The 144179-nt window shown below is 36.4% G+C and overlaps 3 protein-coding genes and 1 long non-coding RNA gene across 19 annotated transcripts in view; 1 reads left to right on the plus strand and 3 right to left on the minus strand.

Annotated features, from left to right (window-relative positions):
- Positions 1 to 6497: 6497 nt before the first annotated feature.
- Positions 6498 to 61743, minus strand: KYAT3 (kynurenine aminotransferase 3). Of its 10 annotated transcripts, XM_051999342.1 has the most exons (16): positions 61141 to 61724; positions 60354 to 60499; positions 54891 to 54967; positions 51068 to 51168; positions 44435 to 44493; positions 43255 to 43399; positions 37090 to 37239; positions 35074 to 35160; positions 34321 to 34446; positions 34110 to 34230; positions 29520 to 29596; positions 20801 to 20890; positions 15080 to 15266; positions 12764 to 12837; positions 7187 to 7270; positions 6498 to 6659 (listed from the first exon to the last, which is right to left on the minus strand). In XM_051999342.1, exons 4-16 carry the CDS (start codon positions 51164 to 51166, stop codon positions 6600 to 6602), a joined length of 1359 nt encoding a protein of 452 aa, XP_051855302.1. In that variant the 5' UTR covers positions 51167 to 51168; positions 54891 to 54967; positions 60354 to 60499; positions 61141 to 61724; the 3' UTR covers positions 6498 to 6599. The 10 variants fall into 10 exon arrangements, 9 of the variants coding, with proteins under 9 accessions (XP_051855302.1, XP_051855301.1, XP_051855303.1 ...); XM_051999341.1 differs by lacking the exon at positions 54891 to 54967 and having other exon boundaries at positions 61141 to 61723; XR_007953890.1 differs by lacking the exons at positions 6498 to 6659; positions 54891 to 54967 and adding an exon at positions 7783 to 7862 and having other exon boundaries at positions 61141 to 61732.
- Positions 61744 to 87457: 25714 nt separating this feature from the next.
- On the minus strand, positions 87458 to 128396 carry LOC127563099 (guanylate-binding protein 1-like). Of its 5 annotated transcripts, none has more exons than XM_051999336.1 (13): positions 128259 to 128396; positions 120942 to 121199; positions 114758 to 114940; positions 96931 to 97142; positions 94970 to 95097; positions 94655 to 94764; positions 94115 to 94311; positions 93379 to 93621; positions 92406 to 92686; positions 91614 to 91826; positions 91307 to 91409; positions 90869 to 91062; positions 87458 to 88203 (listed from the first exon to the last, which is right to left on the minus strand). In XM_051999336.1, exons 4-13 carry the CDS (start codon positions 97118 to 97120, stop codon positions 88084 to 88086), a joined length of 1779 nt encoding a protein of 592 aa, XP_051855296.1. In that variant the 5' UTR covers positions 97121 to 97142; positions 114758 to 114940; positions 120942 to 121199; positions 128259 to 128396; the 3' UTR covers positions 87458 to 88083. The 5 variants fall into 5 exon arrangements, with proteins under 5 accessions (XP_051855296.1, XP_051855297.1, XP_051855300.1 ...); XM_051999337.1 differs by having other exon boundaries at positions 128255 to 128396; XM_051999340.1 differs by lacking the exon at positions 128259 to 128396 and adding an exon at positions 125974 to 126857.
- On the plus strand, positions 93492 to 99434 carry LOC127563106 (uncharacterized). 2 transcript variants are annotated; one of them, XR_007953892.1, is made up of 3 exons: positions 93492 to 93588; positions 97505 to 98540; positions 99171 to 99434. It is a non-coding gene; the product is annotated as an uncharacterized LOC127563106 (long non-coding RNA). The 2 variants fall into 2 exon arrangements; XR_007953891.1 differs by lacking the exon at positions 99171 to 99434 and having other exon boundaries at positions 97505 to 97639; positions 98213 to 99162.
- A 15362-nt stretch (positions 128397 to 143758) lies between the features above and the next one.
- Positions 143759 to 144179, minus strand: part of LOC127563097 (guanylate-binding protein 4-like) — a 24502-nt gene continuing 24081 nt past the window's right edge. For both annotated transcript variants that reach the window (XM_051999333.1, XM_051999334.1), the window contains one exon: positions 143759 to 144179. This exon is cut by the window's right edge and continues 2206 nt beyond it. The gene's annotated coding sequence lies outside the window, so the exon portion shown is untranslated.

Genomic DNA, 144179 nt, shown 5'->3' on the forward strand with positions numbered 1-144179 from the left:
CACTGGTGTATCAGTTTTCTATTGGATAGGAACAGGTGAAAGTGTTGGTAGGCCTTCAACAGCAGCCCTGCTTAAAAAAACCGAAATACTCATTCTTAACCCTAATTGTTGTAAAACATCTCTTCCCCACAGATTGATGGGGATTTTTTCAACTATAAAAGGAGTAAAAACTCCTGTTTTGCCTTCAAAAGTCCATTTCATAGGGGCAGCACTAACTTCAGCTGCTATTGATCCTCCTACTCCAGACATATAGATGTCTGCTTTAATCTTTGGCCAGTGACTGGGCCAATTGGCACCTCTAATAACTGTACAATCTGTACCTGTGTCTACCAATCCTTCCAATGGTAGGCCATTTATATAGATAGTGAGCATAGGTCGGTCAGCCGTTACTGCTGCTGTCCAGTATATCCTGGATTTTGTGGTCTGGAGCCAGAATCTGGGTGACTATCACCAGGTTGCTTATTAGGATTCTGTATGAGTAAACCTGATGCTACTATTTCTCCTGGGTTATAAGTCACACATTGTCTACCTGTATTAGTGACTGGGATATTATCTACACATTCCCCAGTTTCCCACATCAGTGTGTGGATGGACACTGTTTTGTATGTACAAAAAGGAGGTGAAATGGTCAAGCCTACTGTGCCTGGAGCTAAGGGATCCATAGGCTGGAGAGGAACAGATTTTACCTCTCCAGGGGGTATCTCAGTTGTCCCAGCTGCATACAGCTCTATTCTCCCCAATTGTAATTCCTTTCTGCCATCTGGTTGCTTCCTGGCTGGTTGACTGTGTAATCCCCTTCTCCCATCATATGGCTTTCTGGCTAATTGGTCATGTCTGGGTACTGGACTTCTAGGCACTCTCTGGGTACATCATTGGCTGCCATCATGCCCCAAGTGTTTTTTGCCTTGGGCCCTGGGGCTGGGCCCCTCATCCCGTTTCCCTGAATCTGTCTACATTCTGAGGCCCAATGGAAGCCTCTGTTGCATTTTGGACATGGGGTATTGGGTCTTGTTCTCCCACCCTGTTTTCCCATTCTATCTCTATACCAACATTGAGCTTTCAGATGCTCTACTTTTCCACACTGAAAGCATCTACGAATCTCTCTGGAAGTCCCTTGCCAGGAGGGACTGTGTCTTCCCATGTTTGGATTTTGGGAAGTCTGCATCATAGCCTAGCTATAAAAGGCATTTGTGCCCACTGTGGCGCAGCGTCTTATGAGCTCCTCTAAAGGAGCATCCTTGTGCAGTCCTAGTATTAATTCTTCTGCAAACCTCATTAGCATTTTCCTTAGCAAGTTGCCTTATCAAAATGTGTGTTATTGCATTTTCTCCATTCGTTCTTGTGATAGCTGTCTGCAAACGTCCCACAAAGTCAGCAAAGGGTTCATTTGGCCCTTGTGTTATTTTTGTGAAGGCTTCATCCTTGTCATCTTTATTGTGGAGAGAAGCCCACGCTTTGATAGCATTAGCAGCAATTTGCTGATATGCTGCTACAGAATAATTAATTTGTATGCGACATCTGCATAAGGACCGACACCTGTTAGTAGGTCACAGGTGATTGCAGCATGAACTCCACTTTGACTATTTTGTTGGGCTTGTATCCTACATAGCTCACTATATTCAGAAAGCCACAAGTAGTTTTGTCCAGCTTCTAGACATATCCTTGCTATAGATTTCCAGTCATTAAGGGTCAAGATTTCAAAAGCCAAATTCTGTAATAACATCTTAACATAAGCTGATGTAGCCCCATAAAGAGTGCAAGCTTTTTTCAGGTCTTTGAGGATTTCTATATCAAAAGGAAAGTATCTTCTACTTTCTTGACCTGAAGAATTAAACTGTTGAATAAGGGGAAAAATGTGGTGTTGAAATTCCAATACATTTCTCCCTTCCTCTTTGGCCTTAATTAGTCCCTTTTGCAATCTATTCATAGGAGCAGCTGGATGCTGGGGGGGAGGTGCTGGATGGTGCTGTCACTCCCCCCTTCCCCCCCACCACACACACACACTACTCCTCCTCCCTCTATCCCAGAAGGTGGAGTTGATGGAGGAGAGTCAATTACCTGCTCCTTAGGTGGGGCTGAAGCTGCCTCAGATTCACCCCACCCTTGATCCTCACTTAAGTCTCCATGCCCTGTGGGGATATGGCCATTAATCTGTTCTTTGTCTTCCTCCTTTATCTCAGGCTTCCCCCATTTGGCTATTCCTAGAATTTTTACCTTTTTTCCTAGAACTTATACGGTATCTTAAGCCAGCTATATCATATTGTATAAATAGAATGCCTTGATGGAAACTGAATGAGGACTGTTTTCATTGTTATATGCGGAGAGCTGTTGACCAACCAATGCCCAGTTATCTAGAGAGATTTGCTCTTCCTCTAAGAACCAAGAGGAGGTGCATTTTAATGTACCCAGAAGTCTAGCTGCCTGTTCCCAAGTTACAAGTAGCCCTTGATCTTCTATCAGCTTAAGCAGGCTTTCTGTAGCACCACTCCTGGGTGGGGCTGGGGGATGGAGAATCTTTAGCTAGGATCTGTCCCATTTCAGCCAAAAAAAAAAAAAGGTTACTAATTTAGTCTTTAAGAAAATAAGTCCCCTGTTTGTCTTATACTCACCTAAGTTCCTGGTCACTGGAGACTTCTTCAGTCAAAGTAGGGTCCTTGGTTCCCACGCTTGGGTGCCAAATGTAATGATCATGTATTTAAAATCAGCCGGAGTCAGGAACTCAGGTTAAAGGAAAAATCTTCAATCTTTAATGAAGTGAAGAGGTGAATAAGGATTGCGATAGCAATATGGGCAAGAATGATTGCAATAGCAATATGGGCAGCTGCGACAGGAAGCCAGCTAACAGAGGGAGATCTGAGCTGAGAGGGCCCTTGCAATGGCAAAAGCAAACAGTCTCTCCTCCCCTTCCTTTTCCACTCCCCTGCCTCCACCCAGCAGAATCGTCATTTCCTATACAACATCAGGACTTGCACAAAGAGTGGGTGGGGGCCATTCTTTCTCCAAGCTTATATATTAATAGAGTATGGTCCAATTACTATTTAGCCTCATGTGCTTGGGACCTCAGTGCATCAACTCAAGCCTCAGCCCATTACGGCAGCTAGGTCAAGGTGAGAAACTTTTCTCTGCCAAGAGCCATTTGTGGCCTATGCAAAATGATTAACTTATAGTACGGACTCAAGCAGTGAGAGCTGGCTGTACCTAGCTTTCAGGTCATTCTCGCCTGCAGTTGCCTTGGTAAATGATTTTTCAGGCCTTATATGGGCCATGGACTGACCATTCTCCATCTCTGAGGCTGTTGATGTTATAAGGCACATGATGCAGTCTGGAGTCAGGAAGATCTGAGTTCAAATTCCAACACAGCTGCTTACTAGCTCCATGATTGTAGACAGATCATGTAAACTCTGTGCCTCAGTTTCCTCATTTGTAAAATGAGAATAATAGCATCTATGTCTCAGGGTTGTTGTGAGGCTTAAATAAGATTTGTGCAGTGCTTAGCATAATGCCTGGCATACAGTAGGTGATATATAAATGTTAATGAGATGATGATGTCAGGCACTATGGTGAGTCCTGAGCATACAAAGACAAAAATAAAAGTATTTTTCTTCAAGAAATTTGTATATTATCAGAGACCAGACCAAAAGGGTGAGACTGAAGGAAACAAAAAGGACTGACACCCTGGGGTTCTCCCTGGAGAGGGAGAAGGGCTTGGGAACTGAGCTGTGGTCCCAGCAGGAGGACGGCTGGAGGCGGGGAATCTTCAAAGTTGATTTCCAAGGAAGGCAGCATGATATAAGACTGGACGTCAGGATTTGGAGTCAAAGATCTGATTTCGAATCTCAGGGCTGCCACTTGCTGTGATCTTGATAAGCTGCTAACCTCTTTAGCTCAGGTCCACTTTTCTGATCTCTACAATGAGGTTGGCAAAGTCCTTTCCAGTTCAAAATACATCATCTGTCATTGTTGAGAGGTCCCTCAGTGAGAACTGGTAATTCCCAAGATGGTGATTTTGAGGCTTTGAGGATTTATCTGTATTTGGGGTACACAAATTTCCCTCTTTTTGCCTTTTGTAATGGCATGAACAATACATTTACAAAAATACTGGGGGTCCACAAAGGCTTTATTTTTTCCCTCAGGATTCTGGGTTGGGACTCTGAGCTCTTGAGTGGAGAAACAGCTCCCCAAGGTGGCAGAATTGTTTGTGCCAAATGACTCCCCATTTCAAAGGTTGCATCAGGTTTTAGGCTGGTGGGGTAATATTGTGGTATCCCATTTACAATCTCTTAAGACCCAGGTAAATTAACTTTTTCATTTACTTCTAGTAATTGTACTCTTATAGAATTCTTGAAAAAGATTTATTTCTTTTCAATCAATGAAAATGTGCCTTTTCTACCTTCTTCCCCATTTTTCCAACCACACCCAAAGGAAGAAAAAAATCCCAGTCACAGACACATATAGCTAAGCAAAGCAAAATTCCCCAATGGCCTTGTCCAAAAAGTGTTTTAATCTGTACCCTGAATCTATTCTCTCTCAGGAAGTGGGTAGCCTGTTTCATTACGAATCCTCAGGAACTGATTATAGTCGAGCCTTTCTTAACAGGAATGATGCAATGGAGAAATGTAGATAGCAGGAAGACAAATAACTCCTTTTAGTTATGTCCCCCCTTTTCTTCTAGATCGCTACTAGGTAGAGCCCAGTATTTTTAAAGGAATTAGTGGATGGCTTGAGTTTCAATAACTATGATTCAATCAACTTTTAAATCCCTCCTATGCTATGTGCTAGAGTTTAGCTAACATAGTCTCTGGAGAAAAAGCAAAGATTTGGATCACAAATTTAAAATCTCTTTGTGTGACAGGATCTATTATGTAGTCTCTATTGTTTGGTGTCATAACCTTCAAAGTTCCAACAAAGGTTTTAAAGTTTGCTCTTAAAAATGCTAATCTGAACAATATTGGTAGTTGAAATAAAATTTAGGAAAATATTTAGAGGTCTGAATTTCAAGCTAACTTTTGTTATTGAAAGTCATTGTCTATACCCACAGACTAAAAAGTTCAAGTGATCAAGTCTTCAAGCATGAAGATTGGGAAGATAAACATATGTAATGATACATCTGCCAACAGACATTTCTAATTTCCTTCTACTTGCCCTTCCCCATCAGGCTTCTGATTAAAATTAGCTACTTCCAAAATTACCACAATACATAAAATCAGAAATTATTACCCAGATCAAGTGAAGGCTTCCTTTAGCCTTGGATAATTCAATAGGGAGACAACCCACTAAACTAAGAGATTGGGCTTCATTTCATTGCTGCTGAGAGAGGATACATCTAATTAGCCAATCATCCCAATTATACAGGAAGTTCACCTGCTGACAAACAGCAATCTTGGGATCGCTTAGAATAAATTGTAGAAATAATTGGCTCTCCAATCAATATTAATCTCATCATGCTATACAGCTGCTGCTGTTTCTTCCAGATCAGATATGGTGCTATTTTCTACGATACCTAAACTGTTTGATGGCAAAATTTTTGTAGCTAAGTAGTATAATATTTTTCTATTATGGTCAATTAAGTAGAAATAAGTTGTCATCCTTTATGAATTATAAAACTCTTTGTTTTTTATCTTTTAGGGAATATACATGAATTGTTATAGAATTTCCTTTAAAATTGATTTTAGCTTTTCTTTCCTATTTTCCCAAAACTTCTATCTTTCAAAGCTCATTTCAAGGATGAAAGACCAGAACTCTTTGAGCTTTTCTTCTCAAAAATTTACAAAAGGAATCTTGAAATTTTGTTTAAATGAATTTAAGAATACACATTGTATTTTTTGATTTATGCATCTTGTAAAATTCTGGAAATTCATTTGCTCTGAAAACTGTAAAAGATAGCTTCATATAATTTTTAGAAAATAAGTTTAAAAGACTAAAATTGTACTTGAAGTTTCTCTGATTTACCAAGAATTGCATCCCCACTATGTACAGAGTCCTGTTCCAGGTTCCTGGTTCTAAACATGGGAATGAGCGCTGTTAAATAACCACATTTGTAAAATGACTCTGAAAGGAAAATAACGGTTTTGTTTGCATGTGGTAAATATTCCTAGGAAATCCTTAATTTTCCTCTTCCATATTGGAAAATTTCACACTAAAGTGGCAAGGGAGAATAACTTTATATGAAGTATCCTCATGTGTAAAATAACATATATAACATTCTATAAATAATAATAAAATTATATAAAATATCTAATATTTTAGATCTGACACTTTGGGAAAGAAAAATGTAGTTAATACATAGTATGAAGACTATATAGAGTATGAAGAAGTTTAGGAATAATTTTAGCTCCAACTGTTGGTTCTGTTTCAAGATTTGCCTGGAATTCTGAAATGCAGCTATTTGTAGTTCTTTCCATTTTTTCTTGCACCCAACAGTCAACATTTTAAACTATTTCTACTAATTTTCCTTTAAAGTCCCCACAATAAATGAGTGTCCTATAACATTCAAAAAGTTGTTATTTGTACTAAAAGATTTATTTTTCAGTATCCAGCAGGTGGCAGCAACTTCATTTTGTCAAATTACAAAAGCCACACAAGTGGTAGGTTGGCAAAAATTAGGATTTCTTTGTCCAGTTGTTGATGATCTTCTCGAAAGCATCCAGGGTACTGTCTTGCTGCAAATTAATAATATAATTGTTACAAAAATTTCTAACACTTATAATTTAACAAGTATTTATTATCCCACAGGAATAGGGGGACTGATAGGTTAAAAAAAAATGCTCCAGACATCGTTCCGTGTTATTTCAGGAACTTATTGCCTACTTCAATAACTAACAATGCACTAAGTGCTAGGCAAGAAATGGATTGATCATTCAAAGTACTTCAGTCTTCATGGAGGAGAAAGGGTTTGAGATAACTGTGAAGGAAGACAAAGTGCTCTAGGCTTTGTAGGATCAGCAGAAACTTAAAGCTGGTGATGTGTGTGATGTGTTTGAGCTACAAGCACCTCCAGAACAGAACAGCCCTCAAGGCCTGGAGCCAGCGCCAGCAGCCATCATCTTTCTGGGAAATAGCCAGCTCTGTCTTTTTGCTTGTTTGTGTATTCTCAGCATTTGGTTTTGCTTGTCTGTCTGTCTGTGTCTGTGTCTCTGTCCCCGCCTCTCTGACACCAAAGTAAATTCTGTGACTAATATAAACTTACTTTAATGAAGCAAAAACGTACATATTTCTCAAACTCTTTTTTGTACTTGCTACAGAATGCTGTAACAGGAATGGCTGATAATTTCTGAAGAAAATAAAACATAAAAATGTATAATAAACTATACAATGTTAACATTGGCTTAAGTTTAATACTCTTATTTTAGTAACTATTTACATTAGAAACAAATTGATTTTAGATAGTTAAAATAGTTTTTGTCTTATTTTTTCCAATTACATGTAAAAACATTTTTAAATTCGTTTTTATAATTTTTAATTTTCAAATTCTTTTCATCTCCTCCCCCCCTCACTGAGAAACAATTATATATATATGCTATACATATGCAATCATGCACAACATATTTCCATATTAATTACACTGTGAAAGAAAACAAATCTCTCCCTCCCCCTCAAAAAACAATACTTCAATCTACAGACTTTATCAGTTTTTCTCTGGATATGGATAGCATTTTTTTTTTCTCATAAGTCTTTTGGAATTGTTTTGGATCATTGTATTGCTGAGGATAACTAGGTCATTCACAGTCAATCATTGTACAATATTGCTGTTACTGTGTAAAATGTTCTCCTGGTTCTACTCACTTCACTTTGCATCAGTTCATGTAAGTCTTTCCAGATTTTTTTGAGTATCCTGCTCATTATTTCTTATTTTTTAAACTTTTCTGTTTATTTAAAAAAAAGCAGAATAGAAAAAAGAAAGATAGAAAAGGAAAACAAAACAAAACAAAACAGAACATTGTCATGTGCCCAGCAGAACATCAGAGAGGATTCAAAATATATAATAATAAATTTCCAGTTCAAGAAAGGATATATAATAGTAGAAGAAAATTATATTCATGAGTGTCCATCTTTTCTTTGCTTCCTTGTAGGTTATTATTTTGTTCCCCGCTGTATACTTTTTTACTTTATTCTTTTTTCCTTCTTTCATCCCTCCCACCTTTTCTCCAAGCAGGTTTTAGTTAAGCAGATATATATATTATATAAATAAATTTATATGTATACATATACATATATATACATTCATACCATCCATATACTCACACATACATGTTTATACACACACATACAAAGCTATATGCAGACATATCTATATATACTTACAAACATACACATATATAAACACGTATTTACCCATATGTAAATGTGCATCTAAAACAATATTTGTATGGCTGACATATAATGTAGATTTATTTCTTGATTGAATCTTTAAGTTTGATTTTTGTCTAATGATTACTAGCCATATTTTTCTTCTAATAAATTTTATTCCTGATCCTTGTTGTAGTGTTTGTATATATCTCTTCTTTCCTACAGCTATTAACTCTCCTACTTTAATTTAATTTAAATAATTTAATCCCACCACCTATGGACCCCCTCCCTTGCTGATATTAATATTAAACATATAATATACATTTCCATGTAAAAAACAATTTATCCAAGTTAAGTTCCTTGAAATTAATCTCTGATATTGTTTCTTATGTGTTAAATTTTCTATTGAGTATGGGTTTGGTTGAAAAAAAGTCCTGAAAATTTGCAAGCTTGTTGCATTATCCATTTTTTCCCCCAATTAATATTATGGATAATTTTGCTGGATATGATATTTCTGGCCTCAGACCTAGTTCTTTTGATTTCTGGTATATATGATTCCAGAACCTGTGGTCTTTTATAGTTACTCCTGGTAAGTCCTGTACAATTCTAAATGTAGCTCCAGCATATTTTTGTATTGTTTTTTTCTTGTTTCTTGTACATTTTCTCTTTCATCTGGGGGTTTTGAAATTTGGGTCTAATATTGCTCTAATATTGCTAGTGTTTTCTACAAAGTATCTCTCTGAGGGGGTAATTGGTGGATTTTCATGTTCTATCACTCCTGAACAATTTTCTTGGATTATTTCTTGCATTATGGTGTCAAAGTTACTTATTTTGGTTGTGACCTTCAATTAGCCCAATTATTCTTTTATATTTTCTCTTCTTGATCTGTTTTTCAAATCTGTTTTTTTTCCCCAAGTGTCACATTCTGTTCTATTTTTCATTCTTTATATTCTATTATTTCTTGGTCTCTTCCCATTGCCCAATTTTAATTTTCAAAGAGTTTTCTTTTTTAAGATTTGATATTTCCATTTTTAGTTGGTTAACTTTTTCATAATCTTGTTTTTCTTGGATGGTTTTTATTTTTAATTTTCTTAATTTTTCCTCGATGCCTCTCTCATTTGATTTTTAAATTCTTTTTTGAGCTCTATAAATTCTCTCTGGGCAAGGAGCAATTTAACATTACTCTTTTGGACAGAAGAAGCTTTTTTTTAAACTTCAATGTTCTCTTAAAATGGAAGTTTCTAGGTTACTTTCTTTGCCAGTTCATCATTATTATTATTAATGAGGACTGTTAATGTAAGCACCTCTAATTCTGAGGGGATATCTCTTGCTTCACTTCAACTCTCTCCTCTGACCGGGAACCCCAAACCAAGGGCTCCCCTCCTGCTCCACTGCCCTTGTACTCCTGGTGTGCTGATTCCTTCTTATCCAGGGCCTTCTCTCTGCAGCACAGCTGGGCCCTGTGTTCTCAGTCAGCACAGGGTCCCTCAGTCTGCCCCAACTCAGACAACAGCAGCCTTTCCTGGAGGTGAAAGTTTCTGTGGTTTCTGCTGAGGATCCAGCCACACTCAACTTGCCCAAGGATCCTGCTTAGTGTTTCTGTGGAGCTAGCCTGAAGGAGTTTGTGCTTCACACTGGCTAATTTCCAGCCATCAGTCTGTCTTCTGATCTTCTAGAGTTGAACAGAAAGGAGTCCTGTTCTTCCCCAAGTTGTTCTTGATTTTTCACCAGACTGGGTTCACCCTGAGGAACAAATTTGTTCTGTTTGTGGGAGAAATCTGGAGAGCTTGAAATTTACTGACCTATGCCACCATCTTCCTAGAATCCTCCCCTCATTATTTCTTATAACAAAAGTAATCCATCATAGTCACAGATCACAATTTGCTTAGTCATTCCTCAGTTGATGGACATCCCTTCAATATCCAGGTCTATGTCACTACACAAAGAGTTGCTACAAATATCATTGCAGAAATAGGTCCTTTTCCTACCCCAACCTCCTTAAAAAAATCTCTTTGGAATTTATATCTCGGAGTAACAATATCTAGTATTGTTTTAGGTCAAAGTCTATGTATGCGCTGTTTTATAGCCTTTTAGATATAACTCCAACTTGCTTTGCAGAATGGTTGAATCATTTCACAACTCTACCAACCAAGCAATAGTTGTAATTTTCCTACATTTCCTCACAATATTTTTCCTTTCCTTTTATTCAATATAGGTGTTTTGATTGGCATGTCTTTACTCAATAGTGATTGAAAATTTGTATATGACTATAGATAACTGATTTTCTTCTGAAAACTGCATGCTCATAACTTTTGATTTTATCAAATGGGAAATGACTTGTAGTCTTATAAATCTGATTCAGTTCTCTATATATTTGAGCAATGAGTCTTCTATCAGAGAAATTTACTGTAAAACTTTTTCTGACAGTTATTACTGTGTATTTCCCCCCATCCTATTTCTTCTCATTTGTTCTCTTTTTCCTCAATTTACCTTCAAAAGAGTTTAATTCTGGTGATCATCTCCTCCAATCCATCCTCCCTTTTATTTTCCTCTTACTTTGTCTTATCTCTTTCCCCTACTATTTCCCTAAAGGATAAGATAGATATACCCAAATGGGTCGTGTAGGTTATTCCCTCTTTGAGCCAATTCAGGAGAAATAAGGTTTAAGGATTGGCTACTATCTCTTCTCCCTCAACGTTCCCCTTCCCTGTAAAAGCTCTTTTAACATCTTTTTTATAAGATAATTTATCTCATTCCACTTTTCTCTTCCTCTTTCTCTCAATGGGATCCTCCTTCTCACTCCTTAATTTGATTTTTTTAGATAACACCCCTATCATAGTCAACTCAAACCTGTGTCTTCTATCAATGTCTACCCTCCTCCTTTCACTCTAATAATGATAAAATTCTTAGGAGAGTTACAAGTATTATCTCATGTAATTGAATTCCTTATGATTTATCTTTCCTGTTTACCTTTTTATGCTTCTCCTGAGTCATATTGGAAAGTCAGATTTTCTATTTAGCTTGGTCTTTTCATCAGCAATGTTTGAAAGTCCTCTATTTCATTAAATTTCATTAAATATATATTTGTCCACCAGATGGATTATTTGGAATCTTCAATTCAATCAATTTTCCAGTTCAGTTAATTTTTCAATAAGCTATTTCAGATTTTCTTCTATTTTTCATTCTTTTGGTTTTGTTTCTTGATATTTGATGGAGCTATTAGCTTTTACTTGCCCTATTCTAATTTTTAAGGGATTACTTTTTCAGTGAGTTTTTTGGTACCTTTTCCATTTGGCCAATTGTATTTTTCTTCAGTGGATTTTTAGGCATCATTTAGTATTTGAACTATTCTGTTTTATTAAGTATTTTTTTTGGTGTGTGTCTGTGCCTCTTTTGCCAAGTTGTTGACTCTTTTCATTATTTTCTTGCATCATTTTCATTTCTCTTCTCCATTTTCTTCTGTATTATTTGATTTAAAAAAATCTTTTTTGAACTCTTCAAGGAATTTTTTTGGGGGGCTTGAGACTAATTTATATTTTCTTTGAGGCTCTGGATATAGCAATTTTGACATTGTTATCTTCTAAGTTTGTTTCGATCTCCCTTGTTAAATAGTCATTTTCTATGGCCAGGTTCTCTTTGTTGTTTGCTCATTTTTTAAAGCCTGTTTCTTGATGTTTAACTTTATGTTAAAGTTGGGCTCTGCTCCCTGGGTCAAAGGAGCACTGTCCCAAGTTTCAGATTTTTTTGTGCTGCTGTTTTCAGGGCTAGTTTTGGGAGTGTATAAGTTTTCAGTTCTTCCCAAGGTAGAATGATCTAAGGATAGGTGTACTTACTTGCCTGGCCTGTGCTCTGGTCTTTCAGCAACCACAAGCACTCTTTTCTATCCTGTAACTATAATCAGGTCCTGTTCCACTTTGGCCACATACTCTACTGTGCTATGCTCTTCCTTGCCCTAGGGTTCTGACAGAGTTCTGCCCCCAGTGCCAACAAAGGGTCCCCTAGCACCCTTTCATTTCAAGGAAAACTTCTTCTGACCAGTTGTCTGACCCCCCCCCCTTAGCATCTGTGGGCTGGCAGCTTCATAATTCTGCTTCCCTCAAGACCTGCTACTAACTTGCTGGATGTGGCCTGTACTGGACTGTGCTCCATTTTCACCTCAGTGAGACAGACATTTCCTTTTATCTTTCTAAGCTGTCTTGAGATGGAAAATTGTTTTACTTCCATTCTACTACTCCAGAATTCATTTTGAGTCATTATTTAAGTTGTTTGAAGATGAATTTTAGAGTCCCTGCTTTTATTCCACCTAGTCATTAATTTTCAAGAGGTAGATTAAAAAAAACAACATCTTAAGCAATCAGCTGTGATGACATGATAATGAAACTTCAGTCATTATTTCCATAATGTTTTAGTAGCAACATAAACATTTCTTCCTTTACTTTTCTAAAATAATAGATTAAAGTTAATAACAAATTATTACCTTATTTTTAATCATCCATTTCACAAATCTATAGTCATAACATCCATCGTCCTTCATTTCAGAGAGGTCTATATCTAAAATGAAGGGGGGAAAGTTGATTAATAAATCTAATAGAAGTCATTCCTAAGCATGTGATTATTTTTAATAGCCACTGTATTCTTTTTTCCATGTAACCGAATATAGTTTGAAATTCTCTTAGTAGAGACCAAGAACTGCAGGGTAAAAGCCATTACACCATGGGAATTACTAGGAAACTTAGGAAGAGAATCAGAATTTAGAGATACATTTTTTAAAGTGCTCTAATATAAATATTTTTACTAATCAGGGAGTTCTATCAACTAGTCAAACTGATTCTGTGTCTAGACCAGTTGGAGCTTCTGGATGAGAATCTTTAACATTCAAGAAATTCCTTTTCATACATAATAGAAGTTTCATCTTATAAGTTTGTTCATTTGGAATAATTATATCACCAAATGTTCTATTCATGAATAGTCTTTGTTTTCTTAGAATGTTTAATCAGCTTTTTTTCACCTCTACAATCTCATGTGGTCTTGACTCCCTCGTTCCTAATATTCCCAGACATCTCAGTTCTTCAAGGTCTTTTTCAAGGCTCAAAGCTTGACCCAGATGTTTTCATGGGGTTCAATTTGAGTAGTACTCTTGGTTGCTTATTCTTGTCATCTACAATTTCTGTATTTCTTATACTCAGATGTTTTTGAATGACATTCATTAGTTTACTTTCATCAATAACATACAATTATTTATAAATTTATATTTATATTTATAATATACATTATAAAATAACATGAAAATATTCTCCACATTCATTAAACACTTTTTAAGTAGAGAAGAGTTAACTTTTAATTTATACTTGTTCCAGTGTTTCATTAAGGATTTATTTACATGTATTTCATTATGATCCTAGAAAAAAAAATTAAACATCTAACTTGTTTATATAAACATTTGTAAGTCATACAAACAATTTAGAGATGATATATAAAATTGCACAGACCAAAATTGTTAGGTATCTGTTATTAGGGTACTTCAGTCAACCAGTAGATAACTAAACATTGATTAACTACTGTGCCAGCATCTGTTCTAAGTCCTATGGATACAAAGAAAGGTAAAAAACAAAACAAACCAACAAAAACAAGCTCTTATAGAAGCTCACAGACTAATAATCAATAAATGATATAAGATAAATAGGAGATAAAGAGAAATTTTAAGAGGGGCTGGGAAGGGACTACTATAGAGGGAGAGACATTGAGTAGAGAGGGAGATAGAGAAGAAAAGAGAACCTAGCAGCCAGAGAATGATCTTGCACTTTAGGAAGATCTCTGGGATGGTGGAGCTGAGGAAGTTTTCCTGAGTTGAGAAAAGCTTATGTCAGATCAATTGGCAGTGAAGGGGTCTCAGGGAGAATCTTGTGAGGCACTGATGAAGACCCAACCAAAGAAACTGAAGGGTGGTCAGAGAGACAGGAGAATCAGGAGAGAGAGTGGAGAAACCTGGTGAGAAAAGGCAGTTAAGACAAGAGAGTTGAGAAAAGGCTATTGGATTTGGCAATTAAGAGATTATTGGTAACTTTAGCACTAGCAGTTTTGATTGAAGGAGGAGGGAGAGGAAAGGAATCGGAAGTGCCCATTACAGATGGCCTTCCATTTGGCAGATTTCTCTGTTCTCTGCCTGAAATTTCTTCTCTTTTAAAGCTCTTAGCATGTTCTGAATATTAGCACATTTACTTCACGTAAGCTTTGTACTTTTGCTTCTCCCAGTTTTCATAAAAGTAGGGTGGGCTATGTCAAGAGAACATTGAATTCATTGAGAAAATCCAGCCCAGCTACTGCAGCTCATCTTCACCATGATTGCTGTTTCCTTGGTGTTAAGACCAACATTATTTAGCTACAGTTACAATCCAGTTTTATGATCAGTTAACTCTTCTTATGGACTCCTAGACACAGTTTACTTTTTAGAACATCTGTTCAAGACTTAAATTCAGGACTATTCTGTTTTTTCCTCTTTTCTATAAAGAGACTTTTTATAACATATCTGCTAGCTTGATAAACATTACAGAATCACATGTGTTAACTAGAACTACTTATAATAAAGATTATTTTAAGATGGAATTGATATATGCACATTTTCTGAGAAAAACAAATCTTTACCAATCCCATAGGAAGATTGTTCTTTTCCATAGTTAGAATGTAGATAGAACTACACAAAAAAACAAAACAAAGCAAAACAAAGCAAAACAAAAAAACATCATTCCACACCTATATTTACATATGCCAAAAATTTTACAAAACTTTTACTTACTTAGCACTGAAACATCAGCTATGACAAAGTATCCCCCTTCAGGGATTATGGGATTCAGTCCAATTTTTTGGAGTAACTGGATTATCCGATCCCTTTTCCCTTCCAGCTCCCGGGGCAGAGAATAAAAGTAGCATTCTGGATCATTCAGTTGTTTTATTTCATACCAAAAAGCTCGAGCCAAAGCTTCCTGTTATTTTAAAGATTCAAAAACATGGAAAAATAGATGGTTTTTCCCCATTAATTATTGTAATGCAAATTTAATAAAAAGAGTCAGCATCATTCTTGATTAATAAGCCAATGATTACTTAACTAAGCAAATAAGAGAATTTTCTTTCTAGTGTTAGCTGAAGTTAATATTTTTTTCTCTTTTTTCAAGTTTATTAAAACTTTTTGTTTTCAAAACATACAAATAGAAACAGTTTGTTTTCAGCATTCACCCTTGCAAAATGTTGTGGTCCATTTTTTTTCTCCCTTCCTTCTTTCTCCCTCCCCTAGACAGCAAGTTGTCTAATATATGCTAAACACATCCAATTCCTTTATACTATTTCCACAATTATTATGCTGCAAAAGAAAATTCAGATCAAAAAGGAAAAAAATGAGAATGAAAACAAAATGCAAGCAAACAACAACAACAACAAAAATGAAACTACTATGTTGTAATTCACATTTGGTTCTCATAGTCCTCTTTCTGGATGCAGATGGCTCTCTTCATCCCATTGGACCTAGAACTGGCCTCAATAACTTTGTTGTTGAAAGAGTCATGTCAATTAGAGTTGATCATTGCATGATCTTGTTTCTGTGTACAATGTTGTCTTGGTTCTCACTACACTCAGCATCAGTTCATTTAAGTCTCTTCAAGCCTCTCTGAAAATCATCCTGCTGATCATTTTTTATAGAACAATAATATTCCATAATATTCATATACCATAACTTGTTCAGCCATTCCCTAACTAATGGACATCCATTCAGTTTCTAGTTCCTTGCCACTACAAAAAGAGCTGCCACAAACGTTTTTGCACATGTGGGTATTTTCCCTCTTTTTATGATCTTTTTAGGATACAGGCCCAGTAGAGACATGGCTGGATCAAAGAGTATGCTGATTTTGATAGCTTTTTAGACATAGTTCCACATTGCTTTTCAGAACAGTTGGATCAATTCACACCTCTACCAACAATGTATTAATGTCCCACTTTTCCCACATCCCTTCCAACATTTATTTTTTCCTGTCATCTTAGCCAATCTGAGGGATATATAATGGTTAAAGTTAATGTTTCTTTTTTATTGACATGTCTGTGGCTATTTATTATAGTTTATATATATGTATGTGTGTATATACATATATTATACATTATACACACACACACACATATATATATACATATATATAAATACACTTATTTATATACTTAACCTTGTAATTTTCTACCACACTCTTTTCCCTTTCCTTTTGAAACTACAAGAAGGGAAATAGAATGTTATCAAGGCTGTTCCTGGCTGAGGTTGACTTAATCTAATTGAGAATGACAAACTCTTCTTGTTCTTCTTTCCTTCTACCAGTGTTTCATGACCTGTCCTACACAGGGCAGGTAGAGTGGATGAATTTGGCTTGGATAAGTGAAAAGGATATAACCAAGGTGCTGGAGGCAAGTGTGGGAAAAAGGTGAAGATTCATTGCAGTTGGGCTATGGCAAAACTCCCGGTTGAGGTTAATATTTTCATAGATTTGGTCTTCTACAAATTGCTTTGCCTTGTTAATGGACTTAATAGGTTCATAATGTCCGCAAGTGTCTAACTCTGCTTATTACAGAGGTTATGGATGTGAAGTTATATTCCCAATCTTGATGCTGTTATAATAAGTAATATGAATACATTTCAAAATGTCATTGAATTCATAGGATCTTTGGTTATTTCATGTTTTATCAGTACAAATACTATTGGGATGGGGGTGGGGTGGGTTGAACAGGAAAGCAGCAATTGGTACTAATAAACCTGACCCAGATATTAGCCTCTTTCTTCCTCTGAAGCTACCTATAGGCATCCTAGAAAAATCGAAACCAGTCCAGATTCCTAGGCTGGTTTTTTTGTTTGTTTGTTTGTTTGTTTGTTTGTTTTGGCTGTTGTTTTTTAAAAATGGTTCTCATTCTATGGAAATAATTATGTGGCAAGGACAGAGTTCTCAGAAATTAGATCAGGACTTTGGAAAAACAGTATTATCTCTGAGAAGTATTTCACAGGATCCTAAGTAAGCACTTAAAAAGATCTTTGAGCAGGGCATCCTACCATCTAGAGATTTGACTGCTTGGCTAGTATGAACATTCAAAAAGATGGAGAGCAAGGAAGAATATATTGGGCCACTGGAGAAGCAGACAGATTTCATGTCCATGCAATAAGTAGGAAGAGGTAATCAATCAGAGTATGATCCCTCTAAGGGGAAAGCAGTACCAATTGCCAAATTTTACCCTTATGATGTGAATTCCTTTATCACTCCTTCAGTGAATCTGTAATAAGGACTATAAGAAGGGGCCCTAAGACCAGACAAGTAGAGACCAACTAGAGACCTCAGTTTCCCAAGATGCAACTATAAAGGGGTCACTAGGTCTGGAGTTTCCAATGGAGGTAACCTTAGTCTCCTAGTGTTAAGAGAAAACAAGTAACTTATGGGAGAAAAGGCCCCCTAGTGGTGGCCCAATGCTGAGAACGGGTGTCTTCTGCAGAATCTCCGACTCCCTTCCAGGCCCAGCTCATGTGTTTCCTCCTATAGGGAGCCTTCCTGACCCCATTAGTCATTGCTTCCTCTCTTACCTTTCTTAAATTATGATAACTTTGCTTATCTGTACACATAGTGTATCTCTCAGGAGAGTAAGTTCCTTGAGAGCAAGGATTATTTTTTTTTTTTATTTTGTTTTTATATCTCTGGCCCCTAGTAGAATACATAGTATACTAAGGGTACTTAATACTTGTTAAATTAGATAAGATCATTAACACAATTCTTGTGAGATCTATAGGCTATGTGGAGAGAAGTGGGTCAGACAATAATAAAATATGTAGATCTGGACATGGCTCAGCAGAGAGCATTTGTCTCGTCCTTGCTTGGAGAAGGGTATACTCGACTCGGGGAACCAACATGCACATGGATAAGTCACACATATAAAGATGGATACAACATAACCATACATTTCATTGTTAACAATAGTTTTTTTTCTTTTTGAAATTGCCCTATGATTTTACTGGCAGAGGGAACTTCTGATGAGGGAGCGCTCTCCCATTCTGACTAGAATTTGCCTTCCAACTTACAGAAAATTGCTCTGAGTTCCATGGCCAGTTGTAGCCCAATCAGATTCAAACCCAGGTTTTCCTGGTTCCAAAGACGGCTCTTTGTCCACTAAGAAAGAATAGCTTTAGTACAGAATGTCACAAAACATGTAGAAAGTAAGTAGAAAAATATTTTAAGGGAATGCTAACAACTGGAAGTGGGGAGAGCAGTAATCAGTAAATCAATAAGATCTATTCAGTGCTCATCATATGTCAGGTGCTAAGCTAAATGCTGGTGATACAAATAAGAAAGAGACAATTCTTGCCTTCCAAGAGCTTACATTCTAACAGGGGAAGGCAATGCACAAAAGGAAACCGAAAAGAAGGGTACTTAGTGTGGGAGGAGCATGATAACACTGGAGTAGAATCCAAGTGAATAGCTAGTGGCGAGTGAAGAGATGGGAATCACGGGTGGAGCTCTTTGCTCTGCTCTACAATGCACCAGAAAGGCTGGAGAAATGGAGGGGACTAACAAAGGTGACAGCACCAAAGCTGAAGCAATCTCCATGATGCTGAGTTTCCTGTTAATTTCCTGGAGAGGCTGATGAAGATGATGTTGGACACAAAGACAAAAGTGACTTGCCTCTGACATATCCTCGTAGAAGACACAAATGGACCTCATGTAAAAAGTGGCAGCTGACTCAAGGAATTTTACAAGATTGGCAAGGAAGACACATTGTGTTAAGCACAGAGGTGGGAGATGGGCACTGTACATGAGGAATGGCAAAAAGGATAGGTTTACTAGCAATGTAGAAAGCATTTGGGACAGCGATATGAATTCTGGAGAGACAGGCTGGGGTCAGACTATGAAACACTTGAAATACCAAAGAAAAGAGTTTGCATTTTATCCTGAAGTGATTGGGAGACACTGGAGATTCTCGAGCAAAGGTAGTGATAGTATGCATCGTGAGCATTTCAGAATTTCCGACTGGAATCTAGGATAAGAGTCTGGGAGAGCTAGCTAAGTGGAAAGAAGGGGAAAGATGTCAGAAAGGTAGACCTGGCAACTGATCAGAGAGAAAAAGTGAAAGAGAGGAAGGAGTGAAGGATGACTTAAAATTGCAGATCTGAGGGACTGGAAAAATGGTGGAACCTTCCACCTGCTCTAAGAGTCAGAGTTTTAAGACACTTGGCCAGGGCAACTTGCCCAGGCAGCCCAGGCAACCCAGTCAATGTTGTGTCAGAAGTGGGGATTTGAACTCAAGTTTTCCTGACTCTGAGGCTAGTTCTTTATTTCCATGCCAAGCTATCTCTAGGGTGGAATCTGTAATGAGAAAAATTTGGATGTGATATCTAGAAAAACAATAATCAGAGCTTTCTTAAAGTGGAATGAGCTAATAAGGGAAGTATCAACTCTCTTGTAGCACACTTTCAAACAAAGAAGTAATAGCTATTTGTTAGGAAGTTATAATACCAGAGAGGAATTTTTTATTGTTGTTGTTTATCTTATGGGTTGGACTACATGGGCTTTTGGGTTCTTTCTAATTCTGAAATTTTGAGATTTGAGGTTTTACTCAATATGCCTTGGTTGTATATATTGAATATTACTGGTTTTGAAATAAAAATCATTGTCTTTTAAAAAAATATTAGATTATGTACTTAATATCATCTAAATATGCCTAAGTATAAGTAGTCTAATTTTTTAAAGTTCAACTCACAATATGGTTTCTTTATATTCATTCTGGGGGAACTAATTGGAGGGGACATTTTTCCTAGAAGCAGCTTTTGAATTCTAAACATAGAACTTTTACTTCTAATTTTCCTTTTGTTAGTTTCTATCTGGATTGCTGCAATGATTTGGGATATTGATTCTCTTTTACCTAGTTTCTATGTTCTTTGAATTTGAAAAGGATGCCATCTATTATATAAAATTATTGGTAAATCTTAAAAGTACTGCATAAAGGGCAACTATTATTATTTTTGTTCTTATTGTTTTCATTGAGGTTATCAATAAAAAAGGTTGTTTAAAAAGAATCCAGTGTTATTGTAATTAATAGACCTTAGGAAAATATTTTAAATCCTTATTGAAAAATCTGTATTTAAAAATAGATTGTTCTATTCAAGAGTTTTTAATGGTGGGTTTTTGCTTCTTAGAAAGAAATACTTTTTTTTTTCAATAAAAATATAATTCACAAAATATCTAACAGCCAAAAGCTAATACTTTATCTATAGAAACATTTGCTTAGAAAAGTCACTTTTTTATATATAAAACATCTAGGATTGATAATGAAAACACTCACTGAAATTAGTAATTTTCTCTAAATTGTCCAAAATGTTAGGAGTTGGACTTAAGGTGGGGTGAAGCTTATTTCTAGGCATGGAGGCAAAAACTTAACTATTTAAAATATACATCAAGTGCTAACTTCAAACAAAAAAACTCATAAATTTCCAGGTACCACTTGCACTTACCTGTAAAGGAGTTGCACAAGTATAAATGACATTTTGTTGGACAATCTGCATTTGTCTTATGAGATTCTTAGGACCAATAGACCAACCAAGCTAAGACAGGAAACAGCAAGAGCAAATATAAACAATCTAATTATAATACCAAATTTAAGAGAGTAGAAAATTTTAAAGTTGTATGTAGTTTACAAATTTACAAACATATTGTGAAGGCATAAATATGGGAATTGGGACTCATTTTTATCACTTTCTTTCAAAATAAAAATCTATCATTAATTTCATTGACCTTAATATAAACTTTGGGCCAAGAAGACTGTCTGAACAGGAGGATGAAGTCCCAATTCCCATATATCTGCTCTTGCAAAATCCTTAAGTTCTATTAGTGCAATAGAAATTACAATTAAGTGACCTTTTAAATCCCTGATCTTCTATCACAGACAACAGAAAGAAGGACCCAACAGCAAAGCTAGTATCAGAGTATGGTAGCCTTGAAGGGCAACTAAAGATGGTTCAGGGACATGTGGATGGAAAAGGGCATTCACTACGGTCAGATACAAGAGGTACTAGATTAATAAACACTGAAACAGAGATGAGACTATCTGTTGTTCAAAGACAGCCTAGCTCAGCCCCAGGGCAATTAAGTCATGAATTCTTTGAAATAAAATAACCCTCAGCTTTGTTGTAAGTCCCCTTCTATTTCCACTACGATAGTGATTGAGTAGTGGAAAAAGGACTAAGGATATCATTAATATCAGTTTTTTAGCCATATATAAACATTAATTTGATAGCTGATGACCGAAAAGTAAGGTCCTTGGCCAACATCAGTGAGATAGAAATGAACCATACTGATATTGATGTTATTGCTATAAATGGAAGTTGCAGCTAAAAGGAAGGCTGGCACTTGTTTATTCTTGAAGAGGTAAATAAAGAAGTTAGCAGAATAAGCTTTAATCTGTGCCTAAATTCAATAAGAAATGAGACAAGCCACTTAGTCATCTCTCCTTAAAGCTCATAGAAAACATAAAAGAAAAGAGATGGGAAGATAATTGCAGATTAGGAGTTAAAATCTGTTGGAAAAAATAAGTAGAGAAATTCTATGAAGAATTAAATAATCGAGATTTAGTGACACCAAAGCAAAGGTGGCCATAAGAAAAAGATGAAAAATCAGATATACAAATACAAGCTCCAATATGACTTGTTAAAATAAATTAATAATGCCAAAAATGGAATGAGATAAAGGAAAAAACACCATTATGTTTTATTATAGTTTTCTATAGAACTATAATGGGGGATAGCGAGGTGACACAGGAGATAAGAGTGCTTGGCCTAAATACAGGAAGACACTCACCTTCCTGAGTTCAAATCTGGCCTCAGACACTTATTAGCTGTGTGATCCTGGACAAATCACTTAATCCTGTCTGCCTCAGTTTCCTCATCTGTAAAATGCACTAGAGAAGAAAATGACAAACTACTCCAGTGTCTTTGCTAAGAAAACCCCAAATGAAGTTACAAAGAATCAGACATGATTGAAAATGACTGAAAAAAAAGATAGAAGTTTAATTTGTATAAAGTTGTCATTACAATTTAGAGACCCCAAAAGAGCTCAGATTATTTCAAATATTTGAATTACTATTTCAAACTGCTAGCAAGTATTTAACCTTTTTCCAAGCATGCAAATGTGGTAGCCAAGGTCAGCAATCATTCAATTATAAACACCTTTGCAAAATTTTTTTATGGAGGATCATCATGTAAATGATAGGTATTGCTGTTTCATAAAATAGCAAAGAGCTTTATTGCATTTATGCAGTCCTGGGTTGCACTTCCAGGGTAGAGAGGAGAGCTTGGATCAGTCACAAGGGAGCAGAGACTTGGGCCCTTATGTCAAGGCAAAGAGAACTAGTGGAACTAGGGGGATAGCTTGCAGTTTCATGGTAGCAGGGACCTTTACCAGGAGAGCAATGAATATATCTCTCCCCAAATCACACCACCAAAATTTTGCAGAACCCCAGCCTTCCAACCACCTTGCCAAAAAAGCTCTGAAAACAGCAGTGTAAAATTTTTATGAAGCTTGGAGCAGTGCCTCTCTATCCCCTAGGTGAGCAGAATCCAACTTTAACAAAATTAAAAGTAAAAAAAAAATTATTAGGTGTAAAAATTAGCAAACAACAAAAAAGTCTATGGTGGCAAAGAAGGCAAAACATAAACTCAGAAGAAGACAATGTAAAAAAAAAAAAAAAAAAAACTACAACCCTCCCCCCTCCTCCAAACAAGAATTCCTGGAAAAGTTAAAGAAAGATAAGAGTTAGGAAAGAATTAAGAAACAAAAATGATGCAAAAAAATATGAAAAGATAATTAACAACTTAGTTTTTTTTTAAATCTCGCAAAAAAAAAAAAACCCTAAAGATAATAACACCTTCAAAAATAGAATTGTCTTAATGGTAAACAAAGCACAAAAATACACTGAAGAATCCCTTAAAAACATAATTGGACAAATGGGAAAAGAGGTACAAAAGCTCAATAAAGAAAATAATTCCTTTTAAAAAATTCCAACAATAGTTTTTTTCAAAATACATGCAGAGAGAGTTTTTAACATTCATCCTTGCAAAACCTCATATTCCAATTTTTTCCCTCCCTTCCTACCTTTCTCCCTTCCCCTAGACAGAAAGCAATCCAATATAAGTTTAAAATGTGCAATTCCTCTAAATATATTTCCATGTCTCTCCTGCAGTATAAGAAAAATCAGACCAAAAGGGGAAAAAGTAGCATGAGAAAGAAAAACAATAACAACAAAAAAAAGGTGAAAATAGGTAAAAATATTATGCTTTTATTTACATTGTTTCCATAGTTCTCTCTGGATTTGGTTGGCTCTTTTCATCACAAATCTATTGGAATTGCCTTCAATCACCTGATTGTTGAAAAGAGTCAGGTCCATCACAGTTGATCATCACATAATCTTATTGTTGCTGTGTACAATGTTCTCTTGGTTCTACTCACTTCACTTAGCATTGATTCATGTTAAGTTTTTCCAGTTTTGTTTTGTTTTGTTTTGTTTTTTGAAATCAGCCTGCTCATCATTTTTCACAGAATAATAATAATACATTACATTCATATGACATTTTATCCACTCAATTATCAGGTCCTTGCCTCTACAAAAAAAGACTATTATGTACATTTTTGCTCAAGTGAATTGTTTTCCCTTTTTAATAATCTCTTTGGGCTACAGACTCAGTAGGGACACTGCCAGATCAAAGGGTATGCAGAGTTTAATAACTCTTTGGGCATAGTTCCAAATTGCTCCCCAGAATGGTTAGATCAGTTCACAACTCTACCAACATGTTAGTGTCCTAGTTTTCTCACATCCCCTCCAACATTTATTATCTTTTCCTGTCATCTTAGGCAATCTGAGAGGTGTGAAGTGGTACCTCAGAGTTGTCTATCTTATTATTCTAATCAATAATGATTTAAATAATTTTAATATGACTAGAAATTATTTTAATTTGTCTGAAAATTCTTCATATTCTTTGATCATTTATCAACTGGGGAATTGGTTGTATTCTTATAAATTTTGATCAATTGTCTTTATATTTTGTAACTGTCTATCAGAAACGCTGGATGTAAAATTTCCCCCAAGTTTTCTGTTTCTAATGTTGGCTGCATTGGTTTTGTTTGTACAAAATCTTTTAAAATTTAATATAATCAAAATGATCCATTTTCATTTCATAATGTTCTTTAGTTCTTCTTTGGCCATAACTTCTTCCCTTCTCCTCAGATCTGAGAGGTAGACTATCCCTCATTCTCCTAACTTGCTTGCAATATCACTATGTCTTAATCATGAATTCATTTTGATCTTCTTTTGGTATAGAGTGTAAGATGTTGGTCAATGGCTAGTTTCTGCCACACTATTTTCCAATTTTCCCAGTAATTTTTGTCAAATGGTGAGTTCTGATCCCAGAATCTGGAGTCTTTGAGTTTAACAAACACTTGATTACTTTAGGCATTGACTACTGTGTCTTGTGAACCTAACTTATTCCACTGGTTCACTATTCTATTTCTTAGCCATTATTAAATGGTTTTGATTACCAATGCTTTATAATATAGTTTTAGGTCTTGTACAGCTAGGTCATCCTCCTTTGCATTTTCCCCTCATTAATTTCCTTGAAATTCTTGAACTTTTGTTCTTCCAGATGAATTTTGTTACTATTTTTCTAGCTCCATAAAGTAATTTCTTGGCAGTTTGATTGTTATGTCACTGCATAAGTAAATTAGTTTAAGTAGAATTGTTGTTTTTATTATATTAGCTTGGCTTGTTCAAGAGTACTTGATATTCTTCCAATTGTTTAGATATAGCTTTATTTGTGTGAAAAAGTGTTTTGTAATTATGTTCATATAGATCCTGGCTTTGTCTTGGTAGGAAAACATTTGAATATTTTAAATTATCTACAGTTATTTTAAATTGGATTTTTCTTTCTACCTCTTGCTATTGGACTTTGTTGGTAACATGTAAAAATGCTGATGTGGTTTATGTGAGTTTATTTTAAATCCTGCAACTTTACTGAAGTCTTCAATTGTTTCTAGTAGTTTTCAGTTGATTCTCTAGGATTCCTTGAGTATATTATATCATCTGCAAAGAGGGCTAGTTTTGTTTCCTCATTACCCTCTCTAATTCCTCCCATTTTTTTCTTTTTTTATTGCTAAAGCTAACATTTCTAGTATACTATTGAATAGTAGTGGTGATAGTTGGCAACCTTGGTTTACCCTTTATTTTATGGGGAACTCTTTTATTTTATCTGCATCACATATAATTCTTGCTAATAGTTTTAGATAGATGCTACTTATCATTTTAAGGAAAACTCCATTTATTCCTATACTCTCAAATATTTTTAATAGGAATGAGTATTGTATTAAATGTTTTTTTCTGCATCTATTGATATAATCATATGATTTCTATTAGTTTGGTTATTTATATAATCAATTATGCTAATATAAGTCCTATTTGGTCATGGTGCATTATCCTGCTAATAAGTTGTTGTGATCTCTTTGCTAATATTTTATTTAAGATTTTTGCATCAATATTCATTAGGAAAATTGGTCTATATTTCTTTCTCTGTTTTGTTCTCTCCTGGTTTAAGTTATCAGCACCATATTTGTGTCATAAAATTAATTTGGTAGGACTCCTCCTTTCCCTATTTTTCTAAGTAGTTTACATAGTATTGAAATTAATTCTTCTTTAAATGTATGGTAGAATTCACTTATAAATCCATCTGTCCCTGCAGATTTTTTTCTTAGGGGGTTCATTAAGAGATTGTTCATTTTTTTTTTCCTAAAATGGGCCTATTTAAGTAATTTATTTGTTCATCTCTTAAGCTGGGGAATTCATCAATTTCACTTAGATTATTACATTTATTGGCATATAATCAAGCAAAATAGCTCTTATTTATTGCTTTAATTTCTTTTTCATTGGTAATAAGTTCACCTTTTTCATTTTTTTATATTGGTAACTTTTTCCTTTTTTTAAATCAAATTAAACAAAGGTTTATCTATTTTATTGCTTTTTTTTCATAAAAGCAACTAAAGTTTTCTTTATTAGTTCAATAGTTTTCTTTCAATTTTATTAACCTCTCCTTTGATTTTCAGAATTGCTAATTTGGCATTAAATTGGAAGTTTTTGTTTTTTTTCCTAGTTTTTTAAGTTGCATGCCTAATTTATTGACCTTTTCTTTTTTTATTCATAGAAGCATCTAGAGATATAAAATTTCCCTAAGAATACTTTGATTGCGTCCCTTAAGTTTTGGCATATTGTCTCATTCTTGTTATTTTCTTAGATATAATTATTGGTTCTATGATTTTAGGATTAGATTTATTTAGTTTCCAATTAATTTTTGGTCGATTTTTCATGGTCCTTTATTACATGTAATTTTTATTAAAGTATACATGTACTATTTCTGCCTTTTTGGATTTGATTTTTAAGGTTTTATGCTTTAATACATAGTCAATTTTTATGTAGAGGCCTTATGCTGCTGAGAAGAGGGATATTCTTTTCTATCCTCATTCAATTATCTCCCAAGATCTATCAATGCCTGATGACTCTTCTGAAATTCTGTTCACCTTCTTAACTTCTGTCTTATTTATTTTCTGGTTATATTTATCTAGTTCTGGTAGATGAAGGTTGAGATTCGCCCAGTGGTATAGTTTTGTTGTCTATTTTTTTAACTAACTTTTTCTCTAGGAATTTGGATGCTATATCACTTGATGCATATGTGTTTAGTATTGATATTATTTCACTATCTATGGTACCCTTTAATAAGATGTAATTTCCTTCCCCATCTCTTTTAATTACATCTATTTTTGCTTTTGCTTGATCTGAGATCATGATTGCTATCCCTGCCTTTTTTTACTTCAGCTGAAGCTTAACAGGTTCTGCTTCAGCCTTTTATTTTTACTCTGTATGTATCTCTCTTCTTCAAATCTCATTTTTGTAAATAACATATTGTAGGATTCTGGCTTTTAATCTACTCTGGCATTCATTCTTGATTAGAGAAATTCAAATTAGAGCAACTCTAGGGTGCCACCTCACACCTATCAGATAGACTAATGAACTGCTTACTGATAGGAGTACAGAACTTGTTGAACTATTCTGGAGAAAAATTTGGAGCTATGCTCAACATGCTGAAGAACCATGTATGGACTTTGATCTAATAATATAATTACTGGGTCTGTATCCTAAAGAGATCAGAAAAAGGGAAATAGGTGTATATGTACAAAAGTTTTTATAGCAGCTCTTTTTGTGATGGCAAAGAATTGGGATAAAAGGATGCTCATTAATTGGTGAATGCCTGAAACAGTTATGGAATATAATAGTGAAAGAGTACTATAGTTCTATGACAAATGATGAGGGGAGTAGTTTCAGAAATCATGGCAAGACCTATATAAACTCATGTAAAATGAAGTGAGAACTGGGAGATCATTCTAAGTAGTAATAGCAAGGTTGTAATGGTCAACTATGAAAGACTGGGCTACTCTGGTCAATTCAAATGTTCTATGACAGTTCTGAAAGACTCATAATGAAAAAATGCTATCCACTTCTAGAGAGAAAACTGGTTAATTCTGAGTGCAAATTGAAATATAATTTTATTTTCTTTATTTTTCTTGCTTTAAAAATATGGCTAATATGGGAATATGTACTGCCTTTATTTACATGTATAAATATGAGATATTTCTTGCTTTCTCTGTGAGTAGAAGTATGGGGAGGGTGGATGGGAAGAAATTTGGAGCTCAAAATTTAAAAAGAAAAGAATGTCAAATACATAAATAATGAAATTTTAAAAATCTGGATTTGATGCAACACAATTTTAAAGGAATTCAGGGAATTGTTTTCAAGATATTGGAAGAAAAAAATGATACAAATAATCAGGAAAAATCATGGACTGTTGTTATTTTCTCCCCCCAAAGAAATCAATATCTACTAACCCATATATTTACTTTCTCTTTTCTGTTAAATCTTTATGATAACAATTGACATATGTCACAGGTCTTCTTCTTATTATTATTATTTTGCAGAGGCAATTAGGTTTAAGTGACTTGCCCAGGGTTACACAGCTAGGAATTATTAAATGTCTCAGACCAGATTTGAACTCAGGTCCTCCTGACTTCAGGGCTGGTGTTCTATCTACTGTGCCACCTAACTGCCCTCAAAGAATTATTTTTGATGAAAGGTGAAGAGAACAAAAGTACATCTTGACAATTATACAACTGACTGAAATAAGATCCTGCTGTGTTTACTGTTTGTGGATTATGGAAATTGACTTGGTAAAAAGTAAAGTGTCACTGTCCTATAGGATATTTTTGGCAGAATCACAGTGGGAAGAGATTCTCTATGGTAAGATGGTACAGTCCTCCACATGTCCTTATTTATAGATGACACTGTGTTATTGATGGCAACAGTCCCAAAATGTTACTGAGTGTGGATGTCATTTCTACTTATTTCCTCTAATCAGAGGCAGGCAAATCTGCCTGGTAAGCTAGGTTCTGATAAGATTGTTGTTCATCTCTGAAAATTTTTGAAGAGGGCCAATGACATCATAGGATAACGTGTTGGGTGTCATTGGATTTAGGTGAAGTAGTCATCATCCTTTGAGATAAGAATTACTATAATAAAATTAGCCTTTTTTTCTTTTCACAATTATGAAATCTTCAGAATATATATACTCTGTCCATTTTATTTTAAATCACCCAATTCTTTTCATTATCTAAAAACATAGTGAAAATTGATAATAGGTCACAACAAGTATTGCATTTTAGAGCTGGAAAGGGAATTAAGACTTTTTTTTTCTTTCCTGAGGCAATTGGGGTTATATGACTTACCCAGGGTCACACAGCTAGGAAGTATTAAGTGTCTAAAATTGGATTTGAACTCAGGTCCTCCTGATTTCAGGGCCAGTGGTCTATCCAGTGCGCCACCTAGCTCCCCCTAAAAACGCCTAATTTTTTGAGATGAAAAAACTGAAGCATAGAAAGATTGTCACCTAACTAGCATTATCAATAGCAGATACAGGACTATGGCATGCTTTCTCTAGAACAAAAATCAACTTGTCCAAGTTTAGGAGAGTTAAAAAAAATTGTGTATATATTCTAGTAAAGTCTTCAAATTAAACACAGAAATTTAAACACACAGAAAGTGAAAATTCATGTCTGTTTTCATCTACAAAATTCTATAATACATTTTACCTTCCAGCCAGTTACACTGAATGTCTTTCCAGCACTTCCTATTGTTATTGTTCTTTCCCACATACCTGGCAAAGTAGCTGTATGGGAAAAAAAATTAAGTTGTTTATCTCTAATGAATTTACCTTCTCTATATTCTGACACTAAATCATAGCATTTTAACTAAAAGTTATTTTGGATTACACAACTAAAGCAAAATATTGACTAAAATATTATACTGTTTAAGATACCAAAACTCTATACTAGCATAGTATAGTTTTGTCTTTGATATAATTTTTTCTCAAGTGATAATATACAGGATATTTTGAAAGACCATCATGTTGAAGTAGCATTGGACTTTTTGGAAGCGACCTCAGACACTATCAGATTCTATCAATATCTGAAAAAGTAGTCTCCATTCCAGTTGGTATCTGGCCTTTGACTGAAGACTCCTGGAAACTAACTGAAGATTCCTGGAAATTTTCTGCCGAGTACTCTTATTTTACTTCTGAATTTCTCTCATTGCTGAAGAGTTCTTTCATCAACCCCCAATTTTATTTTTTACAATCATCGCCTTGCTTTCAGATCTGTCCTCTGGAACCAAGAAGAACAAATTTAAACTCTCTTCCTTAATATCAGCTATTAAGATAGTTATTGATTTGAATTGAAGACAGTTATTGATTTCTCAACTTCTCCCCTCACCCCCATTGTCTCTTTGCTAGGTTAAATATCTTCAGTTCCTTCACATGATTTTTATATGGTATGATCCTTCTCAATATACTCAAACTTAATTTCCTTCTCATTGTGTAGTACTCACGGTCTGATTAGGAAAGAGGAAAAAGTAGTAATTGAGCATAGTATTAGCAGATGGGGAAATAACAGTGTAGGAGGTTCCAAAAATATTTATGGGAAATAGTATATTCCTGGGCTTATTCTTTTTCTTATAAAAGTGAAGACCACAACACAAAGCTTGAAACATTTTATTTAGGTATACTTTCCCCAAAATACTCAAAACTCCCTATAAAGTATTATTGATTGTTTACATGTCACTTTACATGGTTGTGATTGATCAATGCCTCTAAAGGCTATGTCCTATAACTGTTAAAGGATGATTCTAGCCCTGACCATGCAGTTTCATTGGATCTGAGGATTAGGGAAAAGTTTAAAGGAGGTTACAGATTATTAGCATTGCTACAAGAATCCTCAGTTGCTATCTGGTATTCGTTTCTTTTAAATCAGCCAAGGCATCTCTGTTACTCATAGGTAGTTTATACTTTTACAAGTCCGATGAGAGTTAGAGACATGATAGATAGACCAACTCTAGAAAAAACTGCCTATGTGACAACATAAAAATGATACTGATTTCCTGAAGTATGGTTAGAAACCTTTATTATATTTAAGAACCACCTCTCTACTCTGCAAATTGATGTAATAGCCATTGTGCATCTTTCTTGAAACAAATGTCACTGCATTTCATGGAATAGGTAAAGTTTAATGTGAGAGAATGGCTCTGTCTAAATTGTGAAATAGTGGGCTCATTTTTTCCCCTTGTTTTCTTTTTATGGTCTGTGATAAAAACTAAAAAGCTGAGTTTAAAAAGATATCTTGCTTCTCTTTGGTAAAGCTATTCTATAAATTACATTTTTACTTTGAAGGGTTTATAGTTTGTAGGTTTAAACAATAAATTTCATGGTCATTTAAAATGACTTGTTAGAAGAACAACTCTAAATGAAGTTAACTCAAACTCTGGAGTTTTGAGCAGAGCCATTATATATATATATATATATATATATATATATATATATATATATATATATATATATACACACATATATACATGTATATATATATATATATATATGTATATGTATGTATTATGTTGGGCATAAAATACTTTTGGTTCATTAGCTACTCTTCTTCCCCCTTTAAATGAAAATCTTAAAATAAAAGTGATTTCAAATGATTACATTTCTCTAACTTCCTACTGGGGAAAGATTCAAGCCTACAATATACCTCAAGCAGTTATTTATGATAAAATTCTCGTGTCAGGTCACAAACTACTCATTCAGGAAAGTATTACATTAAGTAAACAAAAGTCAAAAATCCATTCAACTTGCTATTTTTCTGTACAAAGAGTCAGGGCTATAGGGCTTATCCAGCCTGGTAGGTCAACTTGTAGTCTCAGGTCTTCCAAAGTCAGAAGACTTCAAGGAAGTCAAAAGAATTTTGCATCTCAGCCCATATGGTTTAGATTACAAATATTTTATCTATAGCCCCAAATTAAAGTTTTCATAAATCCCACTATCCACAAAAATGTTATTTGGCCCATTAGTTTGAAGAAGAGGTCCTGAGTAACATCTTTGATGAGTCAGCCAGCACTCCTCAGCTTTTTTCCTTATAATCATCTCCCTTTATGGCTATGGCAAGTTTATCTACCTTCAAACTGATAGAAAAGGTGTTCCCTAATTTGTGACAAGAGCCTTTGCCATTTAACAGCAATGGCATACTCCTTTGTCCTCAGAAATTTTGAGAAGCCTCCTTCAAAGGCAAGGTCTTAGAAATATAGGAACCAAATGTATGCAAATAGCAGTGTGGTTTGATGATCAAAACACAAGGAGAAGACCACCTAGATTGGCAGCCATGGTTTGTAACCTTGGCCAAGTTGGTGCGTTAATCACCTGCTTTACAGAGTGGCAGCTAAGATAAGATTAAGTAAGCAATCTTATTTTATATTACACTATAAATCAACTTAATTTTCTTTCTTTTATTCAATGATCCTTGTTTTTGTTTTTGTTTTTACCTCCAGGTCATTGCTCATCTAGATCCCTTAATCTAGAGAAGGGTCTCTTCTGGCAGCTATCAAAATCTCATCCATCCTTTAAAACTCAGCTCAAATATCCCATTATTAATGAAGTCTCTGTTGACTCCCCCAACTAATGATATCTGCTCCTTTTCCTTTGGATCACTAGTTCACTGACATCTTTGAGAACAAATTTAATCTATCCTATGCTATAGGCATGTGTATGCTTGCCATCTCTTGACAGTGAGGCTGTCAACTGTGGAAAAGACTCCAAGGAGGATTCTGTTGCAATAGAAAGCCTGGCATTACGGGCATTGGTTCAACTTGTTCAGAAAAGATGGTCCAGCCCTAAGCAGCAGATTCTACACTGAGGAATTAAGGAACAGCTTATATTTTGGTGATAAATCAGTTAGTGATTACTAACTAGATTTTTGTAGTCTAAGGGCTGTCTCCATCTTATCAGGAAGCCAGGTAGCCTGGCAAAACAGGTTTGGGGGTTTGGTCTTGGTTTGTGCTTTTTTTCATTTCAAGGGGCAGGGAAGAGAGTTCCCCAAGGCAGAAGCTTAAGCCATAGGGACTTTGAGTTTTAAGATTCCAGGGCAGTTATTGCAATCTGCACTCTTGAGAGCCTGGAATTCTAGAAAGATGGTCCAGAGGGCTTTGGACTTAAAATGTGGCAAGAATTGAGCTGAACTGTGAGCCTAATTCCCCTATCTTGCCCAGAAACTGGCACTGCAGTGTGGTGGGTAAAGGAGCTATCTTTGTTCGGGCTAAGCTGTGAAGTAACTGGCTGTCCTTCCCACCCCTTATCTGGAATTCTCTTCCTCCTCATCTCTTCTTCCTGGCTTTCTTCTATAAGAAACCTTTCCCCATTTCCCTTAATGGTAGTAATGCCTTCTTTCTGTTAATCTTCTCCAAATTATTCTATAACTATCCTGTCTGTACATGGTTGTTTGTATTCTGTTTCTACACTACGAGTTCCTTAAAAACAGAAGACTCTTATCTTCCTTTATATCCCCAGTGCTTAGTACAGTACCTAGCACACATTGTCGGCTTAATATTTATTAGCTGACTGTAATTCAACATAACAATCTCAAATCTCCCCTAGGTTATGACTATTCATGCATAAATCCTTATAACTAGTGGCTATTCTTGGAGATAAAAGGATTATATTACAGGTTATTTAGGCAAACTCCAAAGCTCTACCTGAATCCAATGGAAAAAATATGTGTATATGCATATATATATATAAACATATATATATTTATCTATCTAAGTACTCATGTAGATAGTATGAAGTTGAATTAATAATGAAGGTGAATTTAAACATATTTTCAAAATGCTTTATTTCAGAAACATGTACAAAAAGACTGAGTACATTCTTGTGATAAAGATATGATATAATGTAAATCTTTTTTTTTTATTATTTATGATTTTGTAAGTCCCTCTACCAGGAACATTCTGCAATTGCTAATAAAATGTACCTTGGATATTGCAAGTCTAAGTGACTTTCTCAGGATCCTGTGTGTCAGTAATGTGTCAGAAGTGGGACTTGCAGCCAAGCCTTCCAGACTATCAAGATCAGCTTTCTATATGCCATCATGCTGGTCCTCTACTGTATATACTAAAGTAAATCATTGTTGTGATTCCTGAATTGATAAAAAGGAGCATTTACCTTACCTACTGCTATTCTCTTGTATTTTTAGGTATCCAAGGTAAACAACCAATATCTGGATTTAAGAAATAGGTTAGCTGGTTGTTCCACACAGATCCAGACTTACTTTAAGATAATGGATCTACAAAATAATTAGTACCTATTTTAGTGTGTTTACGTCCAGTGTACACCAGCCATTCATAAACTTCATCACTGATGCAAATGATATCATATTTAATACATAGATCAGCAATTCCTTGAAGCTCTTCTTTGGAAAATATCTAAAATACAAAAATATGTAAAGGAATGTGTTACTCAATACACAAAAAATCTATAAATTTTAGTAACTAGGTCAAAGGAAAAAGACTTACCTTACCAGTGGGATTGTGTGGAGTATTTATTATAAGAGCTTTGGTTTTTGAACTAAATTTACTTTCCAGTTCTTCAAGATCTAATATCCATGAGGCACTGGTCCAATCTTTTCCCTTAGTAGGTTTCTAGGATGTAAAGATGAAAAATGAAAGTATGATTTAATTTTAAATACATAATTATTGTCACTGAGCAAATAAAAATTTAAAAAACAAGTGAAGAAAGCATACAGAAAGTTAAGGCAAAGAAAGTCTTATTAAGACAAACAAGGAAAATAAATATAAAATATTGGGTTATTGTCTTGCTTTAGTGTCCTAGGAAACTTGATGTATACATTTACATTTGGTTAGAGGGGAAAACAATTTGATTTCATCCCACATGTCTGCATTAGAACCCACCTTAGCTTGGCTGATTGGCATCTTTTAGCTACAATTTTAGACAGTTAATATTATACTTTGCCTTAATGTATTAGTTAAGTGGGTAGAAATTTTAAGAAATCATACCATTCTTAAAGGGTCACAAGTTTTTTGAGAGAAAAGAGCTCTATAAAACTACAAAGTATTTGTTAAAATTGAGCTGCTATTTTTGGTACCAGTCATTGATAATCAAGGCCAAAGATCCAATAATTACTTAGAATGAGATGCCGTTCCACACTATCATTATCCAGAATAACTACACAATCCTTTGGAAGGATGTTTTGGATCTCTCCCTGATGATCCCCTGGCCTTTCATAGTTACCTGGTCAGCATACTCACAAGGCGTAAGGGGATAGAAACAGGAATTGCTCCAGCCATCTTTATCATGGGCTCGTAGCAGTCAAAGAAAGGCTCAACAATGATCACCTGCAAAAGAGCCACACAGTAAGCATCATTTCAGCACTCTGTGACAGTTTCTGAAGCCATTGTTGATCTCTATCTGCCTGCCTTCTCCCAAATCTATGTCCATCTCCCTCCAGATCTCATTCTCTTCATATACTTTTCTTTCCAGGCCCAGGCCAGGTGCTGGCTTCTTTATGAAGTTGCATTCTTTCTTCCTTCACAAATTTTTTGCATGTTAGCACATAAGTTAATGACTACTGATGCAAAGTAATCTCTTTGAAGGCAGTGATTGTTTCACTTATATATCTTTGTAGCAGTCCAATTGAGCAAGAATTTATTAATCATTAAATATCAATTATGCACAGCTACTGAGTTAGAGAACAAAAAAGAAACATTCCCTGCACTTTCAGAGTTTAAATTCAGTGTAGGGGATGGGGGTGGACAGTTCAGACTCCTAAAGTTCTTTTAAAAAATTAATATTTTTCCAATTACATACAAAAACAATTTTTAATATTTGTTTCTTAAAATTTTGAGTTCCAAATTCTCCTCCCTCCCTTTCTTCTCCCTATCTTCCCTGCTGCAGATTGTAAGCAATTTGATATAGATTATACATGAGTAGTCATGCAAAACATATTTCCATATTAATTATATCATGTAGTCTTGAAGAAAGCTAGGGATCAAGAAGGTAATAGTGAGGAAGGAGACCAATTCAGGCTTCCAAGGCCCAAAGGCCAGGGATGAAATGAAATTTTTTGGGAAGAACAATCAAATCAGTTTGACTGCAATCTAGCTGAGGTGTCCAATTCACAGGAGGCCAAAAATACAATATGGATAGTTTTAATTTGTGGTTGTCTAAATCAACATGTAGGCCTGTCCATATCTATTTGAGTTTGATACCCTGATGTAGAGTGCATGGAGAAAAAGACATAGGAAGATGAATGAATATCATAGCAAGGATTATTAAAGGATTATTAAGTCAAGGAGAAAAATTCAGATGTCTGTATATAATAAATGTATAAAATATGAAAATTATAGACCCTAATAGAAATGATAACATAAGAATCATAGACTTGATAGAATGGCATCATGACTGGAATATGAACATGAAAGAGTGAACACGATTCCTAAAGAGAAAATGAGATGATTGGAGAAGTGGAGAAGCATTGCCGATGTAATCTGTCGACCAGGACCCTTCTGCTTCTCTGCACCCCCTATTCCTTCTCTGGGACTCTGGGATTACAAAGTCAAATCTAATCTTGGAGCCTTGCACATGACAGTCACTTAAAAGTGTACTTAAAAAAAGATACTAGGTCAATGGGTATCTGTTTCATCATCACCTAATTATTTATACTTGTGCTTTTACTGCTTTGACTAAATTTCTGATTTTACTCGAATGTCCATAATGGGTGGCAGGTCAATGTAACCACTGATTAGAGTTCTCAAATCTTTCAAAGTAGTTTTTCTTTACAATGTTGTTGTTATCATAACCACCCCCCCCCCAAAAAAAAAAACCTGTTCCTTTGATTTTGCTCACTTTATTCTTTATCTGTTTATACAAGTCTTCCCAGGTTTTTTTTTTTTTTTTTGGTCATTTTAGTGTTATATTAAAATTTCACTACATTCATAGGCCATAATTCCCCAACTGATGGATATCCTTTAGTTTTCAGTTGGCAATAAAAAAGGAGTTTTTATAATCCCAACTTGATTGTAAATTTCTGAAGGCAATGACTTAAGTGAGTTACCAATCTTTCATTCAATTAGTCAATCAATAAAAACCTAGTTATGTACCTATCTTCTATAATTTCCAGGATTTAATGTAGTAAAATATGAGAAGGGGAATTTTTATGAAATTTTTTCTCTATATAAATAAACTTTAAAATATGCCAAAGCAGGAAAGAAGGCTGGTATTAATTTGATAATTAAGCTACATTTAATATAACAGAAACAACTTACTTCTTCTTCTTCATTAACTAATCCTTGTATAGCATTAAAAAGAGATCCATATCCTCCCACTGTCACTATTGTTTCATGATTTGGATCAATTGATCTGCCATAAAAATTTTCATATAGAGAAGATAAAGCTTGCACAAGTGATGGATGACCCTGTCCAGATCAAAGAAAAGAAATCTTAAATTGTGTTCCTTTCAATTTAAATGTTTAAACTTCTGCCAAGATAACTCATATTTTAAAAATATTATAAAACAATTAAGAATATACATTATTAAAATTACCATATCTCTGTGTACTTATGTCCAGTTTCTAAAGCAGTAGCTATTTTATCATCAGGGGTAGATATTTTATCATTAAAAGGTAGCTGTCTTTTATCATTAAAACTGTGTAAATCTGGAAAAATATGCTACAATATTTCTTAGAATTTTCTAAAAATTCTCATGTGTATGAGTAGTATTTTATTATTGATAAAAATAGTGTTGAATGTGAATATAATTTGTATATATCAAGATTCACAGTGCTCTAAAAATAGCATTAGTTTATGGCATAGAAAGTCAATTCTAAGAGTCCTACACCAAACTCCTTTTATGAAACAAATAATGTGCTGATATCTAAACCAGAAAGAGCAAAAACAGAGAAGGTTAATTATAGACCAATTTCATTAATGAACATGGATACAAAAATCTTAAAAGAAAATGCTAGGTAGGAGACTATAATAAAATATTACAAAAAGTATACATCAGTATAGGATGGTTTAACATAAAGAAAACTATTAATATTAATTGTATCAATGATAAAAAATCATTATCTTAGATGCAGAAAAATCTTTGACAAAATAGAATATTCATTCTTATTAAAAATATTTGAGAAGATGGTAAAGAAAAGGCAAAGACTCACCTGAGTTATCCCCTGACTCACCTGAGTTATCCCCCAAACCCTTCCAAATACCTTTAAATAAAGACTCTAATCAAATTTTAAAGCAGAAAAACCCACAAAAAGATGGAGTGAAATGATTTTCCAGCCCAAGACATTTTAGAAGGTAGATAGGAACAATCTGATGTAATAGAGGAGAGAGCATAGTCCAGTTCAGTGCAGGCTCCAGCAAACTAGGAATAGGTCTGGGAGCCAATGAATCAGCAGCAGCAAAAGCTGCTTTTCTAGCTCTCAGGCCATAAATAGCAAAGGAGTTGAACAACTGATCAGAAGGAGATTATGGAAGTATCTTTGTTAGAACTGAAGTAGGACTACTGCTTTGTTCATAGTTGAGTCTCAGTTGTGGTTCTGGGTGAGTGTGGTTCCAAGGTGAGGAGCAGCATATTACCACACTGGAGCTTGCAGCCATAAAGGATCAGGAACTCTTCACAATTCCAAGGCAGAAAATAATACATGTGGTCACTCAAAGATCAGAACACAGGCCAGGAGAGTAGTAAACACAGCTCTTATTAGGAAAGAACTGAAAACTCTGAAAACAGCTGTACGAAGTTCTGAATCTTGGAACAGTACCCCCTCTACCTTGGAAAGAAGGCCCTACTTAATAAAAAGTTAAAAGTCAAGTATTAGGCTGGAAAAATGAGCAAGTAACAGAAGATCAATTCACATACTCAGAAGATAACAAAGTCAAAGCTAAGCCTCTAATAAAAATATAAATTAGTTTCAGGCCATGGAAGAATTCAAAAAAGGATTCTGAAAATCAAGAGAGATAGAGAAAGAATTGAGAAGAGAAATAAGAATAATGCAAGAAAATCATGAAAAACAAAAAAAAATTTTTTTGATAAAGGAGACAAAAACATACTGAATAAAATAATACTTAAAAAAAACAAACTAGACCAAATGGTCAAGGAAGTACAAAAAGTCATTGAGGAAAAGAATGCCTTATAAAGAAAAATTGGCCAAATGGAAAGAGAGGCACAAAAATTCACTCAAGAAAATGATTCTTTAAAAAGTAAAATTGCACAAATGGCAAAGGATGGAAAAAATTCTCACCAAAGAAAATGATTTCTTGAAAATTAAAATTGAACAAATGGAAGCTAATGACTTACTGAGAAAACAAATATAATAATAAATAATAAAATAAATAATAAATAATAAAATAAAACCAAATGAATGAAAAATATGTGAGATATTTCATTGGAAAAACAACTGAGCTGGAACATAGATTAAGAAGAGATAACTTAAGAATTGTTCTACTCACTAGAAGCTACATCATCTTTCAAACAATTGTCAAGGAAAACTGCCATGACATTCTAGAATCAGAGGGTAAATTAGAAACTGATTTCCTCCTGAAAGAGATCCCCAAATGGAAACTCCCAGGAATATTATAGCCAAATTCAAGAGCAGGTCAAAGAGAAAATATTGCAAGCAGCCAGAAAGAAACAGTTTAATACTGTAACTGTGCAATGAACACAAGATTTAGCAGCTTCTATATGAAAAGATCGGAGATTTTGGAATATGATATTATGTAGGGCAAAGGAGTTAGGATTATAATTAAGGATTCATCTATCCAGAAAAACTGAGTATCATTCTTCAGGGGAAAAAGAAGACATTCAATGAAATGAAGATTTTTGAAGTTTTCTTAATGAAAAGACCAAAACTGAATAGAAAATTTTATTTTCAAATATAAAATTCAAGAGAAGCATAAAAAGGTAAACAGTAGAGGGAAATCATAAGGGACTTAATAAGGTTAAATTGTTTGCATTCCTATATGGGAAAACAATATACTTGTAACTTTCTCATTATTATGGCAGTTAAATGGAGTAAATGTAGACAGAGGGCAGTGTTAGTTGAATTTAAAAGGATGATATCTTTAAAAAATTAAGGCATGAGAGAAAAATGTACCAGGAGAAAGGGAGAGATAAAATGGAGTAATTTATTTCATATAAAAGAGACAAGAAAAAGTTTTTACAGTGAAGAGAAGAACAGGGAGGTAAAGGAGAGTGAGGGAATCTTGTTATCAAAATTGGCTCAAAGAAGGAATAACATGCACGCTCATTTGGTGTAGAAATATATCTTACTCTACAGGAAAGTGGAAGGGGAAAGGGATGGAGGGGTGGGTAATAGAAGGGAGGATAGATCAGTAGAGAGGATAGTCAGGAGCAAAAAACACTTTTTAGGAGGGACAGACTGAAAGGATAGAACAGAATAAATAGAGGAGATAGTTAATAAAAGTGTGAAAAAAAATTGAAACAAGTTTCTCCGACAAAGGCCTCATTCTTCAAACATAGAAAAGTAAATGTAATTATTTAAAAAAAGAACCATTTCCCAAATAATAAAATGATCAAAAGATAGGAACTGTTTTCAGATGAACTAATCAAAGCTATCTATAACCATATGAAAAAAAAAGTTCTAATTCATTATTGATTGGAGAAATGCAAATTAAAACAATTCTGAAATATCTATCATATATCTATTAGATTGACTAATGGGAAAGAAAAGGAAAATGACAAATATTGGAGGCAATGTAGGAAAAATGAGGTATTAATGCATTGTTGGCAGATTTGTGAATGGATCCAACCATCCTCTAGAGCAATTTGGGACTATACCCAAAGGGTTATAACACCAGGCATACGCCTGACCTAACAATACCTCTATTAGGTCTGTGTCACAAAAGAAATGAAAAACAAAAAGGAAAAGGACTTATATGTAATAAAATATATATATAACAGTTCTTTTCTGAGGACAAAGAATTGGAAATTGAGGAGATGCCCATCATTTGGGGAGTAGTTGAACAAATATGTGATTATGATGGAATGCTGTAAGAAACGATGGGTGGGATGCTCTTAGAAAAACCTGGAAAGAGTTCCTTGAGCTGATGCAAAGTGAAATGTACCATGTTCAAAGTTACAGAAATATTCTAAGCTGATTGTCTGTGAATTACTTATTCTCAGTAAAACAATTATTCAAGACAACTCTGAAAGATTTAAGATGGAAAAAGCTATCCATATCCAAAGAAAGAACTTATGGTGTCTAAATAAGAGATACTTTTAAACTTTCTTTTTCCTGTTTTTTTTTTTTTTTGGGAAGTCTTTGTTTTCTTTCACAACATGATTTTATGGAAATGTTTTGCATCACTGCACATATACAATCTGTATTGAATTGTTTATATTCTCAATGAAGGGGGTAGGAAAAAGAGAAAGAGAGAGAATCTGGAATTCAGAGTTTTAAAAATTAATGTTAAAGTTGTTTACACATATACTTGGGGGAAAATAAAATACTAATGAATAAAGAAAAAAACAAACATGGAAAGACTTACATGAACTGATGCTTAGTGAAGTGGGAAGAACCAAGAAAGCATTGTACACAGTAACAACAGCACTGTGCAATTAGCAACTGTGATAGACTTAGCTCTTCTCAGCAATACAGTGATCAAAAATAATTCAAGAGAATTGTAACAAAAAATGCCATCCACATCCAGAGAAAGAATTATGGAGTCTAAATGCAGATTATAGCATATAGTTTTCATTTTAAAAAAAATTTTAAAAAATCTCATGGTTTTTGTTCTGATTCTTCTTAACATGACTAATATGGAAATATATTTTAACATGATCGTACATTTATAACCTATATCAGATTGTTTGCTGCTTGGGAAAGAGGGAAGGAAGAGAGAGATAAAAATTTGGAACTCTAAATCTTACAAAAATGAAAATTGAAAACTACATGCAATTAGAAAAAATTAAATAGATTAAATGCAAAAAAATCTAATTGAAAGCAGAGATACAAATGGATTTGTTTTCCTAAAAATGCTAACTATTAAAAACTATCACAGCCATCATTTGTAAAGGGGTAAATGAGCTGGAAGCCTTACCAAGTGAGAGCTGAAATGAACCCAAGATGCCTATTATACCAATATTATTCAATATTGCATTAAAAATGCTAAAAATTGCAATAAGAGAAGGAAAAAAAAGTGGAAAGAATCAGAGATCACACAATTATTATTAAACACTTTGTATAACTTTGTATACAAATAAAGTCAGATGGGTGGCTATGAAAATATGATATAAAATAAAATATAATAAAAATGATAATTGTACCTAAATTAATTTACTCATTCAATGCCATTCCAATTAAATTACTAAAATTTGTTTTATTAAGCTAAGAAAATAAAAATAACAAAATTCATTTGGAAGTACAAAAGATCAAGAATTTCACAGGAATTAATGAAAAATATAAAGGAAGGAGTATTAGCAGTATTAGATTTTAAACTGTATTATTAGGCAGTAATTATCAGAACTATCTTATATTGGCTAAGAATAGAAAGGTAGATGAGTGAAACAAGAGTAGACATATAATACACAATAATAATCATAGCAACCTTGTGTTCGATAAATGTAAAAATTTAAGCTTTTGGCATAAGAATTCACTATTCAGGTGGCTTATTGGACAGAACTCTGGGCCTGCAGTCAGGAAAACCTGAGTAGAAAACTGGCATCTGACAATCCTAGCTGTGTGACTGTGGGGAGAAATCACTAATCTCTGCTGCCTTAATCATCTGAAGGAGGAAATTGCAAAGCACTCCGAGTACTCCTGCCTGTAGATAATTTTGGTGGGATATGATCCATGGGCTCACGAAGAGTCAGGCAAAACTAAACAACTAAACAATAGCGTGTGCTTGAGATGGAATTTGAATTAGTCCCTGAACAATGGCACTGAAGCAGACAGAAGGTTTAGAAGACACTCAATCTAAGGATTATTATTTGTGACTCAAGAGACAAGAAAACCTAAGTTCATAAGGACAGTTAAGTGCAGAGCCTGAGCCTAAGTCCAGGTGATTTTACTCCAACGCCAAGTATTCTTTCATTATATCATTTCCACACCTGAGATGTCTGTCACTACAAAAATATGAACACCAGTAGCTAACACCTGCAATCCTTACAGTTAGCATTATGTTAAAAGAGAAAAAATAATAAGCAATTTAAAAACCATGAAAACTCCAGTTTTTGACAATAAAACTATTAGAACTAAAAAGTATCTGGAAATATGATGAATTTATAAATTCAGTGTCCCATATATTTAGCAGAATATTTTACTCTAATATGGACATTTTATAAAGGGGATGTCTGTGTTCTTTGTTTATAGGCTCCTACATTACAATGGAGTTATTTTGTTTACATAGAATTCTCCTTTATGATCATACAATATGTGAGCTTGCTTAAAATGTTCTTAGATACTTACAAAGCCTCGTGTGTACTGATTCATTGAATCAATTGCTGAAACCTTGGCTAGCTCTTCTTTAATATGTGCAGGAGGGGATATATCTGGTTGGCCTTGGCCAAGATTCACAATAGAGGGATGTGCAGATAGATTAAAAAATTCAACCCTAAGATGGAAAATAGAGGGTTGGTGTTAAGTCAAAATTATTAAAAATAGTCAATGTTTCATGTTTTGGGTATTAAACTGGCAAATTTTAATTGACTGTCATAATTAAAAAGAACAGGAGAAGAGAAAGAAAAAGGAGGAGCCGGTAGAGAAGGAGGTGACAAAGAGTGAGACAAAAGAAAGAGAAGAGAGCATGCATTTATTTGCTCACAAAGTATCCAGCTATATTGAACTTTATTAATGCTGGTTTTTTTCTGACCAATTCTTCTTATAGCTATCCATAATTAGTTTAAAATTTATAGCATATACTCCATAAATATAAATATAAAACAGGGTTATAGGCAAGATATCCCCAGAGGTGGACTGTATCACAAGAGTTTTACAAAACTAACTAGTAAGTGTGGCTAGATATATACAAATGTATTACAACAGGGGAAAAAAGCCCACTCAAAGTATATGCTGATGATGGAGATATCAGTGGCATTTTTGCATAGGAAGATTAGCATCAAGCTAAGAGAGTACAAATTTATGCCTGAAGTAAAAACATTTTAAGAGTTCATTTGCAGATAAAAATTTCCTGAACAATTTTAAAAAGACAACAAAATGAAGGGGTGGTCTTGAGTTCTCTTGGAGTCCACTTTATGTCCTTTGATTCATGAGGCAGATAGATATGACCTCCTAACTATAACATCTATATATGTGTGTATTTACACACAACATACACACACACACATAAGCATTTAAAATTACGTTTTTGTTTTTTTTTTTGTTTGTTTGTTTGTTTGTTTGTTTTTTTTTGTATTGACTCATCAATGCTGTGGAAATTGACCCAAGGTGAAGTCAAGACTTCTTATGCAGTATATTTTTAGTTTCTTCTAAGTGTTTCTACTTATATTTCCTAAGTTAGAAGATGATTCTGATTTTATTCACAGGTAATATACCCCCCCCAAACATGCCCTTCATAAACTCCAAATAAGATAAAAGCCTGAAAACAATGGCAAGCAAATGGTAACATTTTATAGATTGTTATACTTACCACACATTACTACCAAGTCCTTCAATTCGTCTTGCATTTTTGAACTTCTTAGACATTTTCTAAAAGATGCAAGCATACAAAGGAACTGTTTTATAATAAAAGAAATCAAAACAGGTCCTCTTTTTGATAGGTAACTATTAGATGGCCCTTAGATTATTCCTAGGTACAAATTCTTTTTAAAACCATTTTTTAAAAAGGACCTAAGTTCTTATACACACAGCAATCTGCAATGCCCTTAAAATCTACTCCAGAGCTCTCTAAAGGTCTTTGGAGGAATTTCTTTAGCCCTTAATCCTTAAAGGGTCTGTTTGCTTGGTCCCTGGAATCCTACTCAAATATTGTATCATTTTAACAAAAATATATGCCCATGGTTATTTTAAAAATATGAAAACTTACAATGGACACTTTGTATACCATTTATACATGCAAAGTGAAGCAAAAAATGGCTACATTTTTTTCCTATTTTATTTATTTTAATACTTATAACTTTTTATTGACAGAACCCATGCCCAGGTAATTTTTTTACATTATTCCTTGCACTCACTTCTGTTTCGACTTTTCTTCTCCCTCCCTCCACCCCCCTCCCCCAGATGGCAAGCAGTACTATACATGTTAAATATGTCACAGTATATCCTAAATATATGTATGCAGAACCGAACAGTTCTCTTGTTGTACAGGAAGAGTTGGGATTCAGAAGGTAAAAATAACCCGGGAAGAAAAACAAAAATGCAAACAGTTTACGTTCATTTCCCAGTGTTCTTTCTTTGGGTGTAGCTGCTTCTGTCCAAAATGGATACAATTTTAAAAATTATTTATCTGAAACATCTGGATAGCGAATTAAAACACTGTGTTTGCTTCTATTATTTCAACAGTTGCCTCAAGAATTGTCTTTCTTTTTAACATACTAATACAATTTCTAAACAATGTATCATTCCAATGGGGAAGCATGGCTTTACACAGTCAAGGCTGCTGGGTAGAGAGGAGGGTAGAGCTTTGAGTTTGTAGTGCCGTGTGGCCTTAAGCAAGGCACATTCTTTCTTCGGCTCAATTTCCTCATGTGTAATATGGGAATAATACCACTTATTTCACAGGGTTTTGTGAGGATCAACTGAGATAATAATACAAACATAAATTGCTATTGTAACCCTTAAAAGCATTATATAAGTTACATAAGTGAATTTTCTAGATAACCTTTTAAATATTGAACCTTTTGGTTATTTTAGATGACATTCTCTACCATATGACAGATTTCCCACTCTAAGTAAATATAGTATGCCAAATATAAATTAACCCTTTCTTCATGACTCAGTGTCATTGTTATAAATATCAAGTGCAGAATCGTGCTGTTAACATGTTCTTTATGAATGATGGAGCACTGTGTAAGTAGAATTGTATTGAAGACAGAGACAACTGATATTCAGAGAAACTGGCTGTCAGAGCTCAATTATTGATTGTCCAAACTTTAGAAAAAAAAGTGTTAATGCAGAATAAATTTTAAAAGGTGAATGTACATTTTTTCCTTCAGAGGCAGTCACTGTTAAATATTTAATCAGCACATTATTATGTGTAAGGCCTTTCTTTGGATTCTCGGCTCTTAGCACAATCCATGGTACATAGAAAGTATTTGATAAGTGCTTCTTGATTGTTTTATTTGGATTGTGACCTCTTCCACAATTCTGTTGACCTCCAATGATAACAGTAATTAAACATCTTGAAATCTGGTTGCACTGAATTCTGTAATGTTGGTAAGCTACCAGTTTCCTCATCTATAACATGAGGACTTTGACTAGGTTATCTCTAAATTTTCTTCTAGCTCTAAATATCTGATTCTATCATAGGTAGAGATTCAATTTCAGAATACTTTGCATATTATGCCTGGGGACTACACTACAACTTGCTTGTTTGATTTGGAATCAGAGAGCCTACCTTCAAATTCTGGAACTATGAATGACCATATGTGTGAGTAGTTCTAGCCTATAATCACAGACTTTCAAGAGAGGAGGAAGGTGGAAACTAGTTATCTAAAAAAACTCCATTCAGTAACAATGCTAAATAAATTAGACATTACCATAGTGTTGTTATTTCAACTATTTGTTCCATATAAAAAATTAAGTCCTTTATTATAGTCTTTGAAGAACATAAGACAAAGGAAAATCCAAGTAGTTAAAATATTAAAAAAATAAAAAAGCAACAGTTAAATGTTAAAATAAAATAAATAAGTTTAAAGGTGTATATTAAACTAATCTTGAATTTAATAATATTGGGTGAATTCCGAAAGTGAAGGTCTTTGATGGAAAATAACCTTTCTCCATTTCAATGACTGTTTGACCAAGGATTCAAAATGGTTATTAAAACGAGATGAGAAATATAGCTTGGGAGAACAGTATTTCTTTTTGTTTTATTTTATTATATTTTTATTTATTTTGTTAAATAATTCCTAATAATTTTAATATTTTTCCCTGAATTATATGTAAAAACAATTTTTAACATGTTTTAAAATTTTGTCAAATTTTTTCCACTTCCTTCCTCCCTTTCCTTCCCCATTCATTGAGAGGGCAAGAAATTTGATTTAGATTATACATGTGCAGTCATGCAAAATATATTTCCATGTTAGTCATGTAAAAGAAAACAGACATTTCCCTTTCCTCCAAAAATAACATCCAAAAAGAATCAAGAAAAAGTATGCTTTTCATCTTTCATTTTCATTCTTTCTCTGAAAAAGGAAATCATTTTTCACCATGAGTCCTTCAGAATTGTCTTGGATCATTGTACTGCTGAGTCATTGCTAGATTGTTCATATTTGATCAGCATACAATATTGCTGTTACTGTATGTGGTATTCTCTTGGTTCTCCTCACCTCACTTTGTATCAATTCATCTAAGTCAAGTACCAGTATTGTGATGCAACTAATTCAATGTGCTGACTATGTGTGAAATCTTGTCATTAGAAAACTCTCTTCTAAAGACTGATTCCTTCAGATTGCATTTGTGTTTTAAGTACAGTTCTAGCTAATGCTCATTATTTAAACTAAAAAACCACAGCATGAAAAATAGTTGAAAACATTTTTATAAATACCTTTTGTAATCCCAATGTAAAAACTGAAAATTCCAAAGACTTTATGGCACATAAATTTAGTAATAATAATGTTGACCTTAGAGGAAGAGATTTGACTATATACCAGGGATGCTTAATTTAAGCTTTTAAAAAGTTATTTAAATATATACACATTTTGGTAGATGTATCTCAATTAAACTGGTTTTTCTTGGTAGTACTGTGTTCTTTATTTTATATATTTTTAAGCATGTTCTTCTGAGAAATAGTTCAAAAGCTTCCCCAGACTACTGCCAATGAGAAGGCACTAGGGCACAAACAAGGATAGATCAGATAGTCTTTAAAGGTTCCTTTCTACCTCTTAAAGTCAGTAAAGCAAGTGATTTAAGTAAAAATCTTATTTGACTTCAAATTCTTGTGTTTGGATTCAATTATTTTTATCATGCGAATGTGTGCATTAGTTTTCCTTTTATGATTTTTTAAAAAACTGGACTTGTTACTTTGTTGGGGAAGGAACTTCCTAAGAAGAAACTCTTCTCCATATAAATCAATACTTTTCCAGTAGCTTCAGTAGTCTTTGGGATTTGTTCAGAGTACAGAAAAAGTCATCAATTTGCCTCACAGGCACAGATTTTGACTCTACACAAATGTTCAAATCCAAGTCTTTCTGACTCCAAAGATGACTTTTCTATCTACTATACCACAGCATCCATTAATTTTATTTAATAGCAACAAAAACCATCTCTTCATTTGAATTATCATCAATATACTATATGGAAAACAAGCTAACTGAAGTGACCGTAGTGAATTTTTCTTATTATGTCTATTCATAATACACATATTGCATATACATAAATGTGTGTACATGTACATAGATATACAAACATATACCTATTTACTCTTACATATAAGCACACACATGTAAAACATATAAGTATATAATATACCCACATATCCCAAGGTATATCCTCTCCAAACAGAGCATATGCCATCAATAAAAAATTGCCAGTGATTGCCTTAATATGATTTTTTAAAATGTAAAGGCTAATGATAGGGTCCTGAAATGGTCCATTTTTGGTCAGTGCCTTTGAGTGGCATCTGCTGGCCAGACATGTGAGATCTTCATGGATGGACTGTGTGTTTGTGTTTTATCTCCAGGAGATGGGGCATGTATAGATGTGTCTTCTGTTGAAGCGTGAGAACTGTACAAAGAGCACAAACACAGTTTGACTTTACATATGTAACTATGTAGTTAACTTTGCTGCTATAATGTGTTTTAGGATTTGAATCATTACAAATTTAGGTTTGGGGATAGTATATGTGAAGCGAAGGCAGGAAAGTCATTGGTGTTCTGATCTCTGAACTGTGTGTGGTCCCTGGAGTACCTAAGGGTCTTTTTTCACCCCTCTTCTCTCATCACCCTTTCCCTTAGCCATTTCCTCTATGTCTAAAACTTGGACTATTATTTATGAAACTAATTCTCAAGTCTGTAATTAAATTAAGTTCTAACTGATCACTTGTTGGTAAGACATTTCCATTTTGGAGTCTCAAAATGAGAGCTGCAGGAGCAAATTTTATGCCTAGGGCAAGAAGTTTGGTTACTAGGACACAATATGGATAAAGCTCCTGAGATTTTTAGACTGTTTAATCAGGGGAAAGTGCTCCTACTGCTGGAATTCAGGTTGGCAGGGGAGGAAAAGCTTCTGGGACATTACTGCCCAGTTCTCTAAATTATCTACCTTGGAATAAAGCTCCAGTGGATCAGCCCAAGTTATAGTTTTGTTCCCTAATACAAAGCCCAGAGTTTAACCATCTGCCTTTCTGCTGTTAACTTTTTTTTTTTTTTTTTTTTTTTTTTTACTATTTTCCCCATTAATCCTGCCTCTCCCCATCAGCCACCAGATACTTTTCTGTTCAGAATGTCTCTCAAAGTCATCCCTTCTTCTCCAGTCTCAATGCTATCAGCCTGGTCAGGCCCTGTCTGCCTCTTGTATACATCCTATTACAGGAGTTTCTTAACAAGTATTTCTGCCTCTGAACTATCCAAAATATCATTGTCAGATTAATCTTCCTCAAACATATGTTCAATCAGGCCACACTTTTGTTTAAAAAACAAACAACAAACTAAATACCCCTACCCAGTTGAGTAGAAAGTGAACAGTTTGGTACCTGAGGCACTAAGATTTGCCTCTGATCTATGCTGTGTGTGTTTGTGATTTGGGCTTTAACCTCTTGGTTCTCTGGGTTATAGATGGAAGAACAATTGCTGATCTGCTTTAGTGCAGTGAGCCTTGGATATCAAAGAAATCATAAGTGCAGTCCAAAAGAAGTCATCACTACTTGATGGCTTCCAGACTGGAGATTCAAGTAGTGATGAACTTTCTTTTTTTTTTTTTTGGGGGGGGGACTGGTTTGGATGTTACAACCTGGCTTTTCAGCCTTGTCTTAGCTCTAAAGATATGAGCTTTCTACCATTGCTCTGGTTCTACTACCTGACATTATCTGTGCTTGTCTGATTTCTCCTACTTGATTCTAAGTTGCTTGGCGGTAGGGACCATGTCTTATCACAGAATCCTAGGTCCAGAGCAGAGGGATCAAACACATGGCCCGTGCATCTTGCAACAATCCAGAGTTTAGCCTGAACCAGATTAAAATGTAATTGAGAAACACTCAACAGAATAAATATAAATGCAATAGATGATAATGTTCCTATGTGGTTTTCTTTCTTTTTTTTTTTTCTATATGGTTTTCAAAATCAACATGTAGCCTGCAAGATCCTTATGAACCATTTGATGGCCCTCTCCCATTTCTATTTGAGCTTTACACCATATTGTTAGATCTATAGTTAGGAAGGAATTCAAGAGACCATCTATTCAAGCTTCTCTTTTTATAAAGAAATTGAAGCTTAAGGGAGTCAAGTGACAGGATTGGTGAACATCAGAATCAGATTTGAACTCATGTCTTGAGCCACTGCCTCCCTGAGGAATTTGTTTTCATATCAAAGTTTCCACAGCAGTGCCTCATGATAGATAAGCTGTTAGTATAACATTAGTCATCAAAAATTCAATTCATGTGACCAAGAAAAGTGGATTGGAATTGATTCTTTAATACAGTGGCTATTCCTCCACTCCCAGAACAAAATTATTTCCTGTGCATTTTCTTACAATGAGGTCCTACACTGACCTGCTATCTTACTGGTTTTATATGTTTAAGTTATTTTTTAAAATAATTTTTAATTAATTTAAATTCTTAAAATTTAATTTAGTAAATGTATTATATAATAAATTATTTATCATAAACAATAAGTGTTTATATGTTTATACATTATATCATATAATACATATTTTTATAATTATTTATATAATATATTTATATAAAATATTTATAATGATAAACAAAAATAAAACAATGAATTAATATAAATTAATAAATTATGATGACAATTAATTAATTAAAAAAGAAAAATATTTTAAATATCCTAATGGAATATCCACATGCATCATCTGCAGATGCCTGCATCTTTTCTTGCCAAGATGAACCATGGATAAACTATGTAATTTATAAGTTATCAGCAATACATACAGCAGTAGTAGAAAAACGAGGGCATCCTGAAGCACAAATGATCTTCAGTAGTTCTGCTTTATTGCTGAGAGAGCAGAAACACCTCTGAATTAAAAACATGTCTGCATGATAATTCATAAAGGGAAAGAGAAAAAATAGTGTCACAAGTTTAAGAAAGAACTACCTTAGCAATGTATAACTATTAATGTATTTTATATAATAGGTTTAATATTTCGGGAATTGAGTCTCATGTCCCCCATGATATAATCTCTTTATACTGGAATTATCCTGGTAACTTTCTGTCATCTTAAAGACACAAGTCTATATGTGAATATTTTTAATCCACAGGTCAGGAAGGCAAAACTAAACATTTGACAACATTATTACAAATAAAAGTCTTTTCTTTCAATGTGGGTAAAATCCAGGCTATTATATTCTAGGGATTGTTCAAAGCATAGAGGCATAAGGCATCAGTCTTTGATTTAAATGCAATCCACATCAGTGGTAAATAACGATATTACAAACCAATGGCTATTCAAAACTTATATGGAGAGAGTTGATCTCCTCTAAACAAAAACACAGAGAGCAGATTATCTCAAATGAAAGCCTAGTTACAAATTATGGATGCTTGCTATGTGTTCACAAAAAAGGCTTATCATCAAGTGTAATCCTAACATTAAACTCTCAATCAAATGGGCTAAGGCCCCTGAGAATTATATTCCCTGAATTTCCAGAACTGAAACAGCAGGCGCAAAACAAATTGGGTGTGCCAAAATAAACCCTAATGCTGTTCCTTGTTGTTCAGTCATTTCAGTTGTGTCCAACTCTCATAACCTCAACTGGGGTTCTCTTGGCATAAAGTGGCTTGCCATTTTTGAGGCCAGACCTGAACTCACAAAGGATGAGTCTTCCTGACTCAGGCCCAGAGCTCTGTGCTACTGTTAACAAGATGGCAAAACCAAAAGTTTTTGTGAAGATTCCCATTTATATGTGAGTTGGATTTACTGACCCAGAACTCACAAGATCCTGTGAAAAATGATTTTCAGTCAATTTCACCTTAGTTCAGAGCTCCTCATCACCCCAAACTCCAATAGTAACATTCTGGCTGGTTTTCTTGCCTTGTCTCCCACTCTCTTCCATCCCACCTCAAAGCTGCTAAAGTGATTTTCTTAAGTGCAAATCTGATTTTGTCATTCCTTTCTTCAACAAGCCCCAAAGGCTCTCTATTGTATCCAGGATAAAATATAAATTTGTGTGTCTTTTTTTTTTTTTTTTTTTTTTTGCTGAGGCAATTGGGGTTAAGTGACTTGCCCAGAGTCACACAGGTAGGAATTATTGTGTCTGAGGCCAGATTTGAACTCAGGTCCTCCTGACTTCAGGGCTGGTGCTCTAATCATTGTGCCACCTAGCTGTCCTGTGTGTCTTTAAAGGCCTTTTACAACCTTACTCCAACTGATCTTCTCAGTTTTATTATATACCCCCGCTGTTTCCTGAACTGTCTGGATCTGTTATTAAGCCTTCTCTGTGTCCTGTAACTCTTCACTACATTTACCATCTTCATGTCTTTGCACTAATGGTCTTCCAAGGCTAGCATGTATTCAGTCATCTTTAGCTCTTGGAATTCCTTAGGCACCATTTTCAGTTAAGAGGCCTTTCCTGATGTTTCCTTATTAGGATCTCTTTTGTATATTCTGTATTTTGCTGTGAATATGCTGAATTCCAAATAGGAAAAGCTCTTTGAGGGTCAGGATTTATTCTTTTCCTTTTTTTGCATTTGTTATCCCTACTGCCTAAACTATATTCATGAAGCTAGTGTTTGTACAGTTTTGTCTAAAAAGCCTTCTTTTACAATTATGAGAATATTTTAATATTTCCCCTTATCTTTTGCCTTGACTAGGGAATATCTTCTCATCTATTTCTCCATCTCCCTTGAAAGGTATTGCAGGATGTTGCTGATTGGTAAATCTGTGCTCCAGTCAGCTGCTTTCTTAGCATGCTAGTGAATCTCTTTTAATCTGGCTTTCCTCTATTTGAACTTCAGTCACCAGGCCTCCACTGAAGGTCTGATTCTTCTAAATGTTTATATTTCTTTTGGTTGACAAAATTTCCTGACGATTTGGTGTCAGAAATAGGATAACTGAGATACAGAGCTTGTGAAATGATCAGATACCCAGCTAGAGCATATATAAAGTAAATTTTTGCCTATGTTAATCTCCCCAGATGAACTGTATTCTCCTCCTACTCATTGGACACGAGTCATTTTCTTCAAATTTCAATTGTCTGAAGGAGAGAAGAGTGAAATACATAAGAAAAGATATGGAGGCTTCCAAGCTCTCAGCTCACAGATGGTAAGAGGGTGAAACAACTGATCAGAAAGGAATTACAGGGGTTACTTTGTTAAAACTGGGTACAACTCTCTGTTGCATTGCACATATTCAGATCTGGTTGCAGTGTTAGGAAGAAGAGAAATACTAGCATACTAGAGCTTGTAGCCAGAATTACAGTTCCAGGGCAGAAATGAGTAATTGTGCCCAGTGAGTAACAACCCAGAGCACTGTTTATGAGAATAGTAAATATATCTCTCCTTAGATCATCACTCTGGAAGAACTGAAAGCTTACAGAGCCCCTAAAACTAGCTCTGAAAATAGTTACACAAAAACCCTAAAGCTTGGACAAAGTTCCTTTCACCCCAGGGAGCAGAGATTAACTTTAATACAAAGTTGAAAAGTCAAGAAATAAGCTTGAGAAAATGTGCAAAAAACAAACAAACAAAAAAGATCTTAACTTTACTATTGTGACAGGGAAAATCAAAACACAAATTTAGAAGACAATAAAATCAAAACTTCTACATCCAAAGCCTCCAAGAAAAATGTAAATTGGTCTGAGGACCTGGAAGAGCTCAAAAGAGATTTTTTAAAGAGAAGTAGAAGAGAAACTAGGAAAATAAATGAGAATGATGAAAGGAAATAATGAAAAAAAGTCAATAGTTGATAAAGGAGACACACACACACACACACACAAAAAAAAAAAAACCAGAAAAAAATAACATCTTAAAAACAGAATTGACAAAATGTTAAAAGAGGCACAAGAATTCACTGAAGAAAACTCCTTAAAAAGCAGAATTGGACAAATGGTCAAATAGGTCTCTTAAGGAGACCTAAAAGCTCACTTAAAGAAAAAAAATTCTGTATTTTTTTTTTTTTTGCAAAGCAATTGGAGATAAGTGACTTGCCCAGGGTCACAGAGAAAGTATTAAGTGTCTGAGGCTGGATTTGAACTCAGGTCCTCTTCACTCCAGGGCTAGTGCTCTGTCCACTGCACCAGCTAGCTGCCCCCTGAAAAAAATTATTTAAAAATTACAGTTGGGCAAATGGAAGCTAATGACCCCATGAAACATCAAAAAACAATAAAATCAAAAGGATGAAAAACAATTTTAAAATGTGAAATTTCTCATTGGAAAAACAACTGATCTAGAAAATAAAGAGATAATTTTAAAATTATTAGACTACCTGAAGTCATAATTTTAAAAAGAGGCTAGATTATCATCTTTCAAGAAATTATTCTTAAAAAAAACCTGCCCTGAAATTCTACAATCAGAAGTTAAAATAGAAATTGAAAAAATCTACTGAAAGCGATGCCTAAATCAAAATTCCCAGGATTATTATAGGCAAATTGCAGAGCTCTCAGGTCAAGGAGATAATATTGCAAATGGCCAGAAAGAAACAATTCAAATATTGTGAAAAAAACACAGCTTTTAGCAGCCTCTACATTACAGGAACAGAGAGCTTGGAGTATGATATTCCAGAAGGCAAAGGAACCAGAATTACAACCAAGAATTACCTACCCAGAAAAACTGAGTATAATCCATCAGGGATAAAAATGGATATTCAACAAAATAGAAGACTGAAGAGAAGACCAGAGCTGAAAAACAAAACAAAGCAGTATCTTCATTTTCAGATATAAGACTCAAGAAAATCATGAAAAAGTAAACAGAAAAAAGAAATCATAAGGGATTTAATATGGCTAAACAATTTGCATTCCTTCATGGAAAGATGATATTTATGACTTTTAAGAATTTTCTCTAATTATATAATTAGAAGATGTGTACATAGAGGGCACAGAATATAATTTTTTTTAATGTAAGGAATGAGAAAGAGGAATGGGCTAGGAGGAAGGGACAGGTAAAATGTGGTAAATTTCTCACATAAAAGAAGCAAGAGACACTTCTTTACTTTTATTGAAACTAGCTCAAAGAGGGAATTACATATATACATACACATCTACATATGTATGTATGTGTTCAGTTAGGTAGAGAAATCTATCTAATCCTACATGAAAGTAGTAGAGAAAGGAGTAAAAGATGGGGATGGTGGTAGGAGAAGAGAGAGCAGATTGGGGGAGATAGTGACCAGAAGCAAACTGTTCAAGGATAGACAAGGTGAAAAAAGAGAATAATAATAAATGAATAAAATAAGATGGTGGTAAATACATTTAGTGATTAGAACTATGAAAAAAATTTTGCAGCAAGTTTCTCTGACAAAAGCCTAATTTCTCAAATATTAACTAAGTTAACTAAGTAAAATTAATAAAAATAAGCCATTCCCCGATTGAGAAATGGTAAAAAGATATAAAGTTTTCAGACGATATCATCAAAGCTAGTTATAGCCATATGAAAAAAATGCTCTAAAGTACTATTGACTAGAGAAATGCTGATTAAAACTCTGAGGTATCACTTCATATCTATCAGATTGGCTAATATTAAAGAAAAGAAAAAATGACTATTGGAGAAGATATGGAAAATTGAGACACTAATGCATTGTTGGTGAAGCAACTATTCTGCAGAGCACTTTGGAACTTTTAAAAAGACTATAAAATCATGCATATTCTTTGAGCCAGCAGTACTACTACTAAGTTTACATCCCAGAGAGATAAATAAATTAAAAAGGATACACACATTTGTAGCAGTTCTTTTCTGGTGGCAAAAAATTGGAAATTGAGGAAATGCTTATCAATTGGGGAATGTATGAATAAGTTGTGGTATATGACGGTGATGAATTACGATTATAGCACAAGAAATGACTAGCAGGATGTTCTCAGGAAAAAAAAAAAACTGAAAAGACTTACAAGAACTGATGCAAAATGAAGTGAGCAGAACCAGAAGAACATCATACACAATAACAGCATTTTGTGATGACTGTGAATGACTTGGCTATTTTCAGCAATACATTCATCTAAGACAATTCCAAAAGACTAATGATGAAAATGTCATCCATCTCCAGAGAAAGAAATGATGGGAATTTGAATGAAAATCAAAGCATACCTTCGTAACCTTTTTTTTTTTTTTTTTTGCTCTTTCACAACATGACTAATATGGAAATGTTTCACATGACTGCACATGAGCAACCTATACCAAATTTCTTGCCTTCTCAATAAAGGAGAAAGGGAGAGAATTCGGAAGTCATGTTAAATGTTAAAAACTGTTTTTATGTGTAATTGGGAAAAAATGAAATACTGAATTTTTTTCAAGTGACAGAAAGAGTGATGATTCAGTTTTTTGTTGGCTACTGCTTTGTAAGAAAGTTTCTTCTGTGGTGTGCACTGTTTTAGTAATAAATCATTGACCAAGGATTGAACTATTCATCTCAAAAGCCAAATTTCATTCCCAAGAATTTTCTTCTTACAGAATTTTTTTTAGTTATGTTTTACTCTTCATGACCTTCTAGATCATCCTATTTATGGTATTTTCTTGGCAAAAATTCTGGAATGATTTATCATTTCTTTCTTTACTGGATTAAGACAAAGAGGTTAAATGACTTGATCAGGGTCATAGATCTAATAAATATCTGAGGTCATATTTGAACTCAAGTCTTTCTGATTCCAAGTTTAGTACTCTATCTATTGAACCATCTAACTGCCTCTTTTCTTTTTTTTGCTGAGGCAGTTAGGGCTAAGTGACTTGCCTGGGTCACACAGGTAGGAAGTGTTATGTGTCTGAGATCACATTTGAACTCAGATATTCCTGCTCTATCCACTGCACCACCTAACTGCCCCGCTGCCTCTTTTCTTAAGTAAACTACAATGGCTGGATGCAGGAACCTCATTCCTCAATGGGGACACTTTTATCTGAGCAACAACAGGGGTAGGACTAAGACTTAATTCTGAATTCTATATTCCTTGAATCCTAGAAAAATCCTTCTCCACTCAAATTAGCAGAAACAGCCATCTGCTGGGACTGCAAGAATATATGAATGATAGTCAGTGATTGCATGACTGAGTGTTGAAGTCTGATCCTGTCTTGAGGTGAGATTCCTATAAGCCTAAAAACAGATTTGAGATTAGCTCTTCTCACCAAAAAAAAAAAAAAAAAAAAAAAAGTTCAGGGTAGTCAATGGTTCCCTTTTAAGCCAGAGAAGTGCCTCATTATATTAGGGCATATGGATTACATACAGTCCTCCTGTGTTGGATATCAATGTAAACTCCTTCCATGTTTTATTTATCTATGTAAACTCTCCTTCTGTGTTTTGTTTGTTCTATGTAATATAAAGTATATGCAGTCAGCACTATCTGTATTCTGTATCCTATTAAGTCTAGCTGAATTTTTCCTATGTTCTGATGAGTCAGGGGGAAGCAAAAAAGGTGATAAGCATGAGAACTTTCCTGCCAAAAGTTTTGAAGCTTTCCAAGGAGAGTCTCATTTCTGTGCTCTCAAAACTGAAATGCTTTACTTGAGGAAATGAGAAAATATCTACATAGTTTAAAGTTTCCATTCTAATTGGAGAAAATTAAAGTCTTGCAATGGATTTGCAATACTTAAGTGGGCTAATTTGTGAAGGGGAGATTTAATGGGGTTATGAGATTAGTTCTGAAGATGGTACAAAACATTTGGAAGCAGAGATGGAGGCTTGAGAAAGGAACACTACTGGGGGGAAAAATGGAACATGGAATCAATATGTAAAGAGAAGCACAATTTCATGATTTTCAAGGTTCAGTCTGGAGTTAATTGGTCTGTTAAAAAGAGATGAAAGAAAGTAAGTTTATTCTGACACACTGTAGACTTGAAACTCAAAGGGCATTAAGTATGAAGGTACTCTTAAAGGGTTATAAAAATGCAACTTAATTTTGATTCCCAACAGCAGAAATAAAGAATCACTCCCCCTGCTTTTAACCACAACTAGGACATAATATAAAGTCCTCATTTTTTTGTCAGCCAGGGCTTCCTATTAATTCTTGGACAATTTCCTGGCTAATTGGAAAATTAACAATAAGAAAGAGAATATACTATGTGCCAGGCAATGTCAAGCACTTTACAAACATCTGATCCTCAAAACAACTCTGGAAGATGATATTATTATCCCCATTTTACAGTTGGGAAGATTAAGATTGAGAAAGGTTAAAAGATTGGCTGAGGGTCATTCAGCTAGGAAGTATCAGAAGCTAGGCTGGAGCTATAGTCTTTCTGATTCTAGGCCTAGTGCTCTGTCTGCTGTAGAATCCCAATGGAGAGACCAACTGGAGCCAGATTGTGAATGCCTTTAAAAATTAAGCAGAGGAGTCTTTTATCCAATAAGAAACAGAATGTGTTTTGTTGAGCAAAGGAGTAAGGCTAGAAATTTGGGTAATGGATGATAGTGAATATGAATCAGAGTAAGTGGAAGGATGGTGGCGCTCTCAAAATAAATTGGGAAGAGTGGGTATGTCTTAGGAGAATGATAATGGGCTATTTTGAACTTGTTAAATTTATCTATGGGACATCTAGTAGGAAGCAATCAAAAGGGAATTAGTTGGTCAAAAAGGAACTAGAATTTGGGAAAGAAATTAGGAATATATAGCACTAGGAGTCATCTGCATAGAAAAGATAATTCTACCCAAGGAAACTGATGAGGCCAATGTATGAGAGGCTTTATAGAGAGAAGATTGGGATACACCCACAGTTAAGAGGATGGAGCACTTATGGACCTGCAAGGGAAAATCAGGGGGAAGCACAGATTATGTATAATGTGTGACAGTAGGCAGTGGGGATTACACAAAATGAATGGATATAATAAAATAATTAGAAAAACCAAAGCCAGATAGTAAAAACCAATTAAAAATGAGCAGAATGGGTTCCAGAGAGGTTGAGTATTCCATTTCTCTGGTTGATCAGTGTCAAGAGTGGGGCTGTGGCTTGCCTTCATATTGGCCAGTTTGCCTGCAGTTCATCAGAGCAAGACAAGCAAGATTGCCATTCATTTGGCTAAGTTCTATTGTTGTTATGTCTGATACTTTGTGACTTATTTTGATGTTTTCCTGTTGGTCTTTTTCTTTCCCAGATCATTTTACAGATGAAGAAACTGAAGCAGAGGTTAAATGATCTGCCCAGGGTCACACAGCTAGGAAGTATATGAGACTGGATTCAAATTCAGGAAGAGGAGTCTCCCTGATTCCCAAGTCTGGAGCTCTATTCACTGTACCACCTAAGCTGGCCTAGATTTGGTTAATACTATGACCCAAAGAGTTAATATTTTATATCTAAATCACTTGTATTTCTCTCACTCTCCAAATTTACCTTCATATATATATACATATATGTACATATGTATATATATATATATATAAATGTGTATACTCACATACACACATACATACTGTGTATTGGCTTTATTTTATTATTATACCCTTTATTTCTCTTAGGAGAATCTACATTTGACTTCCTCCTGGCAGACCATTCTTCCCTTTCCTACACTAGCAAAATAGCTGTCACTTGGTAAGTGAAATAAAACATTTATTAAGATTGGCCTATAGTCCCCTCTGTATAGGGCTGAGAGTTGAATTTCATTGGTAGAGGGATTTCCCGCAGGAGGAAATTCCCTCTAACGATGCAGGTTGGTATCTGTTATTTATACCTCTATTTTTTCACTGAGAAATCGATCCTGCAAGAGGCACATTGACTTAAAAAGCCACAAATTTACTTTTTAATCTAGTTCAGGGCAAGTTTCACCACTGAAGCACAGAACACGAAGAGCTTAAATGGCTCGTCCAGGCAAAGTCAAAGTCAGAGCTCTCCTAATCTTCCCTCCCCGTTTTCACCCAGCCTGTAAGTCACTGAATGGGCGTTGCCTTAAACTGGGACCTGGGAAAGACCTTAAGTTAGGAAGGCCAAGGTCGGCTCCGCCAAGCATCTTGACTTGACAATGGACTTCGGTGACCGGAGCAGGGAGGCGTTGGCGCAGCTCTGCATCCCTTACATCTAGTTCACGTGCACCAAGCCCTCTCCCCGAACTCTCCAACACAGAAGAGCACACACCAGCTGGACAACACGCCTACTTACTGTGGAGCGTGTTTAGAGGCAGACAGGTGCTCTGAAAGAGTCAATAAGCAGGTAACAAGGCTAAGTGTTCGAGCTGGCAGGGAGCTGTCTCATCCCAGACGGCTCCGGCTCCGAGTCCGTTTAGCCTTGCATTACTCCGAACTCCGCTGCAGAAACACGGACCATGACTGTTATTGCTACCGAACCAGCCCAGACTTCCCTCCCAGAGGTCATGCTCCTTTATGATTCTCCGTGACCTTGGGCAAAAGCAGCAGAGCCTGGGCTGGCACTTGCTGGCACTCGGGCAGAACGGGCAGCTCCAGGGTCGCCCAGAGGGAAGCACAGACTTCTCGAGGTTATGTCTAAAGATGTCAGTGCGATACCGCCCCTTGCCGCCCCCCAGCTCCAGAGCCCTCTCCACAGGCTCGAAAGCCATTCCATTCGATGGGTCTTGGACAGCCTCGGGGTAGGGGCGCTGGGATCGGCTCCGAGAGCCTTCTGAGGCCAGTGTCACATCTGTGCCCCTTCCCTTTCTCATTTTACAGACGAGTAAACTGAGGCGCAGGGAGGTCACGTCCCAGGACTCCGCTAGGTCTCACTTTCCTCCTCTGAAAGAGGAGAAGGGCTCCTTTTCTGGGGGTCGCAGCTAGACCCGGGGCAGCACCGCAGGGGGCCAGAACAGGGAGCGCCAAGAGGCCGGGAGAGGGCGGGTGCTCTTCTCCCCACCCCAGGCCCCAGGCCTTTTTTGACCCCTCCCAAGGGTCGTTCTTCATTCCCCTAGGCAGGGGTCGTAGGGGTGAAGACTCACAGCTGCGGCCACCAACGACTCCAACGCTTCCCGAGCAGCCCCGCCGCGAATGCCTGAGAAGGCGGGGCCTCGTGTAAGAAGGCTAAGGAGAGGCGGTCCTAGAGGGCGGGACCTCATTGGAGAAAAATAAAAGGGCGATCCTAGGGGGCGGGACCTCACGTAGATAGGTAAAGGGGCGTCTGTGGGGGAGGCTTCGTGTGAGGAAGGTTAAAGGTGAGTGATGGTTTTAGGGGACAGCATACACGTAGGGTAGATAAAGGGCTGTCTGCGGGGCGGGGCCCGTGTGGGGAAGGGGCGAGGTCCAAGGGGGGCGTGACCTCTTGTGGGGAGAATAAAGGAGATGGGGGGCGGAGCCTTGTGTGAGAGGAGTCTCCAGGGGTGTGGCCTCGAGTAGGGAAGGGGCTCGGATCCGAGAGAGTGTGACCTCATGTAGGGAGAATAAAGGGGCGGAGGGAATGAGGCATCTTTAAGAGAATAAAGGGCGCGGTCCAAGAGAGCGTAACCTCTTGTGGGGAGAATAAAGGAAGTGGAAAGGGCGGAGCCTTGTGTGAGGAGGATAACGGGAACTGTCTTAGGGGGTGGGGTCTTACGTAGGTACTTAAAGAGAAGGGTCTGCGGGGTGGGGTCTCATGTGGGATCGGGGCCGGTTTGGGGAGGGGGTGGGGCTCGACGGAGTGGAGCTGATCTGTAGAAGGGCGAGACCTAGTGGCTAGGACTGGGAATAGTGGAACTAAGAGGCATTTATCTGGGGGGAGGGGAGGGGGGGAAGACACTGAGAAGCGCTGTCTGTAGAAGGAGCGGGACCTAGGGGAAGACAAAATCTAAATGGAAGGGGAAGGGGTGGGGGTTAAGAGAAGAGGACCAATGAGGGGGAAGGCGCTCGGAAAGCTCCAGGCTCCAATTTAAGCGAGGCGGGCCTTGGCTAGAGGACAACAGGCCCGAACTACTTAAGAGTCATTGAGGCTGCTTAGGTTCCCCGACCCCTCTGCCCTGCCGTTCTCACTGTCCGTTCAGACTCCCAACATTGGCGGGTTATTATAATTTCCCTCTCTCCACGTTCAAGCTATGGCCCAGGCGAGTCGCTTTCTCCTCAGCCACGTCCCTTTAATGCGAGCCCTTCTCTCCTTATTTTCCCTCGAGGGGCTGCGTGGACAACAGATGGAGCGCAGGATCCAGTGGTTCAGTCTGTGCCCGGACCCATCTGAGCCGTGTGACACGAATCTTTGACTCCCCTTCCGAATCTGCTGAATGAGAGGTTGGTAAAGGTCTTTGCGGACCTGAGACCTCTGTGGAACGCTGCCAGTATAGGAAAGGAGCAGGGAACAAATGAAACATGTACTGAGTCAGGCCAAGCGTGCCTGATGGGTCATCCTCCTGCCTTCACGCAGCCACCCAAGGACCTCTGGGGAAGGTGTGACCACGTCAGCCTGTCCCTTCCACCACCATCCACCCCTCAGCAAACTCCCCTCTAGGATCTAATAGAAATTCCTCTAGTTGGTGCTCAAAGTTCTCATGATCCCTGCCCCTAACCTTTCCCCGTTACAGTCCACCAGTGACTCTGGCTTCCTGGCTGTTCACTGTGGAAGATCCTCCACCTACTGACTCTGAGTTCCTCCTCAAGTCCCGGGGAGTTCCTCTCCCCATCTCTGCCTCCTGGCTTCCCTGTCTTCCCAGTTAGTGTTAATGCTCCCTGGGTTGGACGTTCTCAATTGATGCTCTCTCTAGCTTCATTGAATAGTTACTTGCCTGAGCTACTTGAGAAAGTCCTCATGCGTAAAGCCAACACTCCCTGCATAAAATTAGAGCCTCATTAACAGAACATATGATGATGTAGCAAGGGGAGGGAGGACATAGAAACATATCAAGGAGTGTATGTAATGAGAGTGTCATGAAATATTCAATTTTGGTAATTCTGAGGAGGGGATGGAGAGGCAGGGCGAGATTGTGGAATATAACTGTTGGTTTTAGCTTCTGTAAATTTCATTTATGACCTTTTGAGAAAAAGGGGCATTGGCACCTGCTTTTTTTTTAAGATGGTTATAGAGAGGTTTTTTTTTTTTAATTTTATTTTATTTAATAATAACTTTATATTGACAGAATCCATGCCAGGGTAATTTTTTACAACATTATCCCTTGCACTCGCTTCTGTTTCGATTTTTCCCCTCCCTCCCTCCACTCCTCCTCTAGATGGCAAGCAGTCCTATATATGTTAGATATGTTGCAGTATATCCTAGATACAATATATGTTTGCAGAACCGAACAGTTCTCTTGTTGCACAGGGAGAATTGGATTCAGAAGGTAAAAATAACTGGGGAAGAAAATCAAAAATGCAAATAGTTCATATTCGTTTCCTAGTGTTCTTTCTTTGGGTGTAGCTGCTTCTGTCCATCATTTATCTATTGAAACTCAATTAGGTCTCTTTGTCAAAGAAACCCACTTCCATCAGAATACATCCTCATACAGTATCGTTGTCGAAGTGTATAATGATCTCCAGGTTCTGCTCATTTCACTTAGCATCAGTTCATGTAGGTCTCTCCAAGCCTCTCTGTATTCATCCTGCTGGTCATTTCTTACAGAACAATAATATTCCATAACATTCATATACCACAATTTACCCAGCCATTCTCCAATTGATGGGCATCCATTCAATTTCCAGTTTCTAGCCACTACAAACAGGGCTGCTACAAACATTTTGGCACATACAAGTCCCTTTCCCTTCTTTAGTATCTCTTTGGGGTATAAGCTCAGTAGTAGCACTGCTGGATCAAAGGGTATGCACATTTTGATAACTTTTTGGGCATAATTCCAGATTGCTCTCCAGAATGGTTGGATTTGTTCACAACTCCACCAACAATGTATCAATGTCCCAGTTTTCCCGCATCCCCTCCAACATTCATCATTATTTTTTCCTGTCATCTTAGCCAATCTGACAGGTGTGTAGTGGTATCTCAGAGTTGTCTTAATTTGCATTTCTCTGATCAATAGTGATTTGGAACACTCTTTCATATGAGTGGAAATAATTTCATCATCTGAAAATTGTCTGTTCATATCCTTTGACCATTTATCAATTGGAGAATGGTTTGATTTCTTATAAATTAGGGTCAGTTTTCTATATATTTTGGAAATGAGGCCTTTATCAGAACCTTTAATTGTAAAGATGTTTTCCCAGTTTGTTGCTTCCCTTTCATTAGTTCTTGTTTGCATTAGTTCTGTTTGTACAAAGGCTTTTTAATTTGATATAATCAAAATTTTCTATTTTGTGATCAGTAATGGGCTCTAGTTCATCTTTGGTCACAAATTTCTTTCTCCTCCACAAATCTGAGAGATAAACTATCCTATGTTCCTCTAATTTATTTATAATCTCGTTCTTTATGCCTAGGTCATGGACCCATTTTGATCTTATCTTGGTATATGGTGTTAAGTGTGGGTCCTTGCCTAATTTCTGGCACCTGCTTCTTGCAAATAACATAATAAAGCCTTTCTCCACTCCAAGAATTTGGGTCTGAAGTTTTCATTTCTAACAGTTGGTGCGTTGGCCTGGAAATTTCCATCACAGACCGGCTCCTTTTTAAGCAGCCCTGGTGATCAGACTCAGGGAGTTTTCTCTCAGGGAATCTGAGAGCCTAAAAAAGGAGTGAGTTGATGAACCAGAAGGAAGATTAGAATGGAACTCGGAACCACTCAAGATAGAGTGCCACTTTGCAAGGTACAAAAAAGGTCAAAATTTGTGCTGGGGCCCAAAGTAGTATTTTATTGGTTGGGATCCTAAACTAGAAAAGGATATTTAGTTAGGATGGATCAAGAAATAGTAAGAAACAGGTATCTTGGGGGGGAGGGAAGGAGGGGAGGTTAAGGGAAACTCTCCTGATATTCTTCCATTAATTCTGACATGGAAGATGATAGAAAATTGGGGAGACAGTGAGCCAATCTGGGGAAAAGAGGAAAAATGATAGGAGTATTTTTATTATGAATGGCCAGAAAACCCTACGATAAGGGATTTAACGTATGCATGCTGGAAAAGATTTCAAATTATAATACCATCTTGTAATTGGACTTGCTTTGTAAGTATTTTAATTGTACTTGTCTTGCCATTTTGTGTGTCCTTACCTCTGTGTCAGAATGTCTGTCATATTTGTGCTGTAAGCAAGATTCTGTTATATTGAAAGATTTTAAATGTAGCCAGAAAGAAAAACTTCTAAGAAGTGCAGTTAAGAAAAGCATTGGAAAAGATTTATTAACATTCCTGACTCCCATCTTAAAAGAAAAACAAAACAAAACAAAACCTGAACTTTTAAGGTTAGTTAATTAAAGTTGTAGAACTGCTAAAAAACATTTTTTTTTGCACTTGGTTGAGATTAGTGGTTAAGATTTATCATTAAGTTGGGTGGCAATTAGTCTAAGGTATCACTCTGTAGAATTTATTTTAAAGAAAAAAAAAGGTTTTATTTTTAAAGATTTTAAGGCTACATTTTATTTTGCTTCCCTCATTTTTTTTTTTTTACTGGTTTGATTTTCTTGTGCAGCACAATAATTGTATAAATATGTATGCATATATTGGATTTAACATTTCTACCATGCTTACCATGTATTGGACTACTTGCTATTTAGGGGGGGTGCAGAGTGGGGGGAAATTTGAACACAAAGTTTTGCAAGAACTAATATTGAAGAATTATCCATGCATGTGTTTTGGAAAAATAAAAAGTTGAAATTAAAAAAATAAGATTTTAAGGATTATTAATTCTAAGGAAAAATGAATGTATCTTATGGAAAGATTGTTGAAAAGAATTTTAAAATCAATTGTTAAAATTGATGATTTCAAAGGAAATAGTTTCTTTTGAGACTAGCTCAAGGGCCTCACTGAGGAGAAAGTATGCTGCTGGACAAATGGATACTTACCTGAGAGCCAGGGTTTATAAAGTTTTTAAATTTGTGCAGTAATAACATCAGTTACTTAGTGTATTTTCCATTAATACATTCTAACTAGTCATTAACATTAAAAAGTAACTAGCACTAATAATCTGTTTACCACAACATAATCATAAATTGTCTACTTTGTGAAGTCTTATTTCTGTTACATTAATTCATCACCAAGGTTATCTTAAATTTATATCAAACATGTTTTCCTGATGCCTATGTGTTCACATAGGGACTTCCTTGTGCTAGCAGCACTGCTTTGATCCCACTAAAGTCAGTAATAAGTCAACATATTCTATTCTCAACCTTGGTTATGGAGGGAATGCTGAAGCTGAATCTTTGAACAAGCCCAAGCTCACAGAGTAATTAACTTTTGTGAAGCTCTAGGCTATTATTTACTGCTGGTGTTCTCCATCTCTTCCTTCTTTTTTAATTCAATGTATCAAAGGTCTGTGATTACTGATGATTTTCCATGAAACACTAACCTAAGTAAAGCACCTCCACAGGCACACATAAGCATCAGGAAAATACAAAAAGTCCAAATTGTAACAACACAATTTCTAGGTTATTAAATGGATTAATCTCATTCAAGATACACAATATATCTTAGCCCATATCCCATTCTAATGTATGAACCCAAGGAGAGTTAGGAACAAATGTCCACAATTCTACATCTGTAGAGTCCTTTTGAGCAGCATCACCCACAGCAAGTGTGGATAACAGAATGGACAGCCCCAACAGCTTATTAGAAAGTAACTTTCATGGGTATTTCTTCCTGATTCTTTTCTTCTGGGTTAGATGTATGTTGTATGTCATTACACTGTTCTAGGTACCACATAGATATTCCATTCCAAGATCCAATTGGCATCCCCTCCTTTTCTCCATCTGCATCTGGAAGTACACAACCATAATCTCGATTATATGTTAATAATTTATGTGGCCCATATCATTGGCCTGTTTCTGGATCTTTCCAGAGAATGGGTCATAATGGATCCTTATACAAGCAGGAAGTGACACTTCCTAAAAAAAAAAAAAAAGGTTAAACAAATTAAGGGTATATAAACATAAGCTAATCTCATTCAGGGCTTATTTCCCATATCCTCCTTTGTGTTTGTAGATGTGTCTTAATATCATGATATTTGCCTTCAACAATTCCCAAATACCAAACATATGAATAATATTGTAAACAAAACTGTTTGAACTTGTTACATGGGTAAGAAGGTGTAATGGGCTGAGGCTTGAGTTGATGCACTGAGGTCCCAAGCACGTGAGGCTAAATAGTAATTGGACCATACTCTATTAATATCTATGCTTGGAGAAAGAATGGCCCACTCTTTGTGCAAGTCCTGATGTGTTGTATAGGAAATGACATTTTTGGTGGGTAGAGGCAGGGGAATGGAAAGGGAAGTGTGTTGGAATCTTTACAAACTGCTAACTCATTAGAGTTGATAGATTATTGATCTGATCTTACAAGATGATGTTTTGGGCCAGAACCTGAAACAAGATACTAAGTAGAACTAATTGATACAATGCTTGCGTTTGTATCTTTACTCATTGGAGTTCACACATTTGGGAAATTTCAGGGTTTAGTATGAGATATCTGAATTCACACCTCCCTTGAAGCTCTTAGGGCCAGAGAACACTATGGGAGAAAACCCATAATCCCATTCTCTCAGAAGAGTCATATATAAGCCAGTGAAGAGTGATTCATTCCAGAATATTTTCCACTTGGCTGGCTAGTGGTGGAAGAGGAAGAAGCTACGAGTTGAGAGTTCAGTGAAGATTGAGAAGGCTCTCTCAGAGGCAAGACAGATTCAACTTGGTGCTGGCTGAAGAAAGCAGAGGCAGAGGCTGAAGGACAAAACCTTTGGATTTGGAGACATTCGGAGGGAGCTCTTGGAACCAAGCAGAGAGAGAGGCCTCAACAAACCAGGCTACTTTGGAAGGAGAAAATAAACATTTGTATTTTTACCAGCTGGCTGCATTTGGGGTAATTATTGATCTGAACTGATACTAAAAGCTGCCTCCAAGAAAACCTCCCCTGAGAAACCTGCTTTCTCCTCCAGAGAGAACTATTCTACTTATTTTAAAAGAAGAAGATCACCACAGAAGCGGGAAGAGAGACTGCTGGCTGGTGTCTTGTCACAGCTGCTCGCATTGCTATCAGGACTGCCCTTGACCTCCGATTCCCCTCTGCTAGCTGGCTTCCTGTCGCAGCTGCCCATATTGCTATCGCGATCCTTCTTCACCTCTACTGAGAATAAAGATTGAAGATTTTTCCCTTAACCTGAATTCCTGACTCTGGATGATTTTAAATACACGGTCATCACAAGAAGGTCCATTGTCTGTTTTCAACATCTGGGAAACATCTATGGTAGCAAATATAGAAAGCATATCTTCTATGACATGAGTTATAGAGTCACCTCTCTGAAACATAGCTACAGTGAAGGAGAAAAAGGTGTCTACAAGGATATTTATGAAAGATAACTGCCCAAAAGGAGAATAATGAGTTGTATCCATTTGACAATTTTCTAAAGATTTTGATCCTTTAGGATTCAGGGGCATGCTGTGAGGTGGTGGGCAGTATGGAAGACATGATGTGCAAGATTTGATTATTATATGCCTGGCCTGTTCCCTTAGGATAAAAAAGTATTCATGTAAAGATTCTGCTGATTGATGGTTTATCTGATGTGATTGTTGTGCTTATTGTACTGCTAAGATGTATGAACTAACTAGTCAATCTGTATTGTCATTAGTTTCACCTTTAAGTCTGAATAATTTTGTGTGAGAATTGATATGCATACAATATAGGGGATGATTTCTATGATGTATGATCTTTTAAATAAATGAAAAATGTCCTTAGTGTTACGAATGATAGAAATTTCTACGACCTTCAGAGACAGACATCTCTGTCTTCGTCTCAATATTTGACAGAGTTCTGACACCCTTTATGTAGTTAAAGAAGCTTTATTGCTTGGTTACATCATCTTATCTCTCCTCCTCCTGCCTCTCTCTCCTCCTGCTTCCTTGTCCTTATACCCCTCTCATCTCCCTTGCCAATGTGCCCCAACAACAAGTATGTGTTTAGCTTGTGTATCCAGGAGCCCAAATCCTGAGACAGTGGGGGCGATCTCGATTTGGTGTGCGCTCGATGCCTGTCCTGGCGTGTCTACAGGGTGTGTACCCCGGACCTGTAGCCAATGAGGCAGAACTCACACCCGAAGCCTCAAACATCCATTCCCAAGAGTGAGCTGACTGAGAGCCAACCAACCAAAGTCCACAAGGGTCAAGTTTACACAAGACTTGTCTTTGCACAGACTTGTTGCCTATGCAAATGGAGCATTGTGTGCAAGGTACATGATGAAGGGTCTCAAGATTAATGCAGACTCTTGTTATTCTATTCCCTAGCATTCTTGTTGCTAGGTACTCTAGCACTTCACGAGGAAATTATATATATATACATATATATATATATATATATATATATATATATATATATATAATTTATATATATATATATATATAAATATATATATATATAATATATATATATATATATATATATATATATATATAATATATATATATATATATATATATATATATAAATAACAGAGGGGATTGTGTGGAAAGTTGAAGATTAAGATTAAGCACATATTGATCAGAAACTAAAGTAGCTAAAGTAGATCAAGCCTATAGGCCTCAGTTTGGGCTTCTCTGGAGTCACGTAATTTTAGATAAGGCCTGAACTACATTCCATTGTCCAAAGAAGGGATTAAAAATATATATGTGGCTGAAAAAAAATATATCACCTTATCTACTACATTCCACTGACCAAATAGGGGAATAAAGGTTTATGTGACCAATCCCAACATACGGAGGGTGGGATTTTGGAGGTTCTTTGTCTGAAATGTATAAAAGCTGTGAACATTTTCAAGGGAGTGGCCCTATCCTGCTGTGAAATTTGGCTCACAGACCAGGATGCGGCCTACTTCTCAAGATTCTAATAAATAATTCTGCTTTCTATGAGTGGTCTCTGTAGATAGTAGTCAATTTGGGTAGGTCTTTTTGTCCCAAACATGGCTTACAAAAAAAAAAAAAAAGAAGAGGTTTGTGTGAATTGGGAAAATAATAAAGAGGTAACAACATTTGACTGAAACATCTAGTTAGCATTTAGAAAATCTCAAACTAAAGTACTGGTTAATTTTTAAATAACTTTAAATTGGTGTGTGTTAAAATGGGAAACTTAATGTAAATGAGAGTCCTATTTATTTGGGGGGTTTTCTCTCTGAACTAAAAGGAAAACTTTTTTAAGGTAACAATTGGGGAAGCCTCCTAAAAATTCCCAGAGCTGTAATAACTTAGGGCAAGAAAATCCCACCACTTAAATCCATTGCTGAATGATTGAGACTCAGTGAAAACTGATAGGTAGATGGGTTCTTTCTAAATTAGTAGAAACTAGATTTGCTTTGTTATCCAGTAAACTGAATGGTATTAAAGTATAAACTGAAAAACTAATAGAAGATGGAAAATATGTTTAAAATTGTTTGTTATCAGCCTTGCTAACTCAGTAAATGTAATGAATGAGATGAGGTGAGATCTTTCAAGACAGTTGTGAAAATCCAATAAGGCTTCATCTACTTCAGAGTTTGAGTAGGCCTGAAGGACTTTGAGCATTGATTCAAGGGCATACTTAAGTACCTTTCCTGCTATACTCCCATGACATCATTTTCTCCCAATTTCAATCAAATATGGGCAACTATGTACTGATTGGTCAAGTTCCATTTCTTGGGTAGTTCCCATGTTTACAATGTAAGACCCTCAGCTAATGAAGATGAGGATCAGTGATGGGAGGGGGTATTTGAGTAAGGAATTAAAGTGTTAATCCTGCCCCCAGGAGATGCTTCCTCTCTTCAATCTTCTGGAGAATGTATAATAAACTTTGCTTTGCTTCTAGAGATCTCTCCAGGTTTTTTATTAAATGGTGACCCTCACCACTTCTGAGCAACACAGTAATTTAGGAAATCGAATATTTCCATCTTTGTGAGTTATGAGGAAATTGCAACTATTCATATTTGGCTATTACTTATTAAAACTTTAAGATTTTAAACTAAATTATTACGTTACTGTCATTATGTTAAAACCTAAAGTTGGTAATTATTGTGTGTGTAACAAGAGGGATGGGTGAAGTAACATCAAGAGGAGCCTGTAATAAACTGAGGAAGAAACAGTGCAAAAAGGATATTGAAAATTTTCCCATTTTTGGAGAGATAAGAGTAGGAAGAGGAGGTGAGGTGGCTCAGGGTGGAATGGTCAGACCATCTTTTATTACTGTGGGAAGAATAGCCATTTAAGGAGGAGTATCCAGAATTAAGGAAGGAGGAAGAGGTGGTGCCTTTTTAATTTTTGAGGAAAATGAGGACTAAGGGCATCTGGGATTTCTTCTTTCTAGACCCCACCAGGAACTCCTAGTGAAGGGGGAGGGGAACTGTTCCCTTTAAGATTATCACTCTGAGATTGTGTCCTCTTTTCTGATCTCAGAGATCAGAATCTCCCAGGCTTCAAGGAGTTGAGACAAGAGTCCATCCTCCAGGATGAGAGAAGCAAATACTATTCAGGGGCAAATCAACTCCCATAGAAATTCTAAATTCTCTTTCAATTGAGGAGTCCTGGTCTGATCAGCTCAGGCTGTCCCATTCTCCACCAAGATACCCAATATAATGTAATGCCGGAGAAACTGAGGCAGGAGAGAGATTAGAGAGTTTTTTAAATATTTTATTAATGGGAGAGTAAAATTGACTGGACAGGACTCTCATCTCAAATTATCCAGTCAGACAGAGATAAAAATATACTGGGACCAAGAAATCCATGTTGGTCCCAGGGCTGGAGGAGACTGTCATCTCAAAGAATCCAGCGTCCAGAATCCAGCATCCAGCCACCAGCCTCCAGCCTCCAGCAATGAATGGGAGAATCTCAAACCTTTAAGTACCTTTTGGAGACAAAGAAGAGGGAAAAGGCGGGAAAGCCTCGGTCAGGATAGGGGAGGCCATAAACCCCCAAAAACCCAGAAACAGGAGGTCTGAATACACAGAGATAAAGATGTCAGTGAGGTATCTTGGAATATTTTAGAGGGATATTGTAAATTCTTGAGGACAGAAAAGAGTCAGGAGGTCTACTCTCTTGTTTATCTTGCTAACAATTTATAACCTTAGAGCAAATGGTCCTCAATCTTAAAGGACCAGAGGGGAGTTTATAGCTTAGGGGATTGACACAGAACAGATAAAGAAACTGAGACAAAGGAAACTAGTGCAGGGAAACTGAGTCAGGACAGTTAAAGAAAACTGTGGCATAACAATAACAGCTTCCTAAGGCTAAGCTTTTTGCAGTTGGCCCTAGGTAGCTTGCTTAGCTGCCAGGACCTTTCTGCCCACTAAGAAAGCATTCTCAGCACCAAAACTTAGGTATTTGCCACTATAGAAATCAGTCCTTTGGCAAACTGATTTCTATCCAGCAATAAACTTTCATTTTGCAACCAATAACTGGGGAATGAGTGAATTCTTAACCTAAACCTGTGGCTGATCTAAAGAGGATATCTTAACAACTTTCTTATTGCCACTAACCTCTTGACCACCAGGAATTGAGAGCATTCAAACCACATCACTAGTAAATTTGAAGGTTGAGATTAATTGGGAATAAAAAGGAAAAGATTTCTGTATACTCATTGTAGAAATCACTCTTGTATATGGGGAAAAAAATCAAAGGATAGATGTATATCCCAGAGTTGGAGAGTAATTTGTTAGGCAGAGTTTTGATTATAAAACTGGGGTGTTGTATTATTGGAATTAAAGATGCTGAATAATCTACTAGTGATTAAAATGTACCCTCTTCTGGTAGAAACCTTTTTTCTACCCCCTCCCTTTTTAAGAGGAGGTTTAAAAATTTCTCCCACTTAAAATCAATTTGAAAAATCCAGGGGATGTTGTATGTTAGAATAGAAGGACTCATGAGGGATGGGTTATTAGAATTTTGTGTGCCTCTAAAACCTCTATTTTGCCCCTTAAAGAAGAAATAAGATGGAATTTCTATATTAGTACAAGATCTTAGGGTAGTGAACTCTAGATAGTGACATATTAGAGAGCATGAGAAGGGAATAACTCCTGAGGTAGTGGAGAACTGTTGAGTTAATTGATGAGGAAAATGTTTAAAGGAAATGATCTAGAGACCCCTCTCTAGATCCCCACTTTATCCAAAATAGAGGCAGCTCCAATAAGTTCTAAAGAGAAAGAGAAAGGTTTAGAAGAGATTGGAGCAATAACCACCCCTCTTACCCCCTCCCCCCCCTCCGGGATACTGGCAAATTACCTGATGGGAAGAGAATGTTAAATAAGATTGAAGAAGGGACCCCAAACTCTCAAACTCCTTGAAGGAGAAAATCTTCAACTATGCCTCAGTGAGGGAACCACCGGAGGGAAACAAGACAAACAGTTCCATTCTGTTATCTAGTTGAGGTTGGTTCAGTTTTCTTAAAGAGACACTTCCTCTGGTGTCTCAGAGTTTCTGCCTGAGGGCAGAGCTTAAAATCAGAATCCTGGAAAAGCTGAAAGGCCCAGAATTCAGGTGTGGTGAGAGAAAAAGGAATTTAGAAGTGCCTTGAGATGCAAAGGAAAGTCCTTTGTCTCTGGAGGGGCTGGAAAGAGGGAGTTTGATTATCTTCCAACAAAACCTAAGCATCTTAAGCTTTCCAGTTAGGGGATTCTTTTCAAGCCAAACGTCCCTGCTCAAAGAAAGATTTTTAGAGGCAGAGGTGTTTCATCTCATTGTGGACAGGTAAAAGCTTTTACTTTTCCCAAATTCTTGCAGCATCTCTCGTGTGTCTGGACATCTCTAGAGACAGAGAGTTACAAAAGGAGGCCTTTTATCAGCCCACAGCAATTCCCATAGGACATGCCTGGAGAATTGTGCTTCAGCGTAGAGTTATAACAATGACCCAAGCCTAGTGGGGGTGACTTGGCTGTCCACTACGGAATAGGGGAATAAAAAAGCTCTTTTACCTTGTTCAGAGTGTCAGGATTTCCTGATCCCACTATCTCTAGGAATAGAGTGTAACAAAAGGAGGCCTTTTGTCAAAAAATGCAGATATTCTCCCCAGAAGAATACTGCTCACAGGCCAAACCTGGTCTGGGTGTCCACTGTGTTTAGATTTAGAGACAAAAGAAGGCCTTTTGTCAGAGAACACAAGTATTCTCCTTGGGAGAACACTGCTCCAACAGCTCAAAACCCACGTGGTTATGAATGTCCAGATCTCTCAGGATTTTTTGGTTGGTCAGGGAACCATAAATATGATGCTTTTGAGTGGTCTAGATTAGTAGCTATAAGAGAGTTAAGAATCCCCTTTAAATCGGCTGCAGGTTTTAGGAGTGAAAGAATTCACTCATTCCCGAATTATTAGTTGCAAAATGAAAGTTTATTGTTAGATAGAAATCAGTTTACCAAGAGACTGACTTCTATAGTGGCAGATCTATGGGCAAATGAAGTTTTGCACTGAGGGAATATAGTTCTCAATGGACAGAAAGTCCTAGCAGCTGAGTGAGCTATCAAGGTCCATCTGCAAAAGACCTTTGTTGAAGGAAGCTAATATATTGGGTCTTAGTTGGGGCTGGGACAACCCAAGTTGGCTCATCTACAAGCTGGGTTTTAGCTTGAGCTGGAATTTGAATAGAATTGAATACGTATCCTTAATTCAACAGGGGATGGAATTCTTTTGCTCAGGACTGAACCACCCCCACTTAGATAACAGAATGAAAGTGTTTGTTTTGTTTCCCTCAGGTGGGGTCCCTCACAGAGGCAGAATTGAAGATTTTCTTCTTCAAGGAGTTTTAGAGTTTGGGGTCTCTTCTTTAAGGTCATGAAGGAAACCATATGGTTGTGTGTGTGTGTGTGTGTGTGTGTGTATTTATATTCCCAAGTGCAGAGACTCCCTGAAATGTGAGACAACAAAGGTCTTGACATCTAATCTTCTCATTTTACATATGAAAAAAAAATATGTGGCCTAGCATCAGAGGTAGGGTTTGGGTTTAAAAAATTTTTTTTGTACATATATGTATATTTATGTATTTTAAAAGTATCATTCTGGGGAATCCATGAGTTTTTACCAGATTGCCAGAGGGATTCAGGAAGTACCAGAGGTTAAGAACTCCTGGGCTAGAGAGAAATATTCTTGTTTTTTTTTTTTTTTTAATCAAGTTTGACTTCTTTATTTAATCTTTTAAAAATCATAATCAAAAGCCTTTTGAAAAAGGGCTGGCATTATTTTCCTGGGTTGGGCCAGTTTATTGCAGAGCTTGTTTATAAATCCCAAGTTCATTTAATGTTGCTATGGCATTAAGTTCTTTTGTAGCATATCTTTCAAAAGTAGGCAGACCCAATATTTAAAAAGACAATACAGACTTCTTTGATATGCTTGAATATTCTTGTCTTAATTGTTGGGACTACCAGCAAGGGGATAGTGCAGGATATTAAAAGAGCTTGTATTTGTGAATATTACTATAGATCTCCCCAAAATAATGAGGAATACATGAATATAGATTGTAAAGTCTGGGTTAGCTCTCTGGAAGCCTCAGGAACACCTAGAGTCAGGATAATGTAATTGATGTAATCAGGATAAGTAAAAGTCTTTGGTCTTTAAAGGGAGAAGTGAAAGAGACAGACAAATTGGCACAAGGCTCCTGGATTCTCGAGCCCAAAGTCATCAACTTCTGTCCATCTGTAGCCAGGTGAAGTATAGCTTGTTTTACCCCACCCTCTAATCCTTGCCTACAATTATCTGTATAAACCAAACATTGAGTAAGCATCAGTGGTGAGAAGGGCCATTTTTCCAAACATAAGCTAATAGAGTCATTGTCAAATAGGTAATTAGCCTTAAGTGCTTGGTTGTCTGATTCAAGCACACCTTTTAAGAGTTTTAGCCCTTTACATGTCCCGCTTTGTTTTGTTTTAGAACACAGGTGGTCATACCATCCCTGACTTTTCATGGAGGTGAGACTCCCAAAAAGGTGATCATACCCTTCCCTCCCCCATCTTCCCCCCTCCCCCACATCTCAGGAAGAGAGATGAAAGCACTAAAAAAGAGATGATCATGCCTTCCTGACTTTTCAGGAAGAGAGATGAAAAACATCAACGGGAAGTGGGGAGTCAAGCCAGATATTGTTAGTGGATTTCTGGACTGAAGGGTTTTACTAGAAACAGGTATACACAAACCCATCCACATGGAAGATAATACACAAGCACATAGTAATAAAGCACAGGCTAGCAGTGATGACTCTCTCCACAGCCGGTGAAGGCTCAATGTGGTGTAACAAACATGAATTCTACAGGTAAGTAGTGATAACAAACATTATGAATCAACACGATGTTGTAAAAGATTTCCAGAAGTCCTAGAAGGAGGGTATGTAAACAACAATCACACATACACCTCCTTCAGCAGCCAAGACATAATACAAAACCAATCTATTGTCCATTACTTCATGTATCAGGGAATCCAATGATCCCGGCAAATTTTTGGAGTCCTGCAACAGTCTTTTTATGTGTTAGGGAATCCAATGATTCCTGCAGATTTTGAAATCCTACACTAGTTTCACCATGTCTCAGAGAATCCAATGATTCCTGAAGGTTTTCAAGAAGTCCAACAATCTTATCATGTCTCAGGGAATCCAATGAATCCTCAGGGTTTTCAAGTCTTATAACAATCTTATGTCTCAGGGATTCCAATGATTCCTGAGGGTTTTAAAGTCCAACAATTTTTATGTCTATGAGTCAATCGCCATAATTGCCATGCTCTTTCATTGATGGGCACAATCAGCAATGGAATCATCCAATATTTCTTGGGTCTTCTCCTTCATTTCAAGGGTCTGTTCCATCTCTCTCTGATGGACAAGGCGAATATGGCTCATTGGCATCATCTGATTCCTTCTCCATCTGTAGAGATACAAGCAAATCCTCTCCCCCAAGCAGTTAACCTTTCTGGTCCCTTCCATTCACTACTTTCTAGATCTCTCCACATCATCTGGCAATTATCTAAAGATAGGGGAGCTGTTTGCACTGGGTTATAAAACCTGTCTGCTGGAGCCAGTGCATCTTTGTCAAAAATCAAGAAGTTAATTGTATAAAGAGCTAGATTTATAAGTTCTCTAGGGTTACCTGTGGCTCCCCCTTTTGTTTTTGGAGGAGCATCTTAATGTCTCTGTTTCTCCTCTCTACTATTTCCTGTCCTTGAGGATTAAAGGGTATGCCAGTGGTATATAAAATCTTATACTGTGCACAAAAGTGTACAAAATGTTTAGAAGCATATGCAGGTGTTTTTATTGCTTGTGGCACACCAATAATTGCAAATGCTTGGATAAGGAATTCAGTGACCATTTGGGCTATCTCTTTTGCTGCTGGTATTGCAAAAGTGAATCCTGAAAAGGTGTCTACCACAACGTGGATAAAAGATGACCAAAAGATGGATGGGTCACATCCATTTGTCAGATTTCATTGGGTCTCAAACCAAGAGGGTTCTTCCCTGGAGGGAGCGTAGGAAAGGAAGACAAGCTGTACAGGCTTTTCCTATGCTCCTAGATTCCTCTCTTGTTATTTCAAATTGTAAGGATAAAGCTCGAGAAGCCTGATGATATTTAGAATGAGATTCTTGGGATTCTTGGAATAAAGGAGTATTGCCCAAGATAATAGAAAACTAGCAGCCTTTGAATTATCATGAAAAATAGGACCTGGAAGTCCACTATGAGAGTGAACATGTAAGATACAAATCTTACCTGGATGCTTTTTCACTTGCTCTTGAAGTTCCTTAAAGAGCTGATGTATATTGGAAGCTACAAATTTTATTTGGGCTGTGGCAATTCTTTGTACCACACCTACTGAATAGGGCAAATCAGATATATTTATATCTCCTGGATAATAAGAGCTAGAATGATTGCATACAATTCATTCTGCTGAATGGACTGAAAAGGAGTTTTGACTACTCTATAGTTAAGTCACAAGAGTATACAGCACAAATATATTTGAATGTATCTGTAAAGATAGTTGGTCTTTTAAGAGGTACTTTAAAAACCTTTTCTTCAAGAATCCATTCCAATTATGTAATAGTCTGGTTATCTTTAATGGAGACCCGTGTGTAAAATTTGGAACTGTGGCCAACAAAATTTGCCACTCTGGGATAGTTTCATAGCATACATTAATTTGTGCATTAGTATAAAAGGTGTATATCTTGTCAGGTCTTATTTCAGATAATTGTACTGCTTGCTTAATGGCCTTTAATAAAATTCTAACTACAAGCACTAAGGAGTAAAGCTTTGTTCTGGTTGTGCTGGGGAGGAGGGGGGAGGAGTTCATCCACTCTATCACACTGTCTCCTTGATAAAGGACTGCTTTGGGTGCCTCTTGTGTAGCAAAAACTGCTATATCCAAGGGTTTTTGAGTGACTCTTTCAACCACATTGGATAATGCCCATTCAACTTCTTTCAAAGCCTCTTGAGATTCTTTAGTAAGCTGGTGTGGTGGATTTAAAGCACTGTCTTCCCTTAAAATGTCATATAATGGTTGCAATTGATAGGTAGTCAAGCCTAATACTGGACACATCCATTGGATATCTATCAATTTCTGAAAGTCATTTGAGGTGTTTATATTCTCTATTCTTAAGGAAAGTTTTAATATTGTAAGCACCTTAGGGTATATATCATATCCTAAATATTGAAAAGGAGCATGTCTTTGAATTTTTTTTGGAGCTATATGCAATTTGAAGTTCCTTAGTGTTTCTATGGTTTTTTGTAGACATGCTTCTAACATTTGCTCCTCAGGTGCACATCCCAATATATCATTCATGTAATGTAACAACATTACTTTTGGAAATGCTTTTCTTACTGGAGTAAGAGCAGCAGCAACATACATTTAACACATAGTAGGGTTGTTTTTCATTTCCTGTGGCAAAATTGTCATTCACATCTTTTATAAGGCTCAGCTAAATTAATGCTGGGCACTGAAAAGGCAAATCTTTTCATTTCCTCCTTATCTAGAGGGATAGAATAGAAACAATCCTTAATGTCTATAACCCAAAGAGGCCATTCTCTAGGCAAGTGAGTAGGAGATGGAAGCCCAGTCTGAAGAGTTCCCATAGTTTTCATCTGTTCATTTACTTTTCTTAAATCAGTCAACATCCTCCATTTTCCCAGATTTCTTTCTTAAAACAAATACTGGGGAATTCCAAGGACTTAGAGAAGGTCGTAAGTGTCCTTGGTCAAGTTATTCCTGTACTATATCTAATAAGGCCTGAATTTTATCTCCAGCTAAGGGCTACTGTTCTATCCACCCTGGTGTATCAGTTTTCCATTGGATAGGAACAGATTGGCAGGCCTTCAACAGCAGCCTTGCCTAAAAAACTGAAGTACTCAATTGTAATCCTAATAATTGTAAAATATCTCTTCCCCACAGATTGATGGGGATTTTTTCAATTATAAAAGGAGTAAAAACTCCTGTTTCACCTTCAAAAGTCCATCTCAAAGGTGTAGCACTAACTTCAGCTGCTATTGATCCTCCTATGCCAGACATGTAGGTGTCTTAATCTTTGGCCAGTGACTGTGCCAGTTGGCACTTCTAAAGACTATATATTTGCACCTGTGTCTACCAATCTTTCTAATAGTATGCCATTTATATAGACAGTGAGCATAGATTGGTCAGCTGTCACAGTTGCTATCCAGTATATTCCTGGATTTTGTTGCTTGGAGTCAGAATCTGGGTGACTATTACCAGATTGCTTATTAGGAGTCTGTATCAGTAAACCTGATGCTACTACTTCTCCTGATTGATAAGTCACACATTGTCTACCTGTATTAGTGACTGGGATATTATCTACACATTCTCCAATTTCCCACATCAGTGTATGGATGAACACTGTTTTGTAAGTACTCTCAGGAGGTGAAATGATCAAGTCTACTGTGCCTGGTGGCAAGAGATCCATAGGCTGGACAGGAACAGATTTCACCTCCTCAGGGGGTATCTCAGTAGTCCCAGCTACATACAACTCTATTCTCCCCAGCTGTAATCCCTTTCTCCCATCAGATTGCTTCCTGGCTGAATGATTGTGTAATCTCTTTCTCCCCTCAGATTGCTTCTTGGCTGACTGGTCATGTCTGAATAACGAGCTTCTAAAGGCTTTCTGGGTGCTACACCCACCCTCTAATCTTTGCCTACAATTATCTGCCATCATGTCCCAAGTATTTTTTGCCTTGGGCCCTGGGGCTGGGCCCCTCATTTTGTTTCCCTGAATTAGTCTACATTCTGAGGCCCAATGGAAGCCTCTGTTGCATTTTGGACATGGGGTTTGGGGTCTTGTTCTCCCACTCTGTTTTCTCACCCTGTCTCTCTGCTAACACTGAGCTTTCAGATGCCCTATGTTACCACATTAAAAGCATTGATGAGTCTCTCTGGAAGTACTTTGCCAAAAGAAACCCTATCTTCCCATGTTCTGATCTTGGGAAGTCTGCACCACAGCCTGGCTATAAAAGGTATTTATGCCCATTATGGCACAGCCTCTTATGATCTACTCTAAAGGAGCATCCTTGTGTAGTCCTAGTTTAATTCTTTTACAAAACTCATTAGCATTTTCTTTAGCAAGTTGCCTTATCATGATTTCTGTTGCTGCATTTTCACCAATAGTTTGTATGACAGCTGTCTGCAAACATCCCACAAAATCAGCAAAGGGTTCATTTGGCCCTTGTGCTATTTTCATGAAGGCCTCCCCTCTGTCCTGTTTACCTGGGATAAAACCCCATGCTTTGCTAGCAATAGCAGCAGCAGCAATTTGCTCATATGCTGCTATGGAGTAATTAATCTGTGCTGAAATGTCCGCATAAGGATCTCCACCTGTTAGTTGGTCACAGGTGATTGGAGTATTAACTCCAGTTTGCCTATTTCATTGGGCTTGTATCCTACAGAGTTTACTATATTCAGAGAGCCACAACAAGTTTTGTCTAGGTTCTAAGCATGTCCTTGCTATAAATTTCCAGTCACTATGGGTTAACATTTCATAAGCCAAATTCTCTAATAACATCTTAACATAAGCTGATGTAGCCCCATAAAGAGTGCAAGCCTTTTTCAGGTCTTTGAGGATTTCTAGATCAAAAAGAGTGTATCTTCTACTTTTTTGACCTGAAGAATCAAGCTGTTCAATCACAGAATGCATTTCTGTTCTCCAATCAGCTGTATTATGCCCCTCCTCTTTGGTTTTAAGTAGTGCCTTTTGCAATCTAGTCATAGGAGGCGATGATTGCTGGGGGTGGAGGTGTTGGTGGTATCACTGCCCCTCTCACTACTACTCTTCACTCCATCCTGGAAGGTGAAATTGATGGGGGAGGGTCAACAGGCTGCTCAGGTGCAGGAAGGCTTGAAGCTGAGCTGTGAGAGTGAGAATTACCATGCCCTTTAAGTTCACTTACGATCCTCATGCCCTCTGGTGATATTGCCATTAATCTGTCCTTTGTCTTCCTCTTTTTCCTCACACTTCCTCATCTGGCTGTTCTTAAAACTTTTCTTTTTTCTATAACTTGTGGGATTCTTTAAGGCCAATTATATTAAGTTGTTCATATAGAATGTTCCTTAGAAATTGAATCAGGACCATTATCATTATAATATTCACATAGTTGATCTCCTACTAATTTCCAATTATCTGCCTCTTTCTTCTTCCTTGAAGAACCAAGGGGACATGTATTCTAATGTATCTACAAGTCCATCAATCTGCTCCCAAGTTACAATCAAACTCTTTCTTTTTATCAGTCTGAGTATGCTTCCTGTTGATCTCCCTCAGGGTAGGATTGGGGTTGGGGGGAGAATCTTTTCCTAATATCTACCCCATTTCAGCCAGAAAATGATATTTACTAGTTTAGCTCTTAACAAAGTAAGTTCCCTGTTTGTCTATTAAAGTATTCACCCTATTTCCTGATCACCAGGGACTTCTTCATTGGAATTGGGGTCCTTAGTCCACATTGGATGCCAAAATGTAAAGTCCGGGTTAGCTCCCTGGGAGCTCAGGAATAGCTGGAGCCAGGATAAGTAAAAGCCCTTGGTCTTTAAAGGGAGAAGTGAAGGAAACAAACTGGCATGTGGCTTCTGGATTCTCGAGTCCAAAGTTACCAACTTCTCTCCTCCTTGTCCTGTAGCCAGGTGAAGTCTGGCTTGTTTCACCCCACCCTCTAATCCTTGCCTACAATTATCTGTATACACCAAACATTGAGTAAGCATCAGTGGTGAGAAGCGCCATTTTTCCAAACATAAGCTAATAGAGTTATTGTCAAATAGCTAAGTAGCCTTAAGTGCTTGGTTGTCTGATTCAAGCACACCTTTTAAGAGTTTCAGACCTTTACACTAGACCATCCTGGGATGTTGAAGAGCCAGGAGTTTACTGGTGGAAAGTAGTTTGATAAATGAGTGGGAGTCTGCCTCCTGACCCTCTCCTCATCCCCAACCAATGGGTAGAGTCAGATCCAGAGGAACAGAAGAGCTAGGGAAAGATCTGAAACATTTTCCCAACCATCATTCTCTCTCCTTGAAATGACCTTTCTCTCATACATTTTGGTGACCAAACTTTTCAGAAATATGTCATTATTCTTAAGAAATTGTTTTATTTTTGAATATAGTTGTATATTAGATATTCATATAAATGCCAAGAGAGCTCTACTTTATTCAAGAAAAGAGGAAAATGACAAAGGCAGTTTATGATGTAATTTAGGTGAGCAATTAGCATTAAATGTTAGAGTTTGGTACCAAATATTGATGTTGAGGGAAGGGGATCCCAAAAGTTTGAGGTAATAGACCAGTGTCTGGAGGTATTTTAAAAGAATTTGCAGGCTTGAATCCATATCTAAGTCAAGGGGCAAAGTTTTTTGTAATTGTAATGCCAATTGCAAGTGGGCTGGATTCCAAAAGAAATCAGCAGAGAAATAGAAGCAATGAGACACATTTATTCAGCTTTCTATCATTATTATTTTAAAAGTTTACCAGATAAGACATTTTGTTTAACATGTTTTATATGTTTAAACTTGTCCTGGTGCAAAGGATCAATCATTAAACAAGCTTATAGATTCTTAGTAAATATATTCCTTGTTTAGACACTAAACAGGTTCAGTTCTCAGGACTGATTACCTGACCTTGGTTACCCTGCTGGTTTCAAGAAGACTGGCAAGCTTACAAATTAAGGGAGTTAACAGAGACCCCAAGGAAAAAGCTAACTTTGCTGTTGCCCATCCCAACTATTCTTAGTGTTTTCTCAGGCTGTGCTGTTTGATACTTTCCTCCACTCTGTGAAGGGAGAAAGGAGTTGTGTACTTTATACTTGGAGGGAAACTGATAAGGTTTAACAAGATGACAATATCTCCAAGTAACTTAGTTAACAATTTTAGAATATTCCTAAGTAATAGCCAAATAGTTTTAGCTGTAGTTTCTATTATCTTAAATAAGTTTCCCTTTTGTTTTAGGGAGAAAACAAGACAATTCTTAAAATTGAGATAGAACAGATTTTAAAACTGACTTAAGTTAATGAGCCTAAACAAACTGAATTGCAATTTGGTTATTTTTCAATTCACGCAAATCATTTCTCTTTGGTGAGCCAGGAAAAGGATTAAAGTACCAGTTTTTACTTACAGAGCTCTCAGAAGTCCGACTCTAGATAGTTTTTAAAAGTAGTGGCAAACTGCTTTTCTGTTTTCCTCAAACTCTTCTATTAACACCATCAATGCAAATAGATTACATTTTATATGTCCCTTTAGTGGGCCTTAATTAGAGCTCCTTTAAAATTGCTTTAACTATCATATCTCAGACATTTCCAAATTACTTTACATACACATAGAAATCATTTATTTGTTGGTCACATTAAAAAAAAAAAACCCATAAAGTCACCAAATATAAAGCAATTATATCCAATAAGTCAGTTAAACATTTATGTAGTATATTTTATGCTAAGCACTTTTGCAATCAATCATGTGGTCTTCACAACAACTAGTATTTCTCTTTACTAATCAGAAAATTGGGCAGAAATAAAATAATTTGCCATAAATTACATAGCTAATACATACCCACAATTGAGACAGAGAATAGTAGAATTATCTTTTTTTAAAATTTTATTTTATTTAATAATAACTTTATATTGACAGAATCCATGCCAGGGTAATTTTTTACAACATTATCCCTTGCACACGCTTCTGTTTTGATTTTTCCCCTCTCTCCCTCCACCTTCTCCCCTAGATGGCAAGCAGTCCTATATATGTTAGATATGTTGCAGTATATCCTAGATACAATATATGTTTGCAGAACCGAACTGTTCTCTTGTTGCACAGGGAGAATTGGATTCAGAAGGTAAAAATAACCGGGAAGAAAATCAAAAATGCAAATAGTTCATATTCATTTCCCAGTGTTCTTTCTTTGGGTGTAGCTGCTTCTGGCCATCATTTATCCATTGAAACTCAGTTAAATCTCTTTGTCAAAGAAATCCACTTCCATCAGAATACATCCTCATACAATATCATTGTCGAAGTGTATAATGATCTCCTGGTTCTGCTTATTTCACTTAGCATCAGTTCATGTAAGTCTCTCCAAGCCTCTCTGTATTCATCCTGCTGGTCATTGCTTACAGAACAATAATATTCCATAACATTCATATATCACAATTTACCCAACCATTCTCCAATTGATGGGCATCCATTCATTTTCCAGTTTCTAGCCACTACAAACAGGGCTGCCACAAACATTTTGGCACATACAGGTCCCTTTCCCTTTTTTAGTATCTCTTTGGGGTATAAGCCCAGTAGTAACACTGCTGGATCAAAGGGTATGCACAGTTTGATAACTTTTTGGGCATAATTCCAGATTGCTCTCCAGAATGGCTGGATTCGTTCACAACTCCACCAACAATGCATCAGTGTCCCAGTTTTCCCACATCCCCTCCAACATTCATCATTATTTTTTCCTGTCATCTTAGCCAATCTGACAGGTGTGTAGTGGTATCTCAGAGTTGTCTTAATTTGCATTTCTCTGATCAATAGTGATTTGGAACATTCTTTCATATGAGTGGTAATAGTTTCAATTTCATCATATGAAAATTGTTCATATCCTTTGACCATTTATCAATTGGAGAATGGCTTGATTTCTTATAAATTAGGGTCAGTTCTTTATATATTTTGGAAATGGGCCTTTATCAGAACCTTTAACTGTAAAGATGTTTTCCCAATTTGTTGCTTCCCTTCTAATCTTGTTTGCATTAGTTTTGTTTGTACAAAGGCTTTTTAATTTGATATAATCAAAATGTTCTATTTTGTGATCAGTAATGGTCTCTAGTTCATCTTTGGTCACAAATTTTTTTCTCCTCCACAAGTCTGAGAGATAAACTATCCTATGCTCCTCTAATTTATTTATAATCTTGTTCTTTATGCCTAGGTCATGGGCCCATTTTGATCTTATCTTGGTATATGGTGTTAAGTGTGGGTCCATGCCAAATTTCTGCCATACTAATTTCCAGTTATCCCAGCAGTTTTTTATCAAATAATGAATTCCTATCCCAAAAGTTAGGATCTTTGGGTTTGTCAAATACTAAATTGCTATAGTTGACTATTCTGTCTTGTGAACCTAACTTTTTCCACTGATCCACTAATCTATTTCTTAGCCAATACCAAATAGTTTTGGTGACTGCTGCTTTATAATATAATTTTAGATCAGGTACAGCTAGACCAGAATGGTAGCATTATCAAAGGCAGAACTTGCTGAAAGCTGGGGTAACTGGTGCCAGGATACTACTTTGATGGTAGTTTTAGGAGCCAGGGCTCAGGAATGCTGACTGTTGGTGGTATGCCCACTCCCATAAAACTGGGTTGGAGAGGTGTTTGGGCAAGGTTGTGTGGGGTCCCCATGATTTTGCTTCCCCTATTTCTGCAGGTGAGATAGAATTTGAGTTTTAATCTGATCTGAGATGAGAGGGGTTGGCAAACAGAAGGACTTGGGCTATATTGATCTTGCTAGCAATACCCACAACTGAGATACACTCAGGACCACTTCAGGGAGTGGAATGGAGAGAGTCCCTTAATACCTTTGGAATGCTTTCCCAAAGGAGCAGAAGGATAACTGCAGACAAGATAGGAGTTAAGGAAGGGTTAGCAAAAAGTTGCTATTTATCTACTTTGTTTTTCCTTGTCTTTTCTTTTAGAATGGGATAAATTCCTGAAATTATCCCCAATGTTTCAAGAATTTTTCTTGCAATCTTAAAATGACTAATTGCCAAACTTCCTAATCATTGCTTTCAAAATTTTGAGAATCTGCTAAGATGTTATTTTAATTTTAATTAGCTAACTTTTTTTTGGTGTAGCCCCGACCTTGGCCAGAGCTGAAGTCCACAGAAAAAAAGTTAGACTTTTAAAGAAATTTTCCTAGCATTTTCACTATAGCATATAGGGTTTTTTTTCTTGCTGGTTATATTTTAAATCTTTCCAGGTAGCAAAATCTAGCTCACAGAACAAACATGACACAGTCATTCTGCACAGAGATGCAGACACAGACAAAATGATATGAAAATGTCCCATCTTTGCCAAAAGCCGTAAAATTTTGCCAAAAGCTATCCTGTAGCATTTCTGTCTCCTCTGGTATCCCAGAGAGGGTGAAAGGGTGGCAAAGGTTCCCTAGGAACTTTGCTGGAAATTGCAAGAATTTCCCAATCTGAGTGTCCCCAATCAAGGAAAACTTGCTGAGTGTGGAGCTCATGACAACCCAGACAAGCCTTTTCCCTGTGGCTTGGGGTGTCTCACTATATGACTGTGGGAGAAAAAATGGGAGGCTTACCTTGATAAGGAGGGAATCAAGCCAGGGGAGGCCAGACTCTGCCCATACCACGTCATTAAATGTTAGGTTGGCAAAGGGGACCCCAAAAGTTTGGGGTCACAGACTATGTTATGAGGCATCTCAAAAGAATTTGCAGGCTTGAACATATGTCTAAGGCAAGGGGCAAAATTTATGGTAATTGTAATGCCAATTGCAAGCAGGCTAGATTCCAAAAGAAATTAGCAGAGAAACAAGCAATGAGCCATTTATCCAGGTTTCTATCATTGATACACTAACTCTGTGGCCCATAGGTAGGATGGAGGTGTGGTCTCTGAATTTGGTTCTCCCTGACAAGATTATCAGTCAGCAAGGAATTGAGGAGTGGTTTATTAATTATTGTCTCAGAGTCTGATCTATGGGAGTTTCCTGAGGCAGACTCCAAAGCCAGAAGATCTAGAATCACTGACTTATTGCCAGAATAGAAGCCCTCCTAAAATCAAGGGACCACAAAAATATTACATTATTGGAGTTCATTCAAATGACAAATTCATAAAGGCAGTTCTCTTTGGCAAAAGCCAAATTTATTTAGAAGAGATTACAGACAAAATGAAGAAATAAAATAGACACCAGGAGTTATAAATATGAAATAGAGTAAGGCATTGGGGGAAGCAGAAGGAGAAGGACAGGAGCACTGTGGCTGGCTAACCCATAAGGAATCCAGCAAAGATGGTTATGGGCCATAGACAGATTTATAGAGGAAATTTAACCTTGGGAATTTGACATACCTTGGATTTCTGACTGGACACAGCAAGGTAGAGATATCAAAGACCTGAATAGAGGTTGAACTGATCCTCATTAGTACCTTTCTCTGCTTGCCTCAGGGTGTAATCTTATCCCTATCTCAGGCTTTCTTTACCAACCCCACCTCCTTATTCAGAATCTCATTAGTTTCTATAGAAATCAAATACAAAAGAATAGTCACAAATTTTCTCCCTATTTTAAAATCATCACAGATCTTTAGGGAAAATCATTAGGTTTTTCAAACTGGACAGAAAACTAAATTCTACCTGCAATATTGTAAAAGTCTTGTATTTCTAATAGCTGTCACAAATGTCCCAATTGTAGGGATCCTGAGTCCTCTGCAAGTTTTATTGAAGGTGAATAAGAGGGAGAAGGCTTCAGTCTTCAGCATATGATACAGTCCATTGTGCTCTTCTGATTCCGGTTGTTTTTCAGAAACTTGATTTGTGTTTGAAGCTGTTGAATTTCACTTTCGAATCCTTCTTTTAGTAATCGTCTCTGTTCCTGTAGAGAAAGAAATAGAATTTAAGAGAATGGAGACAAAAGAGACAACACAGAATTCTGTGAATATTATTGATATTATCCAAATAAGCAGTCCTAGAGAGACTAAATGACCTGTGTGTAATGTTTGCCAAGACTTAGGACTGGAATGAAAAGGAATGGAAAGGGGGCCAGACTGACAGTTCCTGGCACCGGTTGTCCTGGGGCACAGAGGAGAGGTAGGGTAGGCTTTGAAGAGGCAACAGAAGGCAGTGGCCTGAGAAGGCAGGCCAGAAATACCCAGGCTGAGCATTCACCTCAGCATCTGCAATAGCTAATGGACCTGGGGCCTCTGGCAGGAGCTGTTGTTAGAGAATAGAATATAGGCTAGATGCCAGTCTCCCTCTGAAAGAAAGGCAAATTTAAATTCAGGGGCATCTGACTCTCAAGGTGGTAAATAAAATCTATAGAAGGACAAGGAGCTAAAGGCAAAGTTTATCCAACAGATGAGAAATAAATCAAATAAAAACAATGCAAATTAGTTCTATAATATCAAATATTGTCCATCACTTACATAGTACCTGGAGATTTGTAAAGCACTTTGCTCATCACACCCCAGTGAAGGAAATGATGTGACCATTTTATATATAAGGGAACTAAGATAAGAAGAGATTGAGATTATTAGGCTCATTTGGAGCTATGTAGTGAGTAGTGTCAGGTTCAGCACTCAGACCAAGATAAGAAAGGAAAAACAAAGAAATTTGTACCAGAAGTGAGAGAAGACTTACGGAGAACAAACAATGTACATAAATACCAAACTGAAGAAAGGAAAGAGCCCCCAAGGAGGGGAACGAAGAATAAAGGAAGACACAAAGGAGCAACCAATAAGAATACAGAATCATGTAATATTAGACACATCCAGGGAAGCAGGACAAGACCAGATGAAGAGAGTTGAACAAAATAAAGATAATGAACAAGACATTGGAGAGCAATCCCAGATCTGAGGTTCAACTCTTTATAAATAAAGATAATGGAAGACAGGTCAAGGACATCAAACATTAGATTAATTGGAATTCTACAGGATATTGTGGTAAAAACCAAAATTCTATTCCATAAGGAAGGTATATATAAGCAGAGATGATTACACAGAGTAGATCAGAGCTGACAACACCTAGAAGTGGAAAGTATTTATAGGATTTCAGCATGAGGAAATGAGAAACTCCACCTCCAAGAAAGACCATTATCAGATTTCATATTGATGAAAGATTAAAGTGTAAAAAAAGGAAAATGAAGTTACTTAAGAAAAAATGATGGTACATATTTTCCCCAAACTATAAGTCAAGAAAAATAAAACAATTATGTTTAGTTTTATACATAGCATTTATACATACACATACATTTATATATCGTTATTTTATACATATGATCAAGTTCAGGGAATGCTTAACTTTCTATTGTAATTATTTCCCATTCAAGAATTATGTATACATGTATAGAAATTACATGTATACATATAAATATACAAATTTATATGTGTAGATATATGTAAATATAAAAATACATAAATATATATATATATATTATTCTTATAGGGAAATAATTGCAGCAGAAAATTATATATACATTTATTTGTATAAATTATATACACTATTCTTATAAGGTATGTAGTGTATATGTACTATATATATGCTCTCTATATTATATAATATAAAGTATATGTGTATATATACTTTATTATTGAAGGAAATAATCACAGAAGAAATTTAAATATTCCTTAAACTTGATCATTTTATCTGGATACAGAAAATGGCATTCAAAACCCATAGAGACTTCAAAGAATTTCTTTTTCAAAAGCCTGCCAATTAGATAGAACTTGGCAGAATCTGGAATAGGAAGAGCAGATATAGTCTAGGGAGAGTTCCTGGTCTATAAACAAATCATTTCTCAACAAAAAATATTAGCATACTTTAAGTATGTCATTATATATGCTGTAAAATAGACATTTGATCTTTCGTAAGAGAAAGAGAAATGATTAAGATAAGATAAAATGTATAAGTTTTTAAAAAAATAAGCAGATTTTTAAGAAGCTTATAGATAAAAAAGTAATAAAGTAATGAAAAGGGAAATAAGGAAAGGAATGAGCAAGTCTGAAATAAAAATTCTTATTTCTAATAAAAATGGAATGATAATATAGAAGGAAAGTCTGAAAAGAGTAGTTTTTGATTTCATAAACTGACAGAGTAGTTTATGAAATCAAAATTCACTTTGTTTCATTAGTTGCTCTAGTGGTTAGAAAAGTTGAGGATCACCCAAAGGGCAAAGGAGAAGTGGACATGAGTAGGTATATTACCAATTATTATTTGCTTGACAATAAGGATAAGGTATGCTATTAATCAGAGGAGTTTCATTTGAAAAGATCATGTTGCAAGAGTAAGCAATTACCAGTAGACACATTATATACTTCAGTAGTGTCTTTGTCAAGAAAGGTCAAAGAAAGTACCCAGTGTGGTGGGTGGCTCCTCCTCTATGGAGAATTTATATGAGATCATGATTAAGTCTATTCCAACCAGAGGGAATGTCTTAGATTATCTCTGAGGTCCCTTCAAGTTCTTTGAATCTTTTTTTTTTTTAATACAGTATTTCAAAGATTAGAAACTACTTCATATGCTTGCACTCATGGATTACAAACCTCGAGTTTCAGAGCCAGGGCCGCCTCTTGCTCTGCTATCAACTGCTTCCTTTCTGCTTCCATCTTTTCAGTAAGTTGCTTTATATGTTCCTGGTAGCTTTTTTCCTGTTGCTTCATCATCTCCTCGTTTTTCTTTTGCATTTCCTCCAAATGCTTTGCAGCAGCCTGTGCGGCCTGACATTTCATACGCTCCACTGAGGATAATGAAAAATTGGGGAAAATTAAAGAACTAGTTCCCAGAGCAGCATTCTGCTTTTGTTAATTTGTTAAATTGAAATATTTCAATTTAAATGACAACTTCTTGGTATTGATTACAAGCATTTTCCAAGACAGTGATCAACATACTTGTCGACAATGTTTTGGTAACAAGAACTCACGTTAAAGTAATTTGTGGAAGGCTTGCCAGATGATCTAGAACCACTTTCATGAATTTCTTACCTTCAATATCCTTTTCCTTTGTCGAGAGTGACTGATCTGCCTGCAGTATTGCATCATTTACATCTTCCTTGGACATCAGGTATTCCTGCAGAGTCACCTCAGCCTGGCAATGGGAAGACAGTAAATTAGGAAAAAAAGGAAATAAAGTTGTTGGAGCAAAGTCAAAGGTTGGCTGTTCACATGACACTGGCCTTGACAGTGGGCCATTCCATTTGGCATTACTACTGTTCATCTCAGTGCCTGAAAATGACTCCTAAAGTTTGCTTTCCACTCCTAGCCTGACTCAGTTGTTAATGGGAGGGTTCACCTGTATCCCCTTCCTGGGCTGCTGATAATACTTCTGTTTCAGCAACTTGTTCTCCTGAAGAAAGAGACCATAGCCTCCTGGTTTAGAGAAGGTGCCTTTCTTCACTTCTTCCTCCAGAGGACTGAAAATATCCTTAATCAAAGCTCTGCACCGCTGTGCAGACTCATCCAGGTTCTGATCACAAAAGGCATCTCGCTTGGCTTCTAGCTGGTTCTTTGAGCAATATAAAGGAAATGAGTGTAAAAGGTACAATTGAGAGAATTTATCAAGGACTTGTAAGAATTTCTAGAAACCCTTTAAAAAAATCTTGCCCCCCTCCCACCTAAGCATGTTCAGAGTCATTCCAAACATGATTATACTCTGGTTCTAGATTTGCTTTTGTAGGATTCTCTGGTAATACCTATCCTAAGAGATCTTGAAGATTATGGGAAGAGGGCAAATCAGTCTGGACCATATGTAATTTCCTAAAGCCATTTTCCCTCATTATTTTTGTCTTAGACTATAAATGCCTGTCTTCAAAATCTTTTCATGTATAATCATCAATTTCTCAAAATTAATAACCATATAACAATATCATAGTCAATCAACATCTTTTAGAAAACAATTGCCGTGTGACTCTTTTACTTAATGAAGGTTGCAAATGAATTTTCAGAGTCACATGAATGACTGAAGACATAATTTTAGAGTCCAGTAAGTTGTTGTTCTAAGAAGGACCTCATTTTCCTTTCTAGGTCTGCTCTCTTTCGTGGGGAAACTCCCTCTTTCCCCAATAAATAGGAGTAGCCAAGGTACCGCCAATTCTTTCTGGAATTTCTGGTCCACATCCTTGAAAGAATACTTGATGAAAATTTCAATGGCTTCTTTCTCACAGGTTGTATGTATATCCAACAACTCCTGAAGGGTTTCTGTGGGGAACTGGACTCTTTTTTTCATTGTCTCTTCATAGTATGTAAGAGCCCTTTTTACTGCGGCTGAGTTCTCTATTTGAGCCAGTGCCAGGACTGCATTTTCCATACAGGGCATATCTCCACTGGTGATGGCCTCAACATAGGTCAGGACCAGGTGCTCTAGACCTTTGGAGAAAACAAAACAGAAGATGTCAGAATGTATCATGGTAAATATTGGGTATGTTCACTTGACTTTTCATTCATTTTAATTATTGCACCATTGGGCATAGAATAGATTTCCAAATTAGCCCTTTCCAAGTCAAATACTTTATGATTTTGTGAAACTTTCAGGAAATTTCTTGATACGGGAGCAAGATGTATCCAAAATGGTAATGATGAGAAGCAATGGATAGAATAGAAAAAGGTAAACAGGGTAGTTCTGACCATTTAAAAAATAACTATATTTCCTCTTTTGGGAATGGTCAGAATATATCATGCTAATAGCTATAAATTATTATGTAATTATATAATAGCTATAAATGGTATATAAATTAATTATTGTATCATTCATAAAGAATTGGGCATGAGGGTAGTACTGAAGGTTTTCAGGTTAGCTTTTTAAAGCTATTTTTATTATGTTACAAGCAATTTATTAAACCTTTTAGAGATTTTCTGACATAGGAGTCAGAAATGTCCATAATGGTCAAAGTGGATGAGAGACAAGAAACTGGAAAAGTCTTTTGTTATGTAATCTAGCAGATTATATCTTTGTCAGAGGCTCTCTCAGAGGGTTCTCTCTTACTTTTTCTTTTTATATTCTCTTAAAAACAGCAGAAGAAAAATACTAGAAGGATGAAGAAGAGGGAGAAAGGACTCACGGGGTCCATTGACTTTGATGCCTCCCTGGAGAGTTTTCACATTGGAGTTATTGAAGATATAGGAGCAGAAGCTTTCAACTTGTCCCACAAATTCAGGATCCAGTTCATTGTCATGAAGTTTCTCCAGCTGGGCAAGCTTCTTTCTGTGCGTGGGTCGGTCAAAGATAAAGCATTTCTTCCTGGGGAAGAACTGGCGGATACACTGACGAGGTAGATTGAACATTTTAACTTCTTCAGGTTTACCTGAGGAAGGGAAGGAGGAGTCTTATAATATAGAATGAAACCTGGACTTTAGACATGCTATCTAAAATTATGTTTCCTTTTAGGGACCTATATTTGGGCTGAAATTAGCTTATTTTTGCTTAGGTCTTTGCATGTTGACTCCCCCATTAGAATGTGAGTTCTTTGAAGGTAGGATTGTATTCCCCCTTTTCTAGCACAACATTTGGCAAATTAAAGATGCAAAATAAAGGCTTGTTGTTGACAATGATGATAATGATAATAATGGTGAAAAAAGGAACAAATCTTTTTTTCCAAAGATAGGAGAGGGGTTCAGTTTTTCACTGAAATCAGTAGAGTAGATTTCAGCCAAAATGGAATACTTTCTTTGTCTCCAAATAGGTAGGGAACCACAACTAGAGAAAGATATGTTCAGAATATAAAATAAATTCTAGAGAAGATTCCCCGCCCCGGTTTTTACTCCCTACATCACTGCCCAACTCTCAAACCCTGGAACCTTTCTTAGGCTTCAGTGCGATGTCCAAGTATTCGTCAGATGTAATAGGGTTCCCATCAGCTTCCAACTCCAAAGTGAAATCACGCACGGTCCACACAAAGTCTGGAAAGAAGCTCACAAATTCTGAGGAGTTTTCTATTTCATCACAGGTGAGGTCAGATTTGCTCTTGATCCTGTGTGCCAGCTCAGTAACAAAGCTAGGGAATTAATTAATTAAGGAAATATTGCAGAAAATAAGCACCAGCTTTTATTCTACAATTCAATTCTCTGAAATCTTTTACTTCTCTTTGTCCCTGAACCAACTTTTTACTTTTTTTTTTAAATCATGAACCATGAGCATTTTTTTTAGAATTTGTGACACACACACATGTATATGCACATATACATCATATGCACAAACACACATACACACACTCTTATATTTGTCTTTAGAACATGAAGAACAGAACATGGGCATCAAAGAGAAATCTGGAGAGAGTGAAAACTCTCCCCTCCTCCCTTCCCCAACTGTATTCTTCCCCCAAATCACAGGAAGGATACTGCAGCTGGTCCATGGCCTGCTGGTTGATAGTACCCATGCTGTTAAAGACAAAGGTGCTGCTCAGTAGCACAGCCAGGGAAAAAATCCATATGTCATTCTTGTTGTCACCCTAGAAATCAGAATATATTTCTTGGCATTATTACATGATACTTTTCAACCCCTCATAGCAGTTCCTAGATTAACATATCTGTATACTAGGTGAAAATCCAGTTCTCTTGGGTTTTTGCAGGTCTAACATTTATAATAGTACTAATGTATTATCTTTCATTTTCAGTCATGAACAGTCCTCCCCTTCTCCCCCATCCCCTTCTTACCTTCTCCACATCACCCAGCCCCTCAGTGTCCAGGAGAACGAGGATGTGCTTTGGCTTCTTGGGATGAGGGACACACCACATCCAGATGCCCTTGGTGTGAGACTGTACTGTGGATCCAAGGGAGAAGCCTGCACAAGAATGTGGAGAGATAAACATGGAGTAACCTGTGAATCCCCATGTTTGATGAGTATCTTAGGGATTGGTACAGCTGTGTATAATGTTAATCATTCCCTGCAAGAAAATTGGCTACTTTCCCATAGTGAAGAAGAAAGGAGATTACATATAACAGAATTAGTACTGTAGTTCCAATTTTTAAATTATCACCAGAAAAATACAAAATAGACAAGTTGTCTGATCACTGAAAGTAGGGACATTTTTTGTGCTTTGGAAACCAGTAGAGATATCTAGGAAGTTTTCCCTTAATGATTTCCTGTTCATCCATCCATCCATCCATCCATCTATCTATCCATCCATCCATCTATCCATCCATCTATCCATCCATCCATCTATCCATCTATCCATCTATCCATCCATCCATCCATCCATCCATCCATCCATCCATCCATGTATCAGCAAGTCAGTCTTTTCATTTATTTAGCTTAGTTTTACTGAACATTTACTTTGTGCAAGGTACTTTCCTAGAAGTTATGAGTAATATAGTGATAAACAGGACATGATCTCAAGAACTTATACCTTCTTAAGAAATATAAGATATGTGTAGAAAACTATGGTTTGGTTAAGAAATGAAATATGCCTTAGGCTAGCATAAAATGTAAAAGGAATTCAAAGGAAGAAAATTTCATTTCTTAGTTAAAGGTGCTGGGATCTCTTCAGAAAAGAACAGGGACATCTAAACTGGCCTTTAAAGATTAAGTAGGATTTTAACCTGTGGAAATATGGCCAGGAGGAAAAAGAGCATAGTGTCAGTAAAGACACAGAAATAGATGTTGGAAAATAATCATTTGTCCAGTTTGCCTAAATTCTAGACCAGAGGAATAGTGTAAATATGCTTGGAAAAGTAGATAAGTTACAGGATCCTAGACAGAGCCAAAAAGGAGTTTTGAGATCATACAGTTTCATGCTTTCACTTTGCAGGTAAAGTCAGAGGGATCAAGTGATATGCCCAATTTAGCTAATAAGTAAATATTAAAATTAGGTCTGAGCCCAGATTCTTTGATTCCCTTTGCTTTTCCCTCAGTGTCACACCACCTCAGTCATAAAGTTTATTAGAATGCTCATATAAATCACTGTCACAATTACTCCATTTCCAAAGGGCATCTTATCTTGTTCTAAGAGGAAACTCAGTCAGCATGACATAGATCACAAGGTATGAGGCTCAAGTCAGGAAAATCTGGCTTCAAAGCCTACCTCTAATATACTTTCAAAGTGGAGGAAACTTCTTCTTTGCCTTCCAGATTACCCTAAGGGGTCTAAAGCAGAGGTTGTAGAAGGCAGGAACTCTGAAAAGGTATATTTAAATCTAGGACAGCAGGGTATTTATAGTTGAAGTACCTATCAATGTGAGCTAATGATTCTCTAAGCATGTACTTAATGTAATGTAATAATGTAATCAATCTAGTTGGCATGTATTTAGGGTAATATGGTGATGTAATGTCTTACAGTGTGAGGTAGTGATGTAATATACTGGAGTATTTAAAGGGAGTCTCAGACTCAGAGCGATTTCTCAGCCACAGCTCTCAGCCACAGACACAAGAGAAGATGCCAGATTCCAGACTCCATCTTTGCCAGCCAGTGGCAACTCACCTGTTTCCTTCACTCTTCCACTAAAACCAAGGACCCGGGCTAATCCCAAAGTCCTCCAGAGAGCTAGTCTGGACATTACAGCCTTGCTTTTCTAGGTCTATCCCTCCTTGTCAAAGAGAAAACATCAAAATAGATAATGTACAGTTATGTGTTAAAGGAGTAACCATACCTACCATTACTTTATTGATTGCACGTACCTGATTTTTGCCTTGCCAGTTTATTCATCAGGTAGGATTTGCCAGTGCGATACAGACCCACAATAGCCACTACCACCATAGGCTCAGGTATTGAAGAAAGAATCTTCAGTGATTGCTGATTCACTATCAGTTTTCCTTTTATGTTCTCAATCAGACACACTGGGGCTGGCATTTGGACATCAGGGGCCATTTTTAAAAAAGTAGTATGTTATCTGCAAATGGAAAGTCTGGTCAAATAGGCACTGAGATGCACAATTGTTATTTCTAAATCTTGAGCCAAGATACAACATCCACAGTGATGAGGACAATACAGCCTCACCAAGAAGAACATCTATATTCCCTGGGAAAGACTCTATTCCCATACATTATGTACCTTTTGGATGTAAAACCTACATTCACTGGGAAAGACTCTCTTCCCACACATTATGCATCTTTTGGATGCAAAACCCAAATTGTTTTGTTTCTGTATAAAAGTAAGCCCTGAGAAAATGTCTCTTGGCAATTCTTTGACATTGCCCACTAAGTGAACATCTTGGTGTCTCTCTCTTTAATAAAGTGCCTTTTCTTATCACAGCTTTTTGTGTAGCATTTCTTGCTGCGAACCCACCCTAACTTGGTGTTCTGGAGAACTAGGAGACCAACCCATTTTCCTGCCACGATCCATGCCTCATCATTTGGTGGCCCTGTATGGGGATGTCTTGTTACTGAGGTAAGAAGCCCACCATAATTTCTTCTATAGTGAGGGGCAGCTCTGGTTCCCCGGGGTTAAAACCTAAGCTACTGACAGACTCTGGGGGTCTGGTTGAGGAAATTAGTCACCCATAGGACGCTGTGGGGACGAAATCCTGTTGTGTTTTTTTCTTTTTTTTGTTTGGATGAATTGTCTTCTTACAGAGGGCCTTTCATTGACACCTTTCCTGAGACATCTAGAAAGGTTACACTATAGAATTGCAAAGTTGTTCGGGCTTGGGGCAAAAATGGGTCAGTTTTTCTCTTCTGTCCCTAGAGATTCTCCATTGGGCTCTCTCTTGAGAAATAGGAACAAATTTGGCTTAAAAGACTTAAAGTCGAAAAGGCTCGTCCATTTTTGTAATACTGTGTGGCCTCACTATAAGTTAGACAACCATGAGGCCATGGCCAATTAATGGCTCTATCAGTTTCACCACTATTAGAGAATTGGACTTGTTTTGCAAGAAACAAGGGAAATGGATGGAAATTCCTTATGTCCAGGACTTCATGGCCCTTTCCCAGAACCCAGTTTTTTTTTTTTTTTAACTTGCAGGATGTTGCTGGCTAAGTCTATTGTGGAGGAAATGGAGAAAGAAGCTGACCCTCTGAATGACTCTCTTCTTCCTACTCCTTTGGAGGTGCAGGGAGCATCTGCCCCACCTCGCGGCCCTCTGCAGGGTGCTCCTGGCCTCCAAAGCCATCTCTTTTCCAGAAGGAGGACCCAGGATCCCAGGTTATCCAACCTTTCCCTCCTCCCCCTCCCCCAGAGCTGGACTCTGGGGCTGAGGCTTCCTTGTGGCTTAACCCTTCTAGGAAGAGAAGCAGCACTTCCTTCTCTTCCTATTCCCTCCCACCTCTTCCTTCTCCTCCACATCCAAAAGGTGCATAATGTATGGGAAAGAGTCTTTCCCAGCAAATGTAGGTTTTGTATCCAAAATGTGCATAATATATGGGAACAGAGTCTTTCCCAGGGAATATAGATGCTCTACTGGGTGAGGCTGTATTGTCTTCATCATCTGGACTGCTCTCCTGCTATTTGTGATTCTCTCCATCTATATAACAGGAGCCTCTTGTCTCCCTTAAGAACCAGAGACTTTTCTGATCTAATCAGCCCAAATATTTAGCTCCTGTGTCTTCAAATCCAATATGCAAGAGAAAACAGTGATGTGTACTTAATTACTCTCAATTCGTGTGAATCTGAACCACAGCATTATGCAATTGAAACCCAGAAGGAGCCTTATAACATATATAACCCAAACCACTCTCAGTACATATGAGGAAAATGAGTCCCAGTGAAGTTCAATAATTTATTTAAGGTCATAAAGATTGTTAGTAATCTGGAAGCATATCTATTAAGGATTACTATTTTTTTTTTAATGAGGAAATAGTATTAGGATAGTATCCTGTCCTAAATTCCTTAGTCTTACATGAATAGAAAACCTAATCTATGTTTGATCAAATTCTAAGGAGATGAAGTCCTGTCCTGAAGTCTTTTTGCTTAATTTTTACAGAAGGCCTGACCTGTTTCTCAAAGGAGGGGCTTGAGTGACTCAAGGAGAAACCCAGAGTGCCTGAAATTGATAAGGACATTAATCAAACTCAGAGGAGGAATGTACTGGTTAAACTCATGAACAGCAGTATCCTTTTTTGTTCACTTTTAACCAGAATGATCTATTTTAGGGAAATGGTGTTGTTACTATTATTCTGTTAAAAACTATAGACTCAGAGTAATGCTTTAAAATGCATAAAATAAAACACAATTACAAAGAAAAAAATATATCACAATAGAGCATTCAAAATATTAAACAAAAAAAGTGTGGACCCCAGGTAAAGGACTTCTGCCCTAGCAGTTCTGAGAGTACAGCACCAAGAGATTCCCTTATTCTCTCTCATCACCATCCTCTCTAATAGTTAATGAAAATAACTAAGGACACACAATAGGGCCCTTACGGGAATTAATGGGAAAATATTTACTTTGCATATTGATTTTGCCTTAGTTCTTTCCTTCCTTCATTTTTTCATTCAACAAGTGGGTGGCTGTTACACATGTAATAATGACTGAATTGCTCTGGGAGAAAAGAATGTCTAAGAAAAAGAGCTGCCTTCTCATTATTAATATCAAAGCACAAAGATAGATATGTGATCATTAAAGAATAAGCCTTTATTTAGCCCAGAGCCTAAATCAAGCATTCCTCACCTGGGGTCTATGGCCTCCTAAGAATGTGCAGAAGAGCTTATGAAACTGGATGGGAAAATCATTTCAATAACTATCTCATACAAAAATTGCCCTTTTTTGGTAAAATATGTATATTTATGCATTTAATAACATGATCTAAGGCGTTACCAGACTGTTACTGAGTCCAGGATGCATAAAAGTGAATCCCTGTTCTCAATGGAAGGATCCATTGCAGAGGATGAGACCTACCAGACAACCCCTACAGCACTGGAGAGCTGTTCCTACAATTCCTACAGCACAAAAGAGATTGAAGAAAAACAGCCAAGAAGGAATAACCAAGTAGACTGGTAGACTAGAGTACTTAGATTAGAGTATCTTGGAAAGATGCTGTCCATGATATTGAGATGACTCAGAAATGAACACAAAAAGGAGAACAGTCTATATTGCTTTAGGGTGGGGGACCTTTTTTTTCCCAAGGGCCATTTGGCTATTTATAATGTCATTTCCCCACCATATAAAATAACAACAAAATGACATTTATAGAACAGCTACTATGTGCCATGCACTGTGCTAAGAATTTGATAAATCTCATTAGTTTTTTGTAGTATCCCTGAAAGAGAAGTAAGGAAGACCTGAGTTCAAATACAGTTCAGATACTTAGCCTGGGGAAGTTGTTTCATCTGTTTGCCTTAGCTTCCCCATCTGTAGAAATAGGGACAATTAATAGTACCTACCTCTTAAGAGTTTTTGTGAAGTGTTTTATGAAGCCTAAAGTGCCATAATCATGCTAGTTATTTTACAGACATGCTAGTTATTATTCCCCATATAAAGTGAACAATTTTCTCACTGCAGTAATCTAAAGCAGCTCTATCCTGAGCATCCTCGAGAGAACTGCACTGGGTTTTGGCCACATTTTGTTGCAACGTCTTCTCTACTCTGTCCCCTCTCCCCAATATGCTGAAGCCTTTTCACTGTTTAAAGATCTTTTGGTGTTTTCCCTGCTTAGCACAGTGCCTGGCATCCAGTAGCACTTAATAGGTAAATTTATTGATTGAGAGAACAGGAGTTCTTAGCCTTTTTGTGTCATGGATCCCTAGGACAGTCTGGGGAAGCCTATGGACCCCTCCACATAATAATGTTTTCTAGTGTGCAAAATAAAATAGGATTTCAAAGGAAACCAATTCTATTGAAATGAAAATGTAATTGTTCCCCCATCCAAGATCACAGTACCCCTAAAAGATCCCAGGTTAAGAATCTCTCTTAAGATCCCTAAGATCCAAGCCTATACAATAAAGATTTAATTAGTGAGCAAGAAAATCAGAAGGAAGGAAACATCTCCTAAATCACTAAAGTTGTAAAAAATCAGGGGAGATGAGGGAAGATTATAAAAAGTCCATGAAATAGAGGGATCAGATACTTGCAGCAGTCATTTGATACTATCTGCCGCTTCCTTCAAGATGTCCACTTGGCTGATCTCTAACGTTCTCGATTAGATAATTCAGTTTTCATTTGGTGCTGGTCGTTTCCCGGGAAACTCTGATTTATTAATCAACCAACAAGCATTAATTAAGTGCCAACTACCGGGCTAAGAGTGAGGGATACAGACAGAAGCGACCACGGTCCCGGTCCTTAAAGATCTTGCAGTTTAGCCGGGATTTACAGTAGAGAGGATAAAACCGAAAAGGCGACTTAGGACATAGGCAGTGGCCGCTAGGAGAACAGTACCGGCAACTCGTAGCCCGTGATCCTCGAGCATTAGGGAATCCTCGGCTAGCTGGACGAGAGCGAGGACGCTCTAGCTGAGGAATCGAGCAGCTCAAAGAAGCTGAGGGGACCGACTGACCAGCGGCGGAGCCCCGTGCGCCACAGAACCCGGGGGCTCCGGCAGAGCCCGGTGCGCCCCGGCGGAGCCCCGTGCGCCAGGGAACACTGGTGAGCGCCACTAGAATTGCAAGAGAGCATCCCGGATAAATCCTTATCAGTTCCCGCTTACCTAAGCAGAGTAACTGCGATTTTCTCGGCTCTCGTTTTCCTCTTCTCCTTCTAGACTGTTAGTCCCGATGTCTCTGCTTCGGAGCTTTGGGAATTTCTGAGATTTCACTATATAGCAAACTACTCCCCAAACGGAAGCAGAAAAAGAAGTGAAACTGAAAGAAAACTAGCTTTCTCTGTAAAACCCGACCTCTGGGAAGTAAAGGGAGTGATAGATAAACGAGGGGGAGGGCGGTAAAGAGGCAGGGCAGGCTTTTTGGGGTCAGACTTTCTCCGGCTTGCGAAGTTGAAGACTAGTCTAAAATAAATTCCCACGTAGTTTTGAAGGTATTGTACTTTTCAAGATTTGTGTTCTGGGGGAATTTCCAACAAAAAGATAACACAATTAAAGGACTGAAGGAACCATCTGGATCCTTTGTTGTTTTGCTCGTCTCTGGGACCCTAGTGTCTACTGAGTTGCCATATCTTAAATCTCACAGGGGTTTTTATTTTATTTATTTTTGACGGGGATTGTTTTCTGGTACTTTTAATCAGGGTAAATAGACCGTGACAATATTGGAGTTCAGAGCGGAGGAGAGGGGCAGGGTCAAGTCTAAGAGGGGAAAGCCTAGCTCGTGTGAGAGATTGAGGAAGTAGAGGAGATGCCTGGAGGAATGTTGCCTGCCTTGGTTGAGGGGGAGGATCTAGAGAATGACTAGTTTGAGGTGTGACTGGAGCAGAGGGATTGAGATTCAGGGCTCAGTCTAAATATGGAAGATGTATGATTCGATGTGGGGGAGCGGAGCTGCGGGACTTGAGGACTTGAGCCTTGTTAGAGTGGGCAAGGAAGGGACAGAATGGACTACTGGGAAATGTGTTCTAGGGTGGATGGTATAAAAGGAAAAGCATAAGGCTCTCCAAAAAGGAAGAGCTAAAAGGGGCAGGAGAATCAGTCTGATCAAAATTTAAAAGGATCTCAGGAGGTACTGAGGCAGATGAGTGGCTCAGTGGATAAAACCTTGGGCTTGGAGCCAAGACATGGGTTCAAATCCAAGCTCAGATGCTTACTGGTTCTGTGATCCTGGAGTCACATAACCCTGTTTGCCTTAATCTACTGGAGAAAGAAATGGATACTCTGGTATCTTTGCCAAGAAAACACTATGCAGCATGGTCTTCAGGGTCGTGAAGTGTAGGATGTGATTGAACAACAACTGAAGGCTAACGAGTCAGTCTCTAATATGATAAAGCTCCCCGCCCTCCTTCTCCAGCATACTTGCAAATCTAGCCTTTGAGGAGAATTTACCAGCTCTGCGGGAAGCAATTAACTCCACTCTGGGGCCTTCTAAGGATTAGCATGATTTTTCTTACCTCGATCCAGAATTTTGGCAACTTCCACACATTTTGTACATGCAATTCCACTATCTTCGATCAAGTAGAAAAAATAGATTCCCAAAGATGGGGAAATCAGCCAGAAAACAATTAGTCATGTCTTTTCAGTAGCAAATTTGAGCTTACTTCCCAGAGAAAGAGGTGGGAGGTGGGGCTGGCAAGCAGATGCAGATGGCAAGTGAAGGAGTTGCTGGTTTCCTGCTTCAGGGACCCCAATGGTTCAGATCCTGAGGTATTTGCAAAAGAAGCAGAAACAACTCTAAAGAGAACATAGCCAAGAAGGGCCGCCGGGCCAGATCAAGGGCATGAGATCTGTTTTGAGGCAGCTTCCAGGGGCCTCTCCCTGGACAAGGTGCATAAAGGAAGATGGAAGCCTGTGGCATTACAGGATCAGAGATGCAAAGCTGGAAGGGATTTTAGAGGCCATTGAGTCATTGAGGAAAAAAAAGTTACAGGTACTATCTCAGGGCTATATAAAGAGCAAGAGTCTTAGACCCACACCTTTCTGGTTTCATGTCTAGGGTTCTCTACTACCCCAAACTGTCATCAGGGGAAAAATACCAAAGGGTTTTTTTTGGGGGGGAAACATTTCAGGCTGATATCAAGAAATGATTAGGACAGCATTAACAATCCCTGACACCTCTATCTCTCATCTAGTAGCTATCCAAAGTCTTTGAGGTTCACTGAGACACAGGTTGAGAGGATTTTAATAGGAAAGTGACAAGTTTTCATAAATAATATTCCCCAGTGAAATAGTTTTTCTCATTTCACAACTAAATTGAAAGATGTAGAAAACATGAAATCTTAGGCTTATTGTTGTCACTTCCATAGGAAGAGATTCAAAACAGAGGCCAGGTTTAGGTGAGATGCTTTGATCATATCGAAGCCAAGGACATGCTAATTGCATTAGGTTTTGAGGCTTTGCAGAGCTCCTAGACAAGGTTTGTAATCTTTGTTTGAGGTGCTCCCAACCCCCCCCCCCAAAAAAAAAAAAAGACCAACTAACTGAAGAGTGTCTATTGCCCAGATTTCAACAAACAACTAAACGGACATTTTGTACCACTTATAGATTTGGAACCGGCAATATAGACAATGAGCTGGGACTTAGAGTTGAAAAGGAAGGGCAGAGAGGTGCTAGATTGCTTTTGGGAAATTGAAAAGGATTTATTGACTCCAAACCTTCAAGTACAACAAAGACCCCTGTTTTTCAATACAAGTATTTCACTGATATTATTTCTCCAGACAACTAAAGATCATCATTACACAGAGGGTGATGGAGAGATGTGGTGAATTTTAGAGGCTGTGACTACAACCAGTGAGGAATACTGAAGAACACCTGCTATAAAGGATTCGATTGAAGGAATTGTTTAGTAGGAAGAGAAAATTGGATGCTCACAGGGTGATATGATAAAGCTTTTTATTAAGTGCTTACTATGTGCCAAATACTATGCTAAGCATCAATAACATATCTATCTCTATATATTATCTGTAATGGGCTGAAACTCGAGTTGATGCACTGAGGTCCCAAGCACGTGAGGCTAAATAGTAATTGGACCATATTCTATTAATATATATGCTTGGAGAAAGAATGGCCCCCGCCCACTCTTTGTGCAAGTTCTGATGTGTTGTATAGGAAATGACCTATGGACGATTTTGCTGGGTGAAGGCAGAGGGGCAGGAAGAGAGGCAGAGAGAGACTGCTGGCTGGGTTCCTGTAAAGGCTGTTCACATTGTGATCACCATCCCCCTTCACCTCCACAAAGAATAAAGATAGAAGATTTTTCCTTAACCTGAATTCCTGACTCCAGCTGATTTTAAAATATGCAGTCATCACAATTATCTATCTATCTAAATACATAGATATGTTATTGATGCTGAGCATAGTGTTTGTGTATGTATATATGTTGAAGACTATGACAAGTGTGAATCCCAGAAAGCCTGTAAAGAGTTAAAGGGGACTGTACATTAAAGGGTGGGTTGGTTTTCTGAAAACTCTCACAGCTGTGAACCATAACACACTTGAAGGAATTACAAACCAACTTTTACTTGCACAGATGTTGCTTGTAAATTGGGAATGAAATAAATTGATGTCAAGAGGGAAGAGGAGAAAGGTCAGAGAATTCAACTGCCTCTCCATCTCCTTATCATCCTCTCACATGGAAGGATCTAGTCTGCTGGTCAGAATTAGATCCCCAGCAGTCACTACCAGGTGAGTCCCATAATACCCAGTACCCAGTAGCAGGTGGCTCCCATAACGTGCGCATGTGTGTGTGTACACAAAAAATAAGTCCCTGACCTCAAGGAGCTTACATTCTTTTTATAAAAATAAATTTTTGTTTTTGTTTTAACATTATAATAGTTTCCTTCAGTAACTTCTAGAGAATTGCCCATATAAAATTATATATTTAATCCCCCCAAAAGAAATAGCATAATTGATTAATATACATTGAAAAAGCTGAAAATAATGTAATGAACACAACCTGTGAACCTCCCTCCTCTGGAGCTTCTGGGGGAACATAAGAAATAGAAGGAAGCTGAATGGAAGCAAATTTCAGAATCATCAACTGGCGTAACTATGACTGGCATAGGTATTTTCTCAAAAGGATTATGAGGATAGAATTTACTGGAGGAGAGTACTGAAGAAGATAATACTCCTGAAGTGAAGGGAGCCATGAGGACAGAGGTCCAGAAGGAGGAGCTATAGATTGACAAGTAGGTGACCACAGTGCTCTTGAGATGTTGGCTGCAACTGTGTTGGACAGACACATTTGGGAACATTTGGGAAAGTGCTAAAGGTCAGATGTTCTATACTTTAGTTAATACCAGTCCTCAGGTACATAAGACCCACAGAGATGTTAGTACTTCAAGTTTACATTAAATTTAAAGTATTTAAATAGATTTGGGATCTCATTTTCTGGAGAATTTCTCCCAGCCATAGAGATTTAGGAGTCCTTTCTAATGAGAGAGATTGCAATCTTTCCATGTTTACTCATCCTGGGTGACTCTCATTGGTTGTGAGAATAAAATGAGATACTATTTGTAAAGTGCTTTGCAGAGTTTAAAGCAATATATACAGACTATTATCATTGTTATTGTTGTGGTTGTTATTATGGAGAAGATCAATGAAGGAGCTTTGAGAGGTTAAAAAGAGGTGTTGAGTGCTGTGTGTGTGTGTGTGTGTGTGTGTGTGTGTGTGTGTAGCTGCAAAAGACAAGAGTTTAGGGAATATGATATTTTATGATGGACTTTTTAAAAAAGTTAATTTGTACTTTTGAGTTGTGGCTTCTAAAATTAATTTGTTGTAAATTTGTTCCTGCTTGTCCATCCCCCATGTCACTTAAAAATTTTTTTTCTTTTAAATTTTATTAAAGCTTTTTATTTTCAAAACATATTCATGGATAATTTTTCAACGTTGACTCTTGCAAACCTTGTGTTCCAAATTTTTCCCCTCCTTCCCCCCACCCCTCCCCTAGATAGCAAATAATCCAATATATGTTGAACATGTGCAATTTTTCTCTATATATTTCTACAATTATCGTGCTACATAAGAAAAACTGGATCAAAAAAGGAAAAAGAGAAAAAACAAAATGCAAGCAAACAACAACAGCAAAGAATAAAAACGCTATGTTGTGATCCACTCAATTCCCATAGTTCTCTCTCTGGGTGTAGATAGTTCATTTCATCACAAGATCATTGGAGCTTCCCTCAATCATCTTGTTGAAGAGAGCCATGTGCATCAAGATTGATCATATAATCTTGTTGCCATGTACAATGATTTCCTGGTTCTGCTCACTTCACTGAGTTATTCATCTAAGTGAATATAATTATTAATTATATCATATAATTACATGTATATTAACCTAAGTGAATATAATTATTAATCTAAGTGAATTATTAACCTTCATGTAAGTCTCTCCAGGCCTCTCTGAAATCATCCTGCTGGTTGTTTCTTATAGAACACTAATATTCTATAACATTCATATACCCTAACTTATTTAGCCATTTTCCAATTGATGGGAATCCTCTCAGTTTCCAGTTTCTTATTATTACAAAAAGGACTGCCACAAACATTTTTGCATGTGTGAGTCCCTTTCCCTCCTTTATGATCTCTTTGGGATACAAGCCCAGTGGAAACCCTACTGGATCAAAGGGTATGCATAATTTGATAATCCTTTGGGCATTGTTCCAAATTGCTCTCCAGAATGGTTGAATTCAGTTCACAACTCCACAAACAATGTATTAGTATCCCAGTTTTCCCGCATCCCCTCCAACATTCATCATTATTTTTTCCTGTCATCTTAGCTAATCTGAGAGGTATGTAGTAGTACCTCAGAGTTGTCTTTCTAGTATTTCTCCGATCAATAGTGATTTGAAGCACTTTTTTTCATGACTAGAAATGGTTTCAATTTCTTCACCTGAAAATTCTGTTCATATCCTTTGATCATTTACCAATTGGAGAATGACTTAAATTTTTTATAAATTTGAGTCAATTCTCTATATTTTAGAAATGAAGTCTTTATCAGAACCCTTAAATATAATTTTTTCCAGTTATTGCTTCCCTTCTAATCTTATCTGCATTGATTTTGTTTGTACAAAAAACTTTTAATATAATTAAAATTATCTATTTTGTATTCAGTAGTATATTCCAGTTCTTCTCTGGCTACAAATTCCTTCCTTCTCCACAGATCTGAGAGATAAACTATGCTTTGTTCTTCTAATTTGCTTACAATATCACTCTTGATGTCTAAATCATGAACTCTTTTTGATCTTGTCTTGGTATATGGTGTTAGGGGTGGGTCAATGCCTAGTTTCTGCCATACTAATTTCCAATTTTTCCAGCACTTTTTGTCAAATAGTGAGTTCTTCTCCCAAAAGCTGGGGTCTTTGGGTTTGTCAAACAGGAGATTACTATAATCATTGACTATTTTGTCCTAACTATTCTACTGATTGACTAGTACCTTCATTTGCATTTTTTCCATTAATTCCCTTGAAATTCTTCTTCTTTTGTTCTTTTAGATGAACTTTATCTTTCTATATCTACAAAATAATTTCTTGGGAGTTTGATGTGGCATTGAATAAGTAGATTAATTTAGGTAGTATTGCCATTTTTATTATATTAGTTTGGCCTGCCCATGAGCACTTGATGTTTTAGCATTTCATTAGATCTGCCTTTATTTATGTGGAAAGTGTTTTATAATTATGATTCCTGATTTTGGCTTGGGAGATAGACTCTTAAATATTTTATATTATCTAAGTTATTTTAAATGGAATTTCTCTTTGTATCTCTTGCTGCTGGACTTTACTGATAATATATAAAAATGCTGATGATTTATGTGGATTTATTTTGTATTCTGAGACTTTGCTAAAGTTGTGAATTGTTTTTGGTAGTTTTTTCATTGATTCTTTAAGTATGCCATCATGTCATCTGCAAAAAGTGATAATTTGGTTTCCTCATTACCCATTCTAATTCCTTTAATCTCTTTTTCTTATTGTCAAAACTAACATTTCTAATACAATGTTGAATAGTAATGATGGTAGTGAGTAACCTTGTTTTATCCCTAATCTTACTGGGGATGGTTTAGTTTGTCCCCATTACATATGATGGTTGTTGATGGTTTTAAATAGATGCTACTGATCATTTTAAGAAAAACTCCATTCATTCCTATACTCTCTAGTGTTTTTTTTTTTTTTTGAATAGGAATGAGTGTTAGATTTTGTCAAATGCTTTTCTGCATCTATTGAGATAATCATGATTTTAGTTAGTTTAGTTATTGATATAGTCAATTATGCTAATAGTTTTCCTAGTGCTGAAGCAGCTCTGCATTCCTGGTATAAATCCAATTTGGTCATGGTTTATTATCCTGGGAATGACTTGCTATACTATCTTTGCTAATATTTTATTTAAGATTTTTGCATCAATATTAATTAAAGGAAATTGGTCTATAATTTTCTTTTTTGTGTTTTGATCCTATCTGGTTTTGGTATCAGCACCCTCTATGTGATTTTTAATATGCCATTTAAATATATTCTTACATTTGGCACTGTATAATGGATATAATCAATGCAAACTCCATTATCTCCCCATCCCTTTTCTCAGGGACCCTCTTATTGATTGTGGCTAGAATATAATCCATAGGAGAATGCACTGGAGTTTTCCATAAACTTGGGGTTTGCTCTTATTTTGAAAGACTTGGCCCAGTGGGATGTTGCAGCAGTCCCTTAAGTCTCCATGTTGGTAGCAGGGGAAGGGTTGATTAAGAAAAGATGGGCCACTGAGTCAGGAAGCATTTCTCATTCAGGAAACTTTAGAAGAAATAACTTTGCCCTTCAGATCCTTTCTTCCTTCTTGCTTCTGACATTTGTAGCATGGAACTTTTTTTTCCTGAATCTTCCTAGGATAAAGTACAGGGGCAATTTTGCCCACCCTGATGAAAATGATGATTTCTTGTACCTGGGGCTCAGTTTGAACTTTAGCCTGAATCTTGGGCCATTGGCAGCAGACATTGAATATTAATATTGAGATGGACTTTCTAGCTTTGCAGTTTTTGGAAATGGAGAACTTTGGGGTCCCAAAATTAGTAACAACTTCATTAGAGGAGCTATGCAGTTATGCTAATTCTTGGAGAAGCCAGCCACCAATAAAAGGAAGAGCTGACGCTCTGGCCAAGCTTATCAGAAGACCTTGAGGAAGACAATGTGCAGCGTTTGTGAATATGAACTACATCTGCAGTATCCCTGCAAAATGTTTCATGTTACATATCAAGCTTCTGGAAGAGTATAATAGTAGTTTTAGATTATGACCTTATGTTTAAATCTTTATCCTTTTGCACTCTTTAATCTTGGATTAAAAGCATTTCTTTTGTGTGAAGAAATAAATTGCTGTCTTATACATGATGTATATTGTTTAGTAAGTCCCTTTCTACTACTTTTTAAGGGAATGTCTTACCCCCAAACCAGATTTAAGCTTTAAGTGATCTTCTCCTGGGGCAGGAATGTACACAGCTCAAGAGCTTGGGGAAAGAATAACCTGGTACCTCTATGGTAGGTTGCATTTAGGTCTCTTCACATTAGCTAGATTTGAGTAAGCCCTGCAGTACAGAGAACATTTCAATAGGGAAATATCTAAGCTGTGAAAGATTAAGATAAGTCACAGATAAATTAGGGTAGGTTACTGACAAACAGCCCTGTGTCACTTAGGCAGCTGGAGCATAAAGGATTCTGTTTCATGAATAATGGACAGCATTATGCTGTTGACATAATTGCTTTTTCTATAATCAGGAAGGTCGAAGGGGCTAAGTGAGGCCACTGGTGGAGTCTTCATTTTAAATGGGCTGAACTTGTCAGCTCTTGAATATCATCTTATAGAATAAAAGGAGGCAAGGTAAGGTCTTGGTGATCAATTGAAATAGAATCAGAAATGCTGGTATGTATCCTTGCCCTTTGACAACAATATTCTGATTTGTCTGTCTCAAAGCTTCTTAAACTGTGGGTGATGTAACTGAATGTGGCAATGATGAAACATTTGGCAACAGTAAAAGGTTTCTGAATATGATCAAAAATTAATTCAAAATTAAATGTGGAATAAATCTTGGGTATTTCTGGCAGTGCTTGCCCATATTGCATTGTGTGACTTTACTGCAGCCTTGATTCTGAATACACAACATGCACTTTACATAGTACATGCACAAAAACTGTCAGAAACACGCTGATTTAGATTTAATATGGGATTGAATAAAAAGGGGTCACGAGTGGAAAAAGTTTAAGAAGACTTTTGCTTATAAAACTTGTCATTTTTTCCCTTTCACTATAATTTTCTTCAGTTTCCCTCTCAGAAAGTATCCTATTTAACAAAGAATATTTTTTAAAAACAAAAAAGGGGGGGAAAATCAGCACAGCTAATCAGTATATCAAAAATGTCTAAAACATGCATCATACTTGAACTTTTCACCTCTGCAAAGGGATGGGGGTAGGAGTGTATTTTCATATTTTTTCCTTTGGTCCATTTATATTGTTGTAGATCTTGTATATATTGTGTTCTTGGCTCAACTTACTTTGCATCGGTTCATGTATAATTTTTCTTTCTTTGCTGTATTAATCTCTCTTTTAAAAAAAAAACACAAATTTTCATTACATTCATGCACCATGATTTGTTTAACAACTCACCAATTGATGGGCATTTGTTTCTAGTTCTTTTGTATCATACACAAAAATGCTATAAATATTTTGGTATATATGGAGCTTTTTTCTTAGCAGTAGTCTCCACTGAATATGAATAGTAGTGGACTGCCTGGGTCAAATAATTTGGGCATTTTAGGCATTTTAGTTACTTTGCATAATTTTAAATGGCTTTCCAAAATGATTGTATTGATTTGCAACTCCACCAACAATGTACTAGTGTCCCTATGTTCCTACTTTCTTATTAGTATTGACTATTCCCATCTTTTTACGATTTTTTGCCATCTTGCATTATATTATATCAACTTGTATTGATATTAGAAAATATTAGGATTATATTATTTTGCATTTATTTTTTTTTAGTAATTTGGAATTCTTTTTCCTTTGGTAATTAATAGTTTGCAATGCTTCTTTGGAGAGCTGTTTGTTCATATTCTTTAACAGTGGGTTTTGGCAGTAGTGAATTGTTCCAATAACCATGAAGGGAAAGTGGCTAAAGCAGATGTAGAGCACTTAGAATTTGGACAACATCAAAGATGTCAAGATCATGTGCTACATCCTTGGTCATTAGTTCAATTAAAGCTTCTAAGGTACCTAATTTGAGTTCACTCTTCTAAACAATTTCTATATTATTGGTTTCTAACTATTGTGTCCTTTCCCTTTTTTCTTTTTTATTCTTAGAAATACCAATTCCTACAAGTGATAAAGAAGATTAATATCTTGCCCTGTGGTAGGGATTTTCCTATGTTCCTGAGTGAGCAGTTCATTACTACCCTTTGTTCTACCCCTAATAATTTCCCTTCCCAATTTTCATGAAATCTCTGGGTGGTCCATACCTTCTCACTCCTCTAGGTGTCAGTTACCATCAAAGTATTTTCTTCTGATGTCTTCTTACCTACTGTTCTGACTCATTTCTGAGCTTCTTGGTGATCTATAACTTATTTTCCCCTTATCAGGTAAAAACTCATGAAATGTAATTTTCTGTTAGTCATGAAAGCAATAGTCCTTTAATCTCCCATGTTATTTGCTTGCCTACTCTGTATTTTACTCTCTCAAACTCTAAAACCAATCACCTGCAAATAAGCTGCGGGACAACAATATACTGCAACTTCAGGTATTTCTCTGTCCTCAGACATTTCCTTTCAGTCAATAATCTCAGAGACAGTTCCTTTTTTTTTTTTTCTATCCTCCAAACTGTTTTTCTTCTCATGTATTAAAAGAAAACCATATCTCTATATATGAATTTTTATGTTCTTCTGCACAAAAGTCCTTTTTTCTTGTTCTTTTCAGCAATCAGACTGTTAACATATTAAAGAGAAGATTTTATATACTTGATAAATGGATTTGATTTTTTTTCTTTACACAAGTTCATTTCGATAACCAGTTTGCTAGTTATGAAAGGGGCAATATCTTACAAATGACTCTTATGCATACAAATTTTTTTAATAGTTCTGTGTGTTGATCTTTTAAATAATAAGACTTCAACTTTTTTGAAGAAGAAAAATTGAAATTTACCAACATAAATATATAAGGATTAAATATAGAAGTTCAAGTATACTCCTTATCCCTAGAGGGAAAATCAGTTGGCTTTTGAATAGGAGAGTACTTCCATTTGGTACACAAAGAACAATTTAAATATTTGGAAAGAAACAATCATTTATTAAATACATACTGATGTGTTCAGAAAAGCAACTTTGGCACCAAATGATGTGTTCAGAGTAGTAATTTCTGGTTCCAAATGCTGTTTGGGATTCAGGCACTAGATGATGAGATTGAGGAACGCAATTGGCACCAGAAGTTGCAGTTTGGTCATGTGAAGAATTCCCAAGGGCCACATCCCAAACAACAAAACTACCTTTTATTACTCCTGGAAATCTCTGACCCTATATCTGATACTTGCATCATGGTACTTGACTAGTATTAGCTAGTTTTAATTAGTGGTCTCTTCCCTTATCTTTGAATGGGATAAACTGAGTGAAGATCTCTCAAAAGAATGTGGCCTTGACCTATATCCTAATTATAACTGATATTTGTGCAATAGCCGAAAACTGCAGGTATTTACTTATCTTAGATAAATGTACATTTTCCCTCTTGTTTCCCCTATCCTTTTTGCCATAATTAGCATTAAGTTCCTAATATAGTAAAGAGTGTCATTGGCTAGTATTTGTCTCTGGGTAGATTTGTCATCTAGAATGGGATCCTGCCAATGGGAGAAAAGGTAAGAGGGGAGTTGGAGCTTCTGTGCTAGGGTCTATATATCCTGTATTTTCAGTCTATGCTTTGCCCTCCATCTACTGATGATACTTTGTCTGTTGGGAGTTGCCCTTTCTTATGAGATTGTAATATATCATTGTTGCTTTTTACCTAGAGTGTCTTTGATTTTAATTTGGGTAAGGGTTGTTGTCCCCACACACCTTTAAATTATGGATTTTTAGTAATTTGGCAAAAGGTAGATTTATTTAGGAGAAGAGGTTACAGAGAAAATGAAGAGGTAAAATAGACACCAGAAGTGGGGTAAATATGAAATAGGGTTGGGAGAGCACATAGCAAGGAAAGAAGTTTTAACATTTGACAGTGGAAAAGACAAGTTCTCTAGTGAAACTCAGTTAACCAGGAGAAAGGATATATTCTATGCTCTTAACTGGCAGTAAGAATAATCCTATTCATGGAACTATGGAAAAAAGAAAAACAGGATAAAGAAACAGATTTAGGAAATTGATGAAGAAGATAAGATGTTCAGATTAATTGAGATCCCAGAAGTTATAGGAAAAAAAAACCCTGCACTATTTTCTATTTTAAAAAATGGATCAAATTTTATGAAATTTTTACTTCAGATCAGAAATCTAAAATTCAAATCTTGGAGGTAAATAATTATACATTTTAAGTAGCCAGGAAGCACAATGAATAGAGCATTGTGCCTGGAATCAGGAACACCCAAGTTCAAATTCTACCTTGGACACTTAATAGCTGTGTGGCCTTAAAAAAAATCACATACCTCCTTTTCTCTGAGGTTACTTATCTGTAAAATGAGGATAATAGCACTGTTTCTTGAGGTAGTTGTGAGGATCAAATGATATAAAATTTGTAATAGTGCTTTTGCAAACCTAAAAATGCTTTGTAAATGCTATAATTATTTCAAAAATAATAAAAATGAGTTTCAAGACAGAAAAGTAAATTATTTCTCAATTTAGTCTCAGCTCTTCCTCTAGCTAGCTCTGTGAACTTGGGGAAATTTCTCTACCATGAGCCTTGATTTTCTTATCTATAAATTCAGGGACTTCAACAAGATGATCGCTAAGTTCCCTCCTAACATTAAAAACTTGCAAATCTTTAAAAACATATGCTGTTTAAAAATTTATGAAATCAATTAAGTCACTGAACTTATACCTGGAATTTCAGAACAGCTTCTTCACACATTTATGTGAACGATTAATCTCAGCCTCCACCCTTGCAGGTACTTTCTTCATGTGGTGACTTTTTTTCTTTTGCTCCTACATCTGTTGATTCCTCCTTGCAATTCCTCCAGTTGCCTTTCAGCAGCCTCTGCAGCTTGAGATTTCATTTGCTCAGCTGCAAAGGAAGAAAAATCAAGGACACTTACTTTACAACAAAAGATCCAGTCAACTTCTCCCCCAGCCAACTTATAGCCATGTTTGTTATTGTATCTGCTTCATGGAACAGACTTTTTGCAGCCGTTAAATTTCATTCTTTACCAAGATCACCAGTGTTTATGTCCTCAGAGATGAACAAAATTTTGGAACTAGAAAAGATCCCTTGCTGGATTCTGACTGTCTCAGAGAAACTAAGTTGTTTTAAATGAAAATGTCTTAGGCTTTCCTGACTCCTTTACATGTTCCTTGCCAGCAATCTCATATTCTTTTGCTATGAGTACTTGATCTGTCTACTCAATTGTTTTAGCTACGTCTTCCTTGGAATTCAGGTATTCCTGCAGAATCTCCTCAGCCTGGAAATGGAAAGAAAGTGAATTAGAAAAAGGAATATAAAAAAATGTTGTTGGGATAAAAAGTCAAAAGTTGGCTTTTTATGGGACACTGGCGTTGGCAATGGGCTATTCCATTTGGCATTACTGTTGTTTACTTCAGGGCTTGGAAATGGTTCCTGAAGTTTCCCCTCTAATGCAATGATATACCTGTATCTCTTTCCTGGGCTGCTGGTTGTATTTTTATATGAACTCTTGCTTTTTCTGCAGAAAGAGACCATAACCCTCTGGTTGAGAAAAGGCCCCTTTGCTTCACTGCTTCATCCAGAGGCCTGAAAATATCCTGAAGCAAAGCTCTACACGGCTGTGCTGACTCGTTCAGGTTCAGGTTGCAAAGAGCATCCTACTTGGCTTCTAGCTGGCTCTTCAGAGCAATATAAAGGAAAAGAAATACAAAGAGTGCAGGGGAGAAAATACCAGGAAACTGCATTTCTAGAAATGAATTCTTTAAAACAATCTTGTCTCTCCCCCTTCCACCTATGTATGTTCACAGACGTTGCAAACAGGATCATACCCTGGCTCTAGATCTGTTTTTGCAGGATCCTCTGGCATATCTATCCTAAGAGAGCTTAAAGATTAGGGGAAGAGAGCAAATCAGGCTTGATCCTTTTCTCTTATTGTCTGCCTTAGAATACAATCCTCAATTCTTCAAACTCTTTGATGTGTAACTTTCAATTTTTCAAAATTAATAAATTTATTACAATATTAGTCAACCAGAATCTTTTTAGAAAATAGTTGCCATGTGACTTTTACTTAAAGGAGATTGCAAACTTTCAGGAGCTTTAAAGAGATTTGCAAAGAGACTTTCAGGGTCATGTGACTGACTGAAAACTATGATCTTAGACTCTTGTAAGCCATTGCTCACTTAGAAAGAGCCTTCTTTTCCCTTTCTGGGCCCACCCTCCTTTTCATGAAATAAATTTAAAAAAATAACAAAGTACTACCAATCCTTTCTGGAATTTCTGGTCCACATCTTTGAAAGAATACTTGATGAAAATTTCTTTTCTTTTCTTTTTTTTTTTTTAATAACTTTTTATTGACAGAACTCATGCCAAGGTAATTTTTTATAGCATTATCCCTTGCACTCACTTCTGTTCCGATTTTTCCCCTTCCTCCCTCCATCCCCTCCCCCAGATGGCAAGCAGTCCTTTACATGTTAAATAGGTTACAGTATATCCTAGATAAGATATATGTGTGCAGAATCGAACAGTTCTCTTGTTGCACAGGGAGAATTGGATTCAGAAGGTAGAAATAACCCAGGAAGAAAATAAAAAATGCAAGCAGTTTATATTCATTTCCCAGTGTTCTATCTCTGGGTGTAGCTGCTTCTGTCCATCCTTGATCAACTGAAACTGAATTAGCTCTCTTTATTGAAGAGATCCACTGCCATCAGAATACATCCTCAAACAGTATTGTTGTTGAGGTATATAATGATCTCCTCATTTTGCTCATTTCACTTAGCATCAGTTCACGTAAGTCTCGCCAGTCCTCTCTGTATTCATTTTGCTGGTCATTTCTTACAGAACAATAACATTCCATAACGTTCATATACCACAATTTACTCAACCATTCTCCAATTGATGGGCATCCACTCATTTTCCAGTTTCTAGCCACTACAAACAGGGCTGCCACAAACATTTTGGCACATACAGGTCCCTTTCCCTTCTTTAGTATCTCTTTGGGGTATAAGCCCAGTAGAAACACTGCTGGATCAAAGGGTATGCACAGTTTGATAACTTTTTGAGCATAGTTCCAAATTGCTCTCCAGAATGGCTGGATGTGTTCACAATTCCACCAACAATGTATCAGTGTCCCTGTTTTCCCACATCCCCTCCAACATTCCGCATTATCTTTCCCTGTCATTCTAGCCAATCTGACAGGTGTGTAGTGGTATCTCAGAGTTGTCTTAATTTGCATTTCTCTGATTAATAATGATTTGGAGCATATTTTCATATATCTATGAATATTCATTTGAGAATTGTCTGTTTATATCCTTTGACCATTTATCAATTGGAGAATGGCTTGATTTCTTATAAATTAGAGTCAATTCTCTACATATTTTGGAAATGAGGCCTTTATCAGAACCTTTGACTGTAAAAATGTTTTCCCAGTTTATTGTTTCCCTTCTAATCTTGTCTGCATTTGTTTTCTTTGTACAAAAACTTTTCAATTTGATATAATCAAATTTTTCTATGTTGTGGTCAATAGTGATCGGTAGTTCTTCTTTAGTCATAAATTCCTCCCTCTTCCACAGGTCTGAGAGGTAAACTATCCTATGCTCTTCCAATTTATTTATAATATCATTCTTTATGCCTAGGTCATGAACCCATATTGACCTTATCTTGGTGTACGGTGTTAAGTGTGGGTCAATGCCTAGTTTCTGCCGTACTAATTTCCAATTTTCCCAGCAATTTTTGTCAAACAGTGGGTTCCTATCCCAAAAACTGGGGTCTTTGGGTTTGTCAAACATTAGATTATTAAAGTTATTGGCTGTTTTGTCCTTTGAACCTAACCTATTCCATTGATCAACTAGTCTATTTCTTAGCCAATACCAGATGGTTTTAGTAACTGCTGCTTTATAATGTAATTTTAGATCTGGTACAGCTAGGCCACCTTCATTTGATTTTTTTTTTCATTAATTCCCTTGAAATTCTTGACCTTTTGTTTTTCCATATGAACTTGGTTGTTATTTTTTCTAGGTCATCAAAATAGTTTTTTGGGAGTCTGATTGGTATAGCGCTAAATAAATAGATTAATTTAGGTAGTATTGTCATCTTTATTATATTTGCTCATCCAATCCAAGAGCATTTAATATTTTTCCAGTTGGTTAGATCAGACTTAATTTGTGTGGAAAGTGTTTTGTAGTTTTGCTCATAAAGTTTCTGATTTTCCTTTGGCAGATAGATACTTAAATATTTTATACAATCAGTAGTTATTTTAAATTGAATTTCTCTTTGTAACTCTAACTGTTGGGTTTTGTTAGTGATATATAAGAATGCTGATGACTTATGTGGGTTTATTTTGTATCCTGCAACTTTGCTAAAAGTGTGGATTGTTTCTAATAACTTTTTAGTAGTCTCTGGGGTTCTCTAAGTATACCATCATATCATCAGCAAAGAGTGATAATTTGGTGTCCTCATTGCCTATTCTTATTCCTTTAATCTCTTTCTCAACTCTTATTGCCAAAGCTAGCATTTCTAATACAATATTAAATAGTAATGGTGATAGTGGGCAACCTTGTTTCACTCCTGATCTTATTGGGAATGGTTGCAGTTTGTCCCCGTTACATACGTTACATAAGCAGTTGCTTACTGCTGGTTTTAAATAGATGCTACTGATTATTTTAAGGAAAAGTCCATTTATTCCTATACTCTCAAGAGTTTTTAATAGGAATGGATGTTGGATTTTATCAAATGCTTTTTCTGCATCTATTGAGATGATCATATGGTTTTTGTTAATTTGGTTATTAATATGGCCAATTATACTGATAGTTTTCCTAATATTGAACCAGCCCTGCATTCCTGTATAAATCCTACTTGATCGTGGTGTATTATCCTGGAAATGATTTTCTGTAGTCTTTTTGCTAATATTTTATTTAAGATTTTAGCATCAATATTCATTAGGGAGATTGGTCTATAATTTTCTTTCTCTGTTTTTAACCTACCTGGTTTAGGTATCAGTACCATGTCTGTGTCATAAAAGGAATTTGGTAGGACTCCTTCATTCCCTATTTTTTCAAATAGTTTATAAAGCATTGGGGCTAATTGTTCTTTGAATGTTTGGTAGAATTCACATGTAAATCCATCTGGTCCCGGGGATTTTTTTTTTAGGGAGTTGATTAATAGCTTGTTCTACTTCTTTTTCTGAAATGGGACTATTTAAGCTATTTACTTCCTCCTCTGATAATCTGGGAAGCCTATATTTTTGGAGGTAGTCATCCATTTCACTTATTCATCCATTTATTGGCATAAAGTTGGGCAAAATAACCCCTTATTATTTCTTTAATTTCCTCTTCATTGGTGGAAAGTTCTCTCTTTTCATTTTTAAGACTACTAATTTGATTTCCTCCTCTCCTTTTTCTAATCAGATTTACCAAAGATTTATCAATTTTATTGGTTTTTTCATGAAACCAACTCTTAGTTTTATTTATTAGTTCAATAGTTTTTTTTTTTTACTTTCTGTATTATTAATTTCTCCTTTTAATTTTAGAATTTCAAGTTTAGTAATTGATTGGGGGTTTTTAATTTGGTCTTTTTCTAGCTTTTTAAGTTGCAAGTCCAATTCATTGATCTTCTCTTTCTCTATTTTATTCAAGTAAGCCTCTAAAGATATAAAATTTCCCCTTATTACTACTTTGGCTGCATCCCATAAATTTTGGTATGATGTCTCACCATTGTCATTATCTTGAGTGAAATTATTAATTGTGTCTATAATTTGCTGTTTCATCCAATCATTCTTTAAGATGAGATTATTTAGCTTCCAATTACTTTTTGGTCTATTTACACCTAACTTTTTGTTGAATGTAGTTTTTATTGCATTGTGATCTAAAAAGAAAACATTACTATTTCTGCCTTTCTGCATTTAATTTTGAGGTCTTTATGTCCTAATATATATGGTCAATTCCATGAACTGCTAAAAAGAAAGTATACTCCTTTCTGTCACCATTCAGTTTTCTCCAGAGATCTATCATACCTAATTTTTCTAATATTCGATTTACCTCTTTAATTTCTTTCTTATTTGTTTTGTGATTTGATTTATCTAAATCTGAGAGTGCAAGGTTGAGATCTCCCACTATTACAGTTTTGCTGTCTATTTCTTCTCGCAACTCTCTTAACTTCTGCTTTAGGAAGTTAGATATTATATCACTTGGTGCATATATGTTTAATACTGATATTGCTTCATTGTCTACAGTACCCTTTAGCAAGATATAGTTTCCTTCCTTATCTCTTTTAATTAGATCAATTTTTGCGTTTGTTTGATCTGAGATAAGGATGGCTACCCCTGCTTTTTTTACTTCATCTGAAGCATAATGGATTCTGCTCTAGCCTTTTACCTTTACTCTGTATGTATCTCCCTGTTTTAAATGTGTTTCCTGTAAACAACATATTATATAGGGTTCTGACTTTTGATCCAGTCTGCTATCCATCTCCTTTATGGGAGAGTTCATCCCATTCACATTTACGGTTAAAATTACTAATTCTGTATTTCCTGCCATCCTAATATCCCCAGATTATACTTTTCTTTTTCTTGCCCTCCTTCCCTTCTTCCCTAGTATTAAATTTATTGGTCCCACTTGTGTCATACAACTCTCTCTCTTTAGCATCCCTCCCTTCTCCCTTTGAATCCCTTCCCCTTTCTTGTACCCTTCCCTTATTACTCTTTTTCCTTTTCCCTTTTCCTCTCCAACTTTTTAATGAAGTAAGAGAAGAATCTCTGTAAAACATATATGTCAATTATTTCCTCTTTGAGCCAGCTCTGATGAGAGTAGGATTCACACAATGTTCCTCCCCCTCTCTAAGTTCCTCTCTAAGTTTTTCATGAAATAAATTTTAAAAAATAACAAAGTACTACCAATTCTTTCTGGAATTTCTGGTCCATATCTTTGAAAGAATACTTGATGAAAATTTCAATGGCTTCTTTCTAACAGGTTGCATGTCTATCCAACAACTCCTGGAGGGTTCTATGGTGAAGTGGACCATTTTTTTCATTGTCTCTTCATACTGTGGCTGAGTTCTCTATTTGAGCCAGTGCCAGGACTGCGTTTTCCATACAGGGCATATCTCTACTGGTGATGGCCTCAAATGTAGGTCAGGACCAGGTTCTCTAGACCTTTGGAGAAAACAAAACATAAGATGTCAGAATGTATCATGGTAAATAATGGGTATGTTCACTTGACTTTTCATTCTATCTTAATTATTGCACCATTGGGGAAGTATTGGACATAGAATCTTGAATCAAATGAACTCTTTCCAAATCTAAAATTTTATGATTCTATAAAACTTTCAGTAAACTTTTTGATATGGGTGCAAGAAGTAGCCAAAATGATAATAATGAGAAGCAATGGATAGGACTACCTATAAAGTTCTTTTGGCAATTAGTAATGATGATAGTAATAATAATAATAGCATGTATGTAGTGCTTTAAGTTTTGCAAAGCATTCTACATATTTTATTTGATCTTCAAAATAACCTGGTGATGTAGATGCTTTTATTATCTGCATTTTACATGAGAGATGAAAGTTATATGACTTGCATAGGGTCACCCAGGTAGTAAGTGTCTACAACAGAATTTGAACTCCATTTTTCTTGACTCCAAGTCCAGTGCTCTTACCACTGTACCAACTAGATACCCAACATTTGATAAATGTGACACATATGATTGGTCTAATGCCAACAGAATACGTTAGGTATCAATGACTATCTTTCAGTGTGCTTCTTTTTTACACCTCCTCTTCTTTTCCTTTAAAAACTGCAGAAGAAAAGTCTTGTAAGGACAAATAATAAAGAAAAAGTACTCACAGGGCCAAATGATTGTGATACTTCCTTGGACAGTTTTTACTTAGGAATGTTGGAAGATATAGGAACGGAAGTTTTCAGTTTGTTCAACAAAGGCAGCCTCTAGTTTACTGTCATGAAGTTTCTTAAGCTGGGCAAACTTCTTCCCATGGGTAAGTTGTTCAAAGATAAAGCATTTCTTTCTTTTTCTTTTTTCTTTTCTTTTCTTTTCTTTTCTTTCTTTTTTTCTTTCTTTCTTTTTTTTTTTTAATAATTATTACTTTTTATTGACAGAACCCATGGCTGGGTAATTTTTTACAATATTATCCCTTGCACTCACTTCTGTTCCGATTTTTCCCCTCCCTCCCTCCACCCCCTCCCCCAGATGGCAAACAGTCCTATACATGTTAATTTTGGCACAGTATATCCTAGATACAATATATGTGTGCAGAACTGAACAATTCTCTTGTTGCACAGGAAGAATTGAATTCAGAAGGTATAAATAACCCGGGAAGAAAAACAAAAATGCAAGTAGTTTACATTCATTTCCCAGTGTTCTTTCTTTGGGTGTAGCTGCTTCTGTCCATAATTGATCAATTGAAACTGAGTTAGATCTCTTTGTCAAAGAAATCTACTTCCATCAGAATACATCTTCATACAGTATTGTTGTTGAAGTATATAATGATCTCCTGGTTCTGCTCATTTCACTTAACATCAGTTCATGTAAGTCTCTCCAAACCTCTCTGTATTCATCCTGCTGGTCATTTCTTACAGAACAATAATATTCCAAAACATTCATATCCCACAATTTACCCAATCATTCTCCAATTGATGGGCATCCATTCAGTTTCTAGCCACTACAAACAGGGCTGCCACAAACATTTTGGCACATATAGATCCCTTTCCTTCTTTAGTATCTCTTTGGGGTATAAGTCCAATAGTAGCACTGCTGGATCAAAGGGTATGCACAGTTTGATAACTTTTTGGGCATAATTACAGATTGCTCTCCAGAATGGTTGGATTCGTTCACAGCTCCACTAACAATGCATCAGTGTCCCAGTTTTCCCGCATCCCCTCCAACATTCATCATTATTTTTTCCTGTCATCTTAGCCAATCTGATAGGTGTGTAGTGGTATCTCAGAGTTGTCTCAATTTGCATTTCTCTGATCAATAGTGATTTGGAACACTCTTTCATATGAGTAGAAATACTTTCAATTTCATCATCTGAAAATGGTCTGTTCATATCCTTTGACCCTTTATCAATTGGAGAATGGCTTGATTTCTTATAAATTAGAGTCAATTCTCTATATGTTTTGGAAATGAGGCCTTTATCAGAACCTTTAACTGTGAAGATGTTTTCCCAGTTTGTTGCTTCCCTTCTAATTTTGTTTGCATTAGTTTTGTTTGTAAAAAGATAAAACATCTCTTTTTGGGAAAAAATTGGTGGATATACAGTTGGGGTAGATTGAGCATGTGTATTTCATCACTGGTACCTTGAAGGAAGGGCAGAGTTAGCACATTAAAGTCCAGTTTTAAGCAATTTCCTGACATTTTGTCTCTTCTCAGTTCTTTCATCCAGGACATTCTTAGTACTGGGAGTGGGAAAAGTTGTGGATGATTAAACAGAGAGACTAAGGAGAAAAACTTCTTTTAGGGCTGGATAATCATGTAGATTCCAACTAAGCACTGAATGACCTACTCTTGTCTAAATAGCCAACTAGATAACTAATTAACTAGATAAATATAAATTCAGACAGAAAATCATGGTTTTACAGAAGGTGGCTCTGTCCTCTTGTCCCCAGATATTAGTCAATCTTCAATTTGAGATCTTAATTTGAATTTTAGTGCCTTCTCCTGGTACTCATCAGAGCTGATGGGCTGTCCAATGATTCTGAGCTCTAAGATGAAATCATGTACAGTCCACACAAAGTCTGGAAAAAAGTTTACAGAATTAGTTGTGTCTTCCTCTTCTGCTGTTTCAATGGAGGATGTGATTCTGATTAGCTTTGTCAGCTCTGCCACATAGCTGAATTGTGAATTAAGGAAAAGTAGTAAGAAAAGAGAAAGAACTCATCTTCACTTCATTAAGATCCTCTTTCATTTCCTTCAAATAATTTATTTCCTACTTGATCCTGAAACAACAAGTTTCAGGTTTTAACTTGGCCCCTAAGTCATCTTGCTAGGTATAAAATTTTAGGGAGTTGCTCAAAAATAGCTTTCTCGTGTCCCTGGAAATGTCATTATTGGATTTATTTTGCTCCCAATAGGGACTTCATTTCTCTATAAGCATTCAGTTTAGCAGAATTTTTTGAATCTTAAAAATAAATGCAAAAGACTTGTACCTAAGTCCCAAACAGTCAAGAAAGCCATGATCTATTCTCTTCCATCACTTTGGGCAAAAAACTCAGCTTGGCCAGAGAATCGATCTCCTACTTTGTCTCTTGTATTTTAAGGATGATAGTGATCCAATCAGTTATCTCCTTTTGATGGGCCCACTTTATTGGTGATAAAGAACTCGGTTCACTGGGGAACCAACCTTATTATCCCATCACTTGCATAGTTTTTGTTACTCATGCTACTAGAAAAGGGGGAGAACTCCAGGTCATCTTTTTGGGGCCTATGATTCTCTGCAGTGTCAGTCAGTCTGTATACGCAGCTTCATTGTAGGTGGACAGAACAACTAGAACTAAAGGCAGGAAAAACTGAGTTCACACCCTATCTCAAACATTTAGTAGCTGTGTGGCTCTAGGTAAATCACTTAACCTCATCCTCAGTTTCCTAATTAATAGCATTTACCTTACAGGGCTATTGTGAAGATTAAAAGAAGTATTTGTAAAGTTCTTATTTGGTACAAACACTTAGTTTAGACTAGACACTTAATAACAGGTGCTTGTTTCCTTCTTTTCCCTTAGCATAGGCAAGGCCTATGACTTGGCACTTAATTATCATGAATTTGTGCTTCTTCATCACTCCTCAGTACAAATGATTTCTGAATTTCTCTCTTTGTGTCAGGGGAAGGTCTGTGCTTCCACAGCCATTTTGGGTTTCTATTTGATTCAGGCACTTTAATGCATGGGACACTCTGGAGTAGCTTTGTGGATGTTCAAATCTCTTTTCCCAATTCCAGCACTCCTTTCAATGTCTTTCTTCTCTGTCTCCTTTAAAGACAAAGTTCAGGGGCTATAACATTTCCTTAGGGGTCAACTCTTTGTTCCAAATCTTGTTGCATGAACAAGATCCTCTATCTGTACTCCAAGCAATTTTTCTGGCTGTCCCCCATGTTTGAAATGCTTCCCCTGGCTTTCTGGGGTTCCATTTCCTGGCTTCCATTAAGCCCTATCTTCTTCAGAAAGATTTTCCTCACCCTTCTTAATTCTAGTATCTTCTTTTTGATAATTATTTCCGTTCTGCATATTGTTTGCTCTTATGGATTTGCTTGTTTGCCATTTTTTTCTCCATTAGATTATGAACTCCTTGAAGGCAGGGGTTATCTTTTATCTCTTTTTGTATTCACAGCACTTAGCACAGGGACTGTTTGCTATACAGTAGGTGCATAATTTTTCTTATTTAATATCGATTAATTGATAGGTACTCTTCAATCCTGCCTAACTTGGAAACCATGAACTTGAACTAGGGCCTTCCCACTCCGACCAGGAGACTCCAGGACAAGGAAAATTAATACTTTGTCCTGGAGCTAGCAGAGAGGGAGGGGGAGATTATTCTTCCTGACCATATCTTGGTATTATTATCATTAAAAAATAGAATTGATCAAATGGAAAAAAATCCACTGAAAAAACAACTCCTTTAAAAATATAATTGGCCAAAAGGAAAAGGAGGTACAAAAACTAACTGAAGAAAACAATTCCTTAAAAATTAGAACTGAGCAAGTAGAAGCTAATGACTCAGACATCTAGAATCAAATAAAATTTTAAAAATGAAAAAAAAAGAAATGTAAGATACCTTATTGGAAAAATAATTGACTTGGAAAATAGATCCAGGAGAGATAATTTAAAAAAAAATTATTTGACTACCTGAAAGCCATGATTATTTAAAAAAAAAAAAAAAAGCTTGGAGAACATCTGTCAAGAAATTATCAAGATAAACTGACCTGATATCCTACAACCAGAGGGTAAAACAATAGCTGAAAGAATCCACCAATCACCTCCTGAATGGGATCTCAAAGTGAAAACTCCAAGAATATTGTAGTCAATTTCTAGAGCTATCAGATCAAGGAGAAAACACTGCAAGCAACCAGAAAGAAACAATTTGAATATCAAGGAGACATAGTCGGAATTACACAGAATTTACCAGCATCTACATTAAATGAATGCATGGCTTGGAATATGATATTGTGGAAAGACAAAGGAACTTGCTTGAATTACAACCAGGAATCAACTACCTAGCAAAACTGTATATAATTTTTCAGCGAAAAAGATACATTCAGTGAAATAAGAGACTTTCAAACTTTTCCTGAAAAGATCAGAGCTGAACAGAAAACCTGATCTTTAAATACAAGACTCAAGAGAAGCATAAAAAAGGAAATAGAAAAGGAAAAAAAAAAAACAAAATTGTTTTTATCCCTATACAAAAGGTGACATTTGCAACTTTTAAAAACAGTATCTCTATTAGGGCTATTGGGAGTATACCTTAGATAGAGTATGTGATTATAAGTTAACTTTGATATGATAATAAAAAAAATTTATTAAGAGGTAATAAAAAGGAGAAAAGGGGGAGACATGATAGGATAAACTATATCGTATGAAGAGGCATGAGAAACATTGCAGTAGAGGGAAAGAAGTGTTTGGGACAAATAGACCTACCAAAATTGACTACTACAGAGATCACTCATAGAAAGCAGAATTATTTATTAGAATCTCAAGAAGCGGACCCCATCCTGGTCTGCGAGCAAAATTTCACAGCAGGATAGGGCCAGAGCCTTGAAAATGCTTACAGCTTTTATACATTTCAGACAAAGAACCTCCAAAATCTCACCCTCTATATAGGTCACATAAATCTACTGTTCCCCTAGTTGGTCAGTGGAATGTAGTAGACAAGATGATATACAGCTTCTTCAACCACGTAGTCTAGGCCTTATCTAAAATCACGTGACTCTGGAGAAGCCGAAACTGAGGCCTATAAGGCTTGATCTACTTTAGAGTTTATAAGTTCTTCATCTTTTCCCACACATAAGGAAGGACTTAATGAAAAAATTGCAAAGGACAATAGCCTAGCCATAGCACAGCTAAAACTGTATTATAAAGTGGTCATTAGTATCATGAGATACTCATAAGTTGGAGAATGGCTGAATAAGCTATGATACATGAATGTTATGCAATATTATTGTTCTATAAGAAACAATCAGCATGATTATTTCAGAGAGGCCTGAAGAGATTTACAGGAACTGATGCTAAGTGAAATGAGCAGAACCCAGGTGATCACTGTAAATGGCAACAACAAGATTATATGATGATCAATTCTGATGGATAAGGCTCTTTTCAACAATGAGGTGATTCAAAATTCCAGTGTTTTTGTAATGAAGGGAGCCATTTGCAGGGAGAGAGAAGACTGTGGGAACTAAGTGTGAATCACAACATAGTATTTTTACTAATTTGTTGTTGTTTGCTTGAATTTTGTTTTCTTTCTCTCTTTTTTGATCTGATTTTTCTTGTGCAGTATGATAATTGTGGGAATGTGTATAGAAGAACTGTATATGTTTAATATATATTGGATTACTTGCCATCTGGGCGAGAGGGAGGAGGTTAGGAGGAGAAAAATTTGGAACACAAGGTTTTGCAAGGGTCAATGTTGAAAAAATTATCCATGTATATATTTTGAAAATAGAAAGCTTTAAATAGAAAGCTTTAATAAAAAATGCAGAGGCAGAGACAGAGACACACACACAGAGAAAGACCCAGAGAGAGATACACACAGAGAGAAGGAGGAAGTGGCACAAGTAAAGGAGGCCAGTAAAATACTTGGGGAGGAGATAAAAGAGGTAGGTATAGGTACCTTTAGATAGATGAAAAAAGAATTGATTTTCTTTCAGTAAGGATTGAAAAAAAAAAAAACTAGAGCTCTTTTGGAATGGGAGAAATCTCCCATTTATTTTTTTAAATAGAAAATATTTTGTTTTTCCAAATATATGCAAAGATAGTTTTCACCATTGACCTTTGCAAAACCTTGAGTTCCACATTTTGCTCTCTCTTTCTCTGCCTCTTCTAGATAGTAAGCAATCCGGTATAGGTTAAATATGTGAAAATCTTTTAAACATGAAATCCCCCATTTAAAAGGAACCAATGACTATCCCTAATTTTTTCTGTTATGCCCTCAAAATGCCAATCCAAAATGCACACCTTGCAAGCAATTCTTATTAATGTCTAGTTACTTACTTACTCAGTAAAGAAGTTGACTTTCTTTTCCTTTTCAGCGTCTTCTTTCTTGTATAAAAGGTTTCGTTTTGTTTTTCAGTAGTTGGACTTATGAAGCCAAATGGAAATTCTCAGGGCTTAGGAGCTCAGGCACACTGACATAAAATATGGGAAAGAACATCCAAACACAGTTTTTATTTACTTTTAGAAGGTTTTGAGTTGCTATGATTCTGAGTGTGTTTTCCTTATTGGGAAATCATTTCAACCAATGGCAGGCATAATTAAAGGAAACTGTCCTTTGTCTCCACCCAGATGCCTCCTCTCACTGCTTTAGCTGACTTTCTTTGGACTAAACAGAGAACATAATTCATATGAGTGCAAAGCCTCGATGTAAACAGAATTTCTCTGTGATTGCCTGAAAGAGACACTGTAGGCTAGATTTGACACTGTCAGATCTAATGACCCTTTCCTTAACTCGCCATTTGTCACTGTTAATCAGCTTGTTCTCCTAGCTACCCTTCCTTTGTTGTTTTTCTTATTCTGCTCTCTCTTGGTTCTTCTCCTATCTGTCAGACAATTCCTGAGTATTTTGTGTATGGCATCTTTCATTTCATTTCTAACTAGGGTATATCCCAGATCTCTGACTTAGGCTTTCCTCTTTCCTGTTGCCCTCTCCTGTCCTGTCCAGTAATGTCTGGTTCCATCCTCTCCTCTTCTGTCCTGCCTCTCTAATCTGCTTTTCTTCTTGCTTTTCATGCATTCTTACTTGGTGATTCATTTAACTCCCATGCTCTAAGTATTGTTTCTATGCAGATAATTCACAGAATTGTATATCTGGTTATATTCTCTATATCCAGTTACAAAATCTTGTTTTTTTTTCCCTCCTTCACCATTGTTTCCCCTTCTCTACACTCAGAAAGTAGCTATTTTTTGTCCAAGGCTTATTTCCTTTCTTCTTTTTTTTACTCTATCAAGGAAAAAAAGCAAACTTGTAACAAATATGCATAGTCCAACAAGACAATTTCCACATTAGCCCCATCCAAAATGGTCTACAGTTCTGGAAGGCACTCGCAGTGTAGTTCTCTCTGTCTTTCTTCCTCTTTGCCTGGAATCAAGATAATCTCAAGCATGACATACTGTTCTGCTTGCTGGGAGCAGGAAGGATGAATAGAACTGGGGGAGCCTTCAGAAGGCCAGGAACTAATCTATCAGAACCAGTTCTTGTTGGGGGTACAGTGGGATGTAGATCTTCCTCCTGCCTGGTGGTGATTTCTTAAGAGGAAAGAAAGAATGCTATAAGGAAAGAGGCTCAGCCCCTGCCCATAGGAGGCCAACATGTGGCTTGTGAATACAGGCCTTGGTTCTTTGCTTCTGAGTGTGTGCTTTTGACTCAGGTGAAAGAGATTATAGCTTATGATGTGGTGAATTTCAAAAGGGCAGGAGATTGAACCAGCATAGCCAAATACAGAGTCTATTCTGGGGCTTGGAGCCAACTTGTCCAGCTTTGAGACCCCTAGGAGTGAGAACCCCTAGGACCCATGACACAGTCCAGTAGTAGCTAAGAGCAAGATTTATGTGGTATCCAGACTGTACTTGGGCACAAACATGGAAGAATCAATACTATGTAGAAACTGTTTGAAGGGTGAGCTTACTCTTCAATAACTGGGTTTGTATAGGAGAAAATGTGGTCCCTGAAATGTTGGGAGTGAGTGGGAAATGTATTTCTGTTTTTGCCATGTCTTTGATGTAAAAGTCTTCTTGCCAAAGCCAATTTTTAAAATGGTTAGGTGGAAGTAGATTGTTGGTCAGTGGTGGATAGCAGTGGAGACTTCTGCTAGGTTATCCTCGCCCCCTAGAATCCTGAGAGGGATATGCAGGTGGCTTTGCTGTAAGAGGGTGAGGCTACATATATTTTTAAAAGCTTTAAAAAAGAAGGAAAAAATGCAGATCCACAAAACTGATCATTAGAAGCGATGGGATGCAACTTCTAGGGAAAATATAACAGTAATCCTGAAGCCTCCTGACTTTAGGAGTGCTACTATTCTAACAATCTTTGCCAATGATCCGAAAATCTCCTGGCCTTGGGAAAACTATAATATAGTCCTACAATTGTTGCTGACTGCCAGATAAAATCTGTTGGTCACTAATAACAAAAACATTTAGACAATAATCAGGTGCATACCAGACTACTCAATTCTACCCTTAAGCCATAAAGTTAGCATATCAGTGACATGAAGCACCCTATCTCTCTATCTTTTCCTATAAGTTTGTCTTCTTGTGCCTGGTTCTTTGCTAAATCCTTTTTGGAATTTAGCCTATTTCAATGGGTGCTACAATCACAATAAATTTTATCCCTTGACTTGGAGATAGATTCAAGCTTGCAAATTCTTTGGAGACATCTTGTGACATTTGTCTGAAACCCCAACTTTTTGAGGTCTCAACAGAAGTAATATATCTGACAGCAAGTGAAACTTCCCCCCATATCCAATCTTTCTCTTTCCTCTTCCTCTGACTTCTCCAGGGCCAAGTTTAACTCTCATGCACCTTCTCCTTCCTTCTAATCTAAGGTTCTACAGAAGGAAAAGAGAGTCTTAACAGAAGGAAGAGAAGAAACAGCTTTGCAAGAGAAAATACAGAAAAGTTCTTACTGGTTCTTCAAAGTGAATGCTCCCAGGTTTCCAGTGATTTGGTTTTTGATTATTCTTCCTTAATTATTTTACTCTTGTCACTGCTTAATCAGCTCTGATATTTTTGCCTCTGCTCCTAAGATCTGGACTTTCCCAGACGTCTGATGATTAAAAACAAAACCCCAATAAAAACCCCAGCCATTAAATAGAATGTAAACAATTTGTCAAGGAAGTAGGGAAAACCGAAAGTAAAGGAAATTCTTTATTGCCTTAGCTCAGTGATTCACTCAGATATCACTCACAGTGATAACTCAGAGAAGTCACAAAAGGACTTGTCTAATGGTAACACTGACAGGATTGCTTGGGGGAGAACATTAAGCTGTTTATCAATAATTTGCCATAACAGAGGGAGAGATAGTGCTTTGAATCATGCAGAAATTTCTTGGGACCTTTCCTATCTTGCTTTTGGCATTAGACAAGAATGTTTCTATAGAACTTAAAAGCTTTTACATTTATAATATGGATGGATCTTTTCCATTTTAGTTAAATTAGAATTAAATATATATCTAATCACTAAAAAGAATTAGTGACTTGAGTGTAGTGAAAAGAAAAAATGTCCCCTGTTTGCAGGTTCTGGAAACTGCCTCATTGATGATGACCAGTCCGCCTGCTTGATTCTCTGTGATCTTTGAGAAATCTTAAAGATCTGCCATTCCTTAACACAATGTTCAATATGTATATTAGAGTGCTATAGTATAGATCATTTAAAGGTAGCTTCCATAATCATAATGTCACAGATTTAAAATTGCAAGAGCCCTTAGGAGCCTTCTTATCTAACACCTTCTTCCTTGCCTTCTCTTTCTCCTATTCCTACATTTTATAGATGAGATTATATTTTAAAAATTTTATTTATTTAGGTGAGACATTTGGGGCTAAGTGACTTACCTAGGGTCACATAACTAGTTAAGTGTTATGTGTCTGAGGCTAGATTTGCACTGAGGTTTTCCTGACTTCTATTCACTGTGCCGTCTAGCTACCCCAAATGCAAATGTTTTAAATACATTATATTAAGTAGGCTGCAATAAGAGATTAGACATATACTGTATTTGTATCTAGAATTTCATCTTGAAGAAGATTATTAGTATACTAAGTCATGTTAATACTATAAATGTCAAACTGTGATTATTGATTCTGAATTTTTTTTTTTTTTTTACAAAGCAACCAACTATTTTTTATTAAGACCTCTAAAAATAACAGGAATAAATGAATCTTTATTTAATAGAGTAAATATTATAAAACAAAAGTACAAACAGTTTATAGTGAGAGACCTTTCTAATAAGATCAGGGATCAAACAAGTATTCCCAATATCCTTATTTACTCTTCTTTGACAAGAGCAATAGCAATAAGACCAAAAATTGAAGTTAAGAGAATAAGTGTAGGCAACTAGGTACCCAAATGAATTACTTTTTGTAGATGATACAATGGTTTTTCAAACAGAAGATGAATTTAGCTAGGATACAGAGTACAATTATATACTGTATAGATTATAGATGCTATGTCTGAAGGATGTAATACACTTGGAGGAATCATTCCTGTTTATGATAACAAAGTTCCATTTAGGGTAATGAATATGTGAAGCATTCCAATGGGTTTTTAATGATTTAACTTCAATAAGTTTTTTAAATAACAAAAGGAAATTCCTTTGGTAGTGATCTGGAGACTGGGATTAGAGTAAGGAATGATTTGAGGATGCAGAATCTATTGGGAAGTTAATATGGAATGGAGAATTGGAGTAGTGATTCCAGAAATCACTTTGGAAAGCCCCCAAAGTTGTTCAGCTGTGCGTATGTTTTGAGCCATTTATATCTCTATTAGGCTTATGTCCCAAAGAGATCACAGAAAGAGGAAACAGATCCATATGTACAAAAATATTTATAGCAGCTCTTTTTTGTGTGTCTGCTGGTTAAGAATGAGAAACTCAGGAGGGTGGCCATCAATTGGGGAATAGCTGACCAAATTATTCTTTATGAATAAAATGGAATGTTATTCTGCTCTAAGAAATGACAGGAAGCAAAATTACAGAAAAACCTGAGATGATCAGTGTAAACTGATATGTAGTAAATTGAGCAGAAGTGGGGGAAAATTTTATACAATAAGAGCAATGTAGAAACAAACAGTTTCAGAATTATTTTTTCTCTTCTTTTATTTAAAAAAACAGAATAAGAAAAACAGGAAAGGAATAGAAAACAAAATAAAATAATACAAAAAGGAACACTGTCACATGCCCAGCAGAATATTAGGGAAGATTCAAAATATATGACAACAAATTACCAGTTCAAGAAAGTAAATGTATATTAGTAGAAGTAATTATATTCATGAGTCTCCATCTTTACTTTCTTTTAAATTGTTCTTTTGTTCTCTGCTAAGTACTGTTTTTACTTTATTTTTCCCCCTTCATCCTCTTACCAACCCCAAGCAGGGGTTAAAAAAGGATATATTTATGTATATGCATGTAGATATATGCATACACATACACACACATTGTACCCTTCCCCATATCTTTTTTATCCTTGCTAACTCTTCTGCTTTAATTGGGCTCCTTAACTTGCCTTGCTATTATTTAACTCCTCCCACCCATGGATTCCTCCCTTATCTTCTTCCCTCACCCTTTGCTTTTCCATTCCTCCTTCCCTTCCTCCTAATTTTTCTTTATAGATTTTGAAGTGTGCTATATCCTTCATGATATATATGTACTATTGCCTATTTAGTACTATTCCCTATGTGAGCAAGTTTTCAGAACTACTAACCTTCCATCTCTCTGTAATGCCTGTGTCTATTCTTTCTCTGTACTTCATTTGTATAACATGATTACTATTTTTATTTTTACTTTAATTCTGCTCTATTCTTTCTTTTTAGCTACCCTATTTTGATGTTAATCTTACACATATGACATACATTTCCCATGTGAAAAGAACATATATCATTTGTCCATGTTGCATTTGTTGAAATTTATCTTTGATATTGGCTCTAATATGTTAAATTTTCTGTTAAGTTTCTGTTTGGTTGATAGAAAGTCCTGGAAATCTGCAATTAACTGAATGTCCATTTTTTTCCTCATTCAATATTACACATAATTTTGCTAGACATCATATTTTTGGCTGCAGGCCTCATTCTTGTGATTGTTGGTTGATATGATTCTAGGACCTATGGTCTTTTATTGTGGCTGCTGATAATTCCTGTACAATTCTAATTGTAGCTCCAGAATATTTGAATTTTTTTTCCCTTTGTTTCTTTTTTATTTTTAATAACTTTTTATTGACAGAACCCATACCAGGGTAATTTTTTACAGCATTATCCCTTGCATTCACTTCTGTTCTGATTTTCCCTCTCCCTCCCTCCACCCCCTCCCCAGATGGCAAGCAGTCCTTTACATGTTAAATAGGTTACAGTATATCCTAGATACAATATACGTGTGCAGAACCAAACAGTTTTCTTGTTGCACAGGGAGAATTGGATTCAGAAGGTATAACTAACCCAGGAAGAAAAACAAAAATACAAGCAGTTTATATTCATTTTCCAGTGTTCTTTCTTTGGGTGTAGGTGCTTCTGTCCATCCTTGATCAATTGAAACTGAATTAGCTCTCTTTATCGAAGAGATCCACTTCCATCAGAATACATCCTCAAACAGTATCATTGTTGAGGTATATAATGATCTCTTGGTTCTGCTCATTTCACTTAGCATCATTTCATGTAAGTCTCGCCAGTCCTCTCTGTATTCATCCCGCTGGTCATTTCTTACAGAACAATAACATTCCATAACGTTCATATACCACAATTTACTCAAACATTCTCCAACTGATGTTTCTCCTTGTTTCTTGCAAAAATTTCTCTTTGATCTAGAGGTTATGAAATTTGACAGTAATATTCCTATGTCTTTTCTATAAGGGATTTCATTGAGGGGGTAATCAGTGGATTTTTTTTTTTCTATTTCTACTTTCTCCTCATGGTCTATCACTCTAGGACAATTTTCTTGGATTATTTCTTGCATTATAGTGTAAAATTCTTTTTTTGGTCACAATTTTCAGGAAGTCTAATCATTCTTATATTTTCCCCTCTTCATCTTTTCTTCAGGTCTGTTGTTTTTCTTATAAGATATTTCACATTCTGTTCTATTTTTTCCCATTCTTTATAATCTGTTTCATTATTTCTTGGTATCTCATAATTTCACTGGCTTCTTCTTCTCAATTCTAATTTTCAAAAAGTTATTTCATCTTTGAGACTTTTTATCTTTTTCTAGTTGGATAACTTTTTTTTTCTCATAATCTTGTTTTTCTTTGATGTTTTTTTTTTTTTTAATTTCCTCAATGTCTCTCATTTGATTAAAAATTTTTTTTGACTTACTGTGGTGGGCTTCTTTCTTCTTTGCTGGTTCATCTTTTTTTTTTTTTTTTTAAACATAAGAGGCATAGTAAGCCTCTAATCAACAAGTGGGTTATTGTGCCTCAAACTTTCTTTCATTTCTCTCCTTTGAGCAAATGCCTTCAGTATCCCTGCCCCTGTCTCTGCACTCCTGATGTGCTGGTTCCCTTTTATACAGGGTCATATCCCTGCAGCACAACTGAGCCTGGGCTATTCCTAATCAGCCAAGGTTCCCTCAATCTTCCCAAAAACTTAGATGCAGGAGGTGAAAGTTTCTGTGATTCCAACTGAGGATTCACCCAAAGCCAGCTGCTCTCTGGCTCTCCACTGGATGTTTCTGGGGAGCCAACCTGAAGTTGTTGGCACTTCACATAGGTTATCTGTCTTCAGGTTTTCTTGTGTTGTACCAGGGGGACCTTTGTTCTGCCCCAAATATTCTTAACTTTTCACCAGTCTATGTTCATCCTGGGATTCAAATTTGTTCTATTTATAGGAGGAATCTGAAGAGCCTGAAATTTATCAACTTTTTCCCAAAATCCTCCATCCTGAAATTCTTAAGAACAACAAAAAGGGAGAAATATTTAGGAATTAAGGTCAATGCAGTCATGAACCAGGATTCAGAGGACTAATTATGAACCGAGCATCTCACCTTCAGAAAGGTGTTGAACTTAGGGTATAGCATTAGGAAAAAAAATATTTTTGAATGTATCCAATATGGGAATTTCTTTTGCATATTAGTTTCATGGGTTTAGTTTTTCTTTCCTTTTTCCAAATTATAATACATGGGAAGGAGAGAAAATAATAATGATAGCAATAACCTTAATAATTAACATTTATAGAATACCTGACAGTTTGTAAAGTCCTTTATAAATACTATTTCATTTGATCCTTATTCTTCTCACTTACTGATTGAAACGAAAGGAATTTTTTTTCCCCTGAGGCAATTGGGGTTAGTGACTTGCCACAGCTGGGAAGTGTTAAAGGTTTGAGGTCACATTTGAACTCAGGTCCTCCTGACTTCAGAGATAGTGCTCTATCCATTGTGCCACCTAGCTGCTCCAAAAGGAATTTTTTTAAAAAAAGGAGTTTGCACTGTTTTCTACTTAGGAAACCTGAAAAAAAATGCCAGAAATTTCTTCTAGCTCTGAATAGTCCCTTTGTATTTAGATAAAATCTAAATTCTTTTCCTTCCCTGCTTCCTCTGCTTCCTGAACAGAGCACCACTACTCAGTTCTCCACCCTTTTTAGGAAAATATTTTTGACTTCATCAAAGGACAGTTCATATTTTGTTACCTATAAATTTTGAGGTAGGTGGAAACTGAAACTGATTGAATTCTAGGAAATCAGCCCATTACTTGGTTGTTTGTGAATGTGTTCATGTATGTCTCCATGAAGGGCTTTGAACACCAGAGGATTCTATATTTGATCTTAGAGGTGACCTATAACCTCTGGAAATTAAGGGATAGAGATATGACACGGCAGACCTGTATTTAGAAAGATCACTTTGATTCTGGATGTAGGATGGACTGAAGTGAAGAGACATGTAAGGTCAATAGTCCTAGGATGAGGCAAAGAATCCAAACACTAGGGTATTAGTAATGCCAGAGGAGACATCATAAAGTAGAATAAATAACACTTGGCAATGGTTTGGCGATGGGGGAGTAATAGAGAGAGAAGAGTTGAGGATAACACCTAGATTAAGAGCTTGGATGACTGAAAAATATAATCTTCTGTTCACTATTCTTTAATGGTGTGATTTAAAAATTTATTTAGATCATTGATCCATTGGAAATGGTTGTAGCATATAGAATGGAGGCTCAATCCTGATGAAACTGAGAAAAAGTGGCCAGATGGGTAAGAGGTGAATCATGAGAGAGCAGTGTCACAAAAACCTAAAGAGGATCAAATTAAAGAGGGTGATCTATTGCTGAAGCAGCAACGCGCCCTTAGGGAGAGACAAGAGGTAATGTGATTCAGGCAAGGCAAATCAACCCATCACCCCTCACCTGATCTGCTCTCAGACTTCTATGGGATAGGTCCTGACCTGAACCTAGGAGCTTGGTGAACAGCATTTCCCCTCAAACTTCCAGAACTGCTTCCGTCTAGGAAATCTGCCAGCTCTAACGGAAGCCAATCATGGAGAGAGAGAACTCACCTTCCTCATGAAACAGCAGCAGTAATTGTTACCTTGATGCTACCAAGAGTCAGCTTAACATGGGAACCCCCACTATAACTCTCACTATTACTGCTTTTAGCTAAGCTCTCATGGCCACCAGGCTAGCTCCTTATGGCAGGGCACTTTTTTCTTGTTCGTGTACTCTTCTAGTCTCCTTCCCGAAGGTAAATCTAGTCTCTGTTACCCTTTTGGAGGATGGTCTGGGATGCTCCTGTTGCTTTTGAGTATTGAGTATAATACATTTTAGGATCTCAGGGACTGGCTTAGGGCTTGCAAGCTTCCAATGTTCTCAAAGTGATTTGATTCAGAGCTAAGTCTGCTACCTGCTTCCCTGTCTATTAGCTTCCCCAGCCCACCTTTACCCTCTTGAGATCTTTTTAATTCCCAGACCTGCTTGAAGTGGCTTTGTGTCAGTGAAAGAGAAGACTTCTGATGGATTCTATCTCTATTAGACACTGAAAAACTGTTGATTCAAAATGGCAGAACTATAGATTCTCATTTGGGCTAGGACTCCTGCATTGGTTATTTTTTGAGGGGCTGGGCCAGATTCTGGAAGTGAGACTGAACTTGTAGTCTGAGCCACACATGAGCTGCTGTGGACTTCTGAACTTGTTCTCTTTTATAAACAGCTCAGTGCTATTCTATGTGGGAACACCACTTCTTCATAGTTCCCTTTCTCATCTGCCATAAATCTGGGACCCAGAACTAGAAAGCAGATGACAAAGCTGCCATTTTGTGCCTTGTCCTATTAGAGTTCATTGGTGTGGGTATGGTGGTGCCTTCCATGCATTTCAGACCCTTCTTGCCCTGGGACATACGCTTTCCCTTCCTTTCTCTCTTCTTATGCTGAGCTAGGCTGGTCAAATGACTGACTCACTGTGAGTTTTTATTCTGAATTTTCTCTTAAGGATTAGGTCTGGTACTTTCTTTAGATCTGTTTGGAGTAATCTCACCTCACTGGTTTCTATTGCTCTCCCATCTTGGCTATACCTCTGAATAAGGGAGTTTTCCATCTTTTTTGCAGCTAAAATGTTCTGTACACATTGTTTCCCTTATTAGTATATGAACTCCTTAAGATCAGAAATTGTCTTGGTTTTCTATTTGCATCCCCAATGCTTAACATATAGTAGGCACTTAATAAATGCATTATTCATTCAAAGACTACACAGAGGACTAGATTACTGAGACTGAAAAAAGGCCATTAGATTTGTTGATTGAGAAATCATTGGCAACTTTAGAGAGAACATTTTTATTGAATGAGGAGGCCAGAAGCTATATTATAGAGAGTTAAGAAGAGAGTGAAAGGGAAGGAAGTAAAGGCTCTGATAGTAGAAGGTCTCAGATCTTTTGCAACACCCAGCTCTCCCTCCATGGGGCTATCTGTCTGTCAGGCCCCAGGAAGCTTCTGTAACTTTGACTTCTGCCTAGTATTTGGCTGAGCAAAGCTCCAGAGTCTGGAGCCAGGATCTGCATGGCACTGGAAAGAGGGAAGGAAAATGGGGTGTTGGCTTGTACTTTGTGGTAAGACCCTGTGTGGGCTCCTGGAGTCGGCTAGTGCAGCCTCTCTGTTGGCAGCACAGCAGGCCATGGGGAGGGTGCCGAGTGAGCTCAGAGTAGGTGTCAGTTCATGAATTTTCCTCTTTATATCTGGATCCTTTCCACCCCCTCCCCACCCCTTTACCCTTTTACTTCCTCTCCAGAAGGATGCACCTCCCCTCCATTTCTTCCTAGAGTAAGACTTGGTGAACTTTTAAGTTTATATAACTAACTCTGAGTCAGATGGAAACTGAAACTGCTTTGTTTGTGGGGAAATCAGCCCATATTTGTGCTTTCTTTGCATGCAAGCATGTGTGTGTGTATTTGCCAAAGCTGTGAGGTTCATAACAATAATAAAAAAAAGAAAGAGAACCTATTCTCTACATGAAGAAACTAACCATTAAATTTTAAAAGAGTCACTTGAATTGAATTTTAGATTATAATTGTCAAGAAATTGCTTTGAATCTGGAAATATCCCTCTATCATGGAGCAGGCTCCTTCACATTACTGTGTTATTTCTAGAGGCCCCCATTTTGGAGATGTCCCCAGGAGCCTACTTTATTCCTCTTTTGGAGGAACTTCTTCTTCTCTCTTTCCTCCTACTTCCTTGTTTTTCACCCCTCTTTAATGTCTTGTCATCTTCCATCAGAAGGTAAGCTCCCTGAGGACAGAGACCGTATTCTCAGCACTAAGGAGAGTACCAGGCACATAGAAAGTGCTTAATAATGTTCCTAATCTTGTCTTGATATATTCCCTGGAAACCTGAATCCTTCTGCTTATGGTCTATTCAAACAGTTGTGTTCAATCATTGACATTGCTGTCTGATTGCAATACTTTTGGGAAGCGTGTTTCCTCTTTTTCTTGGTTTCCCTTCTCCTCTTCTTCTAGTCCTCTGTGTCAGCAGACACGATAACCTCATATTTTAGCAATATTTAAGGCAAGATCCCAAGCATATATTTTCTATTATTTAAGACTTTGTAGTTTGGAGTTAGATTGAACTATCATGTCAAAAATATGAACTTAAATTAGCATATAACTGGGCAATCAAAATAAAAAATAAATCATATGCTTATCTTATTGATATAATGAATTTGTTGAAAAATACATTGTAGCTGTCTTTACATTTTACTTACATATTAACTCGCCTTTAATTTGCAATAGGGATTAAGTTCAGTTTGCATTCAAAATATAAAACATGTAGATGTGAGACGCTAGATAATAAGGATTTAAGAATTTAACACATCATCATCCTTCCTCTATTAATGAGTTTTGGAATTGTTCTATTTGTTTTCAAGAATTACAATTTAGTTTTAAATTAAATGTAATGATGTATAGAATATATGAACCAATTGCAAATGTCTCCAACTCTAATTGACCTCAAAATTTTCATAATTTGCCACAATACATAAAGGAGGGAAAAAAAGGATGCCAAACTGGTTTTGTTGTTATTGTTTTTTCAAATGTAATTTGTTTTTTGGGGGGGCTCCTTGATTTCTTTTTCTTAGGATTCATTTAACAAATCAAAAAATGTTTAAGTCTTGCCAGTATGCCAGGCATCATGTTAAGGTCTGCAAATGAAAATGTTGGAGTTCAAGGAGGACCCCAAAAAGTTTGGGGTTCCAGACTGGTGGTGTGAGGTACCTTAAAAGAATTTGCAAGATCGGGCCTATCTCCAAGACAAGGGCAAATTTTATTATAATTGTAACCCCAATGAAAGCAGGCTAAGTTCCAAAAGAAGTTAGCAAAGAACTAGGAGCAAGAAGATAAATTTATAGGAAAAAAGTTCAGAGACCAGGTACTTCATGTCACTGATATGCTAATTTTATGGCTTAATGGTGGAGCTGAAGAATGGTGCACCTTATCATTATCTCAGAAACTTTGTGATCACAATGTTTGTGGAACTATAGCACTCCCAAGGCCAGGTGGCCTTATAGTTAAGACCAAGTAGCCTTAGGATTATTGCTATATCTTCCCTAAGAACGATACCACATCATTCCCCCACTCAAGCAGTTGGAACTTAAATCCATTTGGAGCAAAGGGATGAAGGTCTATTCTTTTGGAGCTGCTTCATTCTGGTAAGTGGTGTAGAACTGGCTCTTCTTAGTGGAGTCCAGAATGAGGGGGGCAGATATGTGACTTGAAGATGGCAGCAGCATCCAGGGAGTGCCGAGTCTCAGAATTAGGCAGCTGGTGGTATTCAGGCTGAACAAGTAGTTGGAACTTAATGGCCTGGAGCCTAGAAGAGACAAAGCTCAAAAAAAGGTTGAAAAACAATTGGCAGGGAAACATGCCACTCTTGCAAATAGCCGCTTTCTACTTCTAGAGTAAAAGATTTGGGGAGGATACATAAGTATTGAATTAAGGCATTTATAAAATAAGGCATTTATAAAAACCATATCAGGACATATAATACAAGCAGATGTTATTTCCACATTATTAACAAAGTTGAATGAAATTAACTTTTTCATTGATGTAACACAAAATATCCCATTGTTACATCTGTCTAAGAAAACTGCACTAAAATTCTCTTGTCCAAACCATATTGAAGATATTTCAGATTTTGTTTCAATAATCAATGGAATAACAATAAGGTCTCATAGAGAGTGTATCAGTTTAGGGACCTAATTTTAAATATAAGTAAGTAAATATATATACACACACACACACACACACACACATACATACATACATACATACATATCAGAAGACTAGACCAAATACTCATTTTCCTAATTACTTAGAATATAATGACTACATGTTTTCATATTGAAAATAGCAAGATCTTACATCCTTATATTGTGCTCATGGCTTCAACTCACCATTTTCTGTGATTATAGAAATTTGTATGAGAGGAAAAGGGATGTGATTTATAATAGTATCAAAATGCGTCCTTCAGGCTTCAGCCTAAGAGCACATTTATGGCAGGATAAAGCATCCTTAGCGTTATTTGACTTTAGGTCCTAATCACAGTTGACCACCAATCATGCAGTATAACAATTCCACCTCATAGCCATATTTAGGAATGATCAGCTGGGAAACAAAGGAATACAGCTGAACAACTGAATTAGAAGGATCCGACCTTGGCAGAAGTCAAGTTGTCTTCCCAGCTCTTGCCCAGATAAACTATCCACCTGTGACAGTCTAGGAAGACATCCCTCTGAATAACTTATGACATTTCTCTCAAATGGTAGGTTACTGACATAATGATTCATCAGACAATCATACCCAAATTCAAAACTCAGAAGAATACCAATTATAGTCCCAAGAGATTTTATCTCAAATAGAAATTTCTACTAATTATAGCTTAGGGCTAGATACATTATTTTTACTCTCATGAAGTTGCAAGAAGCAATAAAAGTTTAGCAGGATGCATACACATAGAAGATTTTCTTTTTTTAAAAAAAAATTATTTATTTATTTTTTGAAGATTTTATTTAATATCTTTTATATATTTTTCTTTTCTTGTTATTGCATTTAAACTCATTCTCATGCAAGTACCAATCATTAGAAATCATTTCTATATAATAAACAAATTTGTAGATTTTTAGTAAAGACATTCCTTGTTTGGGAACTATACATCTCAAACAAGCTCATTTTTCAGGGCTGATAACTTGCCTACTCACTCTAATAGTTTAAAGAAAACTCACAAGCTAACAAATTAAGGAAATTGACAGAGACAGAAACCCCAGAGAAGAGACTGAGTTTGCTGTTCCTACCTGCCCACCCAGCTATCAGCTGTACTGTTTGATATTTCCCCTGCTGTGTGATGGGTCAAAGGATGCTGCACACCCTCATGAAGCAGAACTGATAAATCTTTTACCTCATTCCTCTTGTTTCAATACAGTAATGATCAGTTGTAGGTTTTTATATAATGACAACAATCTCAAATAATTAGTTAACAATCTTAGAATTTTCATAAATAATAACCAAATAATTTTCTAGCAAAGGTGAAAATACCTATCCCTAAATTACATTTTAAAATATTATTAAAGCAGAAGTTGGCAAGGTTGAAAAAATATAGTTTCCATCTTCTTTTAGTTGTTCATTTTATTATGTCCTGAGGTTGTTGCAGCTTTGGAAGTTCTCAGGGAGGGTCTCACCTTTCCCCTTCCTTTAAATAAGTATCCCTTTTGTTTTAGGGAGAAAACAAGATAAGTAATAAAATTCAGATAGAACAGAATCTACCAAAAAATGAATAGGGGTCTCAAAAATGAATAGGAGTCTCATGTAAATTAACATGGTGTTTCCAATTTTAAAATTCATATCACTTACAAAAGTTATTTTAAAATTGACTTCATTTTAGTTTATGAGATTCTCTAAATTTTAATTATATGTTCTAATCAACTTGAATTACCACTCGGTTATTTTCCAATTCATACAAACCTTTTCTCTTTTGTGAGACAGGAAAGGGTTAAGTGTCAATTTTTACTGAGTGGACCTCCAGAAGACTGATTCTCCATAATGCAAAAGCATTTTTGCTTTTGCTACCAGAATTTTTAAAGTAGCTGCCAACTGCTTTTATGTTTTCCTAAAGTTCTCCAACTCTTAAATCTTCTGTTAACATTGTCAGTGTGAATAGATTACAATTTATATATTCCTTTAAGGGTCTTTGATTAAAGCTCCTTTAAAACTGCTTTTACTGTCATATTTCAAATAACAAATTTCACTGAACTGAATGTATTTTCTTTTTCTCTTTCATCACTTCATTCATATATCTCTGCTGCAGTCAAAAAAGGAAGGAAGGGGACAGAAAAAGAAAGAGACTCTTTCCACTATGCACTATCCTCCTAGTCCTGGGGAGAACAGGCTGGTGATTTTAATTTAGTTGAATTTGCTTCCAAATTACTTTATACACACACATACACATACACACACAAATAAATAAAAATCATGTATCTCAACATTGGCATTGTATATTGGTCACATCTAAAAACCTATATTAAGTTATCAAATGTTAAGCAATTGTATCCAATAAAACAATTATAAGATTAGAAAATTTTTTTGTTATAGCTTTTCATTGACAAAACATATACATCGTTAATTTTTCAACGCTAACCCTTGCAAAACCTTCTGTTCCAACTTTTCCCTTGCTTCCCCCCACTCCCTCCCTTAGATGACAGGTAGTCCCATACATGTTAGATATGTTAAAGTATATGTTAAACACAATATAGGTATACATATTTCTAT

Source organism: Antechinus flavipes, chromosome 4 (assembly GCF_016432865.1).
Source record: "Antechinus flavipes isolate AdamAnt ecotype Samford, QLD, Australia chromosome 4, AdamAnt_v2, whole genome shotgun sequence".
NCBI classification, from domain to species: domain Eukaryota; kingdom Metazoa; phylum Chordata; class Mammalia; order Dasyuromorphia; family Dasyuridae; genus Antechinus; species Antechinus flavipes.

Coding starts and splice junctions, on each gene's coding strand:
- KYAT3 (XM_051999342.1), bottom strand. CDS start 51,166: ATGTTTTTAATTCAGAGGTGTTTCTGCTCTCTCAGCAATAAAGCAGAA. Junction 44,494..51,067: donor CTCGTTTTTCTACTACTGCT/GTATGTATTGCT, acceptor TGCATCTTTTAG/AAAATGTCTAAGAAGTTCAA. Junction 29,597..34,109: donor ACGTAAACACACTAAAATAG/GTACTAATTATT, acceptor TTTCCCATACAG/CTACTTTGCCAGGTATGTGG.
- LOC127563099 (XM_051999336.1), bottom strand. CDS start 97,120: ATGGCCCCTGATGTCCAAATGCCAGCCCCAGTGTGTCTGATTGAGAAC. Junction 91,063..91,306: donor AAAGGAAAAGGATATTGAAG/GTAAGAAATTCA, acceptor CATTATCCTCAG/TGGAGCGTATGAAATGTCAG. Junction 88,204..90,868: donor CCCTGGCTCTGAAACTCGAG/GTTTGTAATCCA, acceptor CTTTCTCTACAG/GAACAGAGACGATTACTAAA.